The sequence below is a fragment of the Physcomitrium patens genome, chromosome 4, assembly GCF_059467195.1.
Source record: "Physcomitrium patens ecotype Gransden chromosome 4, ASM5946719v1, whole genome shotgun sequence".
Classification (NCBI taxonomy): domain Eukaryota; kingdom Viridiplantae; phylum Streptophyta; class Bryopsida; order Funariales; family Funariaceae; genus Physcomitrium; species Physcomitrium patens.
Genome location: NC_143413.1, coordinates 1,352,033 through 1,478,012, shown reverse-complemented (window position 1 = coordinate 1,478,012; position 125,980 = coordinate 1,352,033). Strand labels below are relative to the sequence as shown.

General features: G+C 35.7%; 5 protein-coding genes and 2 long non-coding RNA genes across 16 annotated transcripts; 3 read left to right on the top strand and 4 right to left on the bottom strand.

The window, feature by feature from the left end:
* Nucleotides 1-38,291: 38,291 nt before the first annotated feature.
* Nucleotides 38,292-44,045, bottom strand: LOC112280916 (uncharacterized). 4 transcript variants are annotated; one of them, XM_024516867.3, is made up of 11 exons: nt 43,760-44,045; nt 42,805-42,861; nt 42,162-42,556; nt 41,571-41,647; nt 41,045-41,273; nt 40,498-40,652; nt 40,328-40,373; nt 39,961-40,052; nt 39,607-39,703; nt 39,424-39,480; nt 38,292-39,242 (listed from the first exon to the last, which is right to left on the bottom strand). In XM_024516867.3, exons 3-11 carry the CDS (start codon nt 42,324-42,326, stop codon nt 38,727-38,729), a joined length of 1,434 nt encoding a protein of 477 aa, XP_024372635.1. In that variant the 5' UTR covers nt 42,327-42,556; nt 42,805-42,861; nt 43,760-44,045; the 3' UTR covers nt 38,292-38,726. The 4 variants fall into 4 exon arrangements, with proteins under 4 accessions (XP_024372635.1, XP_024372633.1, XP_073389838.1 ...); XM_024516865.3 differs by lacking the exon at nt 43,760-44,045 and adding an exon at nt 43,080-43,718; XM_073533737.2 differs by lacking the exons at nt 42,805-42,861; nt 43,760-44,045 and having other exon boundaries at nt 42,162-42,797.
* Nucleotides 44,046-49,043: 4,998 nt separating this feature from the next.
* LOC112281669 (kinesin-like protein KIN-7C, mitochondrial) lies at nt 49,044-61,101 on the bottom strand. Of its 5 annotated transcripts, none has more exons than XR_016502468.1 (25): nt 60,150-61,093; nt 59,083-59,177; nt 58,551-58,640; nt 58,219-58,271; nt 57,819-57,884; nt 57,555-57,608; nt 57,263-57,322; nt 57,070-57,151; nt 56,627-56,694; nt 56,305-56,367; nt 56,041-56,145; nt 55,682-55,786; nt 55,396-55,503; nt 55,008-55,154; nt 54,681-54,866; nt 54,141-54,320; nt 53,750-53,953; nt 53,477-53,617; nt 53,092-53,214; nt 52,787-52,837; nt 52,613-52,660; nt 52,030-52,311; nt 50,340-51,711; nt 49,631-49,885; nt 49,044-49,383 (listed from the first exon to the last, which is right to left on the bottom strand). XR_016502468.1 is itself a non-coding variant. In XM_073533390.2 (24 exons), the coding sequence occupies exons 1-23, from the start codon at nt 60,515-60,517 to the stop codon at nt 50,344-50,346; spliced, it is 4,047 nt and encodes a 1,348-aa protein (XP_073389491.1). In that variant the 5' UTR covers nt 60,518-61,093; the 3' UTR covers nt 49,693-49,825; nt 50,340-50,343. The 5 variants fall into 5 exon arrangements, 2 of the variants coding, with proteins under 2 accessions (XP_073389491.1, XP_090105574.1); XR_016502466.1 differs by having other exon boundaries at nt 49,631-49,819; XR_016502467.1 differs by having other exon boundaries at nt 49,631-49,814.
* Nucleotides 61,102-65,049: 3,948 nt separating this feature from the next.
* On the top strand, nt 65,050-69,378 carry LOC112281670 (acetyl-CoA acetyltransferase 1). Of its 2 annotated transcripts, none has more exons than XM_024518448.3 (13): nt 65,050-65,185; nt 65,478-65,576; nt 65,732-65,905; nt 66,243-66,348; nt 66,690-66,828; nt 66,980-67,057; nt 67,322-67,387; nt 67,498-67,583; nt 67,842-67,941; nt 68,111-68,221; nt 68,369-68,410; nt 68,658-68,830; nt 69,105-69,378. In XM_024518448.3, the coding sequence occupies exons 1-13, from the start codon at nt 65,149-65,151 to the stop codon at nt 69,142-69,144; spliced, it is 1,251 nt and encodes a 416-aa protein (XP_024374216.1). In that variant the 5' UTR covers nt 65,050-65,148; the 3' UTR covers nt 69,145-69,378. The 2 variants fall into 2 exon arrangements, with proteins under 2 accessions (XP_024374216.1, XP_024374217.1); XM_024518449.3 differs by having other exon boundaries at nt 68,658-68,835.
* Nucleotides 69,130-69,851, bottom strand: LOC149989339 (uncharacterized). Its single transcript, XR_016502469.1, has 2 exons — nt 69,726-69,851; nt 69,130-69,435 (listed from the first exon to the last, which is right to left on the bottom strand). It is a non-coding gene; the product is annotated as an uncharacterized LOC149989339 (long non-coding RNA).
* A 26-nt stretch (nt 69,852-69,877) lies between these two features.
* LOC112281672 (uncharacterized) lies at nt 69,878-73,629 on the top strand. 2 transcript variants are annotated; one of them, XM_024518450.3, is made up of 7 exons: nt 69,878-70,287; nt 70,586-71,056; nt 71,500-71,594; nt 72,074-72,171; nt 72,426-72,673; nt 72,881-72,933; nt 73,111-73,629. In XM_024518450.3, exons 2-7 carry the CDS (start codon nt 70,693-70,695, stop codon nt 73,315-73,317), a joined length of 1,065 nt encoding a protein of 354 aa, XP_024374218.1. In that variant the 5' UTR covers nt 69,878-70,287; nt 70,586-70,692; the 3' UTR covers nt 73,318-73,629. The 2 variants fall into 2 exon arrangements, with proteins under 2 accessions (XP_024374218.1, XP_090105575.1); XM_090249449.1 differs by lacking the exon at nt 69,878-70,287 and having other exon boundaries at nt 70,510-71,056.
* A 3,253-nt stretch (nt 73,630-76,882) lies between these two features.
* Nucleotides 76,883-79,989, bottom strand: LOC112280820 (gibberellin 20 oxidase 1-D). The gene is made up of 3 exons (XM_024516680.3): nt 78,403-79,989; nt 77,969-78,293; nt 76,883-77,847 (listed from the first exon to the last, which is right to left on the bottom strand). The coding sequence occupies exons 1-3, from the start codon at nt 78,966-78,968 to the stop codon at nt 77,593-77,595; spliced, it is 1,146 nt and encodes a 381-aa protein (XP_024372448.1). The 5' UTR covers nt 78,969-79,989; the 3' UTR covers nt 76,883-77,592.
* A 17,907-nt stretch (nt 79,990-97,896) lies between these two features.
* On the top strand, nt 97,897-101,058 carry LOC141045293 (uncharacterized). Its single transcript, XR_012217344.2, has 2 exons — nt 97,897-99,804; nt 100,002-101,058. It is a non-coding gene; the product is annotated as an uncharacterized LOC141045293 (long non-coding RNA).
* Nucleotides 101,059-125,980: the final 24,922 nt, after the last annotated feature.

Sequence of the window (125,980 nt, the reverse complement as noted above, 5' to 3'; positions counted from 1 at the left end):
CTTTGATGCGAATTCTTTTGAATTATTCATACGCAATGTTTTTATAGGATAATCAAGAAAATATGTCCAAAAGTGAATAAGCATAGATATAAGATTGGCAAACACCATGTTTTGGATTGATAATAATGAAACATGTGATTGTTTACCTCATGCATTACAAGGACCAAAAAATGATGAAATGGTCCTGATATTGGATTAATAGGACCACAAATATCACCATGTAATCTTTCAAGTATTGGTGGTAATTCTTATGGAAGTTTCCAAAATGAAGGCCAAGTAATCATTTTACCTTACACGCATGTACGACATAATTCCATAGAATCTATATCTGCAGGCTTTAAATTGTATCCAATTATACATAGAATGATCTTTCTAAATTATGTGGATCCTGGATGTCCCAATCGTCCATGCTAGAGAGAAATACGACTCTCTGAGATAGATGATGTAAAATTAAATATAATGGGAGGCCAAATTACAATTCAGTATAAACTATTTTCTATAGCAAAAGCTTTTTCAATAACTTTATGGTTCTTCACAAGAACCAAAACCTCTTTTCTATTTAAAATAGCGGTTTAGAGGTGATAACCATTAATATGCACATCTCGGTAGCTGATGAGACTCCGAGGTGCTGAGGGTGCAAACATCGCATGTTTACATTTTATGATGGAACTCGTAGGTAATTTTACCATCACTATGCCCTTTTGGAAATAAAACGCATTTTTTCCACCCATAGTCATCATATTTTTAGTTTGTCAAGTTGAAGATTTTTTAATAAAAAATCATCTATCTCGCAAGATAGTATATGTTGTTGTAGAATCAATGAGCGCATCATTTGATTCATCATCAGAGGTTCTATCATTCATATAAGCTTCTAAGTCATCAACATCAATTGAATCCATGGACGCATCCATGGTATGAACTTCACGAGCCTTAGCTTGCAATTTCTTATTTTCTTGGAATATTTTAATAAAATATTCTGAAGTACGACATGGATGTGTTAAATGTCCAATCATTCCACACTTATGGCAAGAATGCATCTCTGATTTTTATTTTTTATTATAATTAATAGTAGAATATTTATTCTTTCCATATGGATAGAAATGGTCTTTTGATGATGAAACCTAGATTTAAGATTCTTCCAAAGTTCTGCAAGATCTTCCATTTCCAAATATTGATGTTGTAATGTAGATACAAGATGATGACAAAGGAGAAGAAGTGCTTTCCAACTCTGCAAATAAATTTACTTTTGCCATTTTTACCCATAATAGATAATTGTTTCTATCTACAGTCAATGGTAGAAATAAAAGAGCTTGAAAATGTTGGGATGCAATGGTAATAGTTGGAACCATAGTAGAAGCAGTCGAAGATGTTGAAGCACTCATTATAAATAAATCTGTAAAGAAAATATAAGATCAAGTAGAAAAGTTGAGTAAAGCGTACCTTAAAATATAAAGTCAAATAAAATAATAAACTTAAACTTGAAAAAATAAAAATATATAATTTTTTTTTTTTTTTTTTTTTTTTTTTTTTTAGGAGATTGTAGATTAAGGCAGCAGAACAACAATAAGATGGCGCAGCAAGCAGTAGTAGGGCGGTAGCAATAGGGCGACAGGGTGGCAGCGACGGGCAATGGTGAATAGTAGCGGTGGACTACAGCAAGCAACGGGAGGCAACGGCAGCGACAATGGCATTAGGACGACAATAGCGGCAAACGGCAGCGGTGGGTGACAACGGCGGACAGTGGCAATGGCGGTGGTGACGACGGTGGCAATGGCGGTGGCGGCAATGGTGTTAGGGTGGCGACGATGACGGGTAGCAATGTCGATGGCGACAGGGTGGCAGCGGCGGCAGTTCGGCAGCAGCAGGGAGCAGAGAGCAAGCTGGAGTGGAGTTGGGTTGGATCAAGTATTCAAAGCAAGCAGGACAGAGAGTGGAACAAGTGCTCTCAGCAAGCTAATGTGTGAGGGGCTAGTAAGAAGAATAAGATAATGAGACAAACACTGAACAAGGATAGCAACAGGTTTGAAGAGTCAAAGACTAGAGTAAAAAATTATGATAGTGTGTAGAAGAGAGTCATGCTGATAACGTGTTGAGAATGTTTAGAAAGACACAAGAGTAATAGTAAGTCATACACACACACAAGAGTAGTAGTAAGTCATACATACAAGAAGGTTTCTAAGGAGAGAGAGCTTTACACCCAAAGATCTATTGATTTAGTTGTGTCTCGTATATAAGAAGAGAAAAGAGGAGAGGATAAACAATACTTCTCCATTAGACTTTAAATACTGTAGCTATAGTATTTACTGTAGTCTAGAGTAAATATTATGGAGAGCTCCGGCTACATTTAATGATCTCAACATATACGACACAGTTTTCTTTCATCTCTCTCTTTTTCGATGCAACATGGGTACATGGGTGGAGGTAATCAGTCCCCATTTAGAATGGTTGGGAGTTGAGGGCTGAGATTTTAGGTTGAAATTTTAGGATGAGATTCTAGCCATCGAATCTTATTGGTCTTATTTTGCACTTTATTTCTTTGTTGGTTCTGTAGTTTATAGTTGTTTTTTACTTATAAAATAGTTTGTAGTTGACCATTGTTATTTATATAGTTTTTTTCATTGAATGTTGTTGTCTTGTTCTCTTTTTTAGTATAAGACATTTTTCATTATACAGTAGAGAGCAAGTTTTTGAATTTTTTTTAGAAAGTTTTCAACAAATTAAAAAAATAAATAAATTATGATTCATAACTTAATAATCTTTTTCAGATTTGTTTTCAATAATGGCGATTATACCAAATTTTATTTTATTAAGTATTATTCTATTTTATATATATAAGTGTTTCTTATGCTTTATTAATTATTAAAAAAAAATCAAAGGCACATCAAAAAAAAGTGCAGTCTACACATCATGTGATTATCATTTGAAGAATCACTGACTTTATTTTTATTTAAATTAATTGCAATGAAAAAATTAGTAATAATTAAAATAACACCAAAGGAGAAAAATTCTTGATTTAGAAAAAAGTAAAACAAAACAAGGAGGGAAGAATAGAAGAAGAATAAAAAAAAAATATGAGTTGAATAAGTCAAATATTAATTAGAGATCTCAAGAAGAATTGAAGAAGACATTCACATCTTTATTAATAGTATGATTAATTCTATGTTTTTAATAAGAAATGAATACATAGATTATATATATATATATATATATGTCTCAAGGATTGAATACATCATTAAAAAAATATGTGTATAATAAAAGAATGGAAATTTTTATTATTCAAAAATAAAAATATAATAATAAAAATATAAGGTGCTTACCACCTAACCAGCAAGAAGAGACAAGAATTAGAAAGAACAACTAAAAAAACCATGAATTTAAGCTCTTATACTATTAGTCTATTATCTAATTATAATAAATTTTTAGTATAAATATACTAACATTTAGTTTATTCAAAGAGATCCAATTGACATGTAAATACTTATTTTGTGAGGTTGCATAGTAGCTATCATAGTTAGGTAGGCTACAAGAGTTAGGAAAATTAAATGTTAATATTATAAAAATATAGTGATTAAAACTTAGTAACTAAGAATGCAATATCAATTCTATGTAGTATATCATGCTTAGTAGAAGTGATCTATTCTATCAACACTTTTACTTATTATCTTATTAGATTAAATCAATTTTATAATATCCATCATTTTAAAAATATATATATAATTATATTTGTAAATTAAATCCTCACTCTAAACATTTGCAACTATGTCTTAAGTTCTACAAAAACTTAAGTTCATAATCTTACTCTCAATATTCTTAAAAACAAAGTGAAGTTAAATTTTAACATATTTATTAGGAATGTAGAATGTAGGCTTTTTTTGAAAGTGAAATAACACTTTGATAATAAATAAAAATCATCATAAGATTATTTTTTAAAAATCCAATAACTTCAAAAAAAAATTAAAATCAAATTATTTGATAATATATGAATAGTTGCCATATATATTACTTTAGTAGTAGATAATAGAATAATTTTCTATTTCTTGTTATTTCTACCAATTATACTACAAGCCAATAAGAATATACAATCAATAGTCATATATTTTATGTAAATATTTGTCACAGACATACATATTTATCTACATAAGAACTACAAGATAGAAGATAAATATAGGTAGATTTGATATTATCTTATGGCAAAGCTTCTTAGAAGCTTCATAAAGGTGTATTTGACTTTTTACATGTTTATAGTTGATCGATAGGTTAGAAAATTGGTTGACAAGTTAATCATGTGTGGCACATGTGGATAACTTGTTGTACAAGCTAATGATGTGGCGCACAAATAAAAAACTTGTCTTGCAAATTAAGACATGTGTCTCACAAATTAGACATGTGTCACGGACATATACATGTAAGCTAGTAATTACCTATATAAATAAGTAGAAATAAGTAGAAGTAAATAAAAGTAAATTAATTCTATAATATCTTTTATAAAAACTTCTTAGAAGCTTTATAAACACTGCTTTGACTTTATAAGTATCTATAATTGACTTTTTTGGATTAAAAAAGTGGTCAACAAGTTAGCCGTGTGCCACACATATTGTTAGTTTGAAGACAAAGCTAATTATATGGCCTACACATAGAAAAACTTGCCTTATAAGTGAAGGCATGTGTCCTACAAAGTCAACATATATTGGAGGTCTTATAGAACATCGCTACATAGCCCTTAGTTAGATAGTATATATAGAGACAAGAGTAAAGCCTTCTTCACTTTTGTCAATTCTTTTCTTGATTCTAGTCTAGTTTCAAGAATCTGAAGTTTCTTTGTCTTTTGGCAATAAGCCATTCCAGTTTCTTTTTAATATACATACTTCTTTATTTCTATTTTCTTACTCTTTCTTTGATACGGATTTCATTGATTTAAGCATCATCTTTTATTTCATGTCTTTAACAGATTGATAAGAGTACACTTACAATATCAGAGCTTTATCTTGTCTTGATCAAGAGTGGATTATCCTTTTCTCATGATAAGATATAAACATATTACAAATTACGAATTACGCTCTTTTCAACTGATATTGTTCTTAGTATTTTCTTTGTCCTCAAGTCTTTATTTTTACTTATCTTAAGTAGTATTAGATAATTTTTTGAGTATTATTATAGCAAAGTTTGTTAAAATGAAGAGTGCAATGGAATAAATGCAAGAGCAATTGAGAGAGTTGATGCTTGTGATGCATCAACTTAGCTTACCACTACAAGGATCAACAAGAATGGCAAGAAGTGAGGATATAGAGATGATTAGAGCTGCTTCAATATCTGCACCAAATCATATCCCTCCACCCATAGTGAAATATCCTTCAAGTGTTAGAGAACAAAGGGTTACTTTGTCCAAGAAGTTTGATGGTACAAGATCCAAATTTCAAGGATTTATCAATCAAGTACAACTTATGATTGAACTTCAACCTCAAATCTATCCAACTCCAAGATCACAAATTAGATTCATTGATACACTTCTTTCAAGTTCAATACTATTATCAAGGACAAAGACTCGATGAGGGAAAATATACACAAAAAGGCTATCTCGATATAATAAGTCAAAATATAAACAAGTAGGTATATTAAAAGGAAACTGGAATGGCTATTGCCACAAGACAAGAAACTAAAGACTCTTGAACCTGGACTAGAAGCAAGAAAGGAGTTGACAAGAGTGAAGAAGCCTTCACTCTTGTTTCTATATATACTATCTAACTAGGGGCTACGTGGCGACGTTCTATAGGACCTCCAATATGTGTTGACTTTGTAGGACACATGCCTTGACTTATAAGGCAAGTTTTTCTACGTGTGGGCCACATAGTTAGCTTGATCTTCAAGCTAACAACATGTGTGGCACATGGCCAACTTGTTGACCACGTTTCTAATCCAAAAAGTCAATTAAAGACACCTATGAAGTCAAAGCAACATCTAGGAAGTTTCTAAGAAGCTTCTATATTAAATATTATAGAATTAACTTACTTTTATCTACTTTTACTTACTTCTACTTATTTCTATATGTAATTATTAGCTTACATGATTATGGCCGTGACATTACCCCCCCTTCTAGAGACGAGTTCCACGAGGAGCGGTCATCATATGTTGAAAAAATCTATGATGCGACGAATTGTATTCGCCACATACTCTGATCTCTGTTCTCTTCGAAGATGATTGATAAGGCCTCTCAACCATCGGTAGTGTCCCATACCAGGGCGGGAAGACCACCCAGTTATTTGATCATTGTTGAGGCCTTCGTAACTTCCTTCGAATAGAATATTCGGAACACCATCAGGAGTTGTTCCCACCTCTAGCAAAATCACCAAACATCGAGAGTCTCTTCCCAAATCGTGATACCAAATGCGTTGTATCTCACCATCTGTTTGAGGAAGAACATGTCGTTCTTGAAGATCTTCATCTCGATTGCATCGTCTTGAAGGTTGTGACAATCGTAATGTCTCGTCCGGCAGGTCAGCAAACGAAGGTTCTTGAGTTGAATCCGCTGGTTGTTGGCTCTCCATCTAATTAGCGTCACAAATGCAAAGAAGTTACAAACAAGGATAGGAAATTGAATGTTATCTTGCCTCAATCTTGTCTCTTTTATAAGAGAGATTTTCATCTTGGTTTTGATGGATGTCGTTGATGAAAAACTTTGACTTTAGCTGATGCATTTCCTAGATTCCTAGATGGCTCCCATGTGCGTTCACTAATATCATATCTGCGCCAATGAACAAGATATTCCAGCTTATTTCGGCGCCGCCTTGAGTCTAATATCTCTTCCACCTCAAATTCTTCATTATTATCTACTTCTATAGAAGGCGGTGGCATTTGTCTTCTTTCTTGTATATCCACTATCTTATATGGTTCAAGAAGAGACACGTGGAATACAGGATGGATCTTCATTGACTCCGGTAGATGTAACCGATATGCAACTGGGTTGATCTGTTCAGAAACAGAAAAGGGGCCAAGCCTACGATAGTCCAACTTGTCACAAGATCAAGTAGTCTTGATATTGTGACGAAGTAGTCATACCTTATCACCCACGTTGATTTGTGGTTGCTCCTTACGATATAGATCTGCATTTATCTTTTGTCGTTCTTGAGCTTCCTTCAATTGCGTCTTCATTATTGCATGTAACTCTGACAACCGATTTGTCATATCTTCTGCTGTAGGATTATCAACTTTTGAAAAATCAAAAGTATCAAGTCGTGGATGATAGCCATAATTGGCAAAGAAAGGTGTTTGTTGCGTGAAAGAATGTACCGTATTATTATAAGCAAACTCTGCCAATGGCAGAAGGGTTGTCCAATCATCTTGTTGGTAGTTGATAGTACACCTTAAATATTGCTCCAAGACTTGGTTTACGCGCTCTGTTTGTCCATCAGTTTGAGGATGGAAAGCCGAAGATAGCTTTATGTCCACTTTTAAAATCTTGAAAAGGGTCCTCCAAAATCTTGACACAAATTGAGTTCTCCTATCTGATATGATATCTTTAGGTAATCCATGATAGCGATAGATATTATCAATGAAAAGCTTAGCTGTTTCTTCACCTGTGATAGATTTTGTACATGGCACAAAATGTGCCATCTTGGTGAATTGATCTGCTATCACAAATATAGAATCATAAGATCTTGAGCTTGGAAGATCTGTGATGAAATCCATAGAAACAGAAGACCATGGTTGTTCTGGTATAGGTAATAGCTGAAGAAGTCCGTAAGGTCGATGACGAGGAATTTTTGATCTTGAGCAAATATCACATGATTGTACAAAGTCTTTGACTGACTTCCACATTTGTGGCCACCAAAAATCTCTTGATAAGAGTTCCAAAGTCTTATTATATCCAAAGTGCCTTGCTGCTGGAAAGTCATGACGTGCTTGAAGAACACGTAAACATGCTTCTCCTTCTGGAACATATAGGCGTCCTTCAAAATATAATAGATTATTCTTGAACTCAAACTTAGAAGGATGATGAGACTTGGAAGAATTATTCTCGATATCATAAACAAGAGGATTTGAGGACATACTGGACTGGATTTGCTTGAGAAAAGTTGAATCAACAGTCAATGTTGATTTCATTGCTCGGAGATGAAATTGCTCCGATTTCAAGAGGACCATTCTTTGTTGCTCAAAAGCTGCATCTCCTTCTTTTGGTGCAAAATAAGAACGTCTAGATAGGGCATCAGACAAACCTTGTTGTTTTCCTGGCCGATAAGTGATAATGAACTCGAATCTTGACAAAGACATACTCCAATGAGCTTGACGACAATTCAACACGCATTCTGACATGAAATACTCGAGGTTCTTGTGATCTGTATACACAGTGACTAGACTAGAAGCGCCTTCTAGATAATGATGCCATTCTTGAAAGGAATCCACGATCGCAAGAAGTTCTTTATCGTGGATCTCATAATTGATCTCGACTGCTGAGAATTTTCTTGAATGAAAAGCTATCGGATGAAGTTTGTCATCTGTTCCCATTTGTGATAAAACTGCACCCAAGGCAAAATCTAATGCATCTGTTTCCATAAAAAATGCCTTGGAAAAGTCAACACGATATAAGACTGGTGCAGAGACAAACGATGTCTTCAAGGCTTCAAATGCTGCTTCCGCTTCTTGATTCCATTGAAATTTATCTTTACTAGTCAAGCGTGTAAGTGGAGCTGCAACTCGTGAGAAATCTTTGATGAAGATCCGATAGTAATTGGCAAATCCCAAGAAACATTGGACATCTCTTACTGTCCTTGGAATCTTCCAATCCATGATTGTTTGGACTTTCTTAGAATCCATCATAAGACCATCATTTGAAATGATGTATCCTAAAAAGTCAACTTGAGTAGTGTAAAATACACACTTTTCCATCTTGACGTACAATCCTGCATCTCTAAGTTTTTGTAATACTTGACGAACATGTATTTCATGTTCTTCGACATTCTTAGAATAGATCAGGATATCGTCTAGATAGCAGACGATAAAATTGTCTAAGAATTCACGAAATACATCATTCATGAGATGTTGAAAAGCAGCTGGTGCATTCGTGAGTCCAAAGGGCATGACATTATATTCGAAATGTCCATACCTGGTTCAAAACGCAGTCTTTCATTCATCTCCTTCTTTGATCCGTACTAGATTATATGCTCCTCTTAGATCTATTTTTGTATAGATCTTAGCTTGATTCAACTAGTCAAGGAGTCCTGATATCAAAGGTAATGGATACCTGTTCTTGATTGTGATCTTGTTGAGTCCTCGATAATCAACACACATTCGTAAAGATCCATCTTTTTTCTTTACGAATAGAATTGGAGCTCCTGCTGGAGATTTTGAATGGCGTATGAAATTCTTTGCTAAATTCTCGTCAATATATGTTTTGAGTTCAGCCATCTCATCTTCCGATAAACTGTAAATTGATCCAAATGGTGGCTGAGTTCCTTCTTTGAGGTCGATTGAACAATCATATGGGCGATGCTCAGGAAGAATATTTGCATTCTTTTTCTCAAAAATGTCTTGATACTCCTGATATTGACTTAGAATGCCACTTGAAGTCTTTACGTTTTCAGAAATAGGTGCAGCATAAATAGCAAAAGTTGATCCTTCTTTTGCTGCGTGTATAAATGCTTTTGCACCTATCAGTACGGGTTTTACTATACTAGACTTATAATTTTTTACTTGGTTGGTAGAACTATTAATAATGCTCTGGAAAAAGTCAAGTTTACGCGAATTCCAATCTATTCGAGGATTATATTTTTTTAGCCAAGATAAACCTAAAATAACCGGATTGGACGGGGATTTAATTATGTTAAAAGCTATGTAGCTATCATGACCGTCTATTGTTACTTTTATAGGATGAGTTTCATGAGTGACATCTCCAGAAGACAAAGGACGACCATCTATGACTTCTACATGTACTGGTTTAGGTTTCTATACAAAAGGTATTTTACGACTTTTAACAAACTGTTCATCTAAAAAACATGCTGAGGCTCCCGAATCTAATAAAGCAAAGGGTTTGTAATTCTTAGGTCCTAAATATAAGTCTATTATAAAATAAGGAGAGGGTTCTGAGGAGAGGATAGGACCTTTATTAGGAATTGTACAAGGTTCCAGCTGCACGGTGTCGTGTTGTGACACGAGTATACAGTGAAAATAAAAAGAAAGGGGAATTTTATTAATATTCAGTTACCTTGAATATTGGGAACATCGACCAACTCCAGTACAAATACTGAGTGGTCAGGTTCAGTGACTCCGTTACAGTCAGCCGGGGCATACTGAAATGCCCCGTTCGATTCCAATAACGGGAGTCAGCAGGAAGAGAAGGACCAATTCACACGACGGGTTCGAGGAGCCAATTGGATCCAATTTCGATAATCCAATCCAGGTCCTCTTACCCAATATGAGACCTGTATTGGTGAGGCAACCCAATGTAGTCTAGTTACGGGAAATCCAGGTCTTACTACGGATCTTAGCCAATCTGACGCGAGGACCAATTTGACCCAATTATGGGAACATCCAGGTTACTACGGGCATCTTTACTAATATAGGACCTGAATTGGTCGGGCGACTCAATGTGGTCCCGATTACGGGGTTCGATTCTGTTTCAGGCTGTCCTGTTCTCTGTGCCGTCTCAGGGAACGTTGTTTTCGGTAAATGGATTTCTTAAAGGTAAAAACGGAGGAGAAAGCTTGGCGGCGAGAGCCAATTTCGAATCCAAGTTGAGGTGAGAGCCAATTTTGGATCCAAGCTTGAGGTGGGAGCCAATTCCGGATCTAAGACGGAAGATTGAAGAAATTCAGAGGATAAGATTAGGGGGGATATAGTTTTGGAGTGGTGTGGGTTTTTTTTTTTTTTTAAGGAGAAATCGGGGGGGGGAGCGAGTTTTTCAAGCTTTTGCAAGGTTACCAGTTCGGTTTTTTTTATTGGAGGTTTTTGAAGATCAAGGGAATTAGAGAGAGGAGCTTCATGCTTCGGGTCGGGGAAGGAAAGACATAGAATTTGGATTTTTCTTCTTCGTAGAGTTTTGGGGGAGACTGAAGCAATCGCTGCTGAAGTCAGTGTTATAATGGTGAATCGGGATTTTTAAATGAAGTGGGTTTGGATACTCTTGACTATTTTGTGAAATCGAGTTACGTCTGTGATTGAAGGATTAAAAGGGTATCTATAGGATTGAGTATGCGGAGTGAATGAAATTTATTGGATTAATCGAACAAGACAGTCAGTGGATACAAGATCGTAAGTACAAAGCAGTATTGAAGGTTAACAGTTTGGGTTGTACGGGGTTCTCTGTAACGTCTAGAGACCTATCGGCTGGGGCAAAAAGGACTTCGACAAGCAGTCGAAGAGCACCCGTATAGATTTACGGTACATTGTTGCAGTCGTTTATATTCCAGCAGTCAAAAACTGATAGACTGCTTGACTATCGGTGAATCTCCATACTACCTTCTAGAGCCAGACGCCCGGCGCTTTCTCGAGCAGGAAAGCACGTAATACGACAATGGTCCCTATTGTAGCTGGACGAATCCGTTTTCCGACATGTTGTCTTCTTTGACCGTCGTACCCCTCATTTTATAGTTGCGTCGTTTCTTTGGACAATGTTGAGCAGTGTGCTTAGGTTCTCCGCAATATAAACATAATCTTTCTTGACGATGACGAATCTTTTCTTGCTCAGTTAGGGGTTTAAAATGTACTGCGTCAATTTGCATGTCTTCTACTTCCGAATGTACGTTTGGCGAAGATGTTGATGTTGTCATTGAGTAATAACGTTGAGGTTTCCGTGAATGATTCTCGGATCGAAATTCGAAAAGTCGATTATCATATTTTACCGCAAAATCGATTACTTGACTCAAAGTTTGAGGATCAGGTAAGTTGAGCATCAATTTCTTTACTTCGTATTGCAATCCATAAAGAAATTGACTGATGAGTGCAGCATCATCCCACTTGATGTCTATTGCAAGTTGTCAAAATTGTGAAGCATACACTGTTACAGAGCGATTTCCTTGTCGCAGAATTCGGATCTTATTTGTTGCAACACGAGTTGCATCGTGTTCACCATACATAGATCAAAACTCCGCCAAAAAAGCTTCCAAATTGTCCAATATTGGATTTCATTGTTCAAGAAAAGACAAAAACCACGATAATGCAGAACCAGAAAGTAGAGTGCCAATAAACCTGACTTGTGATTCTGGAGTTGGATAGCTTTGCGGTTGAAGTTCAATTGCCAATTGTACTTGATTGATGAACCCTCGAAACTTTGATCTCGTACCATCAAATTTCTCAGGTAAGGCAATTCTTGGTTCTCTAGTACTTATAGGGTGTTGTACAATTGGAGAAGGAACGTGATTTGTTGTAGATGTTGAAGCAGCTCCGATCATCTCTATATCCCCACTTTTTGCTATTCTTGTTCTTTCCTGTGTTGGTGAATTGAGTTGATGCATCGCAAGCATTAACTCCCTCATTTGCTCTTGCATTTGTGCCATTGCACTCTTCATTTCAACAAGCTCTGCCATAATGATACTAAGAAGAAAAATTTGTTTGATATTGCTCAAGACAAAGGAAAAGAAAGACTTGATAACAAAGAAGATACTAAGAACAATATCAGTTTAGACGTGGGTAATCCGCAAACTTCTAATACGCTTATGTCTTGTCAAGAGAAAGGGGTAATCCACTCTTATTCAAGAAAAAACAAAGCTCTGATATTGTAAGTGTATTCTTGTCAATCTGTCAAGGACAAAGACTCGATGAGGGAAAATATACACAAAAAGGCTATCTCGATATAATAAGTCAAAATATAAACAAGTAGGTATATTAAAAGGAAACTGGAATGGCTATTGCCACAAGACAAGAAACTAAAGACTCTTGAACCTGGACTAGAAGCAAGAAAGGAGTTGACAAGAGTGAAGAAGCCTTCACTCTTGTTTCTATATATACTATCTAACTAGGGGCTACGTGGCGACGTTCTATAGGACCTCCAATATGTGTTGACTTTGTAGGACACATGCCTTGACTTACAAGGCAAGTTTTTCTACGTGTGGGCCACATAGTTAGCTTGATCTTCAAGCTAACAACATGTGTGGCACATGGCCAACTTGTTGACCACGTTTCTAATCCAAAAAGTCAATTAAAGACACCTATGAAGTCAAAGCAGCGTCTAGGAAGTTTCTAGGAAGCTTCTATATTAAATATTATAGAATTAACTTACTTTTATCTACTTTTACTTACTTCTACCTATTTCTATATGTAATTATTAGCTTACATGATTATGGCCGTGACAACTATCATGATTTTCACCTTTTTTTGAATAATGAGATCCAATATTGAATAATTTGGAGGCATTTTTGGCGAAATTTTGGTCCATGTATGGAGAACATGATGCAACTCATGTTGCAACCAATAAGATCAATATTTTGCGATAAGGCAATCGATCTGTAACATTGTATGCTTCACAATTTTGATAACTTTCAATTGATATCAAATAGGATGATACTGCATTTATTAGCCAATTTTTCTATGGATTATAATATGAAGTAAAGAAATTAATGGTCAACTTACCTGTTCCTCAAACATTGAGTCAAGCAATTGACTTTGCTATGAAATGTAACAATCAACTTTTTGAATTTCGATCTAAGAATCACATAAATGGGTCTCAACGTTACTACAATTCAATGGCAACACCAACATCTCCTCAATACATACATTCAAAAGTAGAGGATATGTAAATTAATGTGATATATTTTAAACCTCTTATGGAGCAAGAAAAGACTCGTCGCCATCAAGAAGGATTATGCTTATATTGTGGAAAATCTAAACACATTACTCAACATTGTCCAAAGAAGTGACAAAATCACAAAATGAGGAGCACATCCATCAAAGAAGATAATATGTCAAAAAAAAAATTTGTCTAGCTACAATAGAGACCGTGTGGTTGGAATCTTGTACAATTTTTAATGAAGGTCCTATCCTCTCCTCAAAACTCTCTTCTTATTTTATAATAGATATGCATTTATGACCTAATAATTATAAAGCCTCCACTTTGATAGATTCAAGAGCCTCAGGTTGTTTCTTAGATGTAGAATATGTGTCACGGACCAAAAATACAAACAAGAAATCTAAACAAGAAGTTCAAGAAGAAATGACAAGAACTAGATTATCAGATGAGTACAAGAGCAACGCCAAGAGAATTGAGCTAGAGCTTCAAGAGGTGTGTTGTCGAGACTGAAGAACTCTTCAGCCTCGACTCCTATATATACTACTGGCCTATGGTTCTAAGGAAGCGCATCAAGAAGCTTCCCAAGAACTATGAAGCTTCTCGAGCAACTACCCAAGAGCTAGGAAGCTTCTCAAGTAACTTCCTAGAATCTACTAGAATATTCTAAGAATATTCTAAGAATATTCTAGAGTCTTCTAAAGGAATCTTTAGGGAATCTTTGAAGAATATTCTAAGAGAATATTCAAGGAATCTTCTGGAAGTTTCTAGAGACTTCTTTCTAGAAGGTTCTAGAAACTTGTCTCTAGAAAGGTCTACGGACTATGTCCCTAACAATATGTTAAAAGTCATAAAATATCGCTAGTACAAAAAACCAAACCTGTTCATGTAGAAGCCATAGATGATCATTTATTGTCTTTTAGAGATGTTACTCATGAAACGCTTCCTATAGATGTAGCAATAAATAGTCATAGTAATTGCATAATCTTTAATATAATTAGATCTCCCTCTAATGTAGTCATTTTAGATTTATCATGATTAGAAAAGTATAATCCTTGCATAGATTAGATTTCTTGTATCCTTAACTTTTCTAAAAGCTTAATTGAGAGTAAAATTAATCTAGTAGAAAGTCATAAGTCTAGTGCAATTAAACCTATGTTTGTAAGTGAAAGAACTTTCTTGGATGTTGCAAAAGAAAGATCACCTTGTGTCATTTATGCCACACCTGTTTCTAATGATACGAAGACTTCACTTGGCATTCCTAGCCAATATGAAGAATTTCAAGATGTATTTGACAAGAAAAATATGGATACTCTTTCAAAACATCGTCCTTATGACTGCTCAATAGACTTTCAAGAAAGAGCACAACCACCATTTGGACCAATCTATAGTTTATCACAAAATGAACTAGCTGAACTCAAGGAATATATTGAAGAGAATCTTGCCAAAAATTTCATATGCCATTTCAAATCATCAGCAAGAGCTCCAATCTTATTTGTAAAGAAGAAAGCTAGATCATTATGGATGTGTATTGATTATCAAGAACCCAACAAGATCACCATTAAGAATAGGTATCTTCTACTTTTGATACCCGGACTTCTTGATCAATTGAATCAAGCTAAGATCTATACAAAAATAGATCTATAGGGAGCATACAATCTAGTACATATTAAAGAAAGAGATGAATAGAAGGCTACATTTTGAACTAGGTATGAGCATTTTGAATATAATGTCATGCCTTTTGGACTTATAAATGCACCGGCAGCTTTATCAATATCTAATAAATGATGTTTTTTGAGAATTTTTAGATGACTTTTTATATGTTATCTTGACGACATCTTGATCTATTCTAAAAACACAGATGAACATGAACTTCATGTTCATCATGTGTTACAAAAATTAAGAGATGCGAGACTCTTTGCCAAGATAAAAAAGTGTGTATTCTACACTACTCAAGTCGACTTCTTAAGATACATCATTTCAAATAATAGACATATAATGGATCCTAAGAAAGTTCAAACAATTATAAATTGGAAGATTTTAAAAATGATAAGAGATAACTAATGCTTTTTAGACTTCGCCAGCTATTATCGTATCTTCATCAAAGACTTCTCTTGAATTGCAGCTCTACTTACATATTTGACTTGCAAAGATAAACTTGAGTGGAGCAAAGAAGGTGAAGCATCTTTTGAAACTTTGAAGTCGACCTTTATTTCTATACCAATCTTATATTGCGTTGACTTTTTTGAAGCAATTTTTATGGAAACAGATGCATCAGCTTTTGCTTTGGATGCCGTATTATCACAAATGGGAACAGATGATAAACTTCACCTAATAGCTTTTCATTCCAAAAAAATTTCAATAACCGAGATTAGCTATGAAATCCACGACAAAGAGCTTCTTGCAATCATGGATTCATTTCAAGAATGGCGTCATTATCTAGAAGGTGCTTTCAATGTAGTCACCGTATATACAAACTACAAGAATCTTGAGTACTTCATATTAGCACATATTTTGAATCGTCGCCAAGCTCGTTGGAGCATGTCTTTATCAAGATTTGATTTCAAGATCACATATTGATCCGAAAAACAACAAGGTTTGTTAGACATGCTTTCTAAATGCTCTTACTTTAGACCAAAAGAAAGAGATGTATCTTTTGATCAACAAAGAATAATTCTCTTGAATCCAGAGTATTTTCATCTTTGAGTCATGAAATCAACATTGAGTGTTGATTCAAATTTTATAAAACAAATCCAATCAAGTACGTCTTCTGATATTCTTTATTCACAATATCAAGAATCCTTCTTTTAAGCCTCAAGATACTTCTAAGTTTGAGTTCAAAAACAACCTACTCTATTTCAAAGGTCAATTATATGTTTCAAAAGGAGAAGCATGATTATGTATTCTTCAAGTATGTCACAACTTTTCAGCAAGAAGACATTTTAGATACAACAAGACTTTTGAACTTATATCGAGAGATTTTTGGTGGCCACAAATGTGAAAGGGTGTGAAAGACTTTGTTCAGTCATGCGACATTTATTCAAGATCAAAAACTCCTCGTCATCGACCTTATGGATTTCTTCAACCACTACCTATTCCAAAACAACCATGGTCTTCTATTTCTATGGATTTCATCTCGGATCTTCCAATCTCAAGTTCTTATAATTATATATTTGTAATAGTAAATCATTTTACTAAGATGGCATATTTTGTACCATGTACAAAATCTATCTAACGTGAAGAAATAGCTAAGCTCTTTCTTGACAATATCTATAGCTATCATGGATTATTTAAGGATATTATATCAGATAGGGGAACTCAGTTTGTAATAAGATTTTGGCAGACTCTTTTTAAGATTCTAAAGGTGGATTTAAAACTATCTTCAGTATTCCATCCTCAAATTTATGGACAAATGAAGCATGTTAATCAAGTTTTGGAGCAATATTTAAGATATACCATCAACTACTAGAAGTTGATTGGACAACTCTTTTGCCATTGGCAGAGTTTGCTTATAATAAATAGTACATTCTTCTACAAAATAAATATCTTTTTTTACCAATTATGGTTATCATCGATGACTTGATACTTTTGACTTTTGAAAAGCTGATAATCTTGCGGTGGAAGATTTGGCAAATCATTTGTCAAAGCTATATGCAACAATGAAGGTGGAATTAAAAAAAGCTCAAGAACAACAAAAGATCAATGCGGATGTCTATCAAAATGAACAACCAGTATTTTATATGAGTGATAAGGTATGATTACTTTATTGCAATATTAAGACCACTCATCTTTGTAACAAGTTGGACTGTCAAAGGCTTAGACCATTTTCTATTTTTATACAAATCAATCTAATTACGTATCATTTATACCTATCAGAGTCAATGAAAATCCATTCAGTATTCCACATATCTCCTTTTGAACCATACAAAACAATGGATAAACCAAGAAGAAAACAAGCTCCACCTCCTCTTATAGAAGTGAATAATAATGAAGAATTCAAAGTAGAAGAAGTTCTAGATTCAAGGCAACACTAAAATAAATTGAAATATCTTGTCTATTGGCATTGATATGATATTAGTGAATGCAAATGGGAGTCAATAAAGAATCTTGCAAATGTAGCAAAAGTAGTGGAGGCTTTTCATCGATTACATCCATTAAAATCAAGATGAAAATCTTTCGTATAAAAGAAACAAGATCTAGGTAAGATAACATTCTACTTTCAATCCTTGTTTGTAGCTTCTTTGTAATTGTGATGCTAAAGAGATGGAGAATCAACAACCAGTGGATTCAACTGAAGAACCTTCATTTATTGACTTATCAAATAAGACATTGTAATTGTTATAATCTTCAAGACGACACAATCAAGATAAAGATCCTCAAGAACGACATGTTTTTCATCAAATAAATGGCAAGATACAATTTTTTTGATATCACGACCTTAAAAGAGACTTTTGATGTTTGGTAATTTTATTAGAGATAAAAACAACTCTTGACGGTGTTCCAAATATTTTATTTGAAGAAAGTTATGAAGGCATCAACAACGATCAAATAATAGGGTGGTCTTCTTGCTTTGATATGGGACACTATCAATGGTTGAGAGGCCCTATCAACCATCTTCGAAAAGAACAAAGATCTGAGTATATGACAAATATAATTTGTCGCATCATAGATTTCTTCAACATATGATGAGTGCTCCTTGTAGAACTCGTCGTTAGAAGCGGGGATAATGTCATGGACATACACATGTAAGCCAATAATTACCTATATAAATAAGTAGAAATAAATAGAAGTAAATAAAAGTAAATTAATTCTATAATATCTTATAGAAACTTCTTAGAAGCTTCATAGATATTACTTTGATTTTATATGTCTATAATTGACTTTTTTGGATTAAAAAAGTAGTCAACAAGTTGGCCATGTGCCACATATGTTGTTAATTTGAAGACCAAGCTAATTATGTGGCCTACACATAGAAAAACTTGTCTTATAAGTCAAGGCATGTGTCCTACACAATCAACACATATTAAAGGTCCTATAGAACATCGCCACATAGCCCTTAGTTAGATAGTATATATAGAAATAAGAGTGAAGCCTTCTTCACTTTTTTCAATTCCTTTCTTGCTTCTAGTCTAGTTTCAAGAGTCTGAAGTTTCCTTGTCTTTTGGCAATAAGCCATTCCAGTTTCTTTTTAATATACGTACTTCCTTATTTTTATTTTTTTACTCTTTTTTTGACACGGATTTCATTGATTTATACATCATCTTTTACTTCATGTCCTTGATACCATGTCTTGGAGGTTCTACAAGATGTCGCCATATAACTCTTAGTTGAATAGTATATATGAAAATATGACTAAAGCCTTTTCCACTCTTGTCAACACTTTTATAGTCCTAAGTCTTATTTCAAGACTTTCTAATCTTCTTGTCTTTAGAAATAGCCATTCTAATTCAATATATTACTATCTTTGAATTATTTTTTAGACTTTTCAAGTAACATAAGTATGAATTGAGATTTTATTTTTTTGAGATTCTTATCTTCGATAGTTTGAAAAGAGTGCTAATATATTGTTCTTACTTTGTATTAGAAGGGTAGAATACCCTACTTTTATTGTTGTATTTTGAAGATTGAAGTCTATCTATCTTTAAACTTACTTTTAATTTTTTAATATTGATTATTTTTCTTAAAAAGAATCCATCATCTTCTTTATAGAAACCTTCATTTGATATTAGAAGTTGTGGATTATCCTCTTCTTATTTGATTTTTAGATTTATTTGAATTATCTATAGAAAGAATAATAATGGATGTTATTTTTGATAAAAATAAAAATAGATTTATAACTATTATAGATCTTCTTGAGCTTCTCAATACTATGAGAGTAGAAATCTCATATCTCTAACATCAATTATAGAGGTAGTATTTTGATACTTATAGAAGAAATCCACAATAAAGTTCAAAGTCTATGCCAAGAAGTTATGTAATTGAAAGAAGTAAGTAGATTAAGTTTTCAACTAAATCTAAGAAGTCTTGCTATTCCAAATATAAAAGAGGCAAGGATAAATATGGTGAAGAAGTTTCATGGAAGAAAATTAAAATTTTGAAGATTTCTATTAAAAATAAAGTTCTATCTAAAGTTGTATCCTTCTCAATATCTTGATAGATTTACTTAAGTTAAATTCATATGTGTACTTTTTTCTAAGAGCACTCTTTCTTAATTTGGACCTTTGATGGAAAAAGATTCATGTCTTTTTTATAGTTTGAATTCATTCTTATAAGTGTTTATGGCTACTTTTAAAAAAAGTAATCAAAAAAATGTACTAGACACCAAATTTATATCTTTATGATAAGGAACATGTTTAGTTACTATATATTGTATAAAATTCCAAAATCTTGCTTGTAATGTAAATTGAAATGACATAGTCTTTATTAATTAATTTTAATATGACTTAAAAAATAATATCAAAGATTTATTATTGATAATGCTAAAAGTAGGTTCATTAAAGGAATTTATTGCTTAAGCCATTGTATATAAGAATTGACTCTTTAAAAGATGACAAGAAAAAATATTGGATTGGAGGTAAAAAAATCAAATTATAGCAATAACCTCTAATTTTATAAAAGCTTATTTATTAAGACTAGAACCTATACAAAATGATATAATACATTTCAAGCCTCTTATTAAGTAAGAAAAAACTCAATGCAATCAAGAAGGTTTATGCTTATATTATGAGGAATCTAAACATAGTGCTCAACATTGCCCAAAGAAACAATGCAACCACAAAATCAAGAGCATAGTTGTCAAAAAAGACAATGTCTTAGAAAAAAAAAATTCAACTATAATAAGGATTATATAGTTAGAATCTTATATAATACCTAATATAGCTCTTATTTTCTCTTTAGATCCATTATCTTATTTTACAATAGAAATTTGATTAAGACTAACAAAATCACAAAGTCTTTGCCTTACTAGATTCAAAAGCCTCAACTTATTTTATAGACGAAGTCTTTGTTTAAAAACAAGAAATATCTTTGATCATGAAAAATAAAGATGTGAATGTAGAAGTCATAAATAGTCATTTTTTGTCTTTCAAAGATATTATCGATGAGACAATTCTCTTAGATGTAGGAAGTAAAGATCACAATAGTTTAATAATATTTAATGTCATTAGATCTCTATCCAATTTAATTATTTTAGGATTATTATGGTGAAAGAAATATAATCTTCAAATAGATTAAACTTCTTATAACCTTGATTTTTTTCATAGTTTAGTCTAAGATCTTACTGGTTCAATAAAAATCCATAAATTCAATTCAACCAAATCTTTATTAATATGTGCAAGAGCTTTTATACATGTAATAAAAGAACAATCAACTTTTGATATATATGCCATATCTATTTTTGATGGAGAAAAAAATTCATGAGGAATTTTAGGCCAATATCAAGATTGTAAAGATGTTTTTGAGAAAAAAATATAAATATTTTTTTATAGCATTGTTCTTATGACTGTTTCATTAATCTTCAAGATGGAGCTCAACTACCATTTGGACCAATCTATAGTTTATCATAAAATAAGTTGGTTGCTCTCAAAGAACATATTAATAAGAACTTGAATAAAAACTTCATATACTATTATAAATCTCTAACAAGAGCTTCCATCTTATTTGTGAAGAAAAAAAGATGGATCTTTGCAAATGTATGTAAACTATTCAGGATTCAATAAGGATACTATTAAGAATATGTATCTTCTATTTTTAATTTCAAGACTTTTTGATCAACTCAATCAATCAAAGATCTATACAAAAATAGATCTATGAAGAATATACAACCTAATATGCATCAAAGTAGGAGAAGAATAAAAGACTACATTTTGAATCAAGTATGGATATTTTGAATATAATGTCATGGCTTTTAGACTCATAAATGCACCAACTATATTTCAACATTTAATAAATGATGTCTTTTATAAATTTCTTGATGATTTTAATATTTATTATTTAAACAACATATTAATCTATTCTTAGTTTTGCTTGATGTTGTTGATGAAAAGCTTCAACTCTTTTTACTAAATTTATAAGATTCTTTGTTGGCTCCCATGTATATTTACTAATATCATATCCATGCCAATGAACAAAACATTCTATCATATATTAGCACCGCCTTGAAACTAAGACTTCTTCTACCTTTAGCTCTTGTTTATTATCCACTTCTATAGGAAGAGGTGGCATTTGTCTTCTTCTTGAAATATTCATTGTCTTATATGGCTCAAAAAAATATATGTTGTTGTGTTAAAATTCGGCTACTATATGAAAATAATGTAATTATATACTTAATATATAATTTATTAAGTAACATGGTGAGAGCCATATTAATAGATTTTAGTTGGTTATAGAATATAATTTGATTATTACATTGAAAAGAGGTTGTTTAAAAGGATTACTATTAGAATTTGTATAAATTTATTTTCTTTTGATAGTGGTTTTTAAGATCGGTTTTGATTGATAGTAACTTCTAAATATTTAGAGTCACCTTTGTTAGATATTGGTGACCTTTGAAAACTTATTTTGGTTCTCTTATTTGGTGTTTAGAGCATAAATTATGTAAATCTTATAAGAAAAAGGGTTGAAGAAGGGTTTTAGTAGAAAAGAGAGTTTAAGGCATCCATATAGATGAATGGAGATGGATGATGAAAATCTCCATTCCTATTGGTCAAAAATCATGACCAATAGGCTTTGAGGAGGCTGCCCGAGGCCATATTAGAGATTAGGTTTAGTTTTTCGGGGCCATTCGAGCTTTAAAGGCTAGGATCAGCAAGATTAGGATTTTGGCTATGGTTTTGGTACAAATCTTGTATGATTTGGAGTTTATATGAAGGAGATATATGTGCTCAAAGTTAAGGTGTTGATTTTGGAGCTACTGTCACTATTTTTGACCTAACGCACACGTATGGAAGGCAATTGAGGATCGGCGATTGCGACTAGAGAAAAAACTTTTGTGGCTACACTTTTTGCATATTGCTTACTAGATTCTAAGTTAAAGTAAAGGAGTTATTGGATTTTGAAGTCAGTGCATGCAATCTAAAAGTAGTAAGTGACCCGATTTACTGGTGGTTGTGTCTTGAGCTATATCTTGAGCAATTTGATAAGGTTTTGGCTCAAAATTTCAAGAAATGTGTATATTCATCTTAGTAAACTTTTTACACAAGTTTGATGGCATTTGAGTATTGGATTCTTGAGATATTAAGAAAATAGTGCTCAGATGCTTGTAAATTAAGGTTTAGAGCATCTGCTAGGATTTCTTAGATGCCAAAAGATCAAGAGTGAATTTGTAGTTGGTTTTTTTTATGGTAAAACTTAAAGGTGGATTTTACCTATCCTATAAATTAGAAACAAACTGAATAGTTAGATCAAGAGTTATGAATTTCTAAAGTTCAAAAAGAGAAAATCCTTAGTGGAAAAAATATGTTTTGAAGGGATTTTGTTATATTTTGAATTTTGTGCAAAATAAAGGAGTTTTGGAAGCTAAGAAAAATTACATATAAAATTTTAAGCTAAACTCTTTACAACTAGATATCTAGTATATTCCCAAATAACAAATCATGCAATACGACAATGTGAAATATAGGGTAGATCTTCATGGACTGTAATAGATGTAATCGATAAACAATAGGATTGACTTGTTCATAAATAGGAAAAGGTCTCAGCCTACAATAGTCCAACTTATCACAAAGACCAGTAATCCTGATATTGCGATAAAGTAATCATACCTTATCACGTACATTGAATTGTGGTTACTCCTTGCAATAGGCTTGTGTATTGGTCTTTTGTCATTTTTGAGTTTCTTTTAATTGTATCTTCATTGTTACATATAGCTCTAATAAACAATTTGCTAAATCTTTTGTTGTAGGATTATCAACTTTTGAATAGTCAAAAGTATCAAGTCAAGGATGATAACCATAATTGGTAAAAAAATATATTTTTTGAATAGAAGAATATATTGAATTATTGTATGCAAATTTTGCCAATAGCAAAAGAGTTGTTCAATTATCTTGATGATAGTTGGTGGTATACGTCAAATATTACTCCAAAACTTTATTCATCTATTCTATTTGCCAATCAATTTAAGAATGAAAAGCCAAAAAGAGCTTTATATTTACATTTAGAATCTTGAATAGGATTCTCTAAAATTTTGATACAAATTGAATCCCCTTATCTAATATAATATCTTTTGGCAATCCATGATAGTGATAGATATTGTCAATAAAAAGCTTCGTTATTTTTTCACTTCAAATAGATTTTTTATATGATATAAAATGTGTCATTTTGGTGAAGCGATCTACGATTACAAATATAGAGTCATATGAACTTGAATCTAGAAGATTTATAATAAAATTCATAAAAATAGAAGACCATAGTTGTTCAGATATGGACAATACTTGGAAAAGTTCATACGTTCGATGACAAAGAGTTTTTGAACTTGAACAAATGTCACATGATTGGACAAAGTCTTTTACCACCTTCCACATTTGCAGCCACCAAAAATCTCTGGATATAAGCTCTAAAGACTTATTGTATCCAAAATGTCATGGTGCTCAAAAGTCATGACATGCTTGAAAAATACATAAACATACTTCTTCTTTTGGAATATATAGGTATTTTGAAATAGAGTAGGTTATTCTTAAATTCAAACTTTGAAACATCACAAGACTTAGAAGAAAGATTCTTGATATCATGAATAAGAGGATCAAAGGACATATTTGATTGAATTTATTTGACAAAGGTCAAATCAATAGTCAATGTTAATTTCATTGCTCAAAGATGAAAATGCTCTAGTTTCAAGAAGATTATTTTTTGTTGATCAAAAGATATGTCTCCTTCTTTTTGTACAAGATAAAAGCATCTAAAAAGAACATCTAGTAAATCTTATTATTTTTTAAGTCGATATGTAAACTTGAAATTAAATCTTAATAAAGACATGTTCCAATGAACTTGGCAATAATTCAAAATAAGTGTCGATATGAAATACTTGAGGTTCTTGTGATTTTTATATATTGTAATTGGAGTTAAAGCACCTTTTAGATAATGATACCATTCTTGAAAATAATCTACAATTGTAAAAAGTTCTTTGTCATGAATCTCATAATTAATCTCAGTTGCTGAAATTTTTTTGGAATAGAAAGCTATAAGAGAAAGTTTCTCATCTATTTTCATTTGTGACAATATTACATCTAAAGCAAAGTATGATGCATTTGTTTCCATAAAGAATGCCTTAAAAAAGTCAACACAATACAAAATTGGTACACAAGTAAATTCTATCTTCAAAGCAAAAAATGATGCTTCGGCTTCTTTATTCTACTCAAGTTTGTCTTTACAAATCAAATGGATAAGTAGAGCTACAACTTGAGAAAAATTCTTGATAAAGATTTGATAATAATTAACAAAGTTCAAAAAGCATTATACATCTCTTATTATTAATAAGATCTTCTAATCTATAATAGTTTGGACTTTCTTTGGATCTATCATAAGGCCTTCATTAGAAATGATGTATCTCAAAAAATCAACTTGAGTAATGTGGAATACACACTTTTCTATCTTTTCGTATAATCTTGCATCTCTTAGTTTTTGTAACACATGATAAACATGAATTTTATGTTCTTTTGTATTCTTAGAAAAGATTAAAATATTATTTGAATAACAAACAATAAAATTATCAAAAAAACTCACAAAAGACATCATTCATTAAATATTGAAAAGGAGCTGGTATATTTGTGAGTCCAAAAGATATGAAATTATATTCGAAATATCCATACCTAGTTTAGGAAGTAGTCTTCTATGCATCTTCTTCTTTGATATAGACTAGGTTATATGTTCCTCATAGATCTATTTTGTATAGATCTTTGTTTGATTTAGTTGATCAAGAAATCCTAAAATCAAACGTAGATGATACTTATTTTTGATGGTAATCTTATTAAGTCCTCGATAGTTTTTACACATCTACAAAGATCTATCTTTTTTCTTCATGAATAAGATAGGAGCTCCAATTGGAGATTTAGAATGGCATATAAAGTTCTTAGCTAAGTTTTCATTAATGTATTCTTTGAGTGTAGCAAATTCATTTTGTAATAGGCTATAGATTGGTCCAAATGGTGGTTGAGTTTCTTCTTGAAGATCAATGGAATACTCATAAGGACAATGTTATGAAAGAATCTTTGTATTATTCTTTTTAAAAACTTCTTGAAAATCTTGATATTGGCTAGGAATACTACTTAATATCTTCTCACTATCAGCAATGGATATGGCATATATAGCAAAAGATGGCCCTTCATTTGCAGCATGCATAAAAGCTCTTATACCTACCTATAATGGTTTGAATGTATTAGACTTATGGATTTCTACTTGCCTAATAAGACCTTAGACTAAACTATAGAATAAATTAAAATTGCAAGAAATCTAGTCTATTTGAAGGTTATATCTTTTTAGCCACAATAATCCTAAAATTATTGAATTAGAAGGAGATTTAATCACATAAAATATTATTAAACTATTTTGGTCACTAATTACTACTTCTATATAAATAGTTTCATATGTAATATGTCCAAAAGATAATGAATATCCATCTATTACTTCTACATATACAGATTTGATTTTCTTAATTAAAGATATATCTTATTTTTTGACAAAGTCTTCATCTATAAAACAGGCTGAGGCTCTTGAATCCAACAAGGCTAAGACTTTGTGATTTTTTGGTCTTAAATAGGCTTCTATTATAAAACAAGGTGAAAGATCTAAGGAAAAAATAAGACCTTTATTAGATGTTGTATATGATTCCACCTGCACGGTCCTTATTGTAGTTAGAGCAACTCATATTCCAATACATTGTCTTCTTTGGCAATTGTGCTTCTCATTTTTTTAATTGCGTTGTTTCTTTCGACAATATTGAATAGTATGTTTAGCTTCTCTACAATATAAGCGTAAGCCCTCTTGACATTGTCAACTCTTTTCTTGCTCTGTGAGGAATTTAAATATATCATATTAATTTACATTGGTTCTTGCCTTGATAAAAAAGTTTCTGAAAATTTAGGAGCTCCATCATTATTTGATTTGTTCTTCTTTAGTCATATCTTTATTCTTCACATCTTTCAAATAATCAAATTGTCACATGCAATGGCTTAAATAATAAATTATTCCAAAGATTTTACCTTTGTCATTGTCTATAATAAGTCTTTGATGCTATCCTTCAATCCATATTGAAATTGATTGATAAAGGGTTTTTCATTCCAATCCACATCGCAAGTAAGGTTTTGGAATTTTACAGTATATATAATAGTTGATCGTGATCTTTGCTATAAAAATATGAGCTTGGTTTTTGCTATTCTTTTTCAATGACTTTCTTCAAATGTGGCCATAAAAACTTTTAAGAATGAATTCAAACCATAAAAGAATCACAAATCTTTTTCTATTAAAGATGCAAACCAAGAAAGAGCACTTCTTGATAGAAATACGCCTATAAAACCGAATTGAATAAATCCATGGGGATATTGGAAAGGATGCAACCTTAGATAGAATTTGACTTATTGTAAAAATCCTCAAAATTTTGATCTTGTTCCATCAAACTTCTTAGGCATACCAATCCTTATTCTTGTCACACTTGTAAAAGCAAAACTCTCTGGATTTGATTATGAGGTCGATGTACTTGCTACCTTCAACTACACAACTTCTTGCTCCAAACTCTGAACTTCTTCCATAGGCGTAGGTATAGTACCTGTATGATTCACATCAGAAATACATGAGATTTCTACTCTTAGAGTATTAACAAACTCATGAAGATCTGCAATAGTTACAAATTTATTCTTACTTCCACTAAGAGTAGCATCTATAATCTTTTCTTTCCTAAATAATTCAAAAAAATTCAAAAAATTAAATTAGAAGAAGGTAATCTACAACCTTTAATAAAAAAATTCCTCAAAGAAGGATAATCCACTCTCTTTAAGGAAAAGACTAGTGTTAGAAAACAAAAAAAATATTTAAAGATAGATAGTCTACAATCTTCAAAATACAACAATAAAAGTGAAATAATCCACTTATTTCTAAAATAAGACAAAAATAGTAGATTAATACTCTTGTCAAACTATCAAAGACATAAATCTCAAGGAAAGAAAATCTTCAATACACTTATGTATCACTAAAAGGAACTAAAAAGTCACTCAAAGATGATATAATATTGAACTAGAATGGCTATTGCTAAAATAAGAAGACTAGAAAAACTTGAAACAAGACTATGAACTTGAAAGGCGTTGACAAGAATAAAAAAGGCTTCACTCCTCCCTCCATATATTTTCTTAACTAAGAGCTATGTGGTGATGTCATATAGGACTTCTAAAACGTGTTGACTTTGCAAGATACGTATCTTAACTTACAAGATAAGTTTTTTATATGTACATCACATAATTAGCTTGTTCTATAAGCTATCAACATGTAGTTAACTTGTGGATCAAGTTTCTAATCTACTAATCAACTACAAATATATATAAAGTCAAAGCAGCATCTATGAAGCTTTTAGGAAGCTACTCTAGAAGGTCTTATGAAATTAACATACTTTTATCTTCAAAATATATAAAAAATACAAATAAATATCTATTTATATTATTAAGACCATTGGCCTCAATATGACATTAGTGAATGTACATGGGAACTAACAAAGAATCTTACAAATGTAACAACATCAATAGAGGATTTTTATTGATGACATTTATCAAAACCAAGAATAAAAATATTAAGTCTTTATTATAAAAAAAACAAGGTCGAGAAAAGATTGCATTCTATCTTCTATCTTTCTTTGTAATTTTTATGTATTTGTGACACTAAATAAATGAAGAATCAACAACTAGTAGATTTGATTCAAGAACCTTCATTTAATAGCCTGTTGGATGAGACATTGCAATTGTCACAACCTTCAAGATGATGCAATCAAGATGAAGATCCTCAAGAATAATATGTTCTTCCTTGAATAGATGGCAAGATATAATGCATTTGATATCACGACTTTAGAAGGAACTCTTGATGTTTGGTGATTTTACTAGAGGTAGGAACAACTTTTGATGGTGTTCCAAATATTTTATTTGAAAGAAGTTATTAAGGTTTCAATGACGATCAAATAACTAGGTAGTCTTCCCACCCTAATATATAACATTATTGATGGTTGAGAGGCCCTATCAACCATCTTTGAAGAGAACAAAAATCAGAGTATATAGTAAATATAATTTGGCGCATCTTGGATTTTTTCAACATATGATAATCGCTTCTTATAGAACTTGTTCCTAGAAGAAGAAGTAATGTCACGAACATACACATATAAACCAATAATTACCTATATAATTAGATAAAAGTAGATAAAAGTAGATTAATTTTATTGTATCTTTTATAGTAACTTCTTAAAAGCTTTATAGATATTACTTTGATTTTATACGTGTCTATAATTGAAAACTTGTCTTGTAAGCTAAGGCATGTTTCTTGCAAAGTCAACACATATTAGAGGTCCTATAGAACATCGCCACATAGCTCCTAGTTAGATAGTATATATAGAAGCAAGACTAAAGCTCTCTTCACTCTTGTCAACTCTTTTCTTGCTTCTAATCTAGATTCAAGAATTTCTAGTTTCTTTGTCTTTTGGCAATAGCCATTTTAATTTTCTTTTAATATACATACTATTTTATTTTTATTTTGTCACTTTTCTTTTTAACACAAATTTTTCATATTTGTACATCTTTTCGAGTTCATGTCATTGATACAATATCATTTCACTTAATATCAATTGCAAGTTGTTAAAATTATAAAACATATAATATTTAAGATTAATTGTCTTATTACAAAATATGAATCTTGTTGCTTGTAATATAAATTGTATTGTGTTCTTTATACATGGATCAAAGTTTTATTAAAAAAACTTTTGAATTATCTAATATTAGATCACATTGTTCAAAAAAAGTTAAAAACTATGATAATACAAAAATTTAAAGTAGTGTTTTAATAAACTTGACTTGTGATTATAGAATTGGATAGCTTTGGTATTAAAATTCAATCACAAGTAATACTTGATTAATAAATCTTCATAAATTTGATCTTATTCTACCAAATATTTTAGGCAAGGAAACTTTTGATTTTTTTAATACTTAAATAGTATTTTAAATTAAGAAAATTAGTATAATTTGATGTAAATGTTGAAACAATTCTATTCATCTCTATATCTTTACTTCCTACTAATCTTATTCTTCCTTATAGTAGTAAATTGAGTTGATGCATTGCAAACATTAATTCCTTCAACTATTCTTCTATTTTGCCATTACATTCTTCATTTCAGCAAGCTCTATTATAATAACACAATAGAAAAATAAAGATGTTTAATATTCCTCAAGATAGGTAAAAGAGAAGACTTAAGAATAAAAAAGATTCTAAAAATATTATCAATTTAAAAGTGGATATTTTGTAACTTCTAATATGTTAATGACTTATTAAGAAAAAGAAGTAATCTACTTTTAATTAAGAAAAGACAAAGCTTTGATATTGTAAGTATACTCTTATCAATCTATTAAAAATAAGAACTCAATGAATGAAAATAAAAAAAATTAAAATGTTTCTCAAAGAAAAATGATAAAAATAAAATAAATAAATATAAATAATTAAAAATAATTTGAATGGCTATTATCAAAAGATAAGAAAACTGAAGACCCTTAAAATTAGATTGGAAGCAAGAAAAGAATTGACAAAAATAAAAAAAAAATAAAAAAGGCCTTATTCTTCTCCCTATATATATTATCTAACTAAAAGCTATGTAGTGACATTTTATAGGACCTCTAATACTTACCAACTTACATGATACATGTCTAATTTACAAGATAATTTTTTTATATGTATACCATATAATTAGCTTATACTATAAGCTACCAATATATGGTTAACTTGTTGGCCAATGTTCTAATCTACCAATCAACTAAAAACATGTATAAATTCAAAGCCATATTTATAAAGCTTCTAAAAATATTTTCTATAAGATATTATCAAATTTATCTACTTCAATCTACTTCTACATACTCATATCATTTAGATAATTATTAAAATAAATATATATATATATCTATTATAATAGATTTAATAATATCTTATAAAGAAACTTTTTAAAAGCTATATAGATGCAAATTTGACTTTATATGTATTTAAAAGTCATTGATAGGTTGAAAACTTGGCCGACAAGTTGACCATGTATTGTACATTTTAGTAACTTATAGTACAAGTTGGCCACATGGTGCAAATAAAGAAAACTTATCTTATAAGTTAGATATGTATAGAAAGTCATATAAAATATTGTCATGTAACTCTTAATTAAATAGTATATCAAAACAAGTATGAAGCCTTCTTCACTTTTGTCAATAATTATTTTTATTATCTTTAGTTTTGTTTCAAAAGCCACATAATTTTTTTGGCTTTAACAATAGCTATTTTAGTTTAATATTATACCATCTTTGAGTGATTATTTAATTTTTTCAAGTAAAAAAAGAATATATTAATCCTTTGATTCTTTATAATTCATATTTTTGGTATCTCTTCATTTACATATAATATTTTATTACTATATATCATTATATTTTATACATATTTTATATATGATATTGTTTTAAAATTATAATTTTAGTTTAAAATTAAACTATTTCTATTACTTTCTTTATAATTTTTAATTGCACAATCTACCTACTACATTAAACTATAGAATTGGCTTCATTTATAATTAAATATCCAAAAAACAAACATGATTTAATTGATTTTAAATATTGTAGCTACAACAACCCTAAGGATTACTAAAAACTACTTAAAATAATAAAGTTTACACTTATTCATTACCAACCTCTACTTACAATTTATTTAGCTAAGATTTGATATCTTTTCATAATGTTTTTTTTTTCAAAAAAATGATTTTATGTTTGAACTAATTTTTATTATTATTATTATTTATTATATGTTGAAAATAATTTTTATTATTTAATATTTTTGGATATATTTAGCATAAAAAATGTAAAGCACATTACAATGACTTGTCTAATTCTTAGAATCATAGTATGTGGTAGAAAAAAAAAAAAAAAAAAAAAAAAAAAAAAATACCATCTGTATGCACTATTAGTATAAAATTGCATGGAATGTTTGGAATGTTTTGCATTGTATATAGGGAGTTGTTATAGCCACACTCCAATGTTGTTATAGCCACACTCCAATGTTGTTAAATCCACACCTCAATGTTGTTAAACCCATATCTCCCAAACTATATGATGATTAATTTTGGAGGATAGGGAATAAGGGACATAAATAGGGAATGAGGCATAAGAGTTGGGAATGGACAAAATCAATCATAAGATGGTAATATGGGATGTGGCTTTAACAACATTGAGGTGTAGCTTTAACAACTCCCTACATACATACATGTATATACATGTACACATATTTTCATTTTTGCTTCAAAAATCACTAAATATTTATATATATATATATATATATATATAAATTGTAAGATATTTGCAATTTAATTGTTAAAAAGCACAAAACTTTTTCATTGCTATTACACCTCACGTGTACACCAATTAAATAACCTATTTTTTTTATAGTTATACATGCATACAGAGAACCGAACATGTAGTAAAAAAAACGTATTTTAAAAAATAAATAAACACACAATGACTGCTCTGATATTCAAGCTTCTGGTCATGAACGAAAATGAAGATTATTATGTTACTACCAATACTATTATCTTTGACTCCATTCCAATTCCACACGTTAGGAATATCCTTATTCCTGTATGTGCTAATTTTCACCAGTTACTCAAATGCAGGCCACACCCACACCAAGGTCCGGAAGCACAGTGCACTACCCTCAAAAGTTTGAAAACTCGAAGGACAGTCTACTCATCAGAGGTAGCTCCTTTTTTTGGACGTGCACGAAGACGACGTTGCAGCAAAGCAGATCCTGATGCAGGGCCTTCTGGTGCCGTATCGACCATGCGTACCTAGCTCCGCCCGGAACAGGGTTCCGAATCCTTCGCGCTGACGAGCCTACATTCTGCTGTCACGTGTGTGAGAATCATGTAGATATGGAGTCCACTTGCTTGGTCAGGATCGAAGGTTTCCACAACCACATGCTGAGGGCAGGGCTGGGCCATCCATGGGTTGTGCGAAGCAACGCCAGATTGGTCACCGTGATGCAGAATGGAAATATCTGGTACCCAATAGCTAGGCACTATTTGGTGTTTCGCCCAGGAGGTCGGTTGTGGTCAAGGCGTCCTCTCATAGTGAATGCCGGGCCATCTCGCTTGCCCTGCGTGTTGTAAGCTCCAGGACCAGGGCTCTGGTCTCCAGCCGCGCCATTGAGCCGTTTCGCTAAGCTGTAGGCAGGAATGCAACTGTGGATGGTGGGATCGTAAGCTCCAGGCCCGGGGAATCGCTCCTTCGCTATGTCGGCCGTTCTCGTGCGCAAACTGAAAGCTGGACCGCCTTGTGCTAGCTTGGGATCATACGCCCCTGGTCCCGGATTCTTCCCTCTGCTAGAATCGCCAAGCCGGCTTGCCATGCTGTAGGACGGAGGGCACGACTGAGTAAGTCGTGTGTGGGAGGAGTAAGTGGCGGGACCTGGATTGTCATCCTTGGATTTCCGTTTGAGCTTGGCAGGTAGGGAGTAACTGGGCCCTGCGTATTGAGTCATTGGACTGTAAGAGCCGGGACCTGGTTGGCCTTCGTCCCCGCCGCTGCTCTTTAGCTTAGCTCCGATAGAGTACTGTGGTGCTTGGATGCTTGTGACCTTGTCTTTCACGCAATAAGCGCCAGGCCCGGGGTTGTCATTGTATTCGTCTCCCATCGCCTCCAGGATCCGATCGAACTAGGTTTAACAAAAAAGTGGCTGAATTTCTTTCACCCTGGACATGTCTGAACGGATTTCTAGTCATTGCGAAGTGAAGAGTTGGCATGAAGCATATCATTACTGGACCGTGGCGCGTGCATGGACGTGCCTTTCCGAGGCACCTCTACCTGGCGAATACTGTCAGGGGACGGTTCATGTGATCTGGACCATCGGTTCAAAGCGAATAACAGCTCTAGAATGCTTCGATAAAACCTCTCAAAATTTCACGTCCTGCCGTCGGATTGGTTGTTCGCCACGCACATTGTTCGTTTTGGATGCGGCTTCTGTTGGGTTCCATAGCTGTGTGGCTTTTCATTATGGCAGTGTCCATAATTTTAAGTTGCTGGATCGTTTGTGTACTTGGTCTAAGTCCTACTTCTACCCCCAGCTCAGTGGTATGATATAAGCCGTGGGACTGGCCAACGGTATTATCTCCATTGCAGTGGTTCTCACAGAGTTTTCGTCGACGAATTGAAATTTGCTCATCACTGGGTGATGGCTGTCTCAACGCACATGAAGGACTTGATTGTTCTGTAGTACAGAGTCGTACCCAAGCGAATGTGAAGACATGCCGGTCAGCCAACGCTTATTTGGAATGCGTACATGAAGGATGGAATGTGAAGAACCAAATAAGTTTGAATATACTCCAAGCACTGGCTGAAAGGGAGCTGAAACCCTTCCAAGGGTCCATTCTCACATGAATTCGTGACGATGTGATAAGCGTTCGGTGATCCTGGAAACAACGTAGTGTTTGAGTCCTTGATCACGTGCTTCGCGAACACAAAATCGATTGTGAAAGACAATGTCAAAGAATCGACTCCATCAAAGTTTTGTACATCCCCATGGTTATCATTTGTCGCCTTTGCATCAGTCTCAATTCTCTCTCTCCAGCACACCGAACTCCTCTAAATTACTAGTGCAGCCCTTTCGTGAGCCTCGATCTGCAGCTCTTCCTACAAACCCATGTTCGTTACATCGGCAGTTCATATATGCCAACATCACTGTAAGGTCTGAATCATGGGAACGGACTTCAAATGTACAAATGACAGTACTCTGGCTTCGATCTCTTAAACAGAACGCCGTCAATTTACCAGAAAACTGCCACAGAAATGATCGTGGCCACCAAACCGCGCAGATCATTCCTGGACTTGTAGGATGGTAGCTGCAAAGCATTGTAATGTGCATCTCGTGGCATGCAGTAACCCCTTAAGTTTCAATTGGGCATCTAGAAAGCATCGATGACCAACCGAAAACATGCTTTGATGCAATTAAATCTGCAAAACTAGAGCTGTCGACACGTCCTTGGGTTATCTGCAGTCGCGGTAGCCATAATTCCCCACCGACGTCTTGTGCTGGTTCACACACTTCCTCGGGTGACGCCCCTGGATGCTGTAAGCCGGCCCCTCAATCTTCGTCCGCACGTTGTAACTCCCTGGGCCGGGAATGTTGTCCTCTTTCCCGTGCCCAAACCTCTTCGCCATGCTGTAGGAGGGAATGCAATGGTGTAAATTGGGCTCATACGCGCCAGGTCCCGGGTTGGAATGCTCTCCTCTCGATGTCGTCTTGATTGCAAGGCTGTATGACGGCGCTCCAGATCCAAACCTTGGCTCATAACTTCCCGGACCGGGATTCTTATCCCTCTCCCCGATTCTCAATTTACTGGCAATGCTATAAGATGGCGCACCGGAGCCAACCTTGTATTGATAAGCTCCAGGACCAGGATAGTTGTCCCGTGAGCCACTTGCTTGTCTCGCTGCGAGAGTGTACGCAGGCCCGCCAGACCGTTTGTTGGGATCATACATCCCTGGACCAGGGCTACGGACGCTTGAGCTTTCTGCAAATTTTTTAGACAAGCTGTAACAAGGCCCACGGTCATTTCTGTCAAGATTGTATGACCCAGGACCTGGATTCTCGTCTCTCGGTGCTGTTCCACAACGCTTTGCCAAGCTGTAAGCTGGCACAGAAGAATGGAGGGATGGATCATAAGCTCCGGGACCTGGTAAGTTTATCCCCTCGCTCGTCTTGGGTCGCACTGCGATGCTGTAGGATGGCGCTCCCGGCGCCAACCTGCTGTTGTACGCTCCGGGTCCCGGCGTGCTTGGCTTTGAAGCGCCGTGCATCCGTGTTCCAAGGCTGTACGCTGGTCCGCCGAGGCGTGATCTGGGATCGTAGCTTCCGGGACCAGGGTTCTGGCCGCCATCGCTCCATGCAAACTTGGCTGCAATGCTGTAAGATGGAGCGCAATAGTTTGTGAAGCCACTTTCGGCAGCGTATGTGCCAGGGCCTGGATTTGTGTCGCGTGAGTGGCTACCAAATCTTGCTGGCAGAGTGTAGGAGGGACCTACTCTAGCTAGCTTTGGGTCGTATGCGCCCGGGCCTGGCTGATCGTCTCGATTCTTTTCTCGGAATCTCTGGCCAATTGAGTACGTCGGTGCAGTGTATGTGGTGTAGTTGTCTCTAGTGCAGTAAGCCCCGGGACCTGGATTGTCATTGCATTCTTCCATTTTTGTGCAACGTTTTGCTCTCTACGATCTCGACTGCAGCGGTTTAGTACTCTGTACCTGGAGATCGTTCAAACAATCGATTCTTGTCCTCAACACTGCGACTTCGCCTAAAAATTTGTCACCTCAAATTTTTAGCAGTCTGTTGAATATCCAGCTTGGCATCCGAACATGCACGCACACCTCTCGTTAAGAATTGAGACCGTGTGCTCCTAGGAGCAGAGAGAAATTTATGGTTTGACATCCGGGTTTTTGCTAAAGCAATGTTTGTTTACTTTCCATGAATGTCTTGTGATTCTGAATTCCATTGTTCACACTGTTCACAAACTCCTGGAGGACAAGTCAGTCTGACCTGAAAAACCTCACGAATTGGGAGAAATTGATCGCACGGCATTACAGCTTGTCGCGATTGTAGCACTCCCTCCTGTGCGTTGTGCTTGCACAGATTGTATTGCTCAATCGTGTATAGGTTAGCCTCTGAAATGATAGATTTTCCTGGTGTCGTCACAGCATCCTGGGAGGTCTACTTCTCACACATCGCATCTCTAGCACTCCCTGAGAGCACAGAGATAAAACTTTTCTCCGAGACAAAACCAAAAATATCTCCGAAATGGGACACCAACAGCCTTGCCTCCGTCCGAGATTCTGCAAGGGATTGAAATTTCTGTAGGTTGGCTTACAATTGCTAGAATTTTGGGGAAGTGAATTCTAAGAGATGCAATACGCAACGTCTCTTGCGAAAAAAACCTTTGGTACAAGAGTGGCTTCTGGAATCTAGGACATCATTGTTAAGTCCCATTGTGTCGCAGCTACGGGATCTCATGTACACCACGTAACACATCGTTTCAGATGTTGAACTTCGTCGTATCAATGAACAAATGTGAAGCAAGCAAGTTTCAAAACCAAAATATGATCTCACGTCTTGTGAAGGGTGCGAAAGTGAGAGGAGGACAATTTGCGACTCTTCGGAATGCCCTGAGTTTACTTTTAAAGAGTATATAGCTGCATCTACACCACTGGATTGGCTCGCTTCAATCCGCACCATCCAGGAAACTATAGTCAAACACGATTGAAGAAAAATTGAACTCTCACAGTGAAGAATACACATTTATTCAGCACCGGCAGCTGGTCTAAAGTGAAAATGCTCGGCATTAAACTCTGAGTAACTTCATTTTTGACAGATCATTAACGCATGTATATTCCAGACGACCAAACACCACCCACAAATGATCACGCTTTAGCTTACTCACAAGAAAATGTCCCATGTAGTTTCGGGATGAAATGAATGCCTTACTAGTAAATAAGGAATCAGGACAGCTGTTTGCACAAGTATAAAGTGCAATAGCCACGTTCAACAATAAAAAGCTTTATCTAAAAGCTTGAAAGAATGAGGGTCGGGACGAGCATTCCAACTGGGAATAGTGCTTAGGACAAGCTCTGTCAACAAGCAAGGTCTGAAGATGTTGCAATGAAAGAGAATACACATTCTCACCAGAGCGTTGCGTCCACGTTGGGGTGGCAGCAGGAACAGAATCTGTCAGTCTATCAAAGAAAAACAATTGTCAAAGTTATTCCTGAGACAAAGACGCGTCAGAAGAACGGATAGACCCATCTCTGTGCTTGTCAGCGCCATGTGTTAGGTGGAAGAGGGTGTAGTGGAGGCCTAGTCGTAAGGCATCTGCACAAATTCAGAATTCATGAGTAAACACGGCTCAACCGAGAACGAGGAAAAATTCGCAGCTGGGGCACGTGAATGAATCGTGGCACTGAGAAGGTTCTCATTCCCAAATAGGATAAGAAGGCTGTCACGTATTCAGTTAGCTTTTATTCGAAGTTATCCCCCCAAAAGTCAAGGATTGTTAAATGTTAATATAACCTTCCACTGCATAGGTGAGTTTGCGGGGTATTCTGAAGTTTACTGAGTGATTGATCACGGGATGCACCCTTTTTTTAAATATAATATGAAGTACTACGAAGAATAAGAAGCTGTTTTCGTAAACGACAATTGAGTACAACATTAGCAACTTTCAGTGTTCAGATGCAAAGATGAAATGTCACCAATACTATGTACAGTGTTTTGGTAAAGTCAATTAGCAAAGCGATCCTCATTTAGAAAGGAATCGTTAGTAATAGAGCAGGGATACAAACCGTCAGTCACGCATTCATGAGCTGAATTTGATTCAATATGCACTGTTTGCATAAATGGATATAGTACAACTGTTGAGAAAGGCAGAACAGCCATGAACAGATTCAGCCCTTTGGCTGGCGACTCTGCAAACTTCAGAATACCCCGCAACTTTTTGATCACAAAGCAGCATTTTCCGTGTTCAGTCTCCCCACAAGGATTCACTATCGCATAAGAATCTAAACCTTTATACTTCCTCAAGCTGTTCCCAAGGGAAGCTGAGCTACTCTACATATGTACATTGTACAACCATTTATTCTCCTGGTTAGTAAGATGGCCTGCAGATCGAAGAATCCATGCCAGATAGATCTTAGTTAAAGCAACAAAAACCATCTGCATGTACAACGAAGCTTTGAGAAGGTAGCCGGTTGTATGAACAAAAAGGAGTTGTGGTCGACTTGAATCATACAATGCCTGATTGGTGGATGGGCAACCCTTGTAAGACGATACTTGAATTAGATCTTGAATGCAACGTCCGCGAATCACTACAAGAATTCTCGAAGGGCAGACAAGAGTTGCGCCTCAACCCCTTCACATCTACTATCACTTCGTTCAGGAAACTCTTCTCTTCCTTGACATCAACCGATCTACCACTCTCCTTCACAACCCGCTCGCAAGATCCAGATTTGTCTCTCCAGCTGCCAGATTCTGTACTAGTCGAAAGATCGCCAGAACTTCGTAACCGAAGTTGCAATCCATCGTGGTCAAACAAGGAAGAAGATGAGTCATTACCCTTTAATGTCGCCGGGGGTGCCAGGGAGGGGCATGTCTGACAGTTAGGGGAATCACTGAGGGCATCTTCTGGCTTCTTTGGGTTTTTTCCAAATTCGTCATTGATAGCGAAGGCAGAAAAGCCTGGGTTCTGCACGATCACCAACATAGGCCTCTGCGTCTCTCCATTTTTGCAGATTGAGGTGGGCTGCAAGATTCAAAAAAAGCAATCAGACATTTCTCAAACTAAAATCATTCCATGCCCTTGCCATCTTTGAATCTCGATCTTCCTAAACCTCCTGGACTAGGTTTTTCAAGATCAGGATTCTACCAAGTCAATGGGAGAGAGGAAGCAACCCTGCCGAGGAGAACGCAGAAAAGAAGCTCACCACTCCAATGTGCCACTCTTTGTGATTCAAGTTGTTGAATTGCTTCTCATTAATCTCCTGGAAAACCACGACAATGGCTTAAGACTGCTGCACACTATAAATTAAATCTGACGGTGTAAATGGGTTCATGAATTCAGGAATAGTGCCAAAAGAATAGCAGAGTAGAGCAGATAAGTGCCTCACAACGCTGTAAATAGGTGGCAAGATACGCTGACCAGAGGAATGTAGAGTAGGAATGACTGTAAAAAATGGAGTCAGCTCTCTAGATCGGAAGGTCCATCTGCAGACAAGAGTTGCAAAAACAAAAAAATGTGAATATCGCACTTGCATACTTTGCCATCTTGTCAAAAAGTAGGAAGACATTAGAGAGAAAGTAACAAGAAACGGCGAGAAAGAAGAATATGGAGGGGGTGTGGTTTTTAGGAATGGTCACACATAATGCTGGTAGTATGCGAATGTCTGCATACCACTGACTATCCCATCATTGTGGATCAGAGAAAGTCAAGCCAAATAGATAATATTGTGACAAATACTAACCCAATGTAAAAGAAAATGACAATCTCCGAACATTCTCGCATAAGCAAGCGCATCCAATACTCATTAGCCGTGCCATCGGATCGTGCATGCATCTGCATACAACAAGGTAGCATACACATCATATCCAATATCGCATGTAATGACTCCATCGGACTGACTTATCGGACGCTTCCTTCGTCCATCCTAGCTCATGACTTTTTGACACAATGAGGGCTACAAAAATCAAGATCCTTCCGTCAGCAATCCGTTGCACGGCTCTTTGACACTAGTATTAGTTGCACTTAAAGCCCACAAAATGTTATTGATTATATCTCTACGTATACAAAGTAGTAGCATATGAGAAGCATCAAAGGGTTCGAGTGCTTACCAAAATTTCAGCAATAACCATCATAAGCATTCCACGCTGAAACCTCCTGCAACAGATGACCAGGTAAGCTACATTGCATCTTGACGGTCAAAACCGTAATTGACACAAGGAACAATTTGAGGACGCAGCTGTTCTCTTGGTAAATATTCAACCATGATTTCAAGGCTTACTTGAACATTGTGTACTTGATGTAAACAGCAGTGTGCATCATGTGGACGCCTTCGTCCTGAATCAGCTGAAGCTGTTCTCTAAGCAGCGAAAGGTTGCGGGCAATGTGTACCATGATGACATAAAGGATCAAGCCATAAATTAACACCACCAAAACCTGCACACGCGAAGGACGAAATAGTTGATATATCACCTCAGAGCAGTTGGCCGTTTGCGCGAAAGCGAAGACCACAGCTCCCAAGCGACTTCACACCCTGGAAAGGTATTTGGATTTCATTCACATATTTCACTTAGTGTGGAAGACAAACGTTAGGATCATTGCCAGAACAGTACTTTGTTTTCTCCATCAGCGGCAAACGTCCACTAACTTTGCAATACCGCAGCATTCTGTTCAATATCTTCCTCAACTCTCTGAAATCGGACCTTCTGTAATTCCAGGTCCCATGATGATTTCCGCATGGCCAGGACTATTGTGGCAATCCAAAAAAAATACTATTTTCAATGGGTAATTCAGGACCACGAGTGTCAACAGTTGAGAGAGAGGCTCACGGTGAATTGTGGAACAGCCGCCTTGTAGCCGGTAAGGGTCAAGTATAGGAGCGAAGCAAGGCCGGCTATGCTGCGGCGTTCTGTCACGGGAAGTTGATCATGCATGATGCAGTAGCCATGGGCAATTAACAGGAATGCCATAAAGCACACAGTCTCGAAGAATATTCGCGAGACAAAAACTCCAAAAGCTACCCAGAAGGAGCAGGTGCTTGAATTCAGGCACGAATACCTACAGTCACACACACATTTCAGGAAAACATACGGATCATTGAATCGAAACTCTCTAAAGTAAAGAGTAATAAGGCGACCAAGATTCTACGGAAATGCCTACATTACTTCTATTAATCTTATTGGTGGTCTGAAAACAATTGAAATTCACCATACCCACCCCAATCTAGCCAATGAAAATGAGTGGGTTGGTTACTATTTGACACCGAGCAAAATGTAAGTAAATTGGTGACAAAGATTCCAAGATCACAGAACTTTTGAAACTTGAGGGACCCAAGGTGGTGATCACGAAGGTTACCAGAATATGAAGGAGAGGGCGAGAACTAGAGATTTGAGAACTGGAACAGCCGTCAACATCCATTGCAAGTTACTAGTCTGTAGTTCCAACAGTCCAGCCTTGTCAAAAAAAATTAATGAAGAATTCACAGCTATATGGGGTGATCGTTTCTAACTAATTCAAATACTTAATATTTGAACAACCAGTAGCCGCTACTGACAAGAGGATGTGCTTGAGCTTCACACATTCCAAAGGACACCGCGAAGGACTTTCTTACAACTCCACAATTTCAGCCTCTTATTGTTAGTTAATAATAGATCGGTAATAGATGGCGTAAGATGGGGAATTGTTTCAGGTTAAGTCAAAATCAACGATAAAATAGGGTGCAATTATTACTTCTAACACGCTTGACGAGGGCGACAGTCAGGTAGAGAAGCGCGAACAGTGAAAGCGAAACTCACAACCTGATTGAATTCAATTTCATTGAGGTTGGACAGACAGTAATACAGGAGGGTTTAGTTCATTCTAATGCACTGGAAGTGTAACGGCCTGAAAAGTTTAGGGTACAAGCTGTTTCAGCTCAAATTCCGTGTCTAAAATGTATGCAAGTACCTGCAATTGCCGTTTGGTCCACGTGTTGAAAGTCCACGCAAATACCAACACCACCCATATTATCAAAAGGCCAAAGAAGAGGCAGGGCAGTGGTTTGTACGACTCTTCCCACTCGCTGGGGTTGGTGATCACGGGCCTCTGCACATGGTCGACGACAGCGTCCATCGCTTGCTGGCTCGCGTTGTTCACCCACAACCACAAACCCCCTCCAGCTGTTCAAGAATTTTATCTAGAATCTCAAAACTACGAACGCAGCCAGCGATCCATGTCAGGAGGTTGCACTAGGCTGACTGCATCTTCACGCGCCAGAAATAACCCCTTCGAGACAAATGAAGCCGAATTCAATTCCTACAGAATTGGTTTTGGCGCTTCAGCTGAGCAACTGTCCTGCAAGACTGGAGACAAAGTAGGTGGGCACTCACACTAGCTACATGCCACTCTGACGTTCTGAGACAAGCCCCGGAGACATAGGACTTCGAGCTTTTTCTGTCTTCATAGACCGCTGCCCGACGGATTCAATATCTTTCAAAGCTTCCCTCCAGTAGTTGGAATGAAAGCACATGCTTCATCGTACAAGAACTGCACACAACACCTAGAATCCTACAAGAGAAGGGGGAGGGGGGGGGGGGGGGGGGGCACTCACTCTACTCTCGGCAGCAACTGTCTACTGCTAGAAATTGATCCAGCAAACAAATAATTCCTGCAAACCGCAGGCCAAGACATCGTTAATGGCGTGCTCGAACAACCAAAGACAAGATTGATAAACTCCTGCACCCCTCCTCCCAAACCACGTCCAAACGCCCTCCCAATTAATCCCAATCTCCCCAAGACACAAAACGGAGTGCCCACTTCTCGATTGTACGTTGACACGAAAATAGAGCTGACAAACCCATCACCTGCGCTCTCCGCCACACTCACCGTAACGCAAGTCTCGTGAGAGACGTCGAACAGCAACGCGACACGAGATCAGAATGAGATCAGGCAATACATTTGAAACAAACCCAAACACCAGAGGTCCCCTGTCAGGCTTCCACACGATCAAGCAAGGCAGGCAAGAGTGGCGCCGCTGCCCTGAGCGTATAAAACTTGGGAATCTTTCCTATCTGTCCATCTCCCCGTAAAAATATGTCTCTGTATGTATCCCGACAAACGCGAGGATGACGACCAGAGCTGAACCTCCAGCGAAGACTGATGCGGCAGGGCCCTGCTATTCCATCACATCTTATACAAGCCAGCAATTAACTCACTCCATCTCTCTCTCCATCCTTCTCTTCACTGCACTGTGGCAACGCATTCATTCCACCTGGCAGTTGACACACCCGCAGCAGCCACTGTGGCAGCAGCATTCAACTCTCGTATCATACACTTCACGGACCGTAACAACGCCGTCTCGACTACCACTACTTACCGGCAGGCTATCCAATCTCGTCGATGAACGAATAGCTACGGCGACAACTCCATTTAGTGACCCCACTGAACTTCAGTCTTATTTAACCAAGCGACGTAACGATAACATCGAAGATCATGGTGTTTTCCGTTTGCAGAAATATTAACTTATTCGACCGCTCAGAGGAACCCACCAAGTAAGAGCAACCCACCAACGCCTCTGTCGACGAGGATGCCTCATATTATACTTGGAAATGTGCGGTCCCCGCAACATCGCTCTTCGCGACGATTCATGCATGCTGCGCTGGCAGCCATATGAGCAAATCTGCATTGCTCTCGTTTACATTGTTCCTGTTGCCCCCCTTCTTCCATGGCGATGCGGGGCTCCGGTGCTTGAGTTGCGTTGATTGTCGGTGTAGCTCCCTCCCTCTCCCCCCGCTGCTGCCAATAATGCTCTCTCGTCAACGGTGACCTCGGACCCAATTTCGGGCCCATTCAGATTCAACGATATGTGCCGGAATCACGGCGAGGATCGGCCTTCACGGCAGCGTTTTCACGATGAAGAAGGCGATCCCGAGGGATCCATCGCCCCCCTCCTCTCGACGCCGACGCGCTCCCCTCCTCTCGACGGCACGTGCGACTCACGGACCAGACGGAAGTAAAAGGCGGGCAGCCGAAAACGAAAAAGGTAAATAACTGTAAAGAAAAGGTTGCTATGATAAAGATATATTTCTGTAGCCGTTTCCTTTCCCCTACATGGAGCCATGAAAATCGCATGATAGGTAAATTTGTATGTGTATTGTACGATTTTTTATACTTGTGATTTTGAATAATACAGTGGAATTTCGTTTTTTTTTGTTTTTTTGTTTTTTTTTTCGTGTATTCGTCTTGAGTTTTGGATAATGATTTCTTTTCTGAAATGGATTATAATGATGTGTGTATGTGCATGATGAATTTACGGTACAAAGTATTAATGCTGCTTTTTTTCTTTGAATTAATAAAACATAAATATATTATATCACTCTTTTTAAGAAGCTTGAAATTTAAGGATTTGAGCTTTTTTGGGTGTAAAAAAATGAGGTCACACTTAGATGGTTTATATCTTGTTCATATGAGGCATTCTATTTATTTAGTTTTTGTTTGTGTGAAAAGAAGTGCTTTTGAAATCTTACATTAAAAGCGTTTTTTTCAGTTAAATTGATTGTGCTAGAGTTGATGAAATGCATAATATACCACAAAAAAGTTTTGGTAAATTATTCACAATTACAGCCATGATGAAAATGTGAGTATGTGTGAATATATATATATATATATATATATATTCATATACTCCAATTATTTATATTCTCAGAAATGTGAAATTATTTGTAACAAACTTTCTAGTATTTTTGTACAACTTGATTCTTTACTTTGTGCTATGTTTCATCTCTAAAAGCATGATTTTATATAGTGAATTAATCCATTTTAGTATATACATACTCCTGCTTTTCAACTGTTTTTCCCCCCTTTTTTTTGTTTTTTTCTTTCACAAATTTCTTTAAAAAATGGATCATGGGCAAATTGAATTTGTGAATATATTTTACTTTTCCGTACTCTATATATATTATGTTTGGTTTTGATTTCTTTTTCTTTTTTCTTATAAATTTCCTCTTATAATTATGGAATATCTAATGTAAATGTTTTTTCTAAATAGTATAAGTTTGTTTTGTCCAAACCTTCACACAAGTTAAGAAACATATTGCAAAACGCTGTGATTATTACCAAAAATATCCTTATTAATCAAAGACATTACATTATTGTAACCATGTTAGCCAAATAATACATTATAATTCTTTTGAAGAAAATTCAAAATAATGAACAAGATAAAGATGGCAATGATATGAATTCGTAGATACTCTTTTAAAATTTCAATAACTTTTACAAAAAAAAAAATACAAGATGTGCTAAGATTTTTCAAAAAGAATTAGTTATTAGAATAAAATAACTTCCATATCTTCCATTGAAAATACAATATGCAATCTAAATCTACACAACAATACTTAAGAATCCTGTTGAATGTATCTTATATATATATATATATATATATAGTTATTTATTTATTTATTCCCAACTTCATGTTGAAATTTTAAAATAAAATAATAAAATCTATTAATTTTTATGAAAATGATTAGTAGTATTTTCTATTAATTTATTATTAACTCTTAATAGTTAATAATTCTAATGAATGATTGAAAAGATAAGTAAACCTCTCTGAAACTTTATCCTTTTTTTTTATATATCTAACATGCAGATGTCCCTAAATGGATTAAAAAGGAACTGTTATTGTCTATGTATGTATAATTTAGTAAACTAACAAACTGATATAGATTGTAAAAATTATATGTATGGAACGATGAAAATCATAAAAAATGTGAAAATCATTTCCAAGCTTTGAATTTAAATAAGAATTTGATTTGTACAAGCCTTTTTTCTTTTTATTAAAATGACATTAAAAAGATTAACACATGTTAAAAAAGAAATGCATTTTGCCTATATATATATATATATATATATATATGCGATTTTAAAAGTAAAATCACGACACTCTTGTTTTGCCAAATATCAATTTGATTAATTGAGCAACAGAAAAGTTATAGTTCCGAACATATTTTAATATTTACTTTAAAATCTCTGGATAGTTATCATTCAAAATCGTGAATACTTCTTTAGAAATACATTTCACATCATTCATGTTGTATAGAACTTAAGTATTGAAACCAATATTCATATCTGAAAGTATAGAAGACTGTTGAAACTTTTCCATTTCGAAAATTATAAATAAATAAATAAATAAAGAAAACTCCATTTATGAAACATTTCACACGCTAATCACTTAAGCTGTGAAGTTATTTTTGAATTGCTACTCATCTCCATGGGACTTCCATTCAGAAGATAGATGTTGAAACATGCAAATGCTACAATTAAGAAATTACAATAAAAATTCTCTGAAATTCTGTACATCTAAGATTAAGTCTTGTCTTTATTTAACTCTAAATGTTTTTAATAGGAACTTATTATTTGAAACAAAACAGATATCAATTGTTTAAAACCCAACATGAGAAGAAAGTGCCCTCACACTAATTCAACTCACTCCACATTAAATTAGGGTTAACCAAAACCCATTGTTACAAATGCAAACCAATTGGTTTTTACTATCAGGTTGTTTGAAAGGAGGGTTGGGTTTCTGTACTGAGGATTACACTCCCCCTCCATCAAACAGACTTGGTTGGTAAGCTTGTGCCCTAGAAACAAAAATAAGACCTAATTTTGTATTTATATGTCTATATATATCAAAGCCAAGTTGAAGGGGCCCTTAGTAACCAACATACTGGACATCCCTTCCTCCATTCCTGATGCAGCTCAAAGTGAAATGAAAGTCAAGGGGTGCTGCTGTTGTGGATTAGGATTTAGGGTTTACATCCAGTTTTGCATCATTGATTTTATTTTATTTTATTTTAAAATTTTGATTATTTTTTCTGCTTTCTTTTTCTTTGTTACAAAAATACATCTTTAACAATGTATTAATTTATAAGGGAATGTTTTATGATTTATAATTCAAGGGGAATGTTAAATAGACCCAAGTTTTTACTAAATTGATCCACACATCCTAAAAAAAACTAACTCTAGATTCATTTCTCTATTAGTGGATCTGCAACCAATAAAAACCATCCACATTCATCATGATTATCATATTCTTCATCAAGGATGGATCTATTTAATAAAAACATGAGTCTATTTATCATTCCCCTAAAATAAAACACAAATATTTTTGGTTATCATGTGGAAAACTTACTTCGGGTGCCAAGCAAGCAACTTTTAAAATGAACCCTTGATACCAAAGACCACAACATGATGGTTACTACGGCACAAACACCTTGTTTAGAAACACTTGTGAGAAGAAAGAATATAAATTTATATATATATATATATATATATATATATATATATATATATAAAACTTCTTTTCAATCTCAATGTGTTCAATTAGTGTATTAAACTTCTACTAGATTTAATCCAATAATGGCATCTTAATAAGCTTCTTCATGAGTTCAACCTCTTCCCTTTGTTAATGTAAAACCATGCCAGACTTGTGTATGAGGACTGTTCAGAAATTGTTTCATGTTTCTTCACACCACTGTCACTTTTAGAGACCAAAATCACACTAGTCTAAGGAACATCAATTAAAACATGAACTTATTATTATTATTATTATTTCCTTTAATCTATTATCATGATTTTTATCACACCATTGTAATCACTTGTTGGCAATAATTCTATATAGATATAGATAGATATGTATATGACAAAAGAAGAAAACAATGATATTGGTAATAATTCAAATTAATAATATTTATATATATATATATATATATGCAAATCTCCACCTCTCCCCCAAACCTAACCCTAACACCAACCCACACACCTTCCAAACCTTGCAACCACTCACTCCTCTCCAACCCTAATCCTAAAAACCCAAAAAGCAAGAGCCTATCCATCCACAAAATCACATGGATTATTAGTGTGTCACTACAGCTAAAATACCCCCTTGCCATATCATCCAAACCCTAGGATTACTAAGGAAATAGGGGTGGGGATTTGGTTTGTTTCTGTTTTGTTTTATTTTTTTCATTTTTGTTGGTTTTTATTGTTGGTGCTGTTCCATGTGGTACTAGAGTAGGCCGTTACTGTCTGTTTGGTTTGAGAGTGGGTAAGACTAACTTTGCTGGGTTTCTGCATGTGTCTGCCCTGCCTCTTCAGTACTTGGAGCTCAGCCCCTTTGCTGATTATTAGATTGATTTACATGTCGTCTGGTGGCCTCCCATTCCCCAACAGAATTGGCACTCATTTCTTACTTCTGTGAATCCTAGTACAATGTGTTTCTTCTGAATCCTTGTAGAAATATGTCACTGAGCGAAGAAATAGTTAGTTCATGTGAATTCTGAGGTTGACTGACACTTCTATATAGATACTTTTGGCCGTTTTTGACAAGGATGTGACTGGTATAGAACAATTTAGAAACTTCCCGACAAACTGTCAGAGGAGTCTACAAATGGAGTGGGTTAAATAAGCACCAATCACAACATTACATGTTTATATTTTCATAAAATAAAGTAAAGGAACTGCACTAAATCAGAGCATGTAATGTGACCAGACATTTGCAACTTTCTAAAATAGGAAGTAAGCCTGTTGGTCAACCTTCTTAAATCAGAGAAGCAAGATATCCCTGGAATTAGTTAACCCCTTCCTTTTGACAGCACAAAATGCTGACAACGGACTTCAAAACTCCAGACATACTTAGGCTTTCTGTTTGTGGTGATTAAACTATGCAACATAAAGGTCGTTAACTGAATGATAGCAATAAGGCGAAGAAATACTGCATAAAAAAAGCAACACAGTAACCCTAAGGAGATGTCATGCAGCAAACGGGTTCAGAAGATGACAATATACACAAGAACAAAACCAAAACAACACCAAAGTTGGAAAACCTGCTTTTACAACATGACATTTAGCATGCACAATCACAGTAACAAGTTGACTACATCTTGCAACAAATAAGTTAGAATGTCAAAACCACATAAACGTGTCCTATTTTGATGGAGTGTTTCAGGCACTGTACACCAGCCTCAACAAGATAGTGGTTTTTTGAATTCAGACCACCACACCATTATCAATACACCTCTACACTACTATTGATTAACATTCCAAAGGCTTGCCTCGATAGTTCTCAGGTCACAATTTGCTGATAGATCAGATTGAAGCATACGTTTTTATTGGCAGCATGAGTCTTTGTCAGGACCTGTGTCATCACAAACCATGCATTATGAGATCTATGAAGGAAAGGTGAGCCACGAATTCTTTTTTTTAAGTCGAAGAGATTGTGCGAAATTAGAGTACCAACCGCTACTCCTACGGAGCCCAAGCCATACAAGCATCAGTGACCAACGAAAATCGTACACTGGAGTCATCGAACAGCCTTGCGACATAAAGAAAATGCATATCTTAACAATGATATACGGTGATTTAGGGTGCAAAGAAGTTTCTACCTCGACCTCAAGACTTCCTAGTATATTGTTTGTAGCTTCAACCATAGATCTTCTCTTCACCTCCGTCAGCCTTGCTGGAGGAAGCAGAGCGTTAGACTGAGGGCAGCGGAGGCACGGCATCAATTTCCCTTCAGTGATCAAGTCGAAAGTTCGAAGACTTGAATGGCTACTCGTTGGCCCCTCCCTGTCCTTCATCTTATCAAACGTAAGTGAAGTACAAGCCCCATAAAAACTTCAAGGTGACAGGGAGCTTATCTATAAAATGTGCACACATCAAGGATAGCAACTGACGCTTCAGAAAGAATGGGACATGAAATATCCATGCAGAGGGAACAGGATTATTTTACATACCAAAAAGAAAATAAAAAATAAAAGAAGAAGCAGAAGCAGAAGAGGAAGAAGAATGAGACCAACCAAAGAGCTTCACGTTGACAAAATGAATCCAGAAAATTAAACTTAATCGCACATGAGATTATGTGCAGAAAGAATCTCAAAATAGTGGCCTAATACCTACTAAAAAAATGGTACAGTACACGTATGAACAAACTACCAGAGAAAGAACCAATATAAAGCATCCTGACGTCTGACATGTCAAGATACATATCTGAGCATGATAGTAAAGGCCTGCCGTTGGATTTCTAAAATAACCTAGCAAGCCAGAGTAAAATAGTTGAATACTCCACATTTTCTTCAACAAAACTTCACTTACAAGTTCATGACTTGAAATAGGAGTTGCTTTCAAAGGAGGTCCATCCTCCTTCAAATCTACCACCAGTTTGTGATGAGTCACCTTGTTGAGCAACGTGATGAGGTAAGAAAGGGTTCGTAGATGCAGTTGGAATAGAGCTTGCTTTCAGCTGAGATACTAGAGTACCTAGCTCTGAACCTCTCCTCCGTTCTTCGTCCATAAATCTTTTCAGCTCCTCAAGAGAACGCATGCCTTCTCTTGAACCTTTTGAAGCTGGGACACTTCTTGCAGCAAATGGATTGAATTGGTCGAGTACACTATCAACTGGTTGGTGATCGGCTGAGCCGAAACTCGCTGATTGTACGAGTGCTGGCAATGTACTGTTAGAATAAGAAGAACACAGTTCCGTTTGATCTGAAGTAACAGAATCACCCCCACCACTCCAGAAGTTCTTTCCAAATGTGTCATGCAGCTCTGTTCTTGCAAGCTGTTCAGCTAGTGCATCTATATCTTCACCGTTAGCAGGCTTGCTGGGGGTTTGTATAGTGCTTTTGTCGCTATCTAAAACCCTCTCGTTGCTGAAACTTCTGCCGTTGACCTGAAACTCCTGGGATGGATTTGAATGGATTTCCTTTGACTGGTTCATGCCTGCCTCTTTTTCCTTCTTCAACTTTGCCACTAGTACCCACATGCTTGCGAGGTCGTTCTCTAGAGTAGTTTCTCGTTGCTTGGCGTCTTCCAGTGCTTTATGGAGTACTGCCTCTTTCTCAGCCATGATTGTCACCAAGGTTGACTCCTTCGCTTTGGCTGCCTCGAGCTCTCTCTTCAATTTGTCAACAGCTGCGTCAGAATCCACATCCTCTAAGTGATTACCATTAGAGTTGAACTTTCCAGTCTTGCTGGCTACATTACTTCCACCTCTATTCACACCACCATTTGCTCGAGACAGAGAGCCTCGACTAGATACAGTATTCTCGGTATCGATGTGGGTATCTCCATTGGTCATCACTTTCGATCGCCCAATATTGCTAGGTGATTTCATTGAAGCCAAAGCAAATGCTGTTTCCTCTGATTTCTTCAGTTCGCCTTGCACCTTTACCAACTCAGCTTGCAGTTTCGCATTCTGAAAAGTAGCTTCCTCAGCCTGTAACAAATCATTTTGTAATTTTGAATTTTGAAATGACAGTTTTGTAACTTCCTCTGCAAGATTCTTGAGTTCAACAGCGGCTTGTGAAGCAAGCTCTTTTGCATACGCTGACTCCTCTGTCAGTTTCTCATTCCGAATGTGGAGACTGTCTTTCTCCTCAGTCAGACGTGAACTCTCCTGCTTGAGCTTCTCTATGCTAACTTTCAATTTCTCTTTCTCTTGCTTCAGGTTCTCAATCTCAGCAGACTGTCACAGTACAGTTCAGAAAGCATCTAAACAGGTCATTGTTGAACAAATGCAAAGCAAACTACCAAATGATTGATGGAATCTTCTTCAGGTAGTCCAACGCAGTAAAAAACGGAATTAAGATACTAAGGAAGACCTTTACTGTTTTTTTGGAAAAGTAATTCCTTTAGATGCTACTAGACATGAGCACTCAGAAGGCATGTTTGTGATGTGAAATGGCATGGATAAACAGAAAAAAAAGCATAAAATTGACTCCCAAAATGAAAACGAGTAAACAATTTCAAAATAGTGCTGTAATCACAAAACTCATTTCTGTACCTGCATCAGGATCTGTGACTGCAGTAGGGCGTCTCCGTCGTCTATGTCCTTGGAGGTAGCCTGTGAATTGCGCTCAAATTTATCACTCTCAGACCCGTTTGTTTCTACATACTGAAGCTCTCCAGACAGATTACCATTGTTCAACCATCCCCCCATTTCCTCCGGATTGTCTAGAAGGGTATTTAGTTGCTTGTGTCGACCAAGATTACCCTCCACCATTGCGATTTGGAGCTGCTGTTGCAGTGATACAACTGTCTCACGTAGCTCGTTGATCTCCACAGTCTACAGATACACAACACAAAATGAAGTTACCTTCCAGATAAAGCACCAATTCGAAAGGGGTCTTCAGAAACCAAAACCTGGGCTCTAAGATGGGGTAAGAGGATTTACTTTCAAAGCAAAACACCCTGAACGTATCAGGTTATCTAAGTGATACTAAGAATTAGATTTTGATCAATAAATACCGATTCAGAGGGTCCGTTTTCAGCCTCACAAAGTCAATGACTAGCTACAGATACGACTAAAAAGAGAAACCAAATGCATTGTGGACAGATATAGCATGAAGACCGCAAAGTATTCTTACCTTTGATTCCAGCTGCTCTTGCAATATGCGGTTATCGGCAGTTTTTATCTGCGGACAAACATCTTATTTGTGAGGATTATACTACATCAAACTATGAGGTATGAAAATACAGTCTGGTAATCTTTATCAAAAAAATTAGAAAATGAAAATAATATGACAACACACCGCACACACCTCAAGGTCGAAGGCTTTCTCATTGAGCTGAGTGGTAAGCATTGCAATTTGCTGCCATCACAATTTGCAATCAGAGGTAGCCGAGCATACATCAAGCATGAGGTTTTAACAGTGGTTTCTCATTGCAATGTCATCACATAAAAACATAAACAATGGGATACTGTACGTAACGGCATTTAAAGACCATAAAACCTTTCAAATAGATAGCTACAATAATTCTATCAAATAGGAGCAGCAAAATCATGAATCCAACCAACAATTGATGAACCCACTTTACATTGTAGATAATAGCGCCACCAAATTACCTGAGACATCTCAAAGGCATTCGCAATAGGTTGTGATGTGACCGCAGATTTAATGCGCTGCTCAAGCATCCGTATCTGTCGTTTCTTTTCATTAATCTCATCCTTAGCTTTCTCCACTTGAGCCTACATAAGAGTTTCAATTCGCTCAAGGTTAGCACTTTGTGACATACGGTCTTCAGTTGACAGGTCCTTTTGCAATTTCAACAAATATGCCACTCATGAAACATCATTCGCGATAAAAATGAAAATCCGAAATTAATAGATTTTGATGCCATGAAAAGATATCGATCTCTCAAAAAAACACATTAGATACTGAAGTAGCTTGTAATATACTTTCAGCATGTCAGCTACATCCAGAATGAGCATACAAGTCGCCAGAACTTACTTGAAGTTGCGCGTCATCTGGGTTATTGGATAATTGTTCCGTCAAGCGTTTCAGTGAACTGGTGCAAAAAGCAACCTCCCCAGCCAGCATCTTAGCCTGCTCCCTCTGCAGATCCATCTGGTCGGCCATAGTTGTTCCCGTCTACACCAATCCAGTTATCACAATTAAGACATCAACGGTCTAAGGAGTAACACAAATGCTCAGATCTAAAGTGACGAGATACATTTTGAACGCCTATTGAAAGGCGTAAATTAAGTTGTAATTGACACTTACTGGAGGTGGCCTTCGACCTCGAACAGTAGCACTAAAAAGTTCCCCCGCTTGAGTGGATTCCGGAAAAGAGTCACTAGGACTGAAAGATTTTCTGCGTGTGGCACATTGAACATCCATTACAGAGTCATAAGCATCTGCGTTCCCGTTCGGCAGATTGTCTGTATCGAAGCTCCCTGAGGGACTTGAAGTGAGAGAATCATTTTTCTGGAACATAACAAATATTATGTCAGCAAGCAGAACACAGAAAATCAGTATTATCTCTCATAGAGTTCAGTACTAATTGGGTCAGAGATACATATACATCACTAAAACCCCAACCACTTTAAACACCTACACAAAGTACCACTATAATTAAGAATACATAAGCAAAATAATGTTAACAAATACGCACCCGAAGCTTGAACCAAGCGAGCATGCCACGCTTCTTGATAGCCTTCTTTTCATCCTTACAACTGTCATCTGTGCCAATGCCGTCCCTGCCCTCCCCCTTCGCGTCAAATTCACCTCCTTGACCTCCCTCATCATCATCCTCAAGTATTAAATCCCTTCGCTTGTCTGGTAAGTAAGCCAACTGCCAACAATGATTCTAACATCAGTAATATCACCACTTTGCAAACAAAAAATAGCCTGAAAGCGCGATGCACCCCAAATATTCCCTATCCAAGAAGCTGGATCAAGTAATCAACCATTTCCAGCACCCAATGCACATGAATGACTGTTCACAGAATCCCGTAGAAGCTGCTATTAGAAACGATGTGTTCGTTCAAGTGAAGCTACATAACAAATATAATAAAAGAGGGTAGCAGAAGTGCAACCTGCACTGAAGGGATCTTGAGATTACAATTCTACGTCAAAATGAAAAGAATCTCATTGATTAGCGAAACACTTGAATGAATAGAGCTAATGCTAGTGAAAATGGCGTGTGCTGTACCTCCTCTTCACCAAAAGAATGTCTTCGCCGGTGATTGGGTTTCTCAGGAACTGCAGCAGGTGGAATAGTATTTTTGGTGGAGACCAGAATGAGCTTCGTAAGTCGTTGAATTCTCCCCATGAGGGCTGCCTTTGCTTGTTCTTCTTCTTCCAGCCGTGACTGCAACTTTACTTGTCCAGCTTCCAGCTGTCAAGCAAGATGACATTACAAATCAGCAACAATGTAAATTAGAAGGCATGATATTGCAAATCCTTGGTACCCAACCTACTTTGCAATCAATCTTCTGGGATCTCGCTAATGCAAATGCAATGCCTACAAATAAATCACCTGTTTGCGCAGATGAGCCAAGTCTTCACTGCTTTCCTTCACAGCATATGGCTGCTCCATGATGCCACGCTTCAGCTGTTCCAACTCTGTTTTCAAGCTAGTAATTTCCTTCTGATATTTCTTTATCAGTGACTTCTCATCGAGGATCTGCCGTGGGGAAATCAGAAAAGGACGAAGCGTAGAGCTTTATATCAGTCTAAAAGACACTCAAAAGCTGGAATATTACAGGTCACCTGAGCGGTTACTGAATAGTCGCCACAGCAGCGAGTCCAAAGCCATGGATAGTACACGTATAACATCGGTAAGAAGACAAATTGCTAACATGCCAATCTAGTATTCATTATAACTTAAAGCAGTATCAACCTTAAACATTCAGTTAGAAAAGTACCCTATTGGAGGAAGCATGGATTTCAATCCGTTTAGCTCTGTGCGCAAATTTGAGTGTGTTGTGTGTCTCCTCGTTGTTGCTGGTTGCTGGAGTGATTGTGCATATCAACTGCGGGAAACAAGATTGAAGACCATGAGCTTCCAGAAATTAGAAGCTGCCAGAAAAGAAACTTTGATTTTGAGGATTCATACAAGGGGAAAAAGAAACAAGCTATCATCCACTTCAACATTCTCAAGCTGACTGACTACTTCGTACAGCCAGGATACAAAGCGAGAAAGATTCCTACCGATATACGGCCATGTCCACTGAGAGACGATTGCAAAAGTCTCGTTAATTTCGAGTCTCGATAAGGCACATGTGACGCTTTTCCATCACTGAGCTTTGAAATAACCTGGCCATTGATTTACCAATTGTCAAAAGCCATCATCAGAAATTAGGTCACCTTACAATAATAAGCTTGATAGATGTACCAGATAAACTCAATGCAGACATCAAATGAAACGTTGAGCAAGATATCTCATGCAAGTCATTCCATACATAATTTGACATCCGTTCATATCCTTGAGTTCAATAAGAGACCATCTACAAATGTATCTGAAACACACAATTCGATTGGGAGCTGTTAAAATGAAAGGTCTGTCTCACAGTGCCAAGGGTTAATAAGCTCTTGTTGATATATGATCCCTCTTTCCTGCGAAGACCAGTTGTTTCTGTCTTTGAACTCTCTGAACCGGCAAGATCAATCAAATTCTGAAAATCCAACAAAGATCTAACATTAGCTAAATATTGGAAAAGCTAAGCTGCTGATCAAAGATGTACTTCGCAAGCAGAGCACAGAAGGTGGATGCCATCAACTATAACTAGAAGAATCCTTCTTACGATAATTGGGGTGCAAAGTAGCATGCTTACAAGCTGAGAAAGGGTGACGTCCTCATCCGTATACCCATCGCCTCGTGGACTGCTTTCTACAGTCTGTACAGACACCAAAGCACTACATTTAATACAGCCCCGAAGATATACGAAGTACAGAATACTGTTCCCCATTTCTAGACGGATGTTTCAAGCACACAATTCTGTTGCCCACGAAGACTAACATAGAGGAGGTTAATACGACAGTGAAGGACAAATAAGGCAACAATACGAACAAAAAGATCAAAACCACCAGTGCAACGTGAATTTCAAATGAGGCCCTCCCGCTACAGAAGAAAGAGAAGACGGGACAAAAACAAACCATTGTGAAGATTGTATGACTCCTGCTACTGAGGAGGTTAAAGTTGTTCGAGCCAACATGCCGATGTTCTGTTCATGAAACACTTTGCAAGTTCCGTGTCAGTGTTCGAAATAAAATCCTTAAGAACAGTACTAACTCCTGAATTTGTATTTTCTTACAAAAGAAAGAGAGCATACAGGAGATGAATACAGAGATTCAGGCGATACTGGTAGAAAAAGGACTAGATTGAGAGATGTTGTAAAAGTGTGATAAAGTCTTAATAGTTCATCAAAGCCATGCAAATTTAGAAAACAAAAAAGCTTGAGTTCTGTCCTGATTAGACGTACTTTTCTTCTGCCTTGTTGCCTTAGAGTGACACCATCAGCTTAATGTGAGAAACAGGAACGAAAGACCAGTTGCTTCAAGAAGAAAACAATTGTATCACCAAATCAAAGGTGACTTACCTTCTCCAGCAGCAATAAGGGATAGGGCATGAGCAGGGGACAACACCACTTCCTCTTTGATGCCCTCTACGTAAGTGCCCGACTGTCACAACACCACCATTTGAACGAAGAGATTAATAAGGTGAGATGTACGCAAAAATCCAATGAAGATAAATCAAAATGAATACTATACTAAGCTAAAAAAAATCAATACCTGGCTATCTTCTCTGACACGCAAGTTTTGACCGATGGGGTCCAGCAGATCGTTGATAACCTAGCACGCAAAAACCCAAGTATGGTTTAAGCTAAGACCAACATCTTAGTATTTTAGCATTGCGATACGTGAAAATCTTAGTCCCCGGACGTCATAAGTACATAACCATATCAGAAAAAGCCAAAAAATCTAGGTTCATCTCCAGTGTTTCCAATTGACAAACTCTAAAACCGAATTTCACTCATTGAGCGGCAATCAGCACTAGGAGTTTCCAACAGAGTTATATATCCACCTCGTTATAGATCTCGAGATAGGAAACCCGCAAAAGAAACTCTCGACTTGGAGTCTGATGCAAAAACACAAAAGTAAACTTTAGGTCCACATAGGTGCATCATTTGTGAGTATCATTAAACAATCAGCATAAACAGTACCACACTTCCGCAAGAACTCAAAGGTTCAGCTATATTTTTCCCTTCTCAGTAGGATCAGCAACTAACGTTGAGTGCACGAATGATGAGAATATAAGATAACTCCAGCGACAAACAAAATGTCTCACCTCTTGAATTATGCTGAAAACATCTTTGACGGCCAGAGGTATAATTCCTGGTGATTTTTGATCGCCCTGCATCGGGAGTTTCAAAGAAGGAAACGAAAAAATGCTGAATAAATGATTTCGCGCATGTCCAGAAATAATTAACAGATTTCTGAATTAATATAAATCCACAGTTTCAGTACTACTGCATATCAATCATGTGCAACATATGCACACTGAAAGAACTTGCTGCATATAAACTCGCGATCATTGAAATCGTGCAATAGGTTAAAAAGGAAATGAAATAAAGAAGATCAAATTATATTATTAATCTCACGCCCCCGTGACATATGCCAGATAAAAGAGATATTGAGTAAGAGAATTGGTTAGGCACAAGTGTTGAGCACCTTAAACTAAAACTTACGTGCATGGTGTGTGTCTTTCCACTGCTGGTAACACCGTACGCGAACACAGTTCCTGTACCCCAACCACGTAGACATCACAGTGTTGAAGACATAAATCTGAAAGTTCGAGCCTTGAGTGTAAGCATCTGCACTAAGCTACAAAAGCAAAAGAAAGAAGGAAGAATAGACTCCACTCATTTCCAGAATCTAAATCATCTCAAATGTGTCCTGAACCAGAGAACATACTCATCTACTTGATCTATCACATCATACATTTATCAATTTCCTAAATCCTAGAACACTGGAACAATAGACTACATGAATTCAACTGCTGAGCACTATGCAAACTTACCATTAACACCCTCCATAGCTCCGCTAACCACGTGTTGGGCAGCCGCATCATACACTCCCCTGGTGGTAGTTGCAGGACCAAATACTCTGTCTTTATTCCCAGTGCCAAACAAGAAGTGAATACACGATAATCATGCACCATTAAACTCAAACGTACATTATAGAACCACAATCATCAAGGAGCCCAAGTGTCAACGACAATCACATTCATGACAGAAATACAATATCTCAGTTAGCACCCGAGTCACTGGCAAGGCCATGAACACAAGACGAGGTCTCTTCAAGTGGTCTCGTGACCTCTGTTTCAACTTATCAATCAGCATAGAGTAAACTAGGTGCACGGCAAGTAACATCGCCCCGATTCTAGTATTAATACTCTAGGCAGAGTTCGTGATTCCAGGATAAGAGCAAAACTACTACCTCTCATAGCTAGTCATGAATAAAAATAGACACTAACAAGTCAGCAATTCAAAAACATCATGTGGTCACCGCTGCACTAGGCTATCGTAGACTAAGCAGTTGAGTGACCATACCAAAGGCGTAGACAGTTGATAAATTAAGTTCGCTTCGCACTGTATCTCCATCAGCGTACCATGCGATTTCGTCACCTCTTTGAATTTCCCTTTGGCTGCACGCAGACAAGAGTGACGTCCAAAGATCAACGCTTGGGTACTAACTTCTGCTTCTAGCGTAGGATGCATGAATGTGCCCCAGTGGCAGGACAAGTAGATGAATGCAAACAAAATATGACGGAGTGCATGTTATTTGAAGCAGCAGTGAGAATATTACGAATACAGCGCAAGGCGACAGCTACAACCTATCAAGCTACGTTCACTTTTTTACTTTCGAAGGATGAGAGAGAAAGTTGTGAGTGTCTACCACAAGCAGTTCAAGAACCTATGAAGATCACCATTTCATGGAATATGAAATAATCATGTAACGAGAACAGAGTTACAGGCACTTCAATAAAAGACTGGCAAGACTGACAGACAGTACTGTAATTGATTGAGCAGCAAATGTACATGACCGGGAAAGTTGGAAGAAAGAGTGTTGAAACAGGACACATTCAGAACATGTTAAGATCGCCTTCCATTCTGAGTTTCAAAAGATGAGGAGCACAACTATCAATCTTACACTAGCTGCTGAACAAATTATGCGAGTTGGTAAGAGGAAGGGGACTCGTGCATCGGGATTGCCTACATCAATGAATAGCAAAAGAATGAAGGCATGTGTGGTAAAGCTCAGTTGTCCCAAAAGTTATAGCTTGCTCTAATAATTATTGGTAGGGAAAAGACAGACAACATTCATGCAGATTCATGAGCTTTAATGCAGAAGACTTCAATGTATACACTTAAAGAAGCTGCAACTAACCTGGCCAAGGGAAGCTCAGTGATTATCACGTGAGCCACTGGGTAAAGAATTTCATTAGACGCACCGGACGAGAAGAAAGGGGAAAAACCATATATAAGAAAATCAAAATCCTGTAATATATTGTTGATTATTATTCGTCGATCAATGCGTATTGCGCAGCATTCGCAATCAGGGTTGAAAGCCTTGAAAAATAAGAATGAGCATACGTTCTAAGAAAACTAAGAAGTACCTGAGGGGACGAAACCGAACGGTTACGGACACATTTTCCTTTGCGCGATTTAGAAAATCCTCTCTAGCAGAAGTTGGAGTCCGAGGGCTACCAGCTGAGGCGGAAGAGGCGGAACTATGTCGGAATTTCTGCGGAGGCGTGGCACTGGGAGGTGTAGGAATATTACTGCCTCTTCCTTTGGCGGGTGTCAAAGATCTTCCTATAATTCCAATAGTCTTGTATGCAGAAGTAGGAGTTTGTGAACCCGAGGACGATGGTGATGTCTTGCTCCCATTGACAGACGGCGAGGTCTTGCTCGCACTAACAGATGGAGCTTTTCGAAACCGGAACGGTGAGCTAGTACGCGGCTTCGAGGCACTCGATGCCATGTCTTCTTCTAGAACGTTCGATGAATAATAGGGCACCAAAAGCCACCACGCCTAAGATCCAAAACTTGAACACAACGTCTCGCCCCCTTTCCAATAGTAAGATCCACACATGAAAACACTGGAAATGGTGACCAAACGCCTCCTACTACAACTACAACCATAACAACCGACGCATCACCGGAGAACCAAACTACAGCACACGACTTCGTCACGCCAAGGATTTTTCCTGCAAGCTAATAAAAAGTCCGCCAATGCAAGTCCCTCGCCCAAGTTTTCAAGGGACTCTAATTCCTCCAGAACTCCACACATCGGCACTTAAAACGCGCCTTCAACACAAGCCGCAATTGATCTCCTCGTCGATGGTTATTCAATCACGCTTCCACCCGCCACACTCTCGATCCCCTCGTCATACCCATCTTGCACCATCTTGAAACCAAAATACACGAAAATATTCGCAAAACGAACACGCGTCCGATGCGAAACAACTCGAAATCTCGATGCCATACAATACATGGAAAAATGGAAGCAAAACCTGGGGGAGTGCAGAGGCAGGCAAAGCCCAAAAACACAAAGCAATGAAGAAAGGTGGACATTAACTCCGAAGCGAGAGCCGAGAGGAAGGAACAGAAGACGACGACTGCGGCGGACCGACCTTCAGTCGGAAGAAAACTCTGGTCAAATTGTTGGGGAAACACGCAGACGGCGTCCACACTACACCCAAACGTCGGCTGAGGTCACAATTTCCCCCTGGAGGGAGGCCTTCGACGCCGTTCCCCGGCGGGCACAAGTCCCCTTCGCGTTCTTTTGTGTTGTTCCCCTGTGTTTTGTCCCTTTAGTCCGACCTCACGTTCCCGAAGGCGCCTTCTGTTCCCGCTCATGGTTCCAAATTGTTAGGCGGGATTTGAGTGGAGGTCGGGATCATGATTCGTTTCGTCTGTTCGTTTCAGGTGTTTCCATTACAACCTTTCCCAATCTCAGCACTTACGTATCAGTCGTGCATAACCCCACCTCTTTCTCCTTCCCCTCATGAATCGCCCTTTCCTCTCATTTAAATGGAGGATGACCCAGTCGCCGTGGATGAATGTTTTCATCCTTCATCCGTTTCTATCCCAACGCACTCTTCTCTATTTATGAATATATATATTTATGTATATATATATATATAGGAATGTTAAATAGACTCAAATTTTTACTAAATCAACTAATTCTAACCATCATGAAAATAAATAAATACATGACCTCTAGATTCATTTCCACTATTGGATCTGCAACCAATAAAAACTAACTACATTCATCATAATTACCATATTCTTCATCAAGAGTGGTGGGTCCATTTAGTAAAAGCATGGATCTATTTAATATTCTCATATATGTATGTAACTAATTTTATATTTTTATATATTGTGTATTCTTGTGTTAATGTGGGTGGTAGGTGTTCTTTGGAATAAGTGATTAATAAATATCCATTGACTCAACTTTAATGATTGTCTCTGAGTGTAGGGATTGGGTTTGGAAATATTGATGATGTATTTTTATCCACTGAGATAAGGTATTGGGTGTTGTCTTTAGTACATTACAATATGATGCATGAGAGATGCTGTAGAATGCAAAATGCAATGTTAAGCTTTCAAAACTTGATTTGAATGTATTGGAACTAAATTTAATCTTTCTCTACCAATAATGTGAGCAATCTTATTATGCTTACTTCGTGTGTTTGTCTTAAATTAGACTCGTCTGTTTGCTCAGAAAGAGTTTATCTCTGAAACCAGCAATAATAATTAAATGCTCTTACAGAAAGTAGGACCAAATGAATCAAATGTGTTGATATTATTTGATTTATAATGTGCACTTTCTCAAACAAACTAGTGTGGAATAATTATGAACAAAACAAATAGTTGTATGCATGCAAAGTCTAGCTTACTTCACTCACAATTACTTATTACTTTTTTAATTTTAATTTTCTTTTTTGCTGCTATAAAAGGATTTTACCATCACAAAAGAGTGTTTAACAATAGGTTGGTGTTCATGTGTGGGTGAAGCTACTTAATGCCTCTGTGGTGGCTTGCATGCAGCAATGAAGCCAATCAGGGTTTGCATACTTAAAACATGGATCAAATCATGTTACATTTTTCAACCTTGGGACCAAAACTTCAAAGTTATAAGAGAGTAGGAAAACATCCAACAATAGTTGCATGTATATTATACATACACATGGTATGTTTCTAAATATAAACAACTAAATAAGTATATATATATATATATATATATATATATATTCAAATGTTTTGGAAAATAAAATAAAATGACTTTGAAACCTTGGATTTTATAGAATATACGCAGGTCTGCAATTCAAAATAAAAACTGACAAAATTGAGCTGAATGGATAAATAAACATCCCTATTGTTGTTTTGTTTTCTAGAGCATGCAGTCTGCATCAGAAAAGTATTATTATTTTATATTTTTTTGCAATTTTGTTTTGCCTTTGGTATGCTTGTCCATACTGGTTAGTGTCTGCAGTCTGTACCTCATTCAATCCATTTAGAAAAAAAACACTGACATCAACTGAGGCACACATGGCCACCAACTGGATTTTGTCAAACTCTTCTATATTTCTTCTATCCTCGATCTTCTTCTTCAAACAATTATTCTAAAAAAAACAAAAGAAAAAAAGAGGGTGTGCTATCTTTTTCTCCTTTGCAACTTCCTTCCACAGAGGTTACTCAACAAAAAAAAGCTCACTTCAAAAAATCAATTCAAGCTTGTTTAACTTTTTACATTAAAAATAAAATAAAATGCAGTGTTGTTAATATGGGGAGCAGTAGATCAATCTGATAAATTTTACTAAAAAACACTCAACAAATAAGCATGTAAATTGTAGTCTGAACATTAAAATGTTGTTGAATTGGATTTGTTCTGTAAAATAGATCTCCATTTGTGAATGATTGTTATTTTGTTCAACTAACCATTATGACCTGATACAAAATGCACATAAAAAATGAAATGTGGTTAGTTTACTCAATACCAAGATTTGGGACACTCACTTGATTTACAATCTGTGCATGGTAACCATATCATTTTACTGCCCTTGGATTATATTGAATTGTCAACATATGTCATTATACTACAATTTTGTAATTACCAGATGTTAACAAGTCTGATTCTGTTTGTGAAAGATTCACACCGTACATTGTGTCAATGTGAAATATTTATTTGACCACGTGCAATTGTTTGATCCTGATTGTAAAAACCCATCATGCAGATTGTGTCAAAACATTATCATCTAGATAAAACTCATTGTTTTTTCAAGGTCACCTCACACAAGAGCTTGAAGGAAAGCAGCCCTTAAACCCAAGGTTAACACATTTTCTGTAGGAAATTCTAAAAAGGTACCTTTGACTTGGCATTATGTGAAGAGAATGGGTTGGAATAAAGCTTCCAGAACATACTCACAATCTAACTTAGTCTTATTGTAATGGATTGGGCCCTCAACGGTGTCCTTTTTTTGACACTATATAGTTCCCTAAATTCAAGGATGTAATAGTGAAAATGTGTGGTTTCCATGGTGAATTCTCCCCAAATGAAGATTCCAAAGATTCCTTAAAGAATTTGCTTCCTCCCCCATAGCAAGAAAGTATACTCTCTAATTACTTCACACATGTCATGTTCACTTTTTTTTTACACACTTTGTTTTAACACATTCTAGGAATATTTTACCATGGGTCATTCCCCTCTTTAGACAACTTCCACAAATGAGAGTTCATTTTTAAATAAATAAATGATAGAGCACCTTTTCAACCTCAAAACCCTGCACAATGTTGCCTTTTTGCATCCCAAAAATGCAATAAAAACTCAAACCTTTAAAACACACTTTTGAAATTTAAAGTTTGACATTTGACTCGTATGGATGCAAGGGTCTTTAGACACAAATTCTCCTTCCCCAAGCAAAGGACTGAGATCATGTTCTTCATTTTGCTTTGGACTTCTAAGTATAAAAGTAGTAACTCTTGATATGATCTAAGTGATACACAAAACATGGTATAAATATCCATGTTCTTACCGATGCCAACGAGAACAAAGTTTCTCCATGGGTGTTGTATTTTAAGCTTGGAATAACAACTTTAGTAAGATAGCAAAGCACAAACTGCAGGATTCTGGTTATTTCTCTGAAATCTGAGCCTAAATCGAGCCCCTTGAGAAGATCAAAGGGAGCTTGGGGATAACGAGACCGATGGCCGCGGTGTGCGATACCCGGGCCCACGTACCCGGAACAGGGAAATGCACTGCTGGACGGGTCCGAATGTGCAGGCCAACGCGGCACGGATAACGGCACCTGAGCTCTGGAGGTGCGATGAGCGTGTGGGGCCCCATGCCCACGACGGAGAAGGCAGGAGCCTCCTCCTCCGCTTCGGAGTAACCTCGTGCTGCATCTGTGCTGCGCCTCGTTTCCGCCGCCTCCGATTGAACCCCCCCCCCCCCCCCCCGCCCGCCCGCAAATGTCCCTCGTAGCGTGATCGAGAATTGATTTCGCAGGCCCGTGGCGTGCTGCTGTCGCTGCTGGAGGTTGTTTTTTTCCGAGCAGGGTAGAGTGCGAGTCGGGAGTGTGAAGACGAACTGTTTTCTTTGTAGACAGAATGGGTTCCGATGCTCCCGACTCGATTGCTCCTCGCGGTGAGTGTTTGTTTCACTCGCAGTGTGGATTTGTGCTGACGGGGGAGAGTGCATCTGGTGTCCAAGGCGAGGTTCTGTGGGCTTGGAAGGACATGGGAATAATACGATGGTTGATCTGTTTACATATTTGATCACAAGGGACAGAGTGGTGATGGGTTTCGGATCCTGGCCGTCATGTTTGGGACTTTGTTTCAAATGAATGCGCGATGGTTCAATTTTTGTGCTTAGAGCGCGTGATCGACGTGCTCTATGGATTAATGCGTGTATTCCAATGATGCTTCTGGATTGACAGATGTGTGCATTGTTGGCGTGGCACGGACGCCAATGGGTGGGTTGAGTGGCTCTCTGTCTAGCCTGTCGGCAACCAAGCTGGGGTCCACTGCGATTCAAGGTGAGGTTTATGTTAAGTGCATGTTTGTAGAGAGCATCCGTACATTGGCCCCTGAAGTATGTGACGTAGCATCAGGTTTCTGAAGGTTTTTTTTGTTTTGGATCTGTGACTCTTATTTTTTTCCTGCGATGCTCAATTTGATGCATGGAATGCAGCGGCGGTGAAGAGATCTGGTGTGGACCCTTCCCTTGTTGAAGAGGTGTTCTTTGGCAATGTCTTGAGTGCAAACCTTGGACAAGCTCCGGCACGGCAGGCCTCCATTGGGGCAGGGCTTCCCAACACTGCACCTTGCACGACTGTCAACAAAGTCTGTGCTTCGGGCATGAAAGGTAGGTATTCGTAGCGTTTGTGTGCTCCGTGTTCGGCAGATAGTGATCTTTTACTGGAGTAATCTCTACCAATGTGATAGGTCTATGCACGTTAATTGATTCTTTCATAATTTCAGTTCAAACACTGCCGCGTTTATAAGCCAAGGAAAATCATGTTGTTAAACCCCTTTGATGCCCTTTTTGAATTTTCTTTTCAGCTGAATATTGGAATGCAGGTGTCAGTGCTTCGAAACTCTCCTAAAGTTGGGGTATTTCGCTAGGGATCGTCCATCTAAATTCTCAGTTGAAGTAATAAATCAGGAGTAATAACCTGACAATGTTTGTTTTGTTTAAACAGCTGTTATGCTAGCTGCTCAAAGCATTCAGCTAGGTCAGAATGACGTGGTGGTCGCTGGTGGAATGGAGAGTATGTCGAATGCTCCTTACTATCTTCCCAAAGCAAGGTCAGTTCTAGAGCCTAAGATTATCGTGAACATTCTTTATGCTTACTGTAATTGATTTAGCCCGAGACTGCGATCCATTCTCAAACTTACTTTCAGTTCGTCCTCGTCAGGGATGCTCAAAGATAGGCATTGCTAACTAATTTCCTTATCAAAGATAACATCATCTGCACATATTTCTTTTTTATGACTCGGAGGAACACATGGTTCTGTGATTCTTGATAGATTTGCATCACCAAGAATATATGGAACTCCTTTATTGCAACCGAAGGATGGATTTCGTGCGAGGTTCTTGATCTTGTATATCTTGACGTTGTTAACCTATTCTGAACTCGAGTATGCAGAGGTGGCTTACGCTTTGGTCACGGAGAGGTTGTGGATGGTATGTTAAAGGACGGCCTCTGGGATGTTTACAACGATTATGCCATGGGCATGGCTGCTGAGCTTTGCGCAGACAATCATAGTGTTTCCCGAGAAGCCCAAGTATAATTGACTCACCGACATATCCTGTTTGTACTTATGTTCGAACGCCTTAGGTCTTGAAGTTGAACGATGATCTTATTGACGGCAATGTCATGTAGTCATTAAGTAAGATTGTTATTGAACTTCTTTTAATTTTGTGGACTTTCTTCAGGATGATTACGCTATACAGAGCTATGAGAAGGCTATTGCGGCAAACAACAGTGGTCTCTTCAAGTGGGAGATTGTGCCGGTAAGATACCTGAATCATTGCCTCGGATTTGCGTGATTATGTTATTTCTACATGATGTAAAAGGATTGAAAAAAAGCTTTGGAACAATTTCCTGTTACTGAATTTTTTTGCTTTTAAAATGTTGATAGCAGCTCCACCAACCATTTGAAGACCTCACCCTATGTCTTATATTGGGGTTTCATGTGTCGCACAGAATGTTGCAAGCATGTTATCTCTTTTGGTGGTTCTTTGATTCGTGGCCTAACGTCTTACGCATATTTTTAGGTTGAAATTCCTGGAGGAAGAGGCAAACCATCCATTTTTGTTGATAAAGATGATGGAATCGATAAGGTTCGTTATTTTCTCTGATTTTCTTAAATCCGAGGTCATGTTTTTGCTTACACATGTTTTGACGTACAATATTTCTCTACAGTACTAAAGTAAACACACTTGTATTGCAGTTGGATGCGGGGAAATTGAGAAAACTTCGACCAGCATTTAAATCAGATGGTGGTTCTGTTACAGCTGGCAATGCTTCAAGTATCAGGTGTGCTTTTCTTAAATTTTACTATGATTATGAGTTTCTTATTTGTAACTTTTTTAGAATAAGTCACAATTTCTTTACTACAAAGCTTATATTTCTTTCTACAAAATTGTTAAACCATTGTCCTTACGCTGATAAATATTAAACCATCATTACGTAGATAGTATCAATGTTTGAAAACAGTTTTCATTTATTGCCTGGACATCCTGAAGCTCAGCATATATCTGGGTTGTGGTGACTTCTCTTGCTTCAAATGTGCAGTGATGGAGCTGCTGCTCTTGTCCTAGTTAGTGGTGCGAAAGCGAAGGAGTTGGGTCTTCAAGTTATCGCAAAGATTCGTGGATATGCTGATGCTGCACAGGTTGTCTTCTGATTCTGTGAAGAAAGTTTTCCATTTTTTATTAAGCCACTCAGCATTTGTTTCAAAATTTTCAATGACGTTTAGTTGATATCAGTCAAATCGTGTAAAACATATTGGGGTTTTGTTTCTCATGATCATATCGTAATCTAAAAATCGAATTTGTTGGTAGGCCCCTGAACTCTTTACGACTTCGCCAGCAATTGCCATTCCTAAAGCAATCTCTCGGGCTGGGATTGATCAATCACAAGTGGATTTCTATGAAATCAATGAAGCCTTTGCTGTAAGTTCTGCGATTATCACTGCAGGTCTCCTTAGTGCTGTTCTCGGCTACAAACATGATCATTATGTGGAAATGCGTCATTAATTTATTTTTTATTTTATTTTATTTATTTATTTTTTTAATTGAATCCCTTGTCCTATTTTGCAGGTGGTCTCAGTGGCAAATCAGCAAATATTGAAACTGAAACCGGTATGCTTTACACCAATAGTGTGTGTGCGAGTCGCACTTGTTATTGTCTGTATCTACCAGCCACACTGTAACAAGCTCTATCAGATGCTCATGGACGTGATTATCGTTGGCTTTGTAACATATTGAAAAAATTCAACAATCTCATCATCTTAAGTTTATGTGGAGGGTATGTTTGTAAGTTTTTCCCAATTTCGGTAGTAATCTCAACAAATTTATAATTAACCCACTGATTATTGTGTGCAAACAGGAATCTGTGAATGCCCACGGTGGTGCAGTTTCTCTTGGACATCCCCTTGGTTGCAGTGGAGCTCGTATTCTCGTCACACTGCTCGGGGTTCTGAAGGAGAAAAATGGTCACTTTGGGGTCGCTGGTGTGTGTAATGGAGGTGGAGGTGCATCTGCTGTTGTGGTGGAGCTCATGTAAGGTTTGCATGGTCTAACCATTTCCCAGATTAGCCATTCCCTTCCACTGTTGTGGTAACTGCAAAGGTGTTGATACGTAATTTCTTACAATGTTCTCTTCATATAAAATAGGTCATTCAGATTCTGAACTACTTGTCCTAAGCGTTTCGGCAGCAGTCTCTGTTAGATGGATACAGCCTACTGTCACGCATATTGGAGAACCGTACATTACTGCATATTGGACACCTAGAAGCTATAATGCGTGCTGACTCTTAGTTATCTTTATCTGCAGGGATGCTTCAAAGACCCCAGTCCGACAGGCTCATCTGTGAAGTCAATTGTTGATATAATCTGCATTTCAACCACATATCTGTGTAGTGATAGAACACAGGGGCCTTAGGAGAAGTACCACTTGCAGATAGACGTCACTGTTATTGCTCCCTTCACTGTTTAGAAACTAGCAGACGGACATTGTGAAGTTCTATCTTTAGTTGCAGTCATTTTTGTGTGATGGGTTGAACGTTAAATATATGATTTGAACAGAAGCAGTTCTTCTTTCAGCACCACCCAATTGATTTCACCGTTACTCGGACTTTTGCATCTTTCTCCTCTGCCATAATTTCCTGTATGAAATGTTCAATTCTCTTGAGAAAAAGTCGATCATTCTGTGAACTTGCTGCAAGGATTAATTTCTCAAATTCCTCAAACTATCCAACAACCATTAGTTCTTCCCTTAATAAACATGATAAATACAGACAGCAATGGATCATCTGCTCTTCCGTGGACGATTTTTACCAAGCAGAACTAAACTCAGAGTGCAAACTACCGGTACACTGAAGCACTTCGCAGTGCAGTTATTCAAAGACGATAGAATAAGCGGAGACGTGGTGATGTTTGGACTCCACTAGCGTACCTCAAACTTGCTATCGTGGTTCGTGATGTGCACGGAATTGTCGGAACCAAGCTGGCGGTGACGGACTCCACTTGTACAGTCAGAGTGGGCTCTGCTTGGATTTCAGGCACTCGAGAAGTCTTTCAAAACAACGCCTGCTATTGAAGCCGTTTTGCATCCACTTGACACCCCTAAATATAACAATATTATTGTATGTTTTGCGGAGAAATCTGCCACCGTGGCGCCAGGTGCCTCCTGACATGAAGACGAATTGATACCTGCGAGTGGGACCCAGCACCTCCATTCATGCGAATTAGTTTGCTCGTCTCTTGCACCTCCTGTTGTATTCTTCGATGTTGTGTACTGTTCCGTGCTCTTGCCGATTGCGATCTGAATGGTTGAAGATGTAGCAGTACGTTTTCACAGACAAGAACAAGTACTTAGGGTTTGGAGCTACAGCCGGGTCGTTATTTTGAGCCTGCTGGGATCTAATTTGGCGTGACATTGCGGTAGATCTTGTGAAATTTGGACTTGATTTCGAAGGGAGTTAGAGAGTGGTTTGAGGGGAGCTTCGGTTGAATTGGTGAGTTTGTGACGGTGTGCGACTCGATTCAAGAGTCGATTCTGGTCTTTTTAGTATTTCTGAGATTTTTTTTTTTTTTTTTTTTTTTTTTTTTTTCGTGTGGAGAGAAGTTGTGGAGTGACCATTGGTGGTATTTTTGGTAGGAATCAATTTTTTAAGGTCCTGAGAAATTCATTAGGATATGGTAGAGTAGAGGAGGTTGAATTTTTTCTTGGTGGGTTTCAGCATTTTTGTTGCCGTCAGTTTAGTGGTAAAGCCTTATTTGGTTCAGAGGGCGATACGTGTGGGATACGTGCAGGATCCATATGTGACTCAAGAAGGTCCAAGACGAAGCAGGTCTTGAAGCAAAAGTAAACAGTGGAAAAAAAAAGTGGAAACGGATAGGACTGTTCCAGGTTGATCGCAATGGATTTCTTCTTCCAGAAAGCGAAGTATTTCGCACAAGAAACAGCAAAGAAGTCTCAGGAGATTGCAATGGAAGCAGCGAAGCTGTCGCAGGATTTGGCGCAAGAAACGGCCAAGAGATCACGCGAATTGTCCCATGATTTTGTGGTGGAGGCATCAAAGACAGCCGAGCAGATCAAGACGCTGGCGAACGAAATTTCTCCAGCCATCGTAGGGCGTGCCATTCCTAATGGTGTCCCTACGCCGACTCTTGCCCCGTCGGAGGAGGAGCTTGAAGAATATGGCATTACTCCTGAGCTCCGAGAGTTTGTGAAGGGCCTCACCATACGAACATTCCGTGCCTTTCCCCTCGAAGAATCCAATTGTGAGCTCTTCAATTGGTGATGTCGAGTGTAATGGATTCTTTCTGCACGTTTACTGGGACTCGCGTTTCATCGCTAAGTAACCTGCTTATTATCTTGGGCAATATAGAAATTAGCCACATGATATACTTCATATTTAATTTCTATTTCCTTTGAATGCGTTAGTTGGCCCTTAGAGTTCCCGTGAGTGTAGCGCATAGAAGTTATGTTGACAAGTCTCTATGATGAGTAGCAACTATACTTTCGGATTTAGATTGGCCAATCTTGCTACTACCATGACCCATCTGCGTTCACGACGATTTTTACCTCTGAATCTCAGTAACGATGGCTTGAAAATGTAACAAGGGAAGTCTTTTGTTGCTTAAAGGAAACTTGTACAGTGATAATCGATGTTCTTTTGCTGGTGATGCGTTCTCATACGGCAGTGATTGTGATAATTGGCCAGGGAAAATGACAGCTTCTGAAAGCACTTCACAAGCACGGCAAGATCTATCTGAGTGGCAAGAACGGCATGCTGTACTCGTTCTCTTGACTGTTCCGGTAATTCATATAACCCTTTTTGCTCCTTAATCACCTCAAAGTAGTCGAAATCTTTTGTGTTTAGTGTCTTGAGTGCGAGAGGACAAGAAGTGGATCACATTATGAAAGGATTTGTTTGATTTTTGTCATCATTCTTGGACATTTGAAATTGGAACTGTAAAAATAAGTATTGTTTTCTTTTGTGATTATAAATGATAGGTTTGGGATTATGGTGTGAATACTTTATGATTTGCATGAAGTCATATCACTTCTTGATAAATTTTTTTAAGCCCATTACATATCTTATCCTGGAACCCCAAGATATGGAGAATTGATGTTTACGGAGATGTTTGATTAGCAATAGATGTTAACCGGGTTTTCAATCAGCGAATGAATGAGCTAATTCAGATATTAGGTGGACAGTATCAGCATTTACCTCAAATACTTGGGTTATTTGTTATTCGTATGTCTAACTCTATACTTTTTGGGTTCACGTGCAGGAAATTTCCGATTTCCGCTACGTTCTGTGTCCTCGGCGAATGAAGGAGAGCAAATTTTGGAAGATTTACTTCATCTTGGTTCAAAATCATATTGCATCGTGTGTATTTCATAATCACTGATTGATAAATTCTATCCACCACTGTAATATCTTTAGCATAATCTAGAGTATTTTCCTAAGTCTACAATAATGTTCTGAAGTTCTCCGAAACATATGAGCTTTCATGCACTAACCGGGTAACTAGTTGGGAAGAGAAACACATCAGCTTTTAACTGCAAAGTGGATCCATATAAATTTAGAAGCTTTCAATCACTACCGGTAACAAAAACAAAACGTGTTTCTTGTGCATGTAGATTTGAAGCCAGGGCAACAGATCGAGCAGCAGCCAAGGCAAGAGCAAAAGCAGAGGAGGATGCAATTAAGCAAACTGCTATATCTGAAGAGCTGTCTAAGTCTTTGTCAGGTGTTTCTGTCCGGGTGAATCCGCCAGGCTCTGAGGCTGAAACAGCTGCTGCAGCGAAGTCTCTGAAGTCTGCGGATGATGATGCGGATCTTGATGCGTATCTAATGGGCGCCCTGGGTAGTGACGACGAGGCAGGGGGTATTCCCAAGTCCTAATATATCAGTAGTTTTTCCTAGTGATGTTTTTTTTTTAATAACCCTTGGTCTAGAATATATGCGGCCTTGTTCAAGTTCTCGATGAACTTTGAATGCGGCCTGCAATCATGTTTGGCGTTGATTTACCTAATAGGTAGCTGTGCTGTTTTGTCATAAATGAATGTCCTTGTTGGTGTTCTGTTTTCCGCAGAGGGTTTAGATGATGATTTTGACAAGGACTTTGACAAACTCGTAAACGGCAATGTAAGCATTTCTGTCCTGAAATCTTAGTGCTGTGCAATATTTGCCTTAAAGGCAGCGGCTACAGTGGTGGTTGCTTTGAATTCGTTTGTAGTTGATGCAGATGTAACTCTGGAAAACCAATTTCTTAGAATACAATTTGTATAATATTGCTGCTGATTCTTCGACGTTCTCTCACAGGCTTTGGACAGTGATGGAGATAAAGCTGCTCGTGAAGGCACAGGAGCTAGCAAGCCAAAAGATAGAAACAGTGCATCTAGTAGAGAGAGCACGTCAGGTTCAAATAAACCATCCGTAAGTGAAGGTTCTTCTGATGGTGAATTAGTGGAGATTCCAGATAAAGAGTCTGACACTGCGCACAAGAAAAATATTAGAGCTTCAGAGTGACGAAACTAAGAGATATTGATATATGCCAAAACATCTGCCAGGTTAGTTTATAAAATATGTCAGATCTAAGATTCTTCTAATGTCCACGATATGAATCTATTGGTTCAGCCTAGCTTAAAGATTATTAGCATCCGTCCTTGATACGGCAGATTTAGGTGATTATCTTCGATCGTCTTCTTGAGTTGAACAAGTTTGTAGCTACTGTTTTTATGTCATAAGTACTAGTCCATACAAGAAGACACTACTAGAGTGTCGTTACTGAGGATGAACTTACAAGCAACTTGTAATATCTTTATCGTACTTTTGTGAGTACTGTTGCTGCCTTTCATTGTTTGTTAATGTAGTCCACAAGTTTCTTCTTAACAAATCTTGATTCACTCTGAAATTAGCAAATATTAATGAGAATGTTGTAATCCGCCATGGACATCTCATTTTGACTTCTCAGGTTTCATTATGTTGATAAGCATGTACCTTTTTGTGGCTATTCATGCTGGTAATGATACAACCTTAATACAAATTTGCAGTTCATGTAATCAGACTTAACTGCTCTTCAAATGTTCGTCATAGTCTCGTTCTTGTCAAGTTGCAAATTTTTCTCCTGACGAAGGCGTTCTAATCAGAATATGTTAATTTCATTGTCATTTAACATATTCTGAAACAGCTTTGACATGTCTTGTTTTCTCAGCAAACTTACGAAATAGATTTTCTGATTAACAACAATTTCACTGTTTCACACAACTCTCGAGAAAAAGTGTGCACAAATAATTCAAGGGTTGAAACCCTTTTAGAATTGTTCACAATGTCCAGGAGATTCGAATTTTGCTTTGAGGTAGGACCTTGTTTTTGGACCCTTCTTACAAACCCAAATAAACTGAAACTTTTACCAGTAGTGCAATGGTTTCAAGTTTGTAACCGCAACAAACTTCTGCTGTTTGGCAGTGTTGAACTTTGTTCAATAGGTTTATTAAAGTGACAGCGCAAACTTCATCATTTTCCATGCTAGAGTTTTACAAGCATGTGAAGAAATACACTGTTTTAAACAAGAACAGTTCATTACTTTGCATCTTACACAACATCGTTTTTGTAGAAACCTGTTATCTAGTCTTCGTTCCTGTCATGGTTGGACAAAAGTAGAATGCTTTCAAATTTATGAAGGTATTAATAAAAACCAGGTAAAATATGAAATGGCAGTTAATGATCTCAGTTAGAGAATGGAAGAGATTTAGCTTGTGGCATCCATTGTGAGAGTAGAATGGCCAAGTGTGTTTCTGTCACATCAACAACAGAAATTATTTTGAGATTGTACAGATTTGATACATTTATTTTACTTATTTGATGACAAATCGGATGCAAGAACATCCTTGAATTCAACACAATCTTTAAACATTGTTCAATACTTAGAAAACTATAATTGCTACAAGTAATAGTTCTGTTTGATGGTAAAAAAACGCAAATAGAAAAAAGTACATAAAATGGCAACAAACCAGCGATTCTACAATGTTGATACTTGTCACGCTAGCCTTATCCTTGAAAAACATGTTTGTGAAAAGGTGAATATTTACTGGAATCAAAGTAACACAGTAAAGACATCTTAGTTAATATACTCTACATATTCATATTAAACAAAACAAGCAAAAAACAACTATGAATTTCTTTACAGGACCAACTTTCAACATGAAAATGTTCCATGTTGGTTCTGGTTTTAATTATCCAAGTTATAGGAATGCAATCCTTCCATTTGGCTCAAAACTCAAAAAAAAGGAGCAAACACATTTGGCCAGCTGTGTTAAGGTACAACATATTTCGAACAAGACCCACCAAGGAATTACAAAAAACTCCCCACCAAAATAAGAATCTCTTCAAAAAAAAACCCCGACTGTTTGTGGATGTCTCTCCCCAAAATACAACAGATATGAAAGTCCACTGGAATTCTAGACTTTTGGGGAAGAAGTCTTGATTCTCAGTCACATGTTACGGTAGATCAATTTGTAGCATTCCATTTGACAACATGAATTGATGTGGACTTTGTTACGCTCATCAACAACAGAAGAAGTCTATTCCATTTGGTTTTGTCCTTTAGCAAAAACACATGTCAAGTTTGTAATAGGTGATTCTTTAGATGATTCTTTAGATGATCAATAAGGTGACATCTGGGCAAAATTCTTTCTTAAGTGCATAATGTGAATCTTTCATCTCATAGCACAAGGTACAGATTGTAGTACTTGGGATTCAAGAGATATGCCTTCTCCAAGAAGAGGAATGTGTACCTCCAACGACTTAACGAGCCTTTTCAGTCTGAAGGTTAAACCTCAACTCCCCGTTTCTGGCATGTTTCAAGTCGGATTATGTACATATCATTAGTTATTATTATTATTATTATTATTGTAATTGTCCACTTTCTAGTTCTTTTTTAAACAAAATATCTTCACTTGGGTTCATCATCAGTGGGCCCGTGGGCTAACAAGCCAAAGAGTATTGAATTAGATAAAGTCCACAAGAAACATCCATCCACAAAAACATCCTTCCTTACATGAGTATGTAAAGCTTTAAGAAGTATAGAGTCCTATCCTTTTGGTTTTGAAGCGAAGGCTCAGAAACAAACTGAGCTCGACAACAACTGAAGCAGCAGCAGCAGCAAACATTGTGAGATGCAACCCAATCTACCGCATGACAAGCACCACTCTTAGTAGCGGCACTCTCATTCAAGAGTGTGTGTGTTTCAGTTATGCAACGCTGGCAATCTGTAACATCCGGGGGTGTGAATGATCCTCGCAAGGAAGGCATCAAGAAAATCGACTAAGTACTTGCGTAAAGAGCCACCACCAAATCTGCCCCATCAAGTGTGAACTTGAGAGGGAGAGAATGAGAGACGCAGCGCGATTGAGAAGCGATGCATGATGGAGGATTAATGAGTGAGGGGATTGATTGGAATGGCGCTGAGGAGACAGCAGACAAATGCTGGTTGCAAGTGCGAAGACCTCGTGGGTGGCCAGCATCACAACTTTTGTGTGCAGATTTGCTGACGGAAACCCCGACTTCAATCTCAACAAACTGTCCAGGATCTTGCTTTGTTCCACGTAAGGGGTGGGTTGCGCATTATGGCACTTGACCCCTCGTTTTCTCGAGCTCGGATTCCCCGACTCCGTGGGCTTTTTCCTCGTGCAGACTTGGCATCACAAGGAATGTTTGCAGACAGCCAGTAAGCGGGTCAATGACGATATCAGAAGCTTGCTGCACACGTAGACTCTGGGACTTGTAGCTGAAATCCTAAAATAGGAGAACTGATTGGGTGGTTAGCAAGGAGGTGTAGGATTTCTCAGTAGTCCTATCGACAGCAATTTGTTGACGCCGCAATTTCATGTTTTTCTAAATTTAGTGGATCAACACTGGTGGGTGGGTGAGTGCTATTGCCGACGATATGCAGCCTGATAGAGTGCACGACACTGTCACCACTTCTCTCTGACTCTTTTGCTTTTGTTAATGTAGTGATTCTGTGCAAGATTCATGCGACTTTGCACTTCAAAGTTTGCACAAGATGGGTTGCAACCATGCGGGTGATTGCATATTCAAGGGAATTTGGTTTTTTATTCGAAAAGAATGGAAAGGATAGCAGTAAGCTTATCAACACATGTATCAGCAACTGCTTGCAAGCTTGAGTTGGTATGTACAAGGAAAAAATAAATTACTAGCAGATGATTTTCTCATGCAGCTCCAGTGATATTTTTTGCCTCCGAACGAGGCCTCAGCAATGCTACAATTATACAACAATCCAGCCGGTCGACTAACTCTGTCAAAACGAAGTAGCCCTTCTCCCTACCTTCCTAACGATCTAGACCGATAATCAAATCCGAGTGCCCTGTCTCCAGAAGCACTCACAAAATTGCCGCGCAGGCTCCGTCTTGGTGCTTCTTCAATCTATACAGCCTATGTTCAGATATTTGTGTAAGTATGAACTTCGTGTAAGCCAAATTGAAACACACAGGTGGACACAGCTTCTCTGCGACAGTGAAGATCATGAACCTCCACTGCGGAAGGTGTCCATGACCAACACGCCAAAATCCTGGCCAACATTTCCGAATGGAGCGTTGAGGAATTTTGGTCCAGAGGTAGTGACTCCATGCGCAAGCTGCAGCATTGCAAACTCTTAACGGTTTTTGAAACCCTTTTCGACCTCTTGTGCGCTTTGGGGGTGCGTGGCGATGGCGAGGGCACACGTGATGTACAGCTGCGGGAAGAATAACGATGCAAACAGGAAACATAGTCAAGTTTTTCCGTTCACGATCTCTCCAGGAAGAACCGTTCGTGCCGCTCCCCTCCCATGGCCGGGTGAAATTTGTAAGCGTTCGAGAGATACTCCCCCCACGTGAAAGGTCGATACACCTGCGGCCGTTCGGCGGTGATGAGCTCCGGAGGAGCCTCCACAGTTGCGCTCAAGGGTGGATTCAGAAAGCATGCCAGGGAGAGACGCTTTGACGTGCCGTTCACCGCTGCTCTGTGAAGCACGCTTTTGTACCGAGTGTTGCTCAAGACCTGCAATCCCAAGAAGACGCACAACTCGATGTCAGTTACCGCCATTTCCCGAAAGATCGTTTTTCGACCGACATTTTCAAGGTGTTCAAGTGAGGGTTTGCATGAGGGAGAGAGTGGGTACCTGAAAGAGATCGCCGACATTGACGACGAAGCAGTCGGGACGGGGCTTGACGGTGATCCACTTTTCGTCGATGTGCACTTGAAGCCCCGCAACCTCGTCTTGGTGGAGGATGGTGAGCAGATGTGGGTCGGTGTGAGCTCGCAAACCGATTGCGAGTTCAGGCTGAGGACAAGGAGGGTAGAGGTTGAATCGCATTGACATCATGCGCTCATTCTCCACGTAATGGTTGAACGTGGTGGGCTCCAGTCCCAACCCTTCAGTGAGAAGCTCCAGGAGCTGCCTCGCGAGCTTCTCAATTTGGCCCATGTACTCCTCCACCGTCGAACTGCACACGACCGCCCAATCCCGTCAGCCAACCAAACAACTTGACAGGATCCTTTCTGTTGGGATCGACAGGATAGAGGGCGTAGAGGATGTTAGAGTTGGCGACAAACCTGAATTTGGTGGGGTCGCTCTCCGCGAAGAGCTTCCCGGAGAATTCCCGAATATTGGATTTCGGGTGAAGCTGCATGTGGAAGCTCTCAGCCCAGTGCATGACCGTTTGGTTAACCCAAGTGTTTGCGCCGTAGCCAAAAGAAGTGCCTGGCGGGCGGTGAACTCGCTCCTTGACGTCGAGTGGAAGCTCAAACATCGTGTGCGCCTCCGTCTCACACCTGCGAATCAGGCTCTCGTCCACGCCATGATTCACAACCTGAAAAAAGCCAAATTTCTCGCAAGCCGCCGCAATGTCCGCCACGGACGAGGCTCGCACCGCAGGGTCCGAGGACTTCAAGAGAGACATGTCCACGATGGGAATTAAATGGCTGAACGCCAGGGGATCCCCGTCCATCTCCAGAACGGGCCGCTGGTCCTCGGCTTCGACGAACATGGCAGGCAGCTGTTGTACGAGCGCCAGCGCAGACAAGAGACTCGCGTTTCGCAGCGTGGTGTTGGTGTTCGTCAGTACTGCGGCCAGATCTGCTGCATTGTGTGAGTGGGACGATATGGGATGCGCGGCCATCTGTGCCACTCTCCAACTGTCGATCTCTCAATCTAATGTACCCTTTCCTCTGGTTCTACAACCACAGAGACTCTCTGCAAGAATTCCCTCCTCCACTTCCCTGATCTGCTTGCACCCTCAACAACACGAATTACTTCGCAGAACCGGAGGCTTCAACATTCAAGAGGAGATTGGATCGATTATAAGTGTGGCAAAGCAGAATAATTCCTGGGCTACCAACGCGCTGTTTCGCAGACACGCTTCCACGCCACGTACGAATATCCGCCAATCAAACGAATTAAATGAATTCGCTGTGCTCAACTATTAACGTCGCCAGCCTTCTGTGGATATCATACCCCCCCTTCCACTCGTCCTTCCCTCAACAACATCCAAAACAAGCGTAAGCCTTGGGGAATGAGATCGAAACTGGCAGTCGTCAAGGTTACGACCCACGGCTCCGGCTCGAAGCAAGGGCCGGGGTGGCGACAAGCACTGATATTCCCGCTGGGTCAAGCCAACCAAGACTCATTCCCTCGAACACCCCAACCAGACCCTCAAACAGTGGGCTATGTTGCTGATAGTGCGCTCTGTCGCTCCTAGCTATTCACTTCACCGCGGGTGGCTCACTCAGTTCGCGCAACGATGAGCTCGACGAACAGACATGCGCGCGCGGGGGGGAGGGGGGGTTCCTACACACGCTCACACACTGACGGAATGACTGGCTGAGTAACTGGACTTCTACGACTACGACGACTACTACAGTGCGCAGACTCAGACGATTCTGCGGTATCCCAATCCCTGGAAATGAGCTCACAGGCACTCCATGCGACGTCCGCTGCCGGGATCTAAGATAGAAAAGAGGAGACTCGGGGACAAAGGGACAAGAGGTTCATGAGCTGGTGGTCCGTCTGCGAGTACCGGTGCCGGTGCTGCGTGGCTGCTGTTACTGCTGCTGTGTGTGTGTGTGTATCACTCACTGCTGGTTCTACAAGCAAGCAAGCAATGGAGCAAGCAAGCAACCAAGCAAAGCCCAGGAAGAGACACAGGTCGCCAAGTGCGGGTGGCTTTATATAGCTCTCATGTCCCCAGGCGCGTTCGCTGTGCTGCGCGGGCTGCTGCGATGCGAATAGTGGTATGTGTGTGTGTGCTGCAGCTGCTTGACCTTGCGCACCTTGTAGCCTACGCTCCTCCCCCGACGCCCGGTTCACACCGCCCGACAAGAGACGCGACGCGACGCTCGTGAAAAGATAAAAGAAATTATCCTGCTAAAGAAAAACACCAAATACTGCGGCTACCCCCCGAAAAAGTAAAACGTTGCCCTCTTCTCTCTCGTGCATGTGTTCGGGGCGAGGGCGGCCCCACTCTGGGGACGACGGGAAACGAAAAAGCTTCAAGGTACTTTTTTATTTTTTTTATTTTGCAAAATTGAAAAAAGTTGCTCACATTCTCCATCCAGGGGTGAATATCTTTAATTATATTTCTAATTTTTTAATTTTCTGAATTAGAAATGCAAGGATTCTGTATCATTGTGTATATATATGAAAATTTTGAATTTTACAATTCAACATGGAAAGAAGTATAATAAATAAACACATTGTTTGGACAAAATATGTTGTCTACGTTGATTTTCTTTATCATTAACTAAAATGCTCGAAGTTGACTCAAGTAATTTGAATTATATGATTCTTGCAGAGTTTTGTCCAATAATAATTGTGTGGTGCATGAGACTATAGATGGACAAATTATTTTATTGCTTAAATTTTAAAAAAAACTGCATGAAATAATTTGTATATATTTTTTATTTATTTTTAATTCCATATCTTGTTCAACAGACATTGTTTTATGTTTCACAGTAAAAAAAAAAAAAAAAAAAAAAAAAAAATCTACAATCTTAAAACCATTGATTACAGGTGCTAAAAACATAAGCAATAAAATATATTGGTCTGTATGTATGCACATTTTTAAAGTTATTGGTTTCATTTTGGGTCACAAAATTCATGTTGCTCCAAACACAATAACAACAACAATAATAATAGTAAATCTGAAGAACCTCAACTACTTTAAAAATACATACATAATTTTGTTTAACACTGATTGTAATAAATTAGTTATTAGGAAGTTTAAAGATGTGGATAATTAGAGTATTGAAAATACCTATTTAAAAAATGTTGCATTGAAACCTTAAGTTTATCAAATAATTTTAGAAACATGTTTACATGCATGTAATGCTATTATTAGACATAACCTAAGTACCTACAAAAACACTTGCCATTTTTCATCAATCAATATCTATTCCTTGGCAACTTATCATTGCTATAAGTTGTCAATCAATATATACCATGGATTACAATGTTATCGTGTGCAATAACAAGGCGTATATAAATATGTCAAGTAATTTCCAATAAATTAATTAAGTTGTAGCATATATAAAATCAATTGAGGTGTTTCTTCTGTAGAAAATAAAAACTCTTTCTCACTAAGCGAAGTTATAGACATTGTGTTTTTTTCTCTTTATTATAGTGAGGAATCCTTGATTTATATTTTTGCTAGTTCTGAAAACAAAAACAAAAAGATAATTTGCTTGCTATTAACTTGCCACAAAAAATTAATAATTTCTACATTGATTGAAATTCTGAAAAGCCACCAATAAAAAACACTCAAATATATATATATATATATATATATATATATATGGAGTTCATCTAATTTTATTGCAAATATTTAAATTTAGAAACTTTTATTTAGAGGTATAGGAAGACGCAATCCAGTAGGCCTTCAGAAGAACACTCGGTCGGATGAATGAAATGTCAACACCACCTCACTGACATAGACATCCATCCACTTTATCTATCCAACCCGACCCTGAGACTCAGTTTGCGGAGAGAGTCAACTCCTACGCAATCTGACCCAATGGAAGTGTGACAGATGGCGGTTCCGGATTCGATAAAATTAGCGGAAATTTGTCAACGTTTGAAGGGGGTTGCGATGCTTATCATTTCCGAACTTTGTTTGTTCTTGTTACGTTTGCTTTTAAAAAAAAGGTAAAGTTAGAGGTGGAGCTTAACCACTGTTATGTTGCAGAAACTGGCAACGTGCATTCGTTTCTTTGGTGGATTCTAAGACCTAAGAAGATGGATGACATTTGGATGGATGTGTTTGTGGGAACTAGTGCTTGCGTTCATCCGCCCAAAATCAACTTGTGTGAAATGAATTTGTTGAGGAATAATTCTATTTATGTTTGAGGTTCTTAAGTTTATAATAGAGAAACAAATGTGAGCATTTGTGAGATGGGTCTCAAATAGAAATTAGCTTAACATATCAACTGAAAATAAAGAAGAGCCTAGTGAGCTAATTAAAGTGAAGAAATTGTGAGATTCTCAAATGATTGATTTTAGTTAAAGAGCACTTTGTTATTTTAACTGTGATTTCATACTGTTCTGCATCCAAACTTCCCACACAATCCCACTAACTCGCGAAACATAATTTGGAATAATTGTAGTAACATTTGTTTTACCAACAAATAAATGAAAACAATAGAAATATGTAATATAAATGGGAACATCATTTTTAAACTAAGATTCTTTCAAACACTGACTTAGATCTTTGAATGATGCCATATGGTATTGAATCTTTGAATTTTTATAACCTATGTTTACTCATATAGAATTTGAGCATACCAACATTGGATGACCAAAAACGTTTAAGATGAAGCAATTGTTTCACTGCTTGCATCAATATTCTTGCATGCTATTCTCATAATTAATGTAAACAATAAGATATGTATATGTGTGTATATATATATATATTATTTTTCTTAAACTGGCAACTAGATTGAGTATTTGATTCACTTGTATAACTTTTCTTAAGTAAAAGTAAGAAACTTTGTACAATATTAAAAAAGTAGTAACAGACTCAAATTTTGCCAATGTAGAAATTAGATTAATTGGAGACACAAATTTGGACTTCGATCTTCTTCTTCTTCTTCTTTTTATCACATAAATTTAATTTTTTAAAGTACGTCTATAAACATCTCATTTAGTTAAGAATGCAGTATTGTGATTCTTTCAACAAAATAATAAATAATAATAATAATAAAAAAAACAGGAATACAAACTATCACCACCTTAAAATATGGTCCCAATATTTTCTTAGTAAATCTTAAAGACATAGACGATGTGGCTGTTGTGATACCATAACATACTGAAAGTCAACAGCAAGTAGGTGTAACATATGCATAATTTCTTTATTATTCTTATTATTATTTTTTTGTGATATCTATTGGTTGATAAAAACATTAAATTCATCTATATATATATATATATATACATGCACATACAAGTGATATTCTTTTAATTGCAAAAGATCTTGAAATCCGATCTATTGAGAATACTCTAATAAAAATACAAGAATAGTAAACATTCTACAATAACAAAGATAAAAAAAGAATGAACAAAATTAAGATTAATATGGATCAAGACATTTCGGTATGGATAGAGAGCAAGTAATTGTGGGTATAGAAATAACTTAATATGGATTGTGATATTAGAAGAAATTAATGAAAGTTTAGTGATAAGTACATGTTACACACACATATACATGCTTATACTTATCCATTAATATATATATATATATATATATATATATACGAGTTTCACATGCTCTAACAAAGACGTCACGAGACTCCAAAAACGGAGTAAGGATTCTTTTTAAACAGGATTTTGTTTTAGAATTCTTTGCATTAGCGTTAAAGATCCTTAGAATCAGCAGTTTGTGGGAAGAATCACTAATTTCCCTTTCACTTTTTTATACACGTTTTTTGTTTACCTTTTTCCATTTAAAGTTTTCCCTCTGCAACAAGCGACCTCAGGTTTAGCCACAGTGACATGGCAAAGCGTTCCCCTGATTGGGAACAAGCCCCCGAGATCGCATGCGAACGCAACCCGGCGCGAGGGGAACTGCACATCCCAATTTCGCTCAGACACAAAGCAAACGGATCCGCGGAAGGGGACCACACGGGAACAGTGAGGCACGAGAACTTGGGAACGGAGATATAGGCCCCCCCCTTACCCGCGCCCCTCACCCATTTCCGGATTCGCGAAACGGCCATAGGCGCCTCTCCACGTCATACATCAGTTGGCGTCAAATTCCACCAGGGGTCCGCATTAATCCAGTTGGCATCATATCATTGGTCATCTGCTTCACACACCCGTGGGGTGGAATTTAGTGTTGTCGTGCCTGAAAAGCTGACAGCTACAAGGCTGTGCTAGATCTGACCTCTATTATCTATCTATGTATAGATATATTCTCTCCCTCTTTATTATAATTATACCTATTTAATTTAGAGCCCTAATCCGGGGATTCTGTTGGAGGCACAGAATCGTTCATGATCCAGGTCACTTAATTAGTATGGGTTGATTTTAATTTTTGCTTATTATTATATTAACCCAATGGCTCTTCCACTAGTCTAGGCCGGTGCTTCAAAAGGATCGATCTCTGGAGGCCTTTTGTTATTTGGGGAGAGGGGGGGGGGATGAGAGATTTATCACTGGCTAATTCTATTTTATTTTTTTTTAAATTTTATCAGCTTATCCGAAGCCCCATGAGGAAATTTCGTTTTGGCAAATAAAAGAAAAAGGGAATGAATGACTCTTTTTATTTTTGAAGCTAGTGTTCTCATTGGTTGGATTGATTAATAGAAACTGAAGGAGAGCGAACGTCCCGCAACTTCCATGGTTCAAATTATCAAACATTTGTTCAATTTGGGACTTGGTGAGTTAGAAAATGTGTGATCTGAATTCCAATAATAATAGATCTTTGGAGTGATTTTGTTATTTATTTTGAGTCTTTAAAAAACTAGGAAAACTAACTAAAAACTAAATCATTGATCATTGATCTTGTGTAATGCTCTCTTCTTTTGCTTGGTGTATGGCAGATATCTTTGTTAAAAAAGGATTGCACTGGAGATATTCTATATATATATATATATATATATATATTAAACTACTGAAAAGGGATCATTGAAAGGATGTTGTCATAATTTAGCAGTCTGTTTGTTAAATACATATTGCATGTAAATTTTGAAATGTTTAAAAATAATAATAAATTAAACCTGATTTGAATCTGCAGTTTTAGACGAAATGCAGTCATATTTGTACAACTACCAAACTCTACTCCCCAGTACATTTTTATTAGCTGCACATATCCAAAATTCACACATTTTTATTTTCTACCTTTGTCATGAAATATTGATACAATCTCTCAACATTGTCATTTGTGTTGCATTTAATTTATTCTATTCTATTTTTCAAAACACTTATTTGGATGGAAAAAAATTCAATTTAATCACTTCAAAAATATGTTAAGTTATGTCATATTTTTTGTACAGTAGCTTTATGTACTAATCAACTATGTGTAAATTGATTTTAACATCACTCTCATGTAAAGGAAACCACTCATATACATTTTTCTTTCTTTTGAATAGCAATAAATAAATAAATAGAAATGAAATAGAACAACAAGTGTATAAAATAGAGTTAAAAAGAGGAAAGAAGAAAAGAAAACTTGATAAATAATAATAATAAATAAAAGGGATCAAGTGCCACAATCTTGCAATAAAAACAAACAATTGGATGCTGGAGTCACAGGTACAATTACAAATACACGAGAAAATATATAAGTAGTACACTTGAAAGAAAAAGTGGATCAGTAACAATTTGAATTGCTATACTTGAAGGGCCACATTAGAGGGAAGTTAGAGTCAATTAGGGTTTGGGGAGCATTTGCCCACCATTGTACAACATCCTTGGACTCTTCCCCAAGCATATATTCCAACCCCCAATACCATCACATGGATTCAAATTGTATATATTTTCCTAGGTATATACAATAGGCATTTGTGTATATTGTATCTCTGGTCCCTCCTTGTGTGGGATCTTCCTCCCCATGAGAACTTGTGGAGTGTGTTGTAGGGCTAAAGCAAGGGCATCGACATTTTGACTTGGGGATGTGGGGGAGGGCCATTATGGTAATGCATGTATGCATTTATACCATGAAGTAAAACATATATTTTCCTAGGTATGTATATTTCAAATTGTATACACATAAGTATGTGTGGACATTTATGGGTCCAAACTTTAGGGACATAAGGTAGACGATCCATTCCCCGACCAACACCACTGTTTTTGCCATATATGGTGGTTTATTTCCAATCAACTTGACATGAGCAACTGATCAGTTTCTAACACCTTATGATCACACATTACTCAGTGCACATATGGCCTCAACTTTGTGGTGCCATAGAAAACTGGCTAGAATCAATATTTGTAAACAACCATTATTATTGGAATTAGGTTAATCCATATGCCAAGTTTACGACAAACTTAATCTGGAAAATTCATAGTTTTATTTTATTTTATTTTGGGGGGGGGGAGGGGGACAAAAAAATGTGAACAAACCCTAGACTCCTCCTTAATTATATATCCCTACACAAGGAAATACGACTATATATATATATATCTATATATAGTAATTTATCATACCCATACTGCAAATATGTTAAAATACTTATGTGGTTGGAGATGGGTCATCTACCTTAATCACCAAAGGGGGGCTGAATAGATAGAACATTTGCTTCAAATAGCATCACACCATTCTCCTTTGTCAAATCAGCATTGGCAGCCCCAAATGGATCCCTACCAACTGACAATTAACAACCCTGCAAATAAACTCATTCATCCATGTAGAGGGTATTCATCCACAAGGAGGATGAGGAGCACCTCATCCTTTGGGGCTGTGTTTAGGGCACAGTAGTCACATACTCTTTTAAAGGTCTTATCATATGAGTACAGGCTCCCCTTTAAACTAATTTGTGGGGGGATCGAATTGCTCTTCTGACTTCAGCTTGATGAAGGCTTTCGTGGAGGGCTTGGTTCAATGGACGCTTTGTTCCCGAAGGATGTGTTCCCCACCATCAGATCAGTCGTAAGTAGCCTTTCTTTCATTGGGGGGTACCCTGGACAGACAAATAAATACCCATATTATTTACTATATCCACATTGCACAGTCCCATTGATTGTTTGTTTGTGTGTTTGAAGGTTCTTTCCTGGCTTTTTCCTGGCTTTTTCTACCTTTTTCTGCGCATAGCCGAGCAGCATCTCACGAAGCGGAGATTCTCTGAGAGAATACTGCCATGTTGATAAAAGTTAACAATCTAAGAGATGAAAGAGTGTGTACATACACTCGCACATATACGCACTGGAAACAATACAAGAATGTGTAAAGCCTAGACTGCGTCATGCGCTTGACCTCTGAGCGAATGGTCCACGGAGTGCATTAAAAACGAGATTGGAACAAAACAAAACACTGCGAGTTGGAGAAGCTCTGGTAAGCAGGCGAGGTATTGAATCCAACCATCGTTCATTTATTGAGATGCTGGATGAGGAATCCATGGGTATTGCAACTGCCATGCATTGGAACACAAACTGCATTCCGCCGTGAAGCAGAAGCTGACACTTGAATCAGAAATGCAGTGTCTCCACAAAGCCAAACTCGCTTTTTAGTTCAGGACGAATGAGCTCATTAGTTGTGCGGATGCAATTCAGCTCGCGACTTCAGTTTTTTCACTCGTGTTTCAAAATGGTTTTGGCACCGACGATAATTGGCTCGTTTGCTCTTCCTTCTGTTTGTTCCAACAAAAACTTCTTCGAACCGGCAACATCCTCAAGCCCACACAGAAATCAGCGACGTGTTGATATGCATTGTAGCTGACAACAACAAAGGGCTAGATCATCAACCCAAATCATGCCGATCAAACTCCACTTGCGAGAACATTAATTTAGTTCACTCACTATTATTGGCGTCATGCTAGTGCCCCTCTTTGAAACAGATTCAGACGATTCACTTTCAATGGGTCACTAGAATTTTCGAACCATGAGATGAGGTTTTGTGAAAGACCAAAGTGGAATTAGGCATCGGATGAGCGGATTCAGATGATGCAAACACCAAACAATCCGAGGAGAGGAGTTGCAGTTCGGGGAATCGTTTCGACACCAACGCGTGTCCATGGGTGCGAGAGGCGCGTCAAGCACACACTGCACTTGCTCGACTCCTGGTCTAAGAATCCTGATCCATCGTCCTGCTCCCCACCATGGAAAAGTGTCCGTCCCCTGCAAGGAAACCCACGAGAATCACACAAGTAGACACACAACCAGTACTGTCCCATGCTGCACAATCAAATCAAATCACGACACTTCACGACAGAGGAGCTGCAGTTCATGACACCGGCAACTGAAACCAACAGCATTCAGCAAACATGGATCAAACACACACAGACTCAACTAGTGGCCACCACTGCTAAGCCTGGAAGCTTCACCTGGTCTTCAAGGTTCTACTGCAAACAGCGAACTATGAGAGCGGTTCCCCCAGTGCTTCAGTCGCAGATTGCAGGTGTAAAGCAACCCAGAAATCTGATCTAGCGTTTGCTAGATCAGTAAATTTCACTAGCGTCGACGTTGCCGGCACTCCGGATCCTGATCCACGCCAACGCCGAACCGCCTTCACTGTTTGTGTTGTTGTTTGTTTTGTAAGGCTTTTTGTGTGGGTTCATGGACTTGCTTTGATGACTAACTAGTAAACAACTTTGATAGTATCCATAGAAGCAATGCAAACTAGCAAAATATATTTATAAAAATATTTTTTTAATATGTATAATTTTTAAGAAAATAAATACAACAGTTGAATATATAGGTTTTACAAAAAACAAAAAACAAAAAAAAATCTCACCAAAATTTTCTTGATTACATTACAATAATTTTGTCATATAATAATTATTTGTGAAAAGCTCTATTGAAATAAATTAGATGTTAAAAATTTACAATACTATCAATGTTTGAGTAAATTTCTAAAAGTTGATTAACATAAGGTCAAGTTATGTATTAAAAAAAAAATAGAGTGTCAATATATGCATATTAATCTATTGAGTTACTTATATTCTTTTAACTCATTGTCAAAAATATTTGACAATATTAATATCTCAAGTAGATTCTTAAAATTATATATATTATGCAATGCACTAAATTTTATTTTATAAACTATGTAATTTATAGTTTCTGTAATTTTAACTTGTAAATTTTTATAATTTTTTCTTAAAACATTATGATATAGCTAGCACATTTATCAGGAAACTAAACATCAAATTGTTTAATCTCTAATAATAAAATAAAAAAATCTGAAAAAAAGAGGTGTATCTCTCTCTCTCTCTCTCTCTCTCTCTCTGTGTGTGTGTGTGTGTATATATATATATATGTATATATTTATATATGTATACATACACAAGCATAAAAATATAAAATACATATAAGTATGCACATGCACATAAATTATCTATACGTCCATATATTTTAACTTAATAAAAAAAATTATTTAAATATACTTCTAAAGTTAATTTAAAATATTTAAATGTAATATGAGCATTTATTTTGTGTGCACAAAATTAAAACCTCAATTCCTGACAATATATATTTATATATATGTATAAAGAAGGTAAATATTCATCAACTTATCTTTAACATGTCTAAATGGTATTTTCTGTTGCAAAATCATTAGAGTAATATTAACAAGTTAAACCTTTAATAAAATGCATATAACGTCTCTTTAATAAATTATATATTCTATTTTGAGAGAGACATTTTAAAAAAAATATTGCATAACATTTGAAAAAAATGGGTTTTCTATTTTTATTTATTCAATCATTTTTCATGCGATTTTAAATAAATATATATATTTGTAATTATAAAAAAAATTATATATTTTAATAAATTTAAAGATTGATAAGAAACTTAAATATATAAATAAAATTTTAAAAAAATCTGAATTCTAATTTTAATATTCATATTAATAGATATTTAGATTTTAATTTTAGTTTTATGAATTAGATGGATACACACCTCTATATTTAAATACTGAAAAAATTTCATATATATATATATATATATATATATATATGACTATCTTGATAATGCAATCTTATATTGGAATATAACTTGATATTTAGTTTTCGTTTTAAAACCTTTCCCTTGTTATGTAAGTTTTTGTTTGTATTCAAATATGCAATCTACTAACAAATGAGGCATTTAAAAAAATCTCATCAAGATGTGAAATATTTTATTAAAATCATGCAATAAAAATATTTGATTTGTTGAATGTCGTAGCTTTAAAGTTTTTTAAATACAAGATAAATTAATATACCTTATCTAAAATACTAATAAAAATAAAAAAATATTTTGAAAAAGTATTCATATTGTGGTTCTATGTTTTAATAACATTCTTAAAAAAGCAAAATCAATTTAGAGTTAGATTGAAATTTAAGCTTCAGTGTTACCAATAAAATTGTTAAAAACATTTTGCTATTTATTGACATAAGTAAATTCGGCATTTAATTTTAATAATTTTATTGATGTCAATGATGCATTTTAAAATATTAAATCAATCATTCAATCATTTAATCAATCAACAATATTTTCAATAATGGTCTTTCTTGTCATTATATGGATGTAGCACATGATTCTAATGCAGAACAAATGTCACAAAGTTAAATTTTACAACATTGAGATGAAAACAAACTTCATCTCTTTTTCTCCTTCTCTTTTTATCCCTATTCAACTGATTTTTCAATAAATGTCTTCAAATACACCACACAAAAGTATTGTTTCACACTTTTGTGTGGTGTATTTGATTGTTTCACACTTTAAAAAGTATTCTTTGGAAGGCCTGTTTAAACAACATCAAATATCAACACACAAGTATTTTTGTAGAAGAAAGCACAATCATGCTATATTCACCTCAACATGCTTTTGCTAAAACCCAACACATTTACACACATGACCTAATTTGATTTTGGGTATTATTCCCAAAAACCCAATGCACCACAAAATCTCATGGAACCCTAATTATTAAGAAAAAATCTCTTTGATCATCTAACAAACCCACTAACAACATACGACACTTTTCCAACACTTTTTAAGTATAAAAAAACAACCTTTACCTATCACAAGCACATGCAAAAACCATTGTACCATGAAATAAAATGAAAGAAACAAAAAAAAAAAAAAAAAAAAAAAAAACACTCATGCAACTTTAGTACTCAATTCAAGAACTAGACACACCAAGGGTACATTGTCTATTTGTATTCATGTAACAAAAACGACGGCATTACAATAAATTATATGAATATTTGTAATAGTGCATATATTGTTAGTTAGAAAATCATATATATACATATATATATATATATATAGGTATATACATGTATTATGGGGATTCAACCACCACTGCAACCCAATAATAACAATAAAAAGTAAAAGTAGGGGAGAGTGGCAAAGAAATAAGACAACGAAGGCAAATGGTGTTGGACCCTGGCCCCATAAGATCCCCCCCCCCTCCCCCCTCGCCCAGCCCGTCCCTTTCGGAACGCTGTGCCCCAAAAGGAGAGGGAGGGAACCAGTTTGTCTGTGGTTCCCTTGTTCCCCACTCCTCCTGCTGGTCTTGCTGACGTGGACAGCGTTGGGCTCCTCCGTCGAGGAGCCGTGTGAACGGGTCATTTTTTGTCATTCTCTGCATAGCTTTGGAGACCGACACCTGGTTACGTCCAGCTGGCAGGAGTATTGACGAGAGGGTAGGCTGGCACCGCAACCCTACGTGGGCTCCATTCACACCCACGCACGCACACCGAAATACAAACTTTAGTATATTTTTATTCATTGTTTCTATTTTTGTATATTGATGAGAATATTCAACTTCGTCAGAGGTTGAGTCGTTGGGAAATAAACACTGGACACTATTTTATTACTTTACTTTCTTTCCTTTTCTTTTTTTCTTAAGGAGAACAATGATGTTATGGGAGCTCTACTAGACTTGTATTTTACATATATTTATATACATGCATACATTCACACACAAGAATGTATAATAGTTTCATGCTTTTACTAAATTTATCCATTCATTCTAACCATCATGAAAAGAAATAAAATTACCTCTAACTTTATTTCTCCACAATTGGATCTGAAATCAATGAAAATCGACACACACACACACACACACACACACACATATATATATATATATATATATAGTGTTAATTTCTATAGATTTTTTTGGCAGTTAAGTAACTTTTTTTTTTCTTTTTTTCTTTTTTTTCTTTTTTAAGACTTTCATTGGCAATATTTTGTAAATGTTTCACAATATGTTCTTGTAATTATGTCTATATTATTAAACTAATTTAGAGAACTGTAATTACTTTTGGTTTTGTTATTGATTTACAATCACAGAGGGAATATGATTTTTTTAGTACGAAAACAGAGGTACATGTATTGAATCTTAAATGATTTTAAAAATATCTTGATTAAATTAATTGAGATTCAATCTTTCTGATGATAACTTTAAGAAGTAAATATCCTCACTGTTATTTCAATTTTAAACTTTAAAAGTAAAATAACATGCCACTATATACTTACTTACATCTATGTACAGAAAAGATATTTATCTTTATAAAATAAAACTATAGTTGAATTTTAATATCATGTGATTATTAGTTACCAAATAACTACATGATTTTTTGTATTATGTATATGTATATATATATATATATATATATACACACACACACACAATTGAATTAAAATAGTTTGAGAAAGAAACAGTTTAAGCCAAGAAAAAATAATTCAAAGATGTACAAATATATTGGAAGTTTTTCTTTACATATAATTTCATAAAAGCAGCATCTTTAAACAATCTTCAAAGTTTTTTTATATCCAAATTGTTATCCTATTAAGAAAAAGTATGTTGTGCTTAAAAGATATTTAGTTGTATATTTGAAAGATATATATTTCAAAAGAAGAACAAAGTTTACTTGAATTATCATAACTATATATTTAACCTTCAGAAGGAGATGATCTCTCAACATGATTAAATGAATATTATCAAGGAACTTGGAATCAACTTGAATTGTTGATTGTATTGTTCAAAGATGTAGTTTCTTTAAATTTCAAAAGAATGGTTTGCTGTTAACTATGCAACATTTTATTCTTTTGGTGCAAAATAAAAATATCCACATTAGATGTTTAACAAGTCTTTTTGATATTTTAGAATAAAGTATAATCTTGAATGCAACTTTTTAGAAAGATGTATCTCAATAGACTTAATGAGGATTTAAGGCAAGTATCAATATAAGATAATTATTTTTTTGTGCTTAACATAAATTGTAACTTAGCTAAAAGCACCTCATAACATTTCCAGTGAGTTTAAAAATAGAACTTTAAGAGCAGAGAGTTAGTAATCACAAATCTCAATATTAATCTTAATTAAAAAGTATTATCTTTAAATATAATAAAAATAGGATAAGATAAAGCCTGTTATTTTCATCTTTTTATAATAACATTATGCCTAGTTATGTGTGATATATTTATAAAATGATGGCTTTAAAGATCAAATAGGCATAAATTAAGAAATATAGTAAATTTAATTTTTAACATTAAATTATATTTATTTCTCCTTGTTATATTATAGTTTTTGTTACAACATAACTATATAAATGACTTGTGAAAAGTTCAAAAATAACAACTTGTTATATTTTTTGTTCTAATTACTATTAAATACCATTATTATGTATATTGATCAGTTAAACTAATTATTTTGATTATTTAAATTTACAATCTATGGATGGTATTTGTTATAAATGTTATAAAATCACCAATAATATACAAATTCTATAGCTACAAAAAGTTGTATAATTTAAATTACTTTATGTTTTATTAAACATTATAAAAGATATTTAATTTGATTTAATTTTTATTTCTTATGTTGTTTCTTCTAATAGAATGTAATAGTTTAATAAATTATTAGATGAAATTAAGAAGCTACACATAGTTGGATTTTTACTTAGATAAACCAACTCAAAAGCCATTAAAAAATATAAGGTAAAATGTGTCTTTTTTATTTGGCATAAATAGTACTATCTCACAAAAATTTACAAGAGGCCTACCTCAATATGTGGTTTATAAAAAAATTGAGAAGTTGTGTTAAAGAAATATATATATATATATATATATATATAGAGAGAGAGAGAATTGTGATGTGATTTGTAACATTTAGACTTATAATAAAAGATGTATTTTAGTAAATTTTAGTTTTTCTTCTTTTTCTTTTCTTTTCTTTGTATATTATCTCTAAATGCCAAGGCTTCTAAACGAGAGGTTTTGTTAGCCAAGACTTCTATACCATGGCCTTTAAAGAAATAGGTAGTTATATATAAAGACTCTATTATAATTAGAAAATCAACTAAGAAGCCATAAAATAATAAAGTTGAATGTATCTTATTTTTCATATATCATTAATAGTATTATCTTTTAAAAGTTGAGATGACTTTTTCATTAAGAGATGATTTTTTGACAAAAATGTAGGAAGTTGTGCATAGATGTCATAATTGTCACAATTAAGATTTTGCATGCCATATTCAAAATTGAAACAACGAAATGATTTGATTCATACAATAGCTTCTTTTCATAGTCTACTATCTCTATCAATAAAGACTTTCAAAACACTACTTTTTTCTCACCAAGGAGGAGATTTTTTAAGTATGGCCTTCCAAACCGAGGTTGTAGATTTTTTTTTAAAAAAAAATTCCTTAATTTACCCAATGCAACTTTTTCTTAAAAGGCATCATGGTCATTGTCATAGATTTTGTTGATCCACATGATGTTTATCCTAGTATTCAATCATTTTTGTGTGATTCCTTCGGAGCAGTGTATATGATGTGCTCGCAATTCAATTTCGTTAGATGAGAATAATAAGCAAGAGTTCAATTTCAGTTTATTATTATTATTGTTATTATTATTTAGTTATTTATGATCATAGGAAGATGGATTCCAGACGAGAGGATCGTAGGCTTCAGCGAATTTTTCATGGAGCATGACAGCAGCTGCAGCAGCGAAGCCACACCTGCAGCGGAGAAGATCTGCTTCTGCTTCCTGCTGAGACAAGCAGAAGAGACGGAGCCGGACAGACACACAGCCACTCACACACACATACACACAGACCCAGGCAAGCAAGCAATGCAGTAGGAGTAGGGCAGCAGGGCAAACCCTGAGGGAGGGGAGGGGAAGGAACGGAGGTTTCAGGGTGAGGCCAGAAGGCAGCGACAAGGGGCTCATGAATGCGCCACTGCGGCAGTGCTGCTGGAATAATATTATGATGCAACAGAAAGCCAAAGCTGTTGCGCAGCCAGCAGACCACCCTTTGCAGGCAGATCTCCAGACCAAAAGGACAGGCCAGGGCATAATAATAATAATAATAATAATACGAATATCATCCAACCAACAACAACACACACACACACACACCTCCAGTCGTCCTCCTCTCCCCTTTCCCTTCATTTCACTTCGTCTCTGCAGCAAAGAGCATCCAAGCGGAAAGAAAGAAAGAAAGAAAGACGCAGCTACAGTAGCAGAGGAGGGAAGCAATGAAGAAAGATGAAAGAAAGAAAGGAGAGAGGGAGAGAGGGAGAGAGGGAGTTCGTCGAATGCGCCTCCCAGGCTATGGATGGATCAGAGAATCGAATGGTCAGGCAAAGACGACGCACCCCCGCCTGCCTGCACCAAGTGGTGGCACCGCACTCAAGTGTGCGGCAGCCTCCCTGCGGCACCGCACCGGCTTTCTAAGCCCCAGCCAGCCATCATCAAAGGCCCTTCCGCCAGCCCTGCCCCTGCCCTGCCCCGTTTCAGTTTCTGCCGAGCTGCAGAGGAATACATTCCTTTTGTCTCTGCTCTCGCTCTGCGTTGCTCCTTTCCGTCTTTCTTTTCTACCTGTCCATCTACCTACCGATTTATCAATCTCGCGCGTCTCCGTGTGTAGAATGTGAGATCGGATCCCACGCGCCACAGGACCACCCTGCTACCACACAAAATTCATCGCCGATGCGCTTCTCCAACGAATTGGTTGGGTAGCGTCTCTGATTGTCGCCAAGCTTTCAGAACCCCCACTGGCAGTTGTGTCATGAGGATTACGCTTTTGTTAATGAAGCGGAGACAAAAAGGTGGAGAAACAATGAAGAAGCAGAGGATCGTCGCAGCAGAACAGAGCAAAGCAGAGTAGAATAGGTCAGAACAGGGCAGCGCAGTTCCACTCAATGAGAGCGCATAATTCCAAGCAGAACATGTCGTGTGAGCCTCTGTTTTTTTTTTTCCTCTCCTCTCCTATGGCAGTCACGGGAGATGGATGGATGGTCAGGCAAGGAGTCCTCTACCGAATCATACATTACTAATTGTATGACATGGCAGGGCCCGGCGCGCCGATCCCATTGGATGCAACCCCCCTCAGCTTTTGGTCTGCTGACTCAGCTTTTCCGAACAGCGTTTGCCCAGCTGGAAATTTCTTGAACCAATCAATTTCCGATTTGCTTCTGCGTTGTGAGCCGGCCACGTCCAACCTTGGCATCTCCCCTTTCTGGCTCAGCTTTCACATCATTTTTGTTTGTATTTTATTCTCATTCAAACTGTCAGTCCAGCTTCTGTTCTGGCTCAATTGGTTTGTTGAAAAATATATAAAAACGTCAGTAACATTGATTCGAATACTAATTTCCATACACAAAAACAATAACAGTGTTATCATTTAACCTGTTGCAGTTGTGGATATTTTTACAGGTTGGCATGATTGTTGATATTCTTTTCACACAATTTTCATGTCTCTTTTTTCTTTATTCAATCCGTAAAGTGAAAACTCATTTGCAATGCCCACAGGATATTCTTCAATATCTAGGTCAAACTCCATCAGATTACAGTATATGATGTTTTAAAATCTGCAAATGAGGTTTTGTATGCTTTAATTCTCCTTCAATGCCATACAAACATAGATATGAAGATACTCATGCTATTTGCGTGCATGGCAGAGGTTTTTTCATATTTAGAATTTGAATGAACAAGAATAGCCTAAAAGACATTTAGAAGTGGACAGAACACCTAAGACACTCCACCGTAGGTCCCCGTTGACTTGCAATTGAACCACTGGATGGAAATCGCACCAGCAGCAAACCAAAAACCAAAGCTTATTTGGTTTCAGATGAGATATATTGTACTTATATATATATATATATATATATATATATTCTTCTAACATGTATACGTCCACAATATCAAGGATGAAATCCACAGCGCTAATGCATCATGAAGTCAAAATCGATTAGCCGCTAACAATTACTCAAGATGAATGTCCGCATTAAAGTTGCATGTTTGTTCCACTCCCTCCAGATACATCCATCAATTGAGAAATGAATCTCCAAACACATACAAGCGAGAGAGAGAGAGAGAGAGCGAGCCAGCGAGTGATATCACACATGTTTTTCAATGATAACCAGATCAATTGAGAATAATTTGGGAAACAGTTCACGCTGAAATCCTGAAGTGTGAGGGCTTCACCTCAGAAACTCTAGTAAGTGTGAAAGCGGGGCCTACAAATTGTAAGCATAGTGTTCCCCGCCACGTCAGATTCTCGCGAGAATATTCTCCTCTTCACCGCAACAGCTTGACTGCAATCTTTTTTCACTAGCGCAGTTGAAGTTCGTTTCCAGGTTCGGAGGTTGGTTCGGATCTCTTCCTAGCCACGGCCATGGGGTAGCACCAAATTGCGGTATCCGGATTCGAATCGATAGCGGGAACGGACATAGGGCAGGACGATGGCGGGATCCAGGTGGAGCACGAAAGACCCGAGGCCCGGTTCCACGACCGTGTTTCCTACGGTGGAACCGCAAGGTTCTCAGCGCGGGTGAGGCCGGGCCGGGTCCAGTGTCGCGGTGGCCTGCCCCACCCATCCCCAGTCAGTCCCGCCTGAGAAGCAGAAGGGAGGGGGTTGGTTGCATGGGGAGCCCTGGTTTAGGGCTCCTCGACTGGATCCTGCTTTCGCCAACATAAACAAACAAACAAACCAACAGACAGAGGGACACAGAGGGACAGAGAGACAGAGGGACAAATAGACAGACAGAGTCAAAGTCACAGACATGCGGACAAACATTGCTCACCAGCTGGACAACCATGTTTCGTTGCATTATTTCTCCCCCCTCCACCCCCCCAAAAAAACCCTAATTCAAATGTTCGTCCCCAATGTTCATACACATTGGAACCATGAATATTATGGATTGTGAATGAATTCAACCATGACAAAGGTTTAGGGTTTATGAATTGTGTTTTTAGAAGTTGAAAAAAGTGTAATTGTGTTTGTCAGAAGATAATGGTTGCACAGAGGATTGGTTTTGAGTATGAAAACATGTAGAAAATATGTAAAAATGGGGGGAAAAAGAGAGGTAGAAAAAGATTAGGGGATGGATGCACGGTTAATGAAATTACACGAGTGAATGTTGTGACATGTTTGTTTTCTTCTTCTTTTTCTTTTTTCTTCTACATTACATTGTTTGTTGTCATTATCATTGTTGTTTTTTTTCAAGTGTGGAGATGCTTACATACAATGTCATGGTTCAATATCTGGGTAATGTCCTTAGTTTGTTGGAGGCTATGAGCACAACAACTATTTCTTCTTGTGCATGTGATACAAACAAATAATATTTATAGAGTTGGAAACAAACCCTTGGTACAGAAAAATAATGGGTGAGAACATGGCCATGTTTTGCACATGCACAAATTCATGTGCAAAATGTGCTTTCATGGGAGAGGACCACACATTCTCTTCATGTTCCCCTGACTGATGAAGGCCTAGAAAAATTAAAATCAAAGCCTGGGCTTGCATGCTCTTTTTGCATTTAGCTTTTGCTTTTTCTTATGCCTGATCAGCAGGCATGTACCCAAATAAGAACTTGTGGCACCCACAACATGACATATATTCATTGTAACAAAGCTCACATAATATCATAGAAAGACACAAAAAGACATACAAAAAAATCAATAGAAGCAGAAGAAGAAGAAGAAGAAGAAGTAGAAGGAAATTAGGGTTTGTGCGGAACCAAGCCAACGGAACACCCCAACTTGTTTGTATTGGAATACATCAAACCTTCACATACTAAAATGACCACCTTGGAAGCCTATCTGGGGCCATCAATCACACCAAAACACACTCCACCTTGCACAACAAACTTTCAATTCAAACCCACAAATTGAGCACACCAGAAACCTGTCTCCATCTTTAATTAGCAAGAGGGATTTTGGGTACACACACACATCATTACATGCATTTGCAGACACAAGCTTGTTTACTTCTGTTAGGGTTTCTGTGTATTCAAACAATCTTTTTGAACATTGACAAAGAATACGAGAGTTTGTTATTGAGTAGTTGTTGTTATTGTGTGTAGAATTGTTATTGTTATTGATCAATCTAAGATGGAAAAAGCCATAGGAAGCAACTCCTTCTATTCTTCTATTCTTTTGTGCTCCTGTGTTTGTTTGGGTGGTGCTGGTTCCAGCTGGCTCCAAGGAAACCTACCTAACTGCAGCAGCAGTGGTTGTTTGTTTGTTGTTTGTTATGGTTGAAACAATAACACACTGTGTCCTCTGCGGTTGGTGGCTGTCTGCATGCCACTGTTCTTGAGATCAGATTCTTCACTTTCAACCCATTCTCTCTCTCACACACACAGGGAACATTCTAATCACAATTCAAACTTCCTTCAGAAAAACAGAGGAAGGAGATAATAATTCAACTTTTGTGAAGTGTATCTATATCTATATATGTATATGTTTTCTACGCATTTGGGTTAGTACAGCCTTCATTGATGATGAGTTGTTCTACTGTGTATCTGCAGCCAGTTGCTGCAGTTCCCAAACCTGCAAAACTGAAGAGTTTGATAGCAGCTTAGCTGTATGATGATGAGGTGATTATATTTTATAGCAATGCTAGAAAATTGTATGCACATATTTATTTTTTATTTTATTTATTTAAAAGGGGAAAAAGGGGAAGAGGAGGGGGGATGGAGAGGCTTCATGCCCAGTTGTATTGCAATAGAGGGGGGGGGGATGAAGTTAATGCACAAGTATGCCACTGCTATGTGTCTGTTGTGATTTGCTGCAGGCTTGTCTGGGAAAAGCAGAAGAAGAACCAGCTCAGAAATGGATGGAATAAGTTGAAAAATTGAATGCTGAACTGGAAGGGAAAATGCCACATAGAAGTCAGGAGCAAACACATACAGGGAGACAGGCTCTCTGTCAAAAAAAAAAAATGGCAGAAGAAGAAGAAAAAGAAACACTGCTTGGACACAAAGACCTGGCAAAAGACATCCATTTCATCCTACCTTATATATATATATATATATATATTGTTACTTTTCCATAACTTTTCCGTGTATATATATATATATATATATACACATTTTTGTACCTTTTTACAATCACAGTTCTGCTTCCGGTCTGTTTGGTAATGCGCCGCCACCTTTTTAATGCCATTTGTCATGCCTAGCACAACCCTCATTCTTCTGCTTTGTCTTCTTCTTCTTCTTCTCCTTCTCCTTGTTCTCGCCTTTTTTCCATGCATGTTCACTATTGAATATATAAGTGTATATATATATATATATATATACAAATGTTTACCTTCATTATTTATTAGTTTTTGCATGTTTGTTTTGAATGCTGCCAGTCTCTGCCGTTAGAAAGAGAAAATAGGAAAAAGGAAATCTGCAACAAGGCTGGAGCACTTTTGTAGCTGGCTGGCTGGCAGCAAGTGATGCTGCTGTTGCTGCTGCTGGTGGTGACACTCAGCACAAAGATTGATTGAAACAGGAGATCAGCAAAGGGGGCAAAAAAAGAACATTGTTATTATTTGTGTGTGTATGTGTGTGTAAGTGTGAGTGAGTGAGAGAGCAAGCAAAAAAGTGATATCCCCCCATAACTGACAAACAAAATTCTCTATACAACCTGTTGTGTAATGTGTCTGACCACTTCTAAAACCCAGTGTCAGGATTTGTCTTTGGATGATGGATACTGCAAGCTATTCTTCATTGAAATGCAATGTCAATGAAGCAGGTTCATGAGGATGATAACAACAACAACAACAACAACAATAATATTAATAATAGGAACAAAATCAATAAGGAATAGATTCAAAAAACACACACACAGTAGAAGATAAAGAAGAGGGGAGAAAAATGATGGAAAAAGAAATAGAAAAAGGAGCTGACGTTTGCCCTACACATGGGGTTGGTTTGAAGCATACAATATTGATGTCTATTGAGAGGGTCTGATCCCCCATAGTTAGTTTCTTCTTCCATAACGAGTGGGAGAGGATGAAATTAAAATACAAGAATTAAGAAAGAAGGAAAGAACAGAGCAAAATAAAATAAAATAAAATAAATTCTGAGAAAATTCCACCCATTTTGAGGGACTTGCATGGCTCCTCTATGGAATGAGAGAAAGATGTGCACTTGGAGCATATTGATACAAAAATAAATAAATAACTTCCATTCACAAGCTATACACTAATTGGATCATCATGATAAAAGGAGAATCATAAGTTGTTTCCATTCACTATTGTATGCTCTAAAAAAGCTTCCAGTTGCTTGAAAGCTCCAACGTACAAGGACTTGAAGGATCAAAAAGCAAATCTTAATCAGCTTACCTTAACCTCCTGTAATGGAACAACATGTTTTGCAAGTCTATTAGCAAATCAAATCAGACATGTTAAAAAATGAAGAGCTGAACTTGACAACAGTTTGCTTGTCTTGAATGGAATCTGTAAACCTGCTATGAAGAGGAAGTTGGAACATGTTTAAACTTCAGACATTTTTTTTTTAAATTTTTTTAAATTTTTTTAAATTTTTTACCCCTTCTTTTTACTGTTCCTATAGATTTCAGCATCTTGCAGGGACATTCAAATCACTGCACTTTCATAAATACCTGAGGATCAGTGCACAGAATAGAGGAGTGAGTTTTTGTTTCTATTACATCAATGTATTATGATAGTGCCGAATAAGATCTCCAAAGTTCTTTGTAACTTAACATGAAGCTTTGAAACGTGTAAGAAGAGGGTCACTGGCTCTGACTCAACTGCGAGTAAGAGACAATACAACAGATACTGGAGTTCAGCCATTATCCATTTGGATTTTATTATGAACTTAAATGAAATTCCACTTAAATGCATTGTCATTGCTTTGAAGTGACCAGAATTACACTTTTGCAAGTTTAAAGAGACAATCCACAAGATCACAATTTACAATGGGACCTGAGAGCGCTGTGAAGCTCTGGAAGGCTCAGCTCAGCGTGGATGAAGACTTCCGCAATGAATTGACAGTCCATAGCATTTGAGTATGTTGTAGTCCAATTTGCCCTTGGATATGCACACTAGGTGCATATTTTATTACAAAAATCCATTTTGGGGAGTATGTAATCTAACAATGAGTGGGACAAAAGGTTGTCTAAATTTAGTAATTTAGTTAGAGTTAGGATTAAACATGTTTATGTTGTTTTCTCTTACAATGGAAGGAGTACAATCATATTTGGATTCAGTGCATTCCAAGATCGCGCATGCTTCAATAGAACTATCTTGACAAAAAGCCAATAGAGAATTCTTCCAAGTTGTGCAAAATGACAACACTGTTGAGTTGGAGCTTGTGGCAACAATTACCAACATGGGCATGTATACTAAGTTCTAATCCACGATCCTAGCAAGGGGTGAATCACTCCCAATAGAAATGTTGCAGCCAAACTCACTTCCTATTACACACTATAGTTTTAGATGTTCATGTGGATTAAGATATAATAAAAAAAAACAAATTAAGCATCTACTTCAACATACAATAATGGCCTACTTAGTGGAAGCTAAATAAACTCTCCAAATTCTTGTTAAATAGATTGCTGTTTTTAAAGAACATATGATTGAAGCATTGGCACTAAGGCAGAATCTTGATTGAAAATTCTTTCAAGCCATTAGTAAATAGAAAACCACTACACAAAAACTTTTGATGTTTATTTTTCATCAATTGGATTGGAGGACCTGTATTATGCAAATATGGATCTTTAGCTTTGACTTAGCTGGCCATGAGGCCTTAAGGTTCCAATATAGATAACATTAAATGAAATCTTAAGCAAATTCATGCAAATTATTGCACAGATTGCATGAGAATTGAGTGCAATACTTGAGAGTAACATAGGTAATGCAATTGCAACAAATTATTACTTTTATATTACCATAGAAGTAAAAATTGGTTGAAAAATGATCTTCTTTGTCAATAACAAAGCAACAAGAAAGAATTTGCTAATTACTATTGACCATTGTAACCTATCTATTAGATGTCAATTTTGTTTGAGTATAAACCATGTGATAAATGAATGTGAAGGAACTAGGATGCAACAAGGTAGTATAGAAGCTGATAGAATAAATGGCTTTAATATTCATAGCACAAATGGATCCGGCCTTTACTATGTGCCACATACATGTATCAGTAGCATCATGTCTAGTATTATTGAATTGGTGCTTCTTTCAAGCCACCAAGCTATCAGCCATCTATTATCAATTACTAGCATCCTAGCTAACTTACAACAATTAAATATTGATCCTAATAGAGTAGCATCACAATTCTACTTAGTTCATATGGCCAACAATGATAATATATTAAATCTTTACACCGCAAAGTTGTGTATTAATATAAATATTTTTTTAATTTTTTATTCATGTATATTGATACTAAAGACATCAACTAAGGAATCTCCAAGCTCTTCTATGTGTAATTTTATCATTGATTATATGATATGAATATGTTAGAAATCAATTATAGATACTTAACAATTTAGGCCTCCATGCTTATAAAACATTAATTACTTTATAGACATGATATTTTGGCTATATTTAGGAGACAATATAATTTATTGTTTCAAAGACAAAGAATGACAAGAGATATATTGGCAACAAATCTATAGATCAACAAACTCTTCTTTTCTTCCTTCCTCTTCTCTCTGCAATTTTGGCTATAAAAATCACAACTATCACTCACAACCTTTAGGGACTAAATGACCCTTGGAAGATAAATCTATTAAAAAATTACTATTGACCATGACTCCTAAGCATCAATATCACGTGTGTTTAAGAACACAAATTGTATGGTTTTTAATTACTTAATTTAAAATATTGAATATTATTCCAAACCAAATTTGTGGAAAAAGAAGCCTTGATAGACTACAAGTTTAATAGTGTTGATGTTGGAGTAAAGAAAGGCGGAATGTGTATATAAGTAGTATTCCACCTCTTCCTTTTAATTCTAGGCTTAGGCCATTTTTAATATAGACAAGCTATCTAGATTCAACTAGGAGGTGCCCTAGGAAGAGATTTAGCAGTATTAAATATTCATGCTTGTACTCTATCTATAGAATGATGCACCTTATGGGAAGAGCTTACATTTTTTTTTTTTTAATTTGTTTTTTTTTTTGTTTTTTTAATTTGCTATTGTTGATGGATATTTTTTAGAAATTAGAAATTTATAGAGAAGTGGAGAAATAAATTGTTTCTTTGTAGAAAGTTGATTCAAGAAAGAAAATAATAGGTTTTTGATACCTTCTTAGAGATACTTCATGTAGATGTTTGATTTTTGCTGAATAAGAGAATCAAATATTCTTGACATAACCACCAAAAAGATGGAGCACGTATTTTAGCCCGTTTAGATAGAATCTATATATTTAAATCACAAAAAAGGCTAGAACACATCCAATAGTAGATTGTACCATCCATAGTAATTCTACACTGGATGACTACATATTAATGAAGTGTGTTATATAGCCATATCCTAGCAAATCCAAACATCACCTTTTAAGATGAGTATGGCTTATCTTCTTGACACCATAGTCTACTATTAGATAGAGCAAATTTGGCATATCTATTCCAATTTTGTATTCCTCAAAAAACTATGTAAAGCTATGAAATTCTATTATAGCTATTACATCCAAAAAGCCCAACAATTTTGAGAAGAGGAAGCTAGATGGAGACAACGCCCTTTAAACATTATGGCAAAATTATAATTTGACTTTTTTAATCTAATGTTGTAGAGTTGACTAAGTGTAGTAGCCTGTAAATTGTAAAATCTTAAGAATTGAAGAATCAAAGGTAAAAAGATATAAAGTCAAATAAAGTAGATACAAGTGGATAATTCAAGCTCAAAAGAGTTCTTTAAAGTAATAAAGAAACATTTTGATATAGTAACAAGCTTAGAATTGGAGGATGAATATGATTTTTATAATGATTTTTGAAGCTATCATAAACAACAAACTTCCTTTAGAAGTCATATGTAGTATTATTTAATTTCTTTTTAAAAATAATACATAAAGAAATCTAACAAATTAGAAACCTACTACTTTACTCAATGTTGCTTATAAACTACTTGCTAAAGTGCTACAAATCAGATTGCAACATATTTTAATGGAAATAATTTTTATTTGATCAATCAGCTTTTTTACCTATGTAGTTCATCTTGAATAATATCATCTTCAGTCATAAAACTATAGAGTGGAAAAAATATTTGAAACAACCCTTTATCTTTCTTAAGTTGGATTTTTCTAAAGGCTACAATATGGTGGATTAGTGTTTTCAATTTCAAGTAATACTAAAATTTGGATTTTTTAAAGAGTTTGTACCTATAATTATATTATTATTTTAAGATACATTTACAAATATTAAAGTAAATGGCTTCCAAATTCCATCTTTTATTATTAAAGGGAAGATAAGATAATGATGTTCATTGGTTTTTTTTTATCTTATCTTCAACTTTACTGAAGTGCTTAATTGTATGGTAAAATCAAATGTGGATGTAGGCCTAACACAAAGAATAGATTTTTTTTTAATAATAATAAGAAACAAAAAATTGGAAAATATGAAAATAATACTTCTTTTTATTTTAAAACATATACAAAGCTTAGCATAAGAATTATTTTAGGTACTAAATAACTTTTGTATTAGTTTAGGAATAATTTTGAATTGGCTTAAGTCTTATGGATATTGATAAACTGAAGATCCTCAACTAACCTAAATTAATATATTAGAGATTAACTAGGTTGATAATAGAAGAATCAACAAGTAAATAGGCATGCTCTTTGCATCAAAGATATCTTCTATAATTTTAGATAAATTCTTAAAAGCTAAAAATGATAAAAAATTCAAATATGGAGCTCAACCAAGATAAATACTATAATAAGATTGCTAATAGCTAATAGGATTCTATTGTCATTTACCTTCTTCTTTGTTGCATCAAGGGAAGAAAGAATAAAATAAAAGTAGGGAGAAGAGAGAAGAGAAAAAGAGGAAAGATGGAGAGATATTAAAGCAAGCATAGTTAATATTTTCTTTTAAATTTAGCATTATATGTGATTTGGTTCTTTGCAAAGAGCTCCTACTAAGATCTCATAGTTACAATGCTACCAATTTAGGAAGAATAATAGTAGTGGAATTAATAAGCCCTCATGACAAAGTGGATTTTGAAGGCATGTGAGTTTAGAACATCCAATTTGCATGTCTTATTGAGATTTTGGCTTAGAAGATTTCAACCATACTCTTTAAAAAGATTAGTCTCAAGTTTAGAGTATTTCATTATCTTCCACTTCTATACTAAACAAAGATTAAAGGTACGGTTATGCACTAGCATCTTATGGAGGAGCCATGTCAAGGAGCTACAACTTGTTAGCTCTCAAATTGCAAAAGAAGTGGCCAACAAATTTATATGGTGATCTTTGCCTTTATCTTTCATTGATATGAGCTTCTCAAAAAAAAAACCTCACAATTACACAAAGTAAGTCTTTGATGCATTTAAGATGTAAGGCAAGAAATGTGCTTCATAATAGCTTAAAAATCAGGAACCAAGTTTGGTCTTTAAACCAAAGAATCTATTGCTTGAAACATTGCAATTAGTAGTTTGGCAAACCATTGGGACTCATTACTTTCCAATTTGACTTTTCTAGTAAATGTCGGCAAATATATTGGATACTGTAGGCGAGATGGAGATGCTTTCATGATGGTGGTATATCAAGTTTAACCCGGTGCATCTTACAATTGTAATATGGACCTATACAAATCCTTTCTTTTGGCCACCATACCAAGATTATTAATGTTATCTGCTTCTTATTGCCTACAACAAGAGCCTCAATTGAGAGCTATCACAACAAGTGACTTTTACCACTAGGTACAACTTGTGCCATTGCAACGAGGCTCAAATAAGTCAATTACTAGAATGTTTTATATGTGGGTTGATTCTTTAAAGTGAGATCCAATTTTTTTTTCAATGGACATTTCAAAGAGGCATGGTACCAATTATATCTTATATTGCCAAACTCAACAAAAAGCTCTTATAAGAAAACACATTATCCCTAATCTAGTGACTAAGAAGTGGCCTAAAGTACTTCTTAAAGACTATTACCTCATGTGGAAAATCATTTAGACAGAAACTTAAATAAACAAGGAATCAAGACTCAGTTGGTTTATGTGCCATTGCTATCGTGTCCCAGCTATAGTCCACTAATCTAAGCCCTATACATTGAAGTAACTTATTGGGGACCAAGAAACATTGTTAAAAACTGCATCATTTTTTCCCTTCTATACCGTCTAAATGACCACAATTTAATCTGGGACCACATGAGACTGTATTGATTAAATTTTTGCGAGATGTGGTTCAAAAAAATTCCCTACCTCCATGAAAGAGATTGCCATGGGCCTTACCTATGCAAGTCGTAGATAAGTAAATTGCTCCAAATTCCCTTCAGAAAACCTCCACTGATAACCATCCTCAAATGTGTTGTACCTGGATAATTGCTGTTGCGATTTCTCTCCGTGACCGAATTTCGGCAGTATAAACATCCAAAAGATCATTTCCAGTTATTTGTAAAAAACTAACACAGATCACACAGTTAGTGGTGGTTTGCATAGCACAATCCAATGTACGTCGTCCAACATTCTGCCATCAACCATCATTCATGAGTATTTTTCAACATCTCTTAGAGCAGATGTAACGATCGAGCGGATAAATTTTGGGGTGGGATGTAAATGCAGAGCTTCCTTGGATGCTTTTGAGGTCACTATCTTCCCAGCCACTGTTGGTGCCTAAAAATTAATGTTGAACATCCACAAAAGCCATTCACAGCTCTCGTGTTTAGGTCGGAGAGGGTGTTCATTTATAATTATCGTTAAAGCCCACAAAGAGACGATTGGTTCGAAAGTTCTTGGGAGTTAGTACAGGGAGAGGATAAAGCGAAACAGATCTGGTCACAATCTAAATACTCGCTAAACGGCACAAACTTATACCTGGTCCGAAAAGCGGAATTGCAAACTAAACTCGACGTACAGCACCTTAAATATATTCATCAACATTATCTAGATTAGTAGAAGGAGGGTCGTAAGATCTGTCTAGTTTCTGCGTGGATAAAATTAGAACATGAATCTCAAAACCATACATTTTGACAACCACTAATGAAAGACGAGTATCATTCATGTACCCGTGCGCGTCGCTTGTCAATTACTTGAGGCAAAATACGGACTACAGTCGACGAGGACGGTCCCCAAGGATAGCGTTGCGCCTATAAATTCAGAAACCATCCACCAGCAAATGCACTGAAGCAAACACATTATAACTTTCATCAGAGGAGCACAGGACACGTTAACGGCACGGACAATCCTTTCATTCCTGCCACGCTTGAAGGCCCATTTGTTATGCAGTATGACATCTTAATCTAACACTTTTCCTGTTACATCACTTGAGACATTGTAGTGGAACACAAAAAGTGTTAATCATTGCAAAAGCCGACTCAAGCTTCATCACGTTAAAATTACGAGCTGAAACTCTTGCCACGGAAGATTCATGCCAAAGTATCCCGCGACAAGTGCAGTCCTGGAAATTACAAATCCCCAGACCATCCACGAGGGTGAATATAACTATCCAACCACCATGTTTCACGCTTCCATGATTGGGTCAAATGATGGCTTACAAGATTCAAATGTGTAGAGATGGTAGGTACTGCTGCAAGTTAAACCATTCTCGAATGTTCCTGGGGTTGAGCTGCATACTCATTTTATTATTGATTTTTAAATTTCTTTCCTTCACACACCCTTAGTATTTGATTAGATGATATTGAAAACCGTGTCCATATTGACAATAGAGGAGCATTAGAAGAAGATTGATGCCAAGTCGAGGCCCCTTAAAGGTGATATTTAAATTTTAAGATAGAAGGCCCAGGAAATCAAAGACTACTCCAACTAGGCAACTGCTGACCTTGAAACTGAGAATTATCATCTCTACACATGAGAATTATCACTGATGCGGAATTATGCATACAAACAAGTTGGTGTACATTGGGCTTTCTCTATACTCGCTTTAGTAAGCCCTGACTATTAAGCAGAGCATTCAAACTAAGCTCTATGATCATCGCAGAGAAGAGGGTTCAACCGAAAATGAAGTTAATCAGTATGTGAATAAAAGACAGAATACCTTCAGAATGACGTTAATAGGTAGGAAGCATGTGAGCTGCTGCTTGACACAATTTTGATTGGTTTGATCTCCATGTCCACTTCATGGGTAACAAACAAAGCATTTCCAATATTTCTTCAAGGCACAACCTCCCAAACTTCTGCCAAATTGGAAGTAGTAGCCTAACAGAGTGGAAATGTGCAAGGAAGAAAGGATAATGAAATAATTAACACGTAGATGCAATGAACAAAGAAAAAAAAATCACTAGAAAATGAAGTGTACTTGGAAACATGCTGACACTTTTAGAAAAATACTATGCACCTTTTCAAATTAGATTATTTGCCAAGGGACCACGGCAACTTTGTTAAGAGACATCTCTTCTAATATTTTGTCGCTGTTTAGTATTTAAGGAAAATTAAACGAAGAATCATACTCCGAAGTCATGACCTAAACTGTATTTGACCCTACACTCCAATGACTAGCCCCACACCCATTTACTTTCAGAAAGATAGATCTACACCTACCGTTGACACTCAATACAAGCTCTACTTTCGGTAAGCAGTAATTCTCAAATCCTCAGTGGATGTTTGTAACCGCACCAACGCCAACTACTCGACAAGACGACTAGATGGTTTGGGCACATCTCCCATCGCAGAATGCGTGTCCTTTATATCATGCTCAACCTCTGTAACTGCAATTTTCATCAGTAACACGCGTCGAAGCCTGGCATTATGCGAACACACTTCAAGGATAGTGAATCAACCCTTCAATCTTTCACAAGCACCAAATTATCAGCAAATACACAATTTGCAACGTTATTGCAATCAAACAGAGCATTAGCACTTTAAGCAGTGGATCCTGAGATGTCAAGATTACACAAATATGCTTGTACCATTAAACAAAGGGAAACAACCTCCAGCATACCCGAATCTTGCCTTTCAGCATATGTATCGCTTCAGAGAAATACTTTCAAATCCAGTCCTCATATAGAACTGGAATAGTGGTTTCAAGTTTATTTCATGTTTCCAAGAATACTGCAGTATACTTGGTATAGGTGGGCAATCTGTTGTCGAGCTTGATGTGATATGCAACCTGCAAACAGTTCCCGAAACCTTAAAAAATATTTTCAAAATGTAACTGGATCAATGCAACGTTGTAGTTACCTTCATCCACAGAATGCTTCAATATATGCAACAAAGGGCGGAAGAGCCTAGTACAGAGAAATCAATTCTTTCACACACAAAGATGGATAAGACGCTCTGCAGCTGTTTTCTTTCTAATTTTTCGCAACAGAAGGAGTTGCACCCACAATATCAACATGTAGCATCCAAATGCCCCAAAGCATCCCATCTTCCTGAAACCTTGCAAAATACTTCTTCCTTCATTAATCTAAGTCTTCCGGAGTGTGTAAGATGCTTAAGATCCAAAACTGGGAGATATTACACCAAGGCCACTCCAATGATAAGACTTGAGGAGCAATATATATCCTTCAGGCTCACTGCAGCTGCAACCTTGCAATGCCTCACTTATGAAAAACAACTGATGTATTATACCTCTCCTCGCACAAAGAAGGTATGTAAATATGAATGAAAACCAAGACAAGTGTCCAATCTACGCATGACTACTACCGCAACACATGACTATCAACAACAACAACAACCTCGAAAACAAAGTGCAAATTCATACAGTTAATTCTTACAGTCAAATGGACATTCACTAGCACACCGCCATGAATCAACCAAGCCAACGAGATCACATACCAGAAGTTCACTGTGCAGAAACCCACCTTGTGAAAAAAGGATTCCAGCATCAGAAGAGCATTGCAATTGTGTGCAGCTTTATTACCCCATTTGGAAAGAAGTCATGGAACGAATAAAATCCCTTCAAAACCTACAGCAGCAATCTTTCTTGCCATCTTTCAAACTAACTAACACTGAGCTCAAAACTCAACTTTGGCAAACAAACTATCGACGCGAGCAATATCTCGCTCCTGCAATGGCATGAATCTGGCTCCTTGTTCATCTTTTTTGCTTTCTTCATAAAGCTCACAAAATTAGGGTTTGCAATTGGAATTTATGATCACTAAAATTTATTTCTTTTTGGGACAATGGATGATGAATGAGAAAGATTTTGGAGATGTGTCATTCCATCGTTTGATTGTTATAAAAACTATCTTTGAGTTTGAGTGGATGATTGTTTTTTTAGAAAAACCTTTTTTTTTAAAAAAAATTGTGAAAAGATTTTAAAATTTTAGATATAACAAATTTATTCAAAATAATTGAAAATAGGACGTGTTTTTTTGTTAGTTCATCATTAGAAATTCTTATCCAATATTAGTTCATATATATAATTTTTTAAGAATCAATTTAAACTTTTTTGTATTTTTTAATAATACATTTTGACAAATATAGTAGTAAAATTTTGAACTGTTTATTTCCACAATAAGCTATAATATTAAAAATATGACTGAATATTTTTAATACAAATAGGTGTATATATATATATATATATATATCAAATATTTATAGCTATTTTAAAAAATATAATATAATATAATATTTTTTCTATCATAGTTAATAGATATCATAACATATTAAATAATTTAGATATTTATGATATCTATCATAGTTAATAGATATTTTTGAATCTATTCTTTATAGATAATATTTTTATTTATTTTTTTATTTTTTTAAGCTTACTCATAAAAAGTAAAAATAGATAATATTTTTTATGAAAACCATTGCAAAGAATTATTAAATGTAAATTAGATCTATAAGTATCCGTAGATTTTTCACATGGCTATACAAAATTTTCTAAGATTTTTGATGGCCATAGAAGCCACTTTTGAAGCATCTTAGAATTTAGATTTTTAAATTTTTTTTTATAAATCTTGTGATTTTTATGAAGCTTTTAAATGACCCTCTTATTAGTTAGCATATTTAAAGGCAAGAATAAGGCCATTGTTAGTCTTGTCAATATCAAATCTTAGATCAATGTTTTCTATTTTTTTTGTAATTATAAATATTTATTAGAAAAATTTAAAATTTTAAAAATTTCAATTTTTATATATTTCAATGATTTTATTTAATCTTATTTTTTATTTTTATTAATATGTGTATAAATAATTTTAAAAATAAGTTATATATTTTTATATTTTTGATAGTTTTTTTAATAACTTTTAAAAATAATAATGCTATCAAATTGCTCTAAGTTGTCTTGTTTATAGATTAAAGAGTTTAAAGTTTATAAAGAGAGAATTTACAACTATTTTATTAACAATCATATTATGGATATTATCAACTTAAAATACTTCATTTAATATTCTAATAGATGTCAAGGACATGAGCTTCAAAGAACTAAAAGATCAATATACTCTAATGTCACTCAAAAAGACTAAAAAATCACTGGAAGATGATATAATATTGAACTAAAATAACTATTTCTAAAGACAAGAAAACTAAAAAGCCTTGAAATAAGACTAAAGACAAAAAGGCATTGACAAGAATGAAGAAGGCTTTACTCTTGCCTTTATATATACTATCTAACTAGGAGCTATATGGCAATGTTTTATAGGACCTCCAACATGTATTGACTTTGTAAGATATATCTTAACTTGTAAGATAAGTTTTCTATATGTGAGCTACATGGTTAACTTGTTTCACAAGCTATCAACACGTATGATATATGATTAACTTGTTGACAAAGTTTCTAATCTAACAATCAACTACAAATATATGTAAAGTCAGAATTGCATCTATAAAGCTTCTAAAAAGCTTTTCTAGAAGATATTATGACATTAATCTACTTTTACTTACTTCTACCTGATTATATAGGTAATTATTAGAATAACTATATTTTTCTATGATATATCTTCCTCTTTTAAAGATGAATTCTATGAGGAGCGATCATCATCTTTTATGGATCTTATTATTCTTCATCTTAATTTTGATGGATGTCATTAATGAAAAGCCTCAATCTTTTTTGATGCATTTATAAGATTCTTAGTTGGTTCCCATGTGTATTCACTAATATCATATTTGTACCAATAAATAAGATATTTTAACTCCTTTCAACGTCGCCTTAAATCTTCAACCTAAAATACTTGATTATTAACCATTTTTATAGAAAGAGGTAGCATTTGTCTTTTTTTCAAGATATTTATTGTCTTATATAGCTCAAAAAAGGATATATGAAATATCAGTTGGATCTTCATAGACTGTAATAGATATAATTGATAAGCAGTAGAATTGATTTCTTTACAAATAAGAAAAGGTCCAAGCTTACAATAGTCTAACTTGTCACAAGAATAAGTATTCTTGATATTATAATAAAGTAATCATATCTTGTCATTCATATTGAATTCTAATTATTCCTTATAATAGGTATCTATATTAATCATTTTTTGTTCTTAAGCTTCTTTTAATTGTGCCTTCATTATTGCATGTAGCTCTAACAAGTAATTTGCCAAATATTTTGTTATAGGATTATCAATTTTTGAAAAGTCAAAAGTATCAAGTTGTGGATGATAACCATAATTGGTAAAGAAAGGTGTTTGTTGAGTAGAAGAATGTACCAAATTATTATATATAAACTAAGTTAGGCAAAAAAGTTGTCTTATCATCTTAATGATAGTTGATGCTATACCTTAAATACTGCTTTAAAACTTGATTCACCTATTCCGTTTGCCCATCAATTTGAGGATGAAAGGCCAAAGATAATTTTACATCCTTTTCAATATCTTAAAAAGAATTTTCAAAAGCTTAATACAAATTTTTTATTTCTATGTGATATAATATTCTTTGACAATCTATGATAGTGATAGATGTTTTCAAGAAAAAGATTAGCTATTTTTTCACCTAAAATAGATTTTTTATATGGCATAAAATATGTTATTTTGATAAAGTGAGCTATAAACAAAAATATAGAGTCATATGAATTTGAATTTGAAAGATCTATAATAAAATCCATAGAAACAAAAGACCATGGTTGTTTTAATATAGGCAATGGTTGGAGAAGTTCATAGGATTGATAACAAAGAATTTTGGATCTTAAAAAAATGTTACATGATTGTATAAAGTCTTTTACAGCCTTTCAAATTTGCAACCACCAAAAATCTCTAGATATAAATTTCAAAGTCTTATTGTTGGAAAGTTGTGATGTACTTAAAGAACACAAAAATATGTTTTTTTTTTTGAAGCATATAGGAGATATTTGAAATAGAGTAGATTTTTCTTGAATTTTAGAAGAAGTATTCTTGATATCATGAACAATAAGATTAGAAGACATACTTAATTGAATTTGCTTGAAAAAGATTTAATCAACAATCAATATTGATTTTATTGATCAAAGATGAAATTATTTAGGCTTGAAGACAATCATTCTTTATTGATTAAAAGCTACATCTTCTTCTTTTGGTGTAAGGTAAAAATAGCTAAAAAATACATTTGATAAATCTTTTTATTTTCTAAATCAAAATGTGATCTTAAAATCAAATCTTGAGAATGAAATGCTTTAATGAGTCAAATAAAAATTCAATATCCATATTAATATAAAGTACTTAAGATTCTTATGATCTAAATATTTAGTGACTAGACTAAAAGTGTCTTCTAGATAATGATGCCATTCTTGAAAAGAATCTACAATTGTAAGAAGTTCTTTATTATAGATTTCATAGTTGATCTTTGTTATAGAAAAAATTTCTAAAATAAAAAGCTATTAGATGGAGTTTGTTATCTACTCCCATTTGTAATAATATTGTACCTGAAGCAAAGTTTGATATATCTATTTCTATAAAAAATACCTTGGAAAAGTCGACACAATATAAGATTGATGTAGAAGTAAATTTTTTCTTCAAAGTATCAAATGATGCTTTAGCTTCTTTATTCTATTTAAGTTTGTTTTTATAAGTCAAATATATAAGTGAGGCTATAATTTGAAAAAAGTTCTTAATGAAGATTTGGTAATAATAAATAAAGCCTAAAAAGCATTGCACATCTCTTACTATTCTTATAATCTTTTAATCTATGATTATCTGGACCTTCTTTGGATCTATGATTATCTGGACCTTCTTTGGATCTATTATTAGCCTTTTATTAGAAATAATATAATTTAAAAAGTCAACTTGAGTAGTATAGAATATATATATATATTTTAATCTTGACATATAATTGTGCATCTTTAAGTTTTTGTAATACATAACAAACATGAAGTTCATGTTCTTTTGTGTTTTTAGAATATATTAGAATATCACCTAAATAACAAACAACAAAATCATTAAGAAATTCATAAGAAATATCATTCATGACATATTGAAAAGCAACTAATGTGTTCGTGAGTCCAAAAGGCATGACATTATATTCAAAATGTCTATACCTAATTTAAAAAGTAATCTTTCATTCATTTTTTTTTTAATGTAGACCAAGTTATATACTCTTTATAGATCTATTTTTATATAGATCTTTGCTTCATGAAGTTGGTCAAGAAGTCTTAAAATCAGAGGTATGAAGTACCTATTCTTGATGGTGATTTTTTCAAGTCCTTCATAGTCTATGCACATCCATAGAGATCCATTAATTTCCTTCATAAATAAATTAGTAGCTCCTATTGAAAATTTTAAAGGATGTATGAAGTTGTTAGCTAAATTTTTGCTAATATACTCTTTTAGTGCAATTAATTTATTCTGTAATAAGCTATAGATTGATTTGAATAGTGATTGAATTCTTTTCTAGAAATCAATTGAAAAATCATAAGATTAATGCTCTAGAAGAATATCTACATTCTTCTTTTAAAAAATATCCTAGAAAACTTAATACTAGTTAGAAATACCACTTGATGTCTTTCAACCATAAAAAATGAGCGTGGCATATATAGCAAAAGATGATCCTTCTTTTGCAACATGCATAAGAGCTCTTATACTTATTAGTAAGGATTTGGATCTATTAGATTTATGTATTTTTATTTAATTAATGAAATTTTAGATCAAACTATAAGAAAAATCAAGGTTATAAGAAATTCAATCTATCTAAGGATTATATTTTTTAATCATAATAATTCTAAAATAATCAAATTAAAAGAAGTTTTTTTTATATTAAATATTATTATTCTATTACAATCTTTAATTGTTACATCTAAAAGAACATTCTCATGAATATTATCACTAAAAGACAACAAATGACCATCTATGACTTCTATAGGTATAGGTTTAGTTTTTTTGATTAAAAAAAATTATTATTTTTTAACAAAATCTTTATTTAGAAAATAAGTTGAGGCTCTTGAATCTAATAAAGTAAAGTGAAATAAGATTGATCTATCTCAAGTGTCCAAGATCATTCTAATCTATAATAACTTAAAACCTCATCATAAGATAGGACACACTAGATAAAAAAAAAACTGAACATAACTAAACAGAATGGAACGCAAAAGATAAAACTGGACAACCAAAATTAAGATAAAACAGAACAAAATAAGAAGATATAAAATCCAATTGTATCAAAAAAAAAGGTCCAATTCCATACCTAATCACATGCTTCAAAAGGCCTTGACCAGTCCTATTTATACCTTATCCTATTATCCTGGACTTTCTAGAATGTTCTTAGGTGGTAGATTCTACTTAGATAACTGCCTGAAATTCTTTCTTTATAAGATTCTATGATAGGTGCCATCTAAATAATCATCCTAAACTCTTTTTAGAATGTTCTATAATAGATCCTATTTGGTCTACTAACCTAATTTCAATTCTAAAAACTTCCATGGTTCTAACTAGCTATACAATTATCTTGTCTATATACTGTTACACTTAATCTCCCTCTACTAATACAAAACGTCCTCATTTTGCTCATGATGGTATCTCTAAATTATTTTTTGGCAATAGGTGAGGTTTTGTACAAGTTTTCATATTACATAATGAATAGGATAACCTTTCTAAAGAACTTTGTATTAAAGTTGTGGACGTCTATTGCCACAATGAAGGTAGTAATACTCCAAAATGTTGTTCATTTCAAATTCTTATTGGTCATTAGCTACAACTGGTGGTGGTGGTGGTCGTTGGTGTCAATCCAAAAAGTACTTTGGCTTAGTATAAAATTCCTTCAATTGCGAAACATGAAAGATGGAATAGACTCAAATATGAAGTAGAAGCTCGAGGCCTATGTGACATCAAAAATTATTATAGAAAGGTCCAAGCCACTTAGGTATTAATTTATGGATTTTAGTTGATGTAGTTAGTGGCAAGTTGGTATTAGAGAGTAACACCTGATGACCTTCTTGGAGGATCTTGTGTTGCCAATGGTTATTTGCATACTGCTTCTATTGATTATGTGTAGTAAAGAAGCAGTGTTGTGTTTTTTGTAAGGCCACTGTAAGACGTTGTATAAATTCTTCTATTGTCGGATTGTTAGTATCAATGGGACAATAGAGAGTTGCTGGTATAATTAGATGTTGATCAATATTAAAAAAAAAATAGTGAATGACTAGTATCTACTTAAATACTATCATTGTAAATAAATTCCAAGAACATTAAGTATTCATTCCAATCATTATAATGAACCATGACAAATGCCAGCAGCATATCTTTGAAGGTCTGATTTGCACACTCTATTTGCTCTTTTGTTTGGAGATGGAAGGTTGTAGATATGATGTTGTATGCTTAATAGCTTGAACAAAGCTTGCCAAAAACTTCCCATGAAGCATGGATCCCAATCTAAAACAATGACATGAGATAATTTATAGTAACAAAAGATGGTATCAAAGAAGACTCGTACAAACATTGAAGCATGAAGATCTGAGCATACCATGACTAAATAAAGTTGCTTCAAGAGTCAATCTACAAAGAAAATAACTGCAATATAGTTATGAGGCATCTACGGCAAATACGTAATGAAATCCATAGTCATCTGCTCCCAATATGCCGTAGGTAGCAAAATTGGTTGTAATAGTTTAGAAGACACTACATTATATGTTTTATTATATTGACATGACTCATAGGAGCATAAAAAGGCTTGAACATCATAATCCAAACTTGTCTAAAATCATATCTTTGAGATCCATTCTAAAGTTTTTTCTTGTTTCAAATGTCCAGATATTGGGATGTCATGTCTTTCCTCAAGTATGTACATTTGGAGTTTAGTATTGTGAAGTACATAAATCCGCTTCTTAAAATAGAGCAAGCCATCACTAAGAGTGTAATTTTGATATTATATATTACCCACATTCAACCAAGCACTAACCATCTTGAAATAAACATCCCAATGTGTAGCTTCCTTCCATTCTATCTCTTTGGTTAGATTTGAAATGACACTACTAATGGTAGCAACTTTTGCCTTATCTCTTGATTTGTACTTCAAATCTGGTATCCACAATAAGTTATCTGGTACAATATGTTATCACCCTTGCTTATACTTAAACTAGATATCAAAAGGTTGCAACTATTCTTTCCAACAATAATGTCATAATTTTATATTTTTTAGATAAAAATTATTTAGCAAGAGTCAATGGTTAGTCCAAACTACTATTGGCTTTTCCAACAGATAATTTTGCCACACCTTTTTAGCATGTACAATTGCTAATTGCTCTCAATTACGTATAGAGTAATTGTGTTGTCATGTTGTGATTCGGCTACTATGTGAAAATAATGTGATTATGTATTTAATGTATAATTTATTTAACATCATGGTGAGAGCCATATTATTGGATTTTAGTTGGTTGTAGAATGCGGTTAAATTATTACTTTAAAAAAGAGGTTGTTTAAAAGAATTAATATTAGAATTATATAACTTTATTTTTTTTTGATAGTAGCTTTTGAGATTGATTTTGTTGGTAGTAATTTTAAATATTTAGAGTCACCTTTATTAGACATTGGTGACCTTTGAAGTCTTATTTTGGTTCTTTAATTTGATATTTAGGGCATATATTGAATAAATCTTATAAAAAAAAGAGTTGAAGAAGGATTTTGGTAGTAAAAAGAGAGTTTAGGACATCCATATAGATGAATGGAGATGGATGATGAAAATCTCCATTCCTAATGATCAAAAATCATGACCAATAGGCTTTGAGGAAGTTGCTCGAGGCCATATTAGAGATTAGGATTAGTTTTTCCAGACTATTTGAGCTTTGAAGGCTAGAATCAGCAAGTTTAGGTTTTTGGCTATGATTTTGGTACAAATCTTACATGATTTGGAGTTTATATGAAGGAGATATAGGCGCTCAAAGTTAAGGTGTTGATTTGGGGGCTACTGTCACTATTTTTTGACATAAAGCATGTGTACAGAAGGCAATTGAGGATCGGCAACTGCGACTAGAGAGAGCGCTTTTGTGGCTACATTTTTTGTATATCGCTTGCTGGATTCCAAGTTGAAATGAAGGATTTATTGGATTTTGAAGATAGCACATGCAATCTAAGGGTAGTAAGTGACCCGATTTACTAGTGGTTGTGACTTGAGCTATACCTTGAGCAATTTGATAAGGTTTTGGCTCAAAATTTCAAAGAATTTGCATATTCATGTTAATAAACTTTTTACATAAGTTTGATGGCATTTAAGTATTGGATTCTTGAGATATTAAGAAAATAGTGCTCAGGTGCTTGTAAATTAGGATTTAGAGCATCTATTAGGATTTCTTAGATGCCAAAAGATCAAGAGTGAATTTGTAGTTGGATTTTTTTAAGATAAAACTTAAGGATAAATTCTACCTATTCTACAAGTTTGAGACAAATTGAATGGTTAGATCAAGAGTTATGAATTTCTAAATTTTAGAAAGAAAAAATCTTTTATGGGAAAAATATGTTTTGAAGAGATTTTGCTATATTTTTAATTTTGTACAAAATAAAGGAATTTTGGAAGCTAAGACAAGATACATATAAAAATTTAAGCTAAACTCTCTATAGTTAAATACTCATTGTATTTCCAGATAGCAAATCACGCTATATGACAGCGCTCTGCCCTTCTGAGCTTACGTGATTCATATGCCACAAATTGAAGGCCCCTATTAAAGTCTTGTTGAAAGACCATTCTAATAGAAAAGTTGGAAGCATTAATTTGAAGCATACAAAGAAGATTAAGATCATAAAGTTACAATATTGGAGCAATAATGAGTATCTCTTTCAACTTATCAAAGGTGCTTTGTTGCTCTAGTTTCCATTCAAATGGAGCATCTTTTTTCAATAGGTTTGTCAATGAGACAGTAATGTGAGCAAATTGCTAAAAAAAAATGGTGATAATTTCTATTAAGGCCTAAAAATGAATATACTTTAGAAGCATCTTTAGAGGTTGGTCAATCCTCTAATTCTTTTAATTATCTTATTCCATACGCATGCCTTAGGAGGACACTACATGTCCCAAAAAAGTGACTTCCAACTTCCAAAATTCATATTTTGATTGCTTGCAATAGAAGCAACTATCTTATAGCCAATGTAGCACTTATTGTATATATTATTCATGCTCTTCAAGGATTTTACTATATACAAGGATATTATCAATGAAAATAATTACATACTTGTCCAAAAGATCTTAAAACAATTTATTCATGTTAGACATGAAAGAGGATGGAGTATTGATAAGGTTAAAAAATAAATATAGCCATTTGAAATATCTATAGCGCATACAAAATACAGTCTTCTTTACATCCTCTCTTGCAATAAGTATTTGCCAATAGCCACTCTAAAGATTTAATTTACTAAAGATGGTTATACCTCAAAGTTAGTTAAAAAGATTATCCACGTATGAAAGTGGACATGCATTCTCAACAATCTACTTATTGACGCCTCGATAGTCGATGCAAAGGCAAAGTCCACCATCCTTCTTAGGTACAAAGAGTACATGTGCTCTCTATGATGATGTACTTTCTATGCTCTCTATGATGCAACTACATATTTCCCATCTCTAGCTATGGCATACTAAGGATAATATCATATCTTAGTTTTGTCACCTTCAACCTCTCCTTTAAGACATAGGTGTTCATCAACCTCAAGGCTTTTTCTTCATATGTCTCACTCAATACATTTCCTCAATCATCTGCAAGGTATATACTTTCTCCCTTGATTGCTTTAATTTTAATTTTAAGTCAATTGGCAATTTCAGTTGAGACACAATTTTCTGTAGAGCCACAATCTATAAGCACTTGATATATTTGTCTACTTAGTAGTCTCGTTAGATGCACCAATCAACTCTTTTTATAGTTGTATAAAGCCATGTCATTTGTCTTTGAAAGCCAATAGCTATTTCTAGTACTGACATTCAGTGCCTTTATTGAGAAGCTTCATTTTCCTACTCTGTCTCATTATTGACTTGGTGAATTTTGAAACTATGAACCTACTTTGTTTTGCTAGTGCTTGAATTTTGATGCTTTAGACAACCTCCGATTTGATGGCGTGGCTTCCAACAATAGAAACACAATCTCTTTTGCCTCAATATTTGTCGACTTTATGGTGTCAATGATTTTTGTAGGGCATTAATCTCCATTGGCATCGATTTTTGTGCCATAGTATTATTTAGTGGCATATGTATTCATGCTATAGGTCATGCTCTATAATTTTTGAAATCAATAGCATTGATCCTTTTTGCAATCCAAATTACCTCTTTGAATGTTTGTGGATCTTTTAGTTCTACCTCTTACTGGATCCCAAGTTTCAAACCTTATAGGAATTAATTTGTCATCTTTGCCTCCAAAATATTATCAATTTGAAGACATAGGGACTTGAATTTGAAAACATAATCTTACATCGACTTTGATTGTATAAGATTTATCAATTAATCATGTATTATCTTCTTCATATTAATGGGCCAAAATTGATTCCTAAACTCATTTTCAAACTCCTCCCAATCACAAAATCTACCTTAAGTTCTATAGCTTTGAACTTGATGTTGCCACCAAATGGCTATTGTAATTCTCAAATAGTTGGTTGCATATATAATTCCTTCAATGGTATGTGGTTCAGATAATTAGAAGTATTGTTGCATATTGAAGAGCCATTGATATACATCTTCTTGTCTTGAAGTCCTAGAGTATGTATTAGGCTTATTCAATTTCAGCCTAGCAGATGTCGACTCCCTTGTCCTTAAAGCTTCTATTTGTCCTTGCAAAGTAGCTATTTGACCTAAAAAGTGTTATATTTGAATCTCTACTTGGAATTGATCCATTATATCTCCCATACTGTAATTTCTCTTTTGGATTCTACTATTGTAATGCCTTCTCATCTCTCAATTAACTTTTTTAAGAATAGCTGGTAATAGCCTCAACACAGTACCTAGTGTGACCACAACAACTGACCTTAGAGTAGATGATGACTATCGAAACACTACCAAAAGAAAACAATCTAAAACTTACTTTGATACCAATGAAACATGACTAATCTATCTCAAGTATCCAAGATCCTTCTAATCCATAGTAACTTAAAATCTCATCACAAGATAGGATAGATTAGACTAGAATAAAATTCAACAGAATTAAATAAAATGGAATACAAAAGACAAAATTGGGCAATTGGAATTAAGACAAAATAGAACAAAATAAGAAGATATAAAATCTAATTAAGAAAAAAGGTCTAAAGCCATATTTGACCAAATATTCCAAAAGGCCTTGGCTAGTCCTATTTATACCTTATCCTACCACCTTGGACATTCTAGAATATTTTTTAGGTGATAGGCCCTATCTAATTACTACCTTAAATTCTTTTTTAGAAGATTCTATGGTGGAACCTATCTAAATAATCGCCCTAAATTCTTTCTAGAATGTTCCATGATGGATCCTACCTAGTCTACTAACTTAACCTCAATTCTAGAAATTTTCATGGTTCTAACTATCTACACAATTATCTTATCTATATCCTGTTATACAAAGCTTTTATGATTTTTGAATCCTAAGTATATATATATATATATATATATATATATCTATTATAAAAGAAGGTGAGGGATTTGAAAAAAAAATAGAACCTTCATTAAGTATTGCACATGATTCCAATTGCACGGTTCCTATTGTAATTAAATAAACTTATTTTTTGACAAATTATCTTCTTTGATAATCGTGCTCTTTATTTTGTGATTTTACTATTTCTTTAGACAATATTGAATAATATGCTTAGTTTTTTCACAATATAGGCATAAATCCTCTTAACAAAAATGAATCTTTTTTTACTTGGTAAGAAGTTTAAAACATACTATGTCAATTTGCATAAGCTCTAGATTAAACAAATAAACTTCTAAAAACTTAGAAGATATTGCTATAGCTTATTTTATATTTTTTCAATCAAATCTTTATTTTTGGCATCTTTTAAAAAGTCAATTGTGACATGCAATGGCTTTAGCAATAAATTGCTCTATTGAATCCACTTTTGGCATTGTCAACAATAAATTGTTAATATTATCTTTCAATTCATATCAAAATTGATAAGGGCTTTGTCATTTCAATCCATATTATAAGTAAGATTTTAGAATTCAGCAACATATATGGTGGTTGAATGTGATCCCTATTGTAGAGGTATAAGCTTGGTCTTTGCTATTCTTTTTTAATTACTTTCTCCAAATATAGCCATAAATATTTTTAAGAATAAATTCAAATCATAGAATAGTCATAAATTTATTTCTTCAAAGTTGTAAACTAAGAAAGAGCATTTTTCAAGAGAAATGCTCCAATAAATTCAACTTGAGTAAATCCATCAGAGTATTGAAAAAAATACAACTTTAGATAGAGCTTTACTTGTTGTAGAAATCCTCAAAATTTTGATCTTGTTCCATCAAACTTTTCAAACATACTTATCTTTATCTCCCTTATACTTGTAGTAGCAAAACTTATCAAATTTAATTGTAAACTTCAATTATTTGCTTCTCTTAATTGCACAACTTCTTGGCATTGTTGTAATACGTGAAGTCTTGCTTGAGAATGCTCTGGGCACCTAGCTGTGGAAGGTAGAATGGAAATTGCAACAACAAAATCTTAATTCTAATAGAATACTAATAATGCTAAATAAGCTTTAATTAAATTCAAAGACACTTCAAAGAAATTTCAAAGAAACAATAAGAAATCTTAAAGAAATATTAGAATGATTACAAATATATCTCAAATACATCTCACTTCAATCTTAATTTAATCCTAGTTAAAATCCTATTGGACTTCATTCAAACTTTAAGCCAAAACTAACTAAAACTTAAATCCTAACAAATCCTGATAAAATCCTAAAGCCTAAATCAAATCCTAAACAAATCCTAAACCAAACCCTAACTAAATCCTAAACCAAATCCTAATCAAATCTTAAACCCTAAATCAAAGCCTAACTAAATCCTAAACCAAATCCTAACCAAATCTTAAACCCTAAATCAAACCCTAAATCTAAACTAAATCTCAACCAAACCCTAAACCAAATCCTAAATCCTAAATCCTAAATCAAATCCTAAACAAATCCTAAACCAAATCCTAACTAAATCCTAAATCAAATCTTAACCAAACCCTAATCCTAAATTAAATCCTAACCAAACTCTAAATTCTAAATCAAATCCTAAACCTAAACCAAACCCTAATCAAATCCTGAACCCTAAACGAAATCCCAACCAAATCTTAAATCCTAAACAAATCCTAACCAAACCCTAAATCCTAAATCAAACCCTAATCAAATCCTAACCCTAAATCAAACCCTAAACCAAATCCTAATCAAATCCTAGTAATTCTTATAATAGATTTAAACCTCAATAACTAATGAATAAACCATTGATCTTAATTCAAATTTAGCATACGTCTTAAAAACTAAATTATAAACAAGCACAAAATTTTTTAAAAGGATCGGAATTATTAAATAGACGATAATCTCAAAAATGTGCTCAGGTATTGGCCAGCCTACTTCTCCAACCTTGATATCAATCCTCCAGAGCCAATATCTCTCCTTTTCACCGTTCAATTGATCTCAAAATTCTCATACACATAGAAAAATAAGTCTAATATTTTCTCACATAATTTTCACTCCAATCCAACTAGTAGATTTAAAGAAATCTTAAAAACCCTCACTACACCTAAAATTCTACTTTCTGAGACCTTGACTCACTTAAACCTCAATAACCCTCAATTCAATTGTTAGATCAAGCTCAAATTCACAACACATATTGTAAACAACTATAACCATTAACTCACATAATTTTATCCGTAGATCTATTATAAAACTCTTGAAATCACCCAAAACGTAAACCTTATTTTATTTCACAAAATCCAAGTCATCCAAAACAAACCTTGACTTTGCAAAGCTCTTACAAAGTCAATACAGATCCAAATCACCCAAAACTAATGCTCATAGAAACCTTATCTAATCTTCTAACAAATCCCACTCTTTGATCTGCCAAAGAATCTAGGAGTCGTTGTTGAGACTCGGTTTTGTGCCTTAGGGTCTGATTTCGACCCTAGTTCATAACCGGCCCTCTCCGGTTATCAACATCTAGTTTTTCTAAGTAATTTTTACTAGAATTTATTTTTAACTTCTTCCTAAAGATGTCTATATTATTTATTTTTGAAATTTACCTTATTTTGCCTTATTTTTGGCCCTACAAAGTAAGTCGAAGCTATTTTTTTTAAAAGGGCAGTATTACTACTAAAAGTTTTACTACCTTCTTATCTTTTATCCATATTTTTCTACTTTTTCTTTTAACTTGGTTCT

Bases quoted from the DNA above. Each gene is read 5' to 3' on its own strand.
- LOC112280916 (XM_024516867.3), bottom strand. From the start codon at position 42,326: ATGGACGCTGTCGTCGACCATGTGCAGAGGCCCGTGATCACCAACCCC. The intron at 40,374-40,497 runs GTAAGCCTTGAA...CATCTGTTGCAG, and splicing joins ATCAAGTACACAATGTTCAA to GAGGTTTCAGCGTGGAATGC. The intron at 39,704-39,960 runs GTTAGTATTTGT...TCTTGTCTGCAG, and splicing joins GTCATTTTCTTTTACATTGG to ATGGACCTTCCGATCTAGAG.
- LOC112281669 (XM_090249448.1), bottom strand. From the start codon at position 60,517: ATGGCATCGAGTGCCTCGAAGCCGCGTACTAGCTCACCGTTCCGGTTT. The intron at 56,368-56,626 runs GTTTGTTTTTGT...GTGTCTGTACAG, and splicing joins GTCATACAATCTTCACAATG to ACTGTAGAAAGCAGTCCACG. The intron at 52,838-53,091 runs GTAATTTGGTGG...TTGTGATGGCAG, and splicing joins ATGCCTTTGAGATGTCTCAG to CAAATTGCAATGCTTACCAC.
- LOC112281670 (XM_024518448.3), top strand. From the start codon at position 65,149: ATGGGTTCCGATGCTCCCGACTCGATTGCTCCTCGCG. The intron at 65,186-65,477 runs GTGAGTGTTTGT...CTGGATTGACAG, and splicing joins CGACTCGATTGCTCCTCGCG to ATGTGTGCATTGTTGGCGTG. The intron at 65,577-65,731 runs GTGAGGTTTATG...CATGGAATGCAG, and splicing joins GGGGTCCACTGCGATTCAAG to CGGCGGTGAAGAGATCTGGT.
- LOC112281672 (XM_024518450.3), top strand. From the start codon at position 70,693: ATGGATTTCTTCTTCCAGAAAGCGAAGTATTTCGCACAAGAAACAGCA. The intron at 72,172-72,425 runs GTGTGTATTTCA...TTGTGCATGTAG, and splicing joins GTTCAAAATCATATTGCATC to ATTTGAAGCCAGGGCAACAG. The intron at 72,674-72,880 runs GTATTCCCAAGT...TGTTTTCCGCAG, and splicing joins TAGTGACGACGAGGCAGGGG to AGGGTTTAGATGATGATTTT.
- LOC112280820 (XM_024516680.3), bottom strand. From the start codon at position 78,968: ATGGCCGCGCATCCCATATCGTCCCACTCACACAATGCAGCAGATCTG. The intron at 78,294-78,402 runs GTTTGTCGCCAA...GGTCGTGTGCAG, and splicing joins AGCGACCCCACCAAATTCAG to TTCGACGGTGGAGGAGTACA. The intron at 77,848-77,968 runs GTACCCACTCTC...TTGGGATTGCAG, and splicing joins ATGTCGGCGATCTCTTTCAG to GTCTTGAGCAACACTCGGTA.